Source organism: Diplotaxodon limnothrissa, linkage group LG2, assembly GCF_057381915.1.
Source record: "Diplotaxodon limnothrissa isolate DT_005_m linkage group LG2, D_limnothrissa_male_GT1.1, whole genome shotgun sequence".
In the NCBI taxonomy this organism is placed as follows: Eukaryota; Metazoa; Chordata; class Actinopteri; order Cichliformes; family Cichlidae; genus Diplotaxodon; species Diplotaxodon limnothrissa.
The window spans coordinates 21,404,311-21,537,582 of NC_140597.1; the positions used below are offsets into that span (position 1 = coordinate 21,404,311).

At 41.9% G+C, this 133,272-nt stretch overlaps 5 protein-coding genes, 2 non-coding genes and 1 pseudogene across 14 annotated transcripts; 3 read left to right on the forward strand and 5 right to left on the reverse strand.

Annotated features, from left to right (window-relative positions):
* Positions 1-3,777: 3,777 nt before the first annotated feature.
* LOC146638375 (long-chain-fatty-acid--CoA ligase 1-like) lies at positions 3,778-22,962 on the reverse strand. 6 transcript variants are annotated; one of them, XM_085361049.1, is made up of 22 exons: positions 16,927-17,649; positions 14,838-14,862; positions 13,144-13,449; positions 12,865-12,979; positions 11,807-11,871; positions 11,354-11,455; positions 11,034-11,133; positions 10,357-10,532; positions 8,754-8,786; positions 8,611-8,662; positions 8,448-8,521; positions 7,485-7,562; positions 7,246-7,380; positions 6,975-7,109; positions 6,550-6,645; positions 6,271-6,343; positions 6,061-6,149; positions 5,848-5,964; positions 5,612-5,755; positions 5,423-5,527; positions 5,067-5,138; positions 3,778-4,947 (listed from the first exon to the last, which is right to left on the reverse strand). In XM_085361049.1, the coding sequence occupies exons 3-22, from the start codon at positions 13,321-13,323 to the stop codon at positions 4,807-4,809; spliced, it is 2,082 nt and encodes a 693-aa protein (XP_085217175.1). In that variant the 5' UTR covers positions 13,324-13,449; positions 14,838-14,862; positions 16,927-17,649; the 3' UTR covers positions 3,778-4,806. The 6 variants fall into 6 exon arrangements, with proteins under 6 accessions (XP_085217175.1, XP_085217166.1, XP_085217150.1 ...); XM_085361040.1 differs by lacking the exons at positions 14,838-14,862; positions 16,927-17,649 and adding an exon at positions 22,620-22,962; XM_085361024.1 differs by lacking the exon at positions 14,838-14,862.
* A 520-nt stretch (positions 22,963-23,482) lies between these two features.
* Positions 23,483-65,444, reverse strand: st3gal5 (ST3 beta-galactoside alpha-2,3-sialyltransferase 5). 2 transcript variants are annotated; one of them, XM_085368055.1, is made up of 8 exons: positions 65,349-65,444; positions 58,771-58,877; positions 35,403-35,520; positions 28,270-28,479; positions 27,212-27,345; positions 26,163-26,349; positions 25,300-25,458; positions 23,483-24,252 (listed from the first exon to the last, which is right to left on the reverse strand). In XM_085368055.1, the coding sequence occupies exons 2-8, from the start codon at positions 58,800-58,802 to the stop codon at positions 23,995-23,997; spliced, it is 1,098 nt and encodes a 365-aa protein (XP_085224181.1). In that variant the 5' UTR covers positions 58,803-58,877; positions 65,349-65,444; the 3' UTR covers positions 23,483-23,994. The 2 variants fall into 2 exon arrangements, with proteins under 2 accessions (XP_085224181.1, XP_085224189.1); XM_085368063.1 differs by lacking the exon at positions 28,270-28,479.
* LOC146638377 (histone H1 pseudogene) lies at positions 49,984-53,076 on the forward strand (annotated as a pseudogene).
* A 1,049-nt stretch (positions 65,445-66,493) lies between the features above and the next one.
* Positions 66,494-95,446, reverse strand: polr1a (RNA polymerase I subunit A). 2 transcript variants are annotated; one of them, XM_085361093.1, is made up of 37 exons: positions 95,280-95,446; positions 94,643-94,751; positions 94,330-94,425; positions 94,077-94,226; positions 93,694-93,804; positions 93,451-93,536; positions 92,781-92,869; positions 92,454-92,534; positions 91,680-91,797; positions 91,400-91,541; positions 91,136-91,297; positions 90,931-91,053; positions 90,612-90,839; positions 90,416-90,523; positions 90,194-90,340; positions 88,688-88,879; positions 88,353-88,502; positions 88,036-88,219; positions 87,165-87,247; positions 84,417-84,575; positions 83,931-84,029; positions 83,669-83,821; positions 82,381-82,463; positions 81,741-81,906; positions 79,941-80,064; positions 79,527-79,621; positions 79,229-79,428; positions 78,239-78,406; positions 77,277-77,412; positions 76,901-77,055; positions 76,690-76,819; positions 76,473-76,580; positions 70,037-70,297; positions 67,659-67,859; positions 67,230-67,347; positions 66,975-67,139; positions 66,494-66,763 (listed from the first exon to the last, which is right to left on the reverse strand). In XM_085361093.1, exons 1-37 carry the CDS (start codon positions 95,354-95,356, stop codon positions 66,663-66,665), a joined length of 5,058 nt encoding a protein of 1,685 aa, XP_085217219.1. In that variant the 5' UTR covers positions 95,357-95,446; the 3' UTR covers positions 66,494-66,662. The 2 variants fall into 2 exon arrangements, with proteins under 2 accessions (XP_085217219.1, XP_085217211.1); XM_085361085.1 differs by having other exon boundaries at positions 76,473-76,583.
* On the reverse strand, positions 81,357-81,470 carry LOC146638379 (small nucleolar RNA SNORA5). The gene has a single exon (XR_014906965.1). It is a non-coding gene; the product is annotated as a small nucleolar RNA SNORA5 (small nucleolar RNA).
* Positions 86,944-87,080, reverse strand: LOC146638380 (small nucleolar RNA SNORA5). Its single transcript, XR_014906963.1, has one exon. It is a non-coding gene; the product is annotated as a small nucleolar RNA SNORA5 (small nucleolar RNA).
* A 225-nt stretch (positions 95,447-95,671) lies between the features above and the next one.
* On the forward strand, positions 95,672-103,503 carry ptcd3 (pentatricopeptide repeat domain 3). The gene is made up of 23 exons (XM_085368075.1): positions 95,672-95,784; positions 97,543-97,595; positions 97,761-97,800; positions 97,909-97,954; positions 98,038-98,106; positions 98,298-98,402; positions 98,523-98,646; positions 98,852-98,955; positions 99,046-99,207; positions 99,314-99,374; positions 99,716-99,798; positions 100,080-100,224; positions 100,316-100,366; positions 100,470-100,559; positions 100,673-100,701; positions 100,865-100,971; positions 101,104-101,182; positions 101,457-101,547; positions 101,667-101,752; positions 101,868-102,004; positions 102,091-102,132; positions 102,437-102,595; positions 103,359-103,503. Exons 1-23 carry the CDS (start codon positions 95,696-95,698, stop codon positions 103,402-103,404), a joined length of 1,998 nt encoding a protein of 665 aa, XP_085224201.1. The 5' UTR covers positions 95,672-95,695; the 3' UTR covers positions 103,405-103,503.
* Positions 103,504-120,168: 16,665 nt separating this feature from the next.
* On the forward strand, positions 120,169-129,990 carry LOC146638382 (plastin-3-like). Its single transcript, XM_085368086.1, has 16 exons — positions 120,169-120,221; positions 122,502-122,588; positions 123,874-124,025; positions 124,268-124,397; positions 124,526-124,658; positions 124,738-124,819; positions 124,897-125,062; positions 125,466-125,605; positions 126,811-126,906; positions 127,159-127,345; positions 127,432-127,510; positions 127,601-127,715; positions 128,452-128,585; positions 128,821-128,944; positions 129,120-129,244; positions 129,408-129,990. Exons 2-16 carry the CDS (start codon positions 122,528-122,530, stop codon positions 129,538-129,540), a joined length of 1,857 nt encoding a protein of 618 aa, XP_085224212.1. The 5' UTR covers positions 120,169-120,221; positions 122,502-122,527; the 3' UTR covers positions 129,541-129,990.
* Positions 129,991-133,272: the final 3,282 nt, after the last annotated feature.

Consider the following 133,272-nt stretch of genomic DNA (forward strand, 5'->3'; position numbering starts at 1 on the left):
CACTTTCACATGTGAAAACTTTTTTAGATAATTAGTTCACTTTGCAATCAGCCTAAGCACTATAATACAGGTAAGCTGTGTGTGCGGAGTACAATGGAGGGAGCAGAAAGAGTGAGAAGTAGAGGAGGCCGAGGAAAAGGACGTGGAGGTGAAGAAGTAGGATGAAGAGGACGACAAGGACAAGGAGGAGCAAGAGGAAGACGAGGAGGGGGGAGAGGAAGATGAGGAGGGGGGAGAGGAAGGGTAGGAAGAGTAAGAAATAGAATTGCTGATGACATCAGAGCTACAATAGTGGACCATGTAATCAACTATGGAATGACCCTGAGGGTAGCTGGCCAACGGGTCCAGCCTAACTCGAGCTGCTACACTGTAGCAAGTACCATAAGGACATCTTGAAATGAGAATCGGTTAGTACAGTCACTTCGCACAAAGATTTGTAGCACTGCCATATGCCAATGAGAAACACACCAATACCATTGATGTAAAAATACTGAAATTGTTACTTTACAGAATTGCTAGATGACCAGATGCTGGGGGCAGAGGAAGCATGTTCACTGCAGACCAAGTAACCCATATAGTCATTATGGCGATTGCAAATAATCCTATACTTGGAAATAAACACTTGTGTTTGTTTTGATGTGTTTGAATAAACACCAGTACTTGAAGTTTGGATCCCTCTATGCTTATGGATCTATGACAGAAGTATGAGCTCAAACTGACATAGCCTACCTTGTGCACAGAGAAAGCAAAAGCCAGATGTGTTTTGTATTCATACCATCAGTGTGCAGTTGGCGCATTGTGTGCTTAGTAGATGATGGCTTGTGTGTACTGTTTGATACGGAAACACCATTTTTACGAAGGTGTGAAGAGTTAATCTAGCTGTGTTTGCTTTTGCAAGAGAACTACAATGTTTTGATTATTGGGTGACAGGTTTTCTTATTTGTGTGAAGAGTTTTGCAAAATTAGCCAATAGTTACAAAAAATGTGCTTAAGCAATCAGAAAAAACTGTAACTGGCTCTGGATGCTGGGTTTGTTCACCTACCAGCCTGGTTAAAGAACGCAAGGCTGTGGTGGAATTCTTACCTGGATAGACTAGGGCTGAACGATATATCGCATTTGCGATAATATCGCGACATGATCAAGTGCAATTTTCTAACCGCAAAGGCTGCGATTATACTCTGGACATGTCCAAATTCATGGGCTGCATCCTCCTGAGGCCGCATTTGTAGACCGATTACGTCACAGCGACGCGCCGAAGGCTGTCCAAATTACTACCATATCCCAGAATTCATAGCGCGGCCCAGCCAAACTCCAGTTTCCAGCAATGGCGGCCGCTACTAAGTTTTAAAATTACTCATACTAATCTTTCTGGGTCACAAAATAAACTTTTAACATATTTTCAGGCGAGAAAGTAGTTGTGTAAACATCAAATATCTGCTCGGTTTATCAAGATATCCCATATTTGCAAAAGTGCTTCGACGTTTTCAGAGGCGTCTGCTACCCACCAGCTCGACAGCTAGCCGGGAGCTCGAGGGTTACTGATGCGGCCGAGAACGGCACAACTCCCGGCACATCATTTTCAGATCACCGCGGAGTTTCGCTGCTCGGGTTAAGCATAATATATATAAGTCACTTAGACAACCTAAAAATGTTATTGTTGGGCTTTTTTCAGTGTTTTGTTTGTTCGTGAGTAAATCGGTTTGGCTGAGATTAAAGTTATTAGATTAGATAAAATAAAACTTTATTAATCCCCCGGGTGGGTTCCTCCTTGGTTTTCACACAGCTGACTAAACGTCAAACAGAAAACTTATTAAACAGAAGTATGAGACAGTCGAGAATTTACACCAGTGTCTGGTTATATTTTAGATAGCAAGAAGCAGACGGCCGAGTTTATTAAACTCCACCGAGACAGCGGTGACGCTAATCAGAACTAGACCGTCCAATTTCACGCCTTTAAATTTTAAAGGCGTGTGTGTGTGTGTGTTTATACAATTGCTATTATGTTTGCACTTTATGTGTAATGTTACTGACTGCAAAGATCAGTAAGATGTGTGTATTTTTTATTTATTAGTTTTATTTATTTAATATTATTTTTTAATTGAATGACTGTCTAGTAGTTCACAGATGTCGAAAAACTGAGTGTGGTAAAGCCACTGATTTTTTTTATGTATATTTCTGCAATCTGCACATTGTACTGACTTTCATTTTAATGTTTACACCAGGGTTCCTTGTCAGCACTTTATGCTCAGATGTTTGTAAGCTAAAAATAAACTATTGTGTATGTTCAAATATACTGTTGTGATTGAAGAAGTTAAATAAAAATGTCAGTCATCAATTCATGCATCACCTCATGTCATCATAACAGAGGTCTGTCTTCCAGGAAAGAACAGTTTAAAATTAATGTAATATAGTATTGGCCATACTATATGATGTATTGCTTGTCTTTGTTTAATAATACAGAAGACAAAGACCTTAAAAAATAATCGCATATCGCATCGCAATCGCAATATTGGGGCAAAAAATCGCAATTAGATTATTTTCCATAATCGTTCAGCCCTAGGATAGACCCAGGTGAGGCTATATCGATAACGAGAGCCGGTTATATTCTTAAAATACTAAAAGGAAAGTGCTTCATGATTACCTCCTTTAGCAGAGGACTGTCACTTATGTTAATAGAGTAGATAGGCTGTCCCACACTTTACAGTGACACACCACCCAACCATTCAAGACAAACCATCACTCGATAAGTGGCTCACATCGTGTAAATACTCATCTGGGTTTCCTATTTCATGCCACAGTCAGCTGATATATTTTAAACCTTCCACGTTCTACGTTACACCCACATGTGAAATAAAAACATTGAGCCAGTGGCAAAATGTGCTTCTTATTAAGAGGCCGGCTCTTGTGCCGAATGTAGATTAAAAGAAATAAGAGCTTATCTGCTACATCGTTGTTGTTGTTTTTTTTATTGAATGTGAGCAAGCTCAGAGAGATGGTGATCAACATCAGAAAGAAGAGGGCGGCCATACAAATACTGAGAACTGGCTGTACATATAAAGCAGGCTCTGGCTCTGTGAATGGCTCCAAACGAAGCACTTTTGAAGCTGTGACCGCCATCACGGAACAGATACATACCACTAGTTGTCACACTCTATAACACAAGTGTGTTTCTCTTTTCGTTATTCGACAGTATAACTTCCCTCACTGACATCATGCTAACAGCAGCAGGTCAACGAAAAGTTTCTTTTAGCAAACAAGGTGTTCCGGTATGTATAAAGAAATATTTCTTGTAGTGTTGAAATGTTAGAAATCAAAACGGAAAGTTCTCACCTCATTGCGAACAACTGTAGGTTTAGTACGTTATATAAGCTGTTCGTCGGTCGGAGGAGCTCAAACAGCTTCCCGCTGCTCCCGCAAAATAGTTCAAGTTCCGGACTGTACCATTCCAGTCACACAGGGGTGTAAAATAATACAATAAAAATGTGCAAGTGGGGGTTATAGAGATAAATTAACTGCATTCGAGACTCAACTTTAACTTTGCCTTAAGTTGCTTTGAATTCACTATATTCGAAAGAATGTTTACAGTGAGAATAAAAAAAAAAAAAAAGCCAACCCCACAGCGGATTTGAACAGTCCTTATTTCTACGGAATGCGAAAAAGACCATAAAGAACTTTTTTCGAACCTTCGAAAGCAACGAAATCTGGGACACAAATCAGTGACTGATGTCAATACAAAAACAAATGCGACTGATTAAATATAACAAGAAGAAATGAGAATCTTTAAATTTTGTGCATTAGTGAAGCAATGTACAAACATTACACCGATTTTTTTAATCAAATATTTTACAAAATGTGACATTAAAAACAATTATAATACAAATCAATGTTATTTTTCCTTGTTATCTAAATAATGCATTATTTAAAAAACCGATTCATTCACCAAATCTCTTCCCTTCCTGAACCCACTATAAAGTAATTAAACATTAACAAGGCTTTCCCTCTGTGTCTGCTCCGTATGTTCCTGAGTGACTTCCCTGTGTACAGTAAGCTAACATTGAATTGTTTCATCTGCTGATCCCCCTAGACAAGCCCTGACTGCAACTAAATTAATTCATGCAGACAATGAAGGAACCAAGTGAAACAATCTTGCTGTTAAAAATTTCAACACTAAAACAAAATCATGACATCAAACTGTCTCATCAATGCCAGTGAACCATTCTGTGTGAGAATGATGCAAAACAAAAGTGCACAATGTGTGTTTGCTTTTTGCTGGCCTGAGATTTGTGATGTGACAAAGTTGAAGTACAAACAAAAAACAGCTTCTTCAGACTCAGCACCTTATCAGCATCATCATCATTAATATTTAAATATCAAGGACTAATCAATTCCATCAACAGTTAAAATTGACTTCCTGTCTTGCGTACCACAGATCCTGTAGTCAAATTATTTTTGTGTTCTGTTGAGCATGACAATCGTGTTGTTTGGCCGTGAGAACTAAAGCGAGTCCTCAGGGTTTGTACTGTAGTGTCCTTGTCTTCGTCTATGTCCATAAAATCACATTACTGATTTGATAAGCACCATTGTGTGTGTGGAAGTAGTTGTTACTTTTAATTAAGCCAGGTAATAAAAAGATAACCTGCTTTGTAGTACAGGCCTGTGATGATGGCCTCAGAGGGTCTCATTCATTTGCTTTCTGTTGTGTGCTTCAGCTTGTACCTCAGTTATTCTTTCCCCTTTTAATTGAATCTAAAGCACCATTAGAAGAGCTGCCGCCTATTCTTCCCTCCCGCTCTCCACTTGTCCTTCTACATTTTGATCCCAGCGTATAACTCGTCGATCTGGGATCTGAAGTACTGGCGCAGTTCGTTCCTCTTGGCCTTCATTGTTGGAGTGAGCAGGTCGTTTTCGATGGAGAACAGCTCGGTGTGAATGCAGATGGCTTTTACCTAAAGAACAGACATGTGGCCAGGTGGTGTTAGTGACAATAATAATATTACTTCTAATATTTGATGGAAAAACAATTCAAAGTATACAGAAATACTTCAACTATGACTGAGTGCTGTACCTGCTCAAAGGACTTGAGGCCTCCTGCCTTGCCCAGCCTCAGCATGTCTTCCAAGATGGCTGCTTTAACTTCCTAATTACAGAAGAATGAAAAAATTCTCAATATATTACTCAATATTAACATTGTTAAGCTGCTGAACACTGGCCTATGAGTCATTCAACCATAAAGAGAAACCTAAACAACAGACGAACCAGTGTTGTGTGTACACATAATAATTAGCCATCAGATTTTGCCTTATAAACCGTTTATATTTGCACATATTTCTATAAATCGCTCCACCTATTTCACCTGCAGCAAAAATATAAAGAAATAAGGGATGGCTCAAGACTTTTGTGCAAGCTTTCTGAATCCATTACCGCTCTGCCACATAGTTCCAGGTAGCTGCCCTGCAATCCCAGCGTCCTCCTGGTCCAGTCAGACAGGAAGTCGGGGTCAGGAACCACCACTGCTACCAGACACGCCTGGAGGCAAACAACATGTAAATGTATCTCATTCAAAGTGGACTTTGTTCTAGAGAAACTTGCAGTTTTAAAGAGAGGACCTACCTGCAGACTGTCTCCATGCACAAATACCTGCGCCACCGCATCACTCCTCATGTAGATGTTCTCTATCTTCTCAGGAGCAATGTACTCGCCCTGTGCCAGCTTAAAGATGTGCTTCTTTCTGTCCACGATCTTCAGGGTGCCATTCTGTAAACAAACACGCGCACGCACTGAATCCTGGTGTGGCCACAGACCACATATGTACTGAGCTTAATGTAATGAACAGATGAAGAACCCACCGGAAGCCATTTCCCAATGTCTCCCGTGTGGACCCACCCATCTGCATCGATGGTCTCTGCTGTTCTCTCTGGGTCATTTAGATAGCCTTGGAATACGTTGGCGCCCTTCACGCACACCTGGAACACATACGCACACGTGACTAGTGTGAATGACTGAAACAACTATGGACATTAAGTAAGCTATATGTGCTGATGTCAGCTTTTTAGTTTTACCTCTCCCTCTCCATTTTCAGCCAGGTAGTTCATCTCGGGTACATCCACCAGTTTAACTATGTTACAGGGCAGAGGCGCTCCAACATGACCTGTTGAGATGAAGTCAGTTTGAGGTCATCTTCAGATCAGTAATCATTTCATACTTTTACATAGTTGGTTAAAGTAGGTTAAGTAAGGTTGGTTAAGTTCTGCAGCTTTGTTATGTGCTACCTGCAGTGCAGTCTCCAGGCATGGTCACTGTGCAACCTGCAGTGCACTCGGTTTGTCCATAGCCTTCATAGAACTGAGACAGAGCACAAACCACAATTATTATTATAATCGTTAGTGATGCTGCTGCTACAGACAGAATTATGCAACATGGAAAATGACAAAAGGAGGGCGGGGTGGATCATCCCAGAGGACATTACTGTGATGTCACATACTACGGAAGTAAAACACCACAGGATAACAGTAGATTACATTCAGCAATTGTGTGTGTGTGTGTGTTACCTGACAGCCTAGTGCAGCTCTGAGGAAGGTGAGAACAACTGGAGATATGGGAGCTGCTCCTGTTATCATGAGACGCACACAGCCACCAAGACTGGCCTGCAGAGGGCAGCACATCACATTATTTACTTCACAGCTGCTCAAATGCATCCCAAACAAACTCACTCAGACATTGTTAATGCTCTGATACTACAGTGTTTTTGTATCGTCATTGTTTGCTCTGTTTTCCATTTTCCTAGAATGGAAAATTTCCTTTTAATAATGTGGATCCCCAGGTAACGAGTAGGTTGGTATTTATGTTTTTTTTTAAATTTTTTCACTGTTGTTTAAAATAATAAACTGTATATATTCATGGACAATTAGTCATTTTGTCATAACAGCAGCTGACAAAATAGTATTAAAATAAAAGCGGTGCTGGCTCTGAATACCTGGACCTTGTTGAAGATGAGCTTATCCCATATACTGTCTTTCCTGATGATGCCTTTCATGATCTCAGAATGCTTCCTCTTGAAGGCAAATTCCAGCAGCCAGCGCTTCCAGGGTGAGTTGGCCAGACCGAAGATCTACACCAGAAGAATTACCAGGATTAAACAGAACAACATCAGTAAAGCTTACGATCAGCACTGCATTTATGCAAAATCGTATCTTTATAAGATATCATAGCACACAAATGAGCAGAGTGCTTACACTTCTTCATACCTTATCATACATTCTGTTTAAGAGTCGTGGAACCACGGGGAACACCGTAGGCTTCAGCACCTTCATGTCATCTGACAGTCGACGAATATCTCCCTGGAAATAACCAATCCTGGCTCCATGTATCAACATGACTCCCTACCAGACAGGGAGAGGAAATTTGGGACAATGTTATTAAAAGGAGCCTGACACAGCAGGCCGGAAGGAATCCTCCTTGATTTTTAACGACAGGTGGAACAAACCTGCACGACCCTCTCAAACATGTGAGCCAGGGGCAGATAGGACAAATGGATATCATTGGGAAGCACTGGACAGGTGGTCTAAAACAAACACACACAGCAAGCAATCAACACAAAGACAAACACACATGCACAAAGACAGAGATGGAAAGCATTAACCTTCGTAATCCCCCCGCCCTCCCCAGCATGTAGGACAGATGCAGAAAAGACAGCAAGCTTCTTCTGAAGCGGTCTGAACGTACGACTGGAGAGAAGAGGGACGAGACCATTAAAGGTCTTAGTGAGCTGTGTTTTCTCTATCTTCCCTTCAGCATTTTTCCTTTCCTTCTCCTTCCTGAAGCTGCATAGACACTAGAAGCGATGTGCAGTGATGTGGGGACAGGGCAGAATAAAAATTAAGGCTATTTGGTGACTTTGAGTGTCTACTGGTGAACAAACTCCTGGTGATGAAAAGTGGGCAGTACCCACAATCAATAAAGTCTCAACTTCCAGGCAAGCACCTGAGGAAACTACTAGACTGACATACGATACGTTAGAGCTGGGGAGTCAAACATAAGGCCCGGGGGCCAAATTGGTCCAACAAAGACTGCAATCTTTGGACATACATTTTACACTTTTTGTTATATTTTCATAAGTTTTACAGTTTTTCCTACTGATAAAGAGACAATTCATATAACATCAAAGTAACAGACAAACAAATGTTTTCTTTAACTACTATAGAAACTTTAGTTTTCTACATTGAGTCCGTAGTAATTCTGAAATGTTTTCTGTAATTTTGCACATTTATTTATTTACAATTTAAGCCTTAAGAGTCACGGCAACAGATTACTTTCATTTACTAGAAAAACATTTTCATGTTATGTAGAAAAACTCAGAAGGGTCACCACAAGGTCTCAAACGACCAGCTTCAAAGAGATGTGCGATGAGCAAACAGAGAGATGGTCTATGATTACATCAGCACCTCACCCCTGTAATCTTGATGACAGCTGAGCAGTTGGAGACAATATTCCCATGTGTCAACATAGCTCCCTTTGGTTTTCCTGAAAGTGCGTACAGGAGACATGGCAAATATTTTAGTTAACTCAAATCAGAGTGGCTGCATGTCACTGTGAGTCTGTGGATGTGTCACCTGTTGTTCCACTGGTAAAGCAGATGACTGCCATGTCCTTGGGCTGAGGGGGCTGAAGAGATGGAGGTAAAAATGGATCAGACAGCATAACAGACAGCATCCTCAATATTTAGAGACAGTCTAACAGGCCTGTGTTTACATACCAGTGGTTCCTGGTGGTTGGCCTTCCCTATGGCCTGTGCAACAAGAAAAGCAGGTTAACTAACAGATCTGAGAATACAGAGATAAAAGGAAATGATGACAACTGAGACAAAACAACAGGAAACGTAGGCCGAAGAAGTAACCATCTAAGAAACAAATGAAAGTGAAAACAGGCCAAATAAACACAAAGCAGCAAGGACAGCAAAACTAAACTATTTGCCTACTTCCTGGATTATTAGCTTTTTGCACATCTGTCACACTGAAATGTTTCAGGTTACTAGAAAAATTTGAATTTTACACAAAGTTAATCAAAGTAAACTTTTCATTAAGTAAAGATGAAAAGCTATCAAAGCCAGTCTGGCTCTGTGTAAAAGCTGTTAACTGGTTGTGCCACCCTCGTATTTGTGATAACCGATAAATCTGAGACGAGCCTGTTCTTTTTGGTCAGCAGTGATTTTCTCCTTGTAACTCTCCCATGATATCATCTCTTTTCTTATTGTTGAATCATGAACTTTGACCTTACTGAGATAAGTGAGGCTTGCAGTTCTTTAGATGTAGTTTTATTTTTGCGCTACCTCCTCGATGTGTCATTGATGCACTCTAGGAGTAAATCTGATTATGTGCCCAATCCAGGGATGGTTCACTCGAACGTTTCTAGATTGATCCATTTGGGCTCGCCCTTAGAACTGCATTTGTAACAACTTTGTAACTGATAGATGTCAAGGACTTTGTTTCCTTTTGGTCTTTTAAACTTTATTTCTTTTAACCTACTTCACTTTGTTAGACAGGTTTAGCATTTCAGTGATTTCATGAGTCAGAAGGTTTGACAGTAATCAAATAAAATTAAACTCAACTTTTTGAGAATGTGGTTAATGGCATTTAAATCATGGTTTAAAAAGGGGGGGGGGATCAATAACTTCACACATAGAAGGTCTGGGAAGCTTTTTTTCTTTGAATAAATGAAGTTATAATTTTAAAAGACTGCATTGTGTATTTACACCTCCCACTGTCACAGCTGGACACAGGGAGGTGTTTAGCTCAGTATACACATTTTGGGTATTTGGGTCAGATCACATTTAAGTGAATCGCTCTGGAGTTCATTTGGACTCGCACAGAGACCACCTCCTCCAAAGCGTCTCATTGTGGTGGTTCTGGTCTGCACCAGAGTGTGATTACTGTGCTCACATCTGTCCAAGTGAACCACACCATTGACACGGATTGAAAGGTGGGGAGCGTCCCCTTTAATTGACAGCAGTTCTCTGCTAGGTTGGATAGGTTTTCTTTCCCCCTTAATAAATGAAGTCATCGTTTAAAACTGCATTTTGTATTTACTCTTGCCTTTGTCTAATATTCCAATTTGTTTAATGATCCGAAAGATTTGAAAGTGTGAGAAATATACAAAAAATAGAAAATCAGGAAGGAATTGAGTACTTTTACAGCACTGCACAAAAACAGAAAACAAAGGAGAAGCTGTTGAAGGAAAAGAATAAAGTTTATTAAAGGTAAAAGCAGAAGAATGAAATAATTACACACAAAAGACAAAGAAATTACGATAAATAATAATAATAATAATAATTAATTTAAAAAAAGAAAAAGCCTTCTGACCATCATCTCCTGCAGGCTGAGGATGTGGATTCCAGCCTGCTGTCCCCGTTCGATCAGGCTGGTGTTCGGGCTCTCCATTAGAACAATTGTTCTCACACTGTGTTTCGTGTTGTTAATGCAGTCCAGCACTAGATTGACTTTATCCATCACATCGCACACTATAGTTGAGATAGAAGCTGCAAAAACAAATAGCAGATAATCAGCTGAACGTCTTCAGAAAAACCTCTGCCATGTATCCAAATCTTCAACATTATGCACTCCACACTGTATATAAATGCCACTTGTTTTGCACATATTCAACTCTGTATATTTTATATATTTTATTATTATTATTATTATTTTTTTTTTTTTTTTTTTTTTTTTTTTTTTTTTTTTTTACTATTTAATTTGTAAAAATGTGTATACACACACACACACACACACACACACGTAGGAAAATATTTAGTATACACATCCAGAAATGCATACACTATTATATATTGTACATATATTTATTAGTTTCAGGTTGGCCATTCTTGTATTTTGCTCGTTTGTGTTGTTGTGTTTGCACATCTCTGTTGCTTGTGGGGCTCGCACACAAGAATTTCACTCGCATGTGCTGTGCCAGTGTGCCTGCACATGTGATGTGACAATAAAAGTGATTTGATTTGATTTGATTTGAAATCACCATTGTTTACCTTTGTCTATAATATAGCTGATAGCCTCTGTTCCCAGCGTGTCATACAGAGGGACTGACACCAGAGAATAGGTGTAACACGCCAGCTCACTGATGGTCCACTACACACACAAATCAGAATCATCAGAATCAGAATACTTTATTGATCCCTGGAGGAAATTATTTAAACAAACATTACAAGATTAAGTTTGATAATGACTCCGTCGTCAAAAAGCAGCACATTCAGGTTCATCTTAGCACTGAAGTAATGAGGCTGTGAGATCATAGAGCAGCTGCTTGTTACAGTAAAGACTAAAACCTTGAAAGTGTGCGATTATGTACCTCTGGTCTGTTCTGAGAGAATATGCCGATGTGAGAGTCGGCAGTCTTGCTGTTTCCTTTGTGAAGAAATGCAGAACCCAGATTCTCTGCTTGCTCAATTACCTAACACATAAACACACAGACACACACACCAGCTGTTAATGCTGACAAACTCAACCTTGTTCAGCCTCAGAAATCAAAGTTTGATTTATGCTCATTTTGCCTTTTCACCTTCTCATTTACATGTGATCACATTTAGCACAAAGTTACAAAGTGACGATTTCAGATTTGCATACAGAATAAAATGACGCACTTGCAGAGTGAATGTCACCGGCAAACAACGTGACCAAAAAGACGAGGTCACCTTTTTGACCACCACTTTGTAAACAACTGTTTATACTGACTGCAAACTGTAGCTTTCACCCTGGAGGCCATAGTGTTTATACAAGGTGAGCTAATCTTGGTATCTCTTACCTCTCTGTAGGAAATCCATTCATAAGGCTGTTTTGGCTTCCTGGAGCCGACACAGGGACCGTTACCTGGACGATGAAAGAGAAGAGTTACTACAGTGGAAAGTTAGAGCAACCTAATGTCACAAATTCAAAAGTGTTCCCAGGATGTCTTCATACACATATCCCTATTACACATATAGATGATTACACTTCCTACCCTGCATGCTTGGCTGCTGGCACAGCAGTAAACTGAAGTGTTGACTATTTTGTCAGGCTTCTGGCATTAAGAAAGAGTACACAGGTCCCAAAGTCAAACAAACACTGCGGCATCACTGAGAGTTAAAAACTGTCTAAATTCTTTCATCTTTAATAAAATGATCAGCGTTGCTGCTTTACCAGGTGTAACAATTAAGTTTAACATCCAGGCATCCATGAAAACAGGATTTAATAAATTTAACGGAGTTAGAAGTTAGCAGGAAGTTAGCTCGCTAGTTTCTACCTAAACATGATATAGCATGTTCTGACTGAGAGATTTCTGAAATAATTTAACTGTGCCTTTCATCTTCTTATCTAAATATGGACTTCTGGTTCCAAAACAACTGACACAATGGCTCTTATGGTTGGCACATACATGTGACAAAGCTGTTCCTCTAATGTGGAAAAACCACATGAGTGGTAATCCATGTCATTCACTTTCTTTTTCAGACCGTTCCTCTGCAAAAATGGAAAAAGGGTCCCATTTTTAAATGCTCATCTTTAAAGCAGCAGCATACATGTTTAATATGAAAACTGTAAAAACAACAGTTGCGGTCTCTACAGCGAAGTTTGCCTTAATGATCGCGTAGGAGGTTAATTTTTACATAACGTGTGTCATAAAATTGTATTAAAATATCTAAATATTCAAATAAAATATCCATCTTTTATATACAGTTTTTGTATTCAACAAAGTCAAAGTTACTATGAGATGTTAAACACATCATCACTACTGCACCAGTGCAGTTAAGGATGAATCTGAATGCGAGCTTGATTTATACAGTAAAAGTACCACATTGGGATTAAATTGTATTACTGGTGACTTACTGGACACTCTGGCGCCTCTGAGAAAGAATTCATACAACGTAGTGGCATCATCATAGATATGTGTCAAGGGACTGTCAGTGGTCAGTAGAACTGATCGGCGTGCCAAATCTCCACCCTCACAATGACAATGAAACAGATTGTGAATGCAACAATAACGACAGCAGCTGGAACGTTTCTGTATGAAAAATCTTGTTAGAGAATTAATGACAGCAAGTAATTTGTGGGTCACATCATCGATCAGCATAACTATCCTGTGACTCTGACAGGGACCAAACTTACCTGAACCTCAACTGACTGCATCTGCAGGTCACAGACCTGTGGGAGGGGCCTGGATCGTGTTGCCAGGTAATAGGTTGTTGCAGCAACCACAGCCCCAATGCTGACTAACACAGGGGTGGACATGTTTCTGACGTAGCAGCTGACATCTAGATCTGGCAGGTTCTGAATAAACTCCTCCATGTTATTTGCGATGAGGTGCCTTCAACAACACTGACTGCTCTGCTCTGTTCGTCCAGGTGCAGTTAGACTGAATGCCCTGAGGTGTGGTTGCAAGCAATATGAAGACGTTTTTGGCCAGGAGTTCACCTAGAAAGAGCAAGAGAAGACACATCGTTATTGTACTTTGAATCTTTTTTTATCCATAGTTTAGTAAAGTAAGTAAGTAAATTTTATTTATATAGCACCTTTCTAGATAAAAGATCACAAAGTGCTTCACACAGGGAAGACAAAGTATAAAACAAAAGCAGACAAAAGTTAACAAAATGAGTACTTCAATGTTTTGGTCAGAAGCCTTGCTGCAGCGTTTTGGACAATCTGCAGACGCTCCAGGGAGTTTTTTCTTAGAGATGTAAACAGTGAATTACAGCAATCCAATTATGATAAAATGACTGCATGAATAATAATCTCCAGTTCAGTACGAGACTTAATTTAGAAATGTTTTGTTAAGTGATAAAAGCAGGCTCACCAAAGTGAGCCGGGTCAAAGATTACCCCGAGGTTCCTGATGGACGATTTCACAAATGTTGAAAGAGGACCAGGAGCATTCATTATCTTAGGTACATGTCTGTCAGGAGCACATACAAGGACTTTGGTCTGTCCTTCATTAAGTTGGAGAAAGTTGTCGACCATCCAACCTTTAATGGATTCTAAGCACTCATTCAGAATCTGCAGCTTAGAAACATCTTGGGACTGGATATCATCTGGGTAGCAAATGCCCTCAAAGGGGCTTAAAATATGCTGGAGAGGAAGTAGATACATTAGAAACAATAAAGGCCCCAGCACAGAACCATGTGGCGCACCATAGGTTATGTTACGACCTGGCTCAAAAGCCGCAACATAAAAAAGGAGACGAATACCAGAGTATAGGTGAGAAGAGGTATTATCTTAGAATGGAATACCAGGTCGGCTAAAATGGCTGATGCCATCAAGGCAAAGACAAGCGAGCTCCCTGGGAAGCTTGCCTCAGGTATGCTTTTATCCACACCTGACTAGGTGTGGCCAATTAGCACCAGCTGAACACATTGAGATGATTAGGGGCTACAGAGGGACGTAGCACCTCCTCCCTCAAAAGGGTTCCTCTAGGACCCCTAAATTCATTAAAAGCCCCTCTGAAGCCTCTAGGTCCTTGACCCACAAACCTGAAATAAAAGTAAAAGCTTAGAAGTGGAAGATGACCGGTATTTAGAAACTGTCACAGAAAAGTATCGTTCATATAGATATGAGGAGAACCACTCCAAGGCAGATCCAGATACACCGACCCAATGTTTCAGCCTTTCAAGCAGAATTCGATGGTCAACTCTACCAACATCAGGAGAACAGAACATTTTCCTGCATCATTTTGCATCAAAATGTCACTGGAGACTCTGAGAAGGGCTGTATGTCTGTGAAGGTTCTCAGTCATCCAGGTCATCGTAGTCTAAGGAGCTTGGAAAGAAAAGCATCAGGACTTCTTTAAGTTGCTTGAAGACGTTTCACCTTCATCCGAGAAGCTTCTTCAGTTCTAGGGTCAAATGGTGGAGAGTCGCAGATTTAGACAGAAGTCAGATATCGGCTGCTGATTATAACCAAATCTTCAAGCCGACACACACAGACAGCAGTGGCTGATGTTTATCCGGACCTGAAAGACTTTGGTCTAATGTAAGGGCTGTTTGTTTGTTAATAATAATCCTGTGCACTGAAGCGTGCAACATCTCTTTACTGTTAAGTACAGAAACCAAATGAAAGACTGCTGCTTTTCCCGTACAGTAATAGCAGGCGATCTCGTTCAGCTGTGACTCACGTTACAGTGCAATTGGATCGTATATCATATATTTAACAGATTCTCCCAGGCATCAGATGTATTCGTCCCATTCTGTGCCAGTGTTGTTGTTTAATAGTTGGAGGAGTTCTCAGCATTACAACAAAAACACAGTTAAGCCTCCCTCATCCCAGTTATTGCCCTCGCTCCCACCCTCTCCCTCTCTCGACCCTCATGTCAGGCTCGTGTGTCCCAGCCTACATCTCTCTATGTTTCCTGTTTTATTATTGTGCGTTCCCTGTTCAGTGTGTTTAGTTTTGCTCCCATGTTCATTCATGTGTTTCCACACTAAATACACCTCTCTGTGTATTTAGTGTGTTAGTTTTCTGTCAGTCGGGGTCAGGTCGTCTGCGTTCCATGTTTCAGGTATTCGTGTTAAGCATGTCCAGGGTTTTCATGTTCAATTCTAGTTTAGCCAATTTAGGTTATTCTTTATTTTTGTATTGTTTGCTTTGCCCTTTATTTTTGTAATTTTTCCATCAGCTATAACAAAAGCGCTTCATTTTGTCTGCGTTTGGGTCCACATTTCTTAGTCCACACAGTCTCCCAGCACAGACTGTGACTGCAAAGCTGTTGAAGAATAAACAGACTGGAAAGTGTGACATCTTCATGTGAGAACAGATGAAGACGATGACCTTATGGTCCAGACCAGCGGTGGGCAACTCCAGGCCTCGAGGGCCAGTGTCCTTGGTCAAATACAGCTGATTCAAATGGCTAAATGGCCTCCTCAACATGTGTTTAAGTCCTCCAGAGGCCTAGTAATGAACTAATCAATTAATTCAGGTGTGTTGACCCAGGGTGAGATCTAAAACCTGCAGGACACTGTTGCTTGAGGCCTGAAGTTGCCCACCCCTAGTCTAGACTCTAGAAAACACAGACAGCACTTCTCACAGCAACACCAAGGCAGACCCACAATTTGGACTTCTCCTCTCTCAGCTCTTAAAATGAAAGTTGCTGCATTCTCATTAGCAGGATAAAAGAAAAACTGTCTGTAAGACTGAACTGAAGTGTGAGAAAACAATCCTACTTAAAGCACAGCTTGAGTTGAAATGTACCTCAAGAGTTCAGGTTCCTGTATCAGCTGTGCCCTCTCTCACAGTCACATTCTGTTACTCTACATAAACTGCATAACAAAATACATCACTGTTAAATGTTAATGCTATTGTTTCTCTTTTAAGACCAAGAAAAAAAACATTGAAATTATAGAGTGCTCAATTCTTTGCACGTGGTCAAAATTATGAATTCAACAAGGGGTCGGATACTTCTTTCCCCGACTGCACATATGCAGAAAGAGTTCAATCAATTTCAGAAACTTAAATTACAAGTAATATTATTACAGAAAAGGATTTAGCATTTTTAAATCATCTTTTTTATTATTTTGGCAGACCACCCACCAATTCAGTTCAATTCAATTTATGTAGCATCAAATCACAACAGCAGTCACTCTAGCGTGCTTTATATTATAAGGTGAAGACGCTTCCACATTACAAGGAAACCTTCAGTCTAGTTTCTCATCCTTTGATTGCAGAGCGCTTGTTTCACCTACACTAATACTACTCAGTGTTTCATTTCCCAGCACATGCATGACAATAACATGAGCCAGTCTCTTAAACTGGAATAACCTGTAAAAGAAGAGGCTTAGCTGTGAATGCTAACTGTACAACAGTTAATAATAACAGGATAATGCAAGAACAACACACGACACACACTATTTCCGTATCCCCGTGTGTGTTTCTCCATGTTTTAACGTGTTTCTCACCCACTAACCTGTAACAGAGAGCAGCCAGGTGAGACACTGAGCATCCAGTGGCAGGGATCCTGCAGTTTTTACTGCCGCTCTGCCTTCACAATGCACTAATGCACCGTTGACACGCAACAGCAACAAACATTCTTTTAAGAGGTCAGGCGGGGCCACGGGAGCCCTCTAATTGGCTGGCTCCTGGAAAACGATCAGTCTAACTCAAAGTCAAACAATCAATGCATGTTTCTGTAATTTAATCTGATAGTGAAGACTGGGAGACCAAACCAAGCAAAGTTAAACTTGTTCTAATAGCAGTTAAATGCAGAGTATCTTCAAAATTAATAAACAACATCAATACGGACTCTTTGTCTGGTGACGCGTCTCTTTCATTTGTCTCATTCTCACACAGTTACAGCCTTCTTGCAAAGGACAGCAGGTTTCAGCAATGCCTGAGTGCCTTCACCTTTGCCACAGTGACCTATGACCCACATGTGGTCAGGTGAGCAAAGGAAAAACTATCTGACACAATGTTCTGGGGCAAAAGTGTGTGTGACCATACATGAAGTTATTTTCTGTCTTGTGATTGTTAAATATTGACTCATCTGTGTTTATCATGTGAACATGGTTCTCAACAGCCTTTAAGCTTAGGACAATATTCCCTCTGTGCTCGGTGCTTTCTATGTCAGCATGACCAGACCAACTTCCTTCTTTAAATCCTGTCAACTACACAACAGTGGACGATCACCAATTACACACACATCACTACAGTGGGCACATACTTCCTCCATGTCTTAAAAAAATAAAAATAAATATTTTTTAATATTGATGGTTAAAGAGCTGGTACTCATACAGCACTTTTCTCCTGAATTTGAGCACTCGGGCGCTTTCATGCTCACAATCATCCTTTTATCTGTATCCAAGCATGAGCTGCTCCTCACAAACACACACACTCCGATGGATGCATCACGGCCAACTCAGGGTTTAGCATGTTTTTTGGTTTTTTTTTCTCTTTTTGCCTGTCCTCTTTGGCTCTTTTGCCATCAGAATTATTGTCTAAAGGCGAAGAAAGATGCCCAACGGACTTACTTTACCAAATTGACTATCCCAGCCTTGCCGTAATGGTCTATTTGATTCACCTTTTATTGTTTATTTTATTTTTTATTTTCACTTGCTAGATACGGGACAGACTGAATGAGGAAAAGAGAAGGGAGAAAGAAAGAGGGAAAGAAAAACAGCGGAGAAGAGGGACGGGGATAAAAAACAAAAACCAACTAAATAAGCAGACAAAAAAAACAAACACATCAATCACCTGGATCACCTGTTGAGAATGAAAAAAGAAAACAAGCAGAAGAAAACGAGAGCAATAGAATAAACAACATCACAATGATCTATGGGAATATGACAGTAAATACTAAATATTGAACATTATTGTGCAGCACCTAAGATCGACAGCGCACAGTGTGCTTTGAGGTAGGAGCCAAAAAGGGTGTAGTTTGTGGGTGTGAGCAGCCGTGTGTACACCTGTGAGCATGGACGCGTTTGTTTTTAAAAGGTTCCTTCATGTAATGATGTGCTAGAGGGTGTGGGGGGGCCACTGCCCCGTCCACCAGGGCATGAAGCAGGTATGGAGGAGATCAAGACTCCAGACATCCAGAGGCCCCCAGAACACAAGAGACCAAGGAAGACCAACAGAGGGGCAGCCGCGCCACTGTCCCAGTAAGAGCTGAGGAGAGTCCCAGATGAGGGGTCACTCAGCAGCCGCGGAGCAGAAGCCAGGGGGAGTTGCAGTGACGTGCCCGTGAGCTCCGCCGGCAGCCAGCTGTGCCAGAGTGGCCTCAGGCCGAGAGGCCGAGGCCACCCCACCCCTGAAGTGGCCCGAGCGAGCCCCAGGCTCCAGGCCCCGATAAGGAGCCACCAAGGAGTGAGCCGGTGTGTACCTGGGCGCCCATCCCCGGACACAAAGAACCACCAACGCACCGATGTCTGAGGGCGCCTGCCACCGGCAGGGGAAGTGGTGGGGGGAGATAGGCCTCCATACCTTAGAGGGCCTGAGATGTTCCCAGAGAGGTGGCGTCTGATACCCAACCTGACATATAGACACAGACATACAGGCACACACAGACACAAACATCCATTCCCACCCTCATGCTCTCATATGCACTTACTCCACACTCAACCAACGTGGAGACAGACATAAAGAGACGCTGTACACACGATCACACTCCCCAAGCGTACTCTAAGAACCGGGTCTAGGTACCCTTGCCCCTGGAGGGGGAAACTGCACCCAGACCCAGGTGGTGTTACCCTTTTCCCTGCGGTGGGGAGAAGCAGACCGCCCCGACTCCGCAGCAGCAGGGAGGCCCCACACTCCAGACCCCAGTCGGACGGCCAACTCCTCCTCCCGGCCCCCCCGCTCCAGCAGGCCGCAGAGAACGGGGATGTGAGAAGACTCCAAACCTCCCTCCGCCAGGCTCATATGTAGTGTTGATGCATGTGTGTTCTAAGGTGCATTTAAAACCCAGGAGGGCATGGAGCTACCTGCCAGAGAGCAGCAGGTAAGCGCACAGCCCCTCCTGATAGCCCTCAGTGTCTACGTGTATTTAAAATTGAGAGGTGGGCAACGACGCCAGGGGTGAGGTGTACACCCTGATGGTCTTTTGGATTCCGTGTAGCGTGCCCACCCCCAAGATCCTATATGTATGTGTTATGAGAGTGTGAGTAATGTGAATGTCTAAGATTTTGAAATAAAATTGAGGCAGAGGCAGCCAGAAGGGGACAGAGGGGGTGATGCCTCCCCTGCACCCTGGTGCACCCATTCTCATGTGGTACTCATGGCCATTGATCAATGGTCATGAGAATTTGCATAATTACGATTAAGGAACTGACCTCCCAGCCCATTGGTTTCAGTCATTATGCAAATGTACTGTTTATAAGATTTGGGGAAACCTGCAGTCAGCTGAGACTGAAGAAGTCACTTGGATGAGTGACGAAACGTTTCTCCCACAAACGCTACGTCCACATGAACAGAATCAACTTTTGGAGATATAAAGGAGAACATCACAGGATGATACCTGCAGGTCTGACAGCAGCAGGTGTATCACTCCTGTTTCTACCTGGAGACAGCAGTCGCCTCATTGTTCTGACACACAACACAAAACTATCCACAACACTACACACTAACTACACAAGACAACACATTAACTACACACTACAAACACGCTAAACGTCACAAATCTCTCTTCCTAAACAACCAAATGTCGTATTGCCATATCATTTTTGATTGGTCGACATGGTGCATTTTTCCACCAACACGAAAGGGCTGTTTTTTGATTTGGTTTTTCTTTATTTTTTGCTCATAAGCAGAGAGTGCTCGCTGCGCTGTCCTTAGACATTAAACGTGACGAAACTATTGAGGAAAAAACGCTGCATATATATTGTTTATCACGACTCTGGTTTTACGTGGCCTATCAACACAATTTATAAACTGGTATATATCACTTTGTTGCTTTGTCTTTAAGTGGTCATGTGATTGGCTTACCACGACTACTTTATTCTTCCTCAGTCAAACAGCAGCACTCATGCGATTGTTTTGCCCCCTTAGCTCCAGGTGTTGTGCCAAAAAGTTATCGTCGGGCAGAAAGTGATTGCCGTCTGCAGGAGCGCGCAGCTGCTTAAAGGTGTAGCGCCCAGATTACTTACAGCTACTTCCGTACAACTGATGCAGTAAGCTGAGCACAGCTTCAACCGTCTGTTGAAAAATAGTAACGCGACCGCAATTTTCTTGTTAGTAACAGTAACGGCGTTGTAACGATATTCCATCCATTTTTTCCATCCATTTTCATCCGCTTTGTCCGGGGCCGGGTCGCGGGGGCAGCAGCCTAAGCAAAGAGGCCCAGACCTCCCTCTCCCCAGCCACCTCCTCCAGGGGGCATCCTTGTCAGATGCCCGAACCACCTCAGCTGGCTCCTTTCGATGTGGAGCAGCAGCTGCTGTACTCTGAGCCCCTCCCGGATGGCCGAACTTCTCACCCTATCTCTAAGGGAGAGGCCAGCCACCCTTCGGAGGAAGCTCATTTCTGCCGCTTGTATCCGCGATCTCGTTCTTTCGGTCACTACCCACAGCTCGTGGCCATAGGTGAGGGTAGGGACGTAGATCGACCGGTAAATTGAGAGCTTCGCTTTTACACTCAGCTCCCTCTTCACCACGACGGACCGGTGCAGCGTCCGCATTACTGCAGCTGCAGCCCCAATCCGTCTGTCGATCTCCGGCTCCCTTCTCCCATCACTCGCGAACAAGACCCCGAGATACTTGAACTCCTCCACTTGGGGCAGGAACTCATCCCCGACCCGGAGTGGGCACTCCACCCTTTTCCGGCTGAGAACCATGGCCTCAGATTTGGAGGTGCTGATCCTCATTCCCGCTGCTTCACACTCGGCTGCGAACCGCTCCAGTGCGAGCTGGAGGCCATCACCCGATGAAGCCAACAGAACCACATCATCTGCAAAAATCAGAGATGAGATTCTGAGGCCACCAAAGCGAAAGCCCTCCGCCACTTGGCTGCGCCTAGAAATCCTGTCCATAAAAATTATGAACAGAACCGGAGACAAAGGGCAGCCCTGGCGAAGTCCATCACCCACCGGGAACGAGTCCGACTTATTGCCGGTGTTGTGCCAAAAAGTGATTGTCTGCCAAAAACTGATTTCCAGTGTTTCTGTGTATTTTTTATGTGTAATATCTTTACGTATGTTCGTAAATAGACTTCGGTGAACAGGGGATACAAAGGGGTTACATAAAGAATTAAAAAATTATCTGTTTTTTAAGTATCTTTACAACTTGTACTTACATTATAACCAATCCGGTCCTTTATCCCCACTTAAAATATTTTTACAGAACTATTGTAATATTTGCTGACATTTCTGCTGTCCTGTTGGGCAACTTACTCTTACAAAATACATTTTTAATGTTAATGAGATTTTTTTTACTGCATAAATAAAGGTTATATAAAAGTCGCTGCCAAAAACTGATTGCGGCTTGTATCTTGCTACACGAATGTTGTTTGTGGCTCAAGATGACTTTATGTCATCCATAAGGGATGCATTTGACATATGTTTAACATATTATAGCCCAACAAGTTACTTATAGCACTTTAAATATGAGCAATCGCTTTTTGGCAAATACCGGAAATCAGTTTTTGGCAGACAATCACTTTTTGGCACAACACCGGCAATGCGAACCAAGCTCTTGCAACGGTTGTATAGGGATCGAATGGCCCGTAGCAATGGGCCAGACACCCCATATTGTAACGTTGTAACGATAGAAATAGTAATTAGTTAGATTACTCGTTACTGGAAAAAAGTAACGCCGTTATTCCCATCACTGCAAAACACACACACAAATACACCAACACAGTAACGACTAAAGTGTTGTGTTGTTGCACTTTGCCAGCTTTTAAAACACAACCTCCAGCAGCTTGTTCATGCCCCGCCTCCCTTTAGCAGCGGTGCCCGGAGACACATCTGTCTGACAGCGCTGACTGGACTTAAGGTCGGAATGGAAACTCCCCCCCCACACACACCGCACTAGCACTATTAAAAGCGTGCACAGCATTTGTCATATCATAATAATTTATCATATTAATAAGTGCGCGTGCAAACACAGGTTAGTGTTGTTTTCTGTCACGCGCCACCTTTATGGTTTCGCTTGAATATAATTAACTTACCTGATTTCTAAACGGAGCTCGCTTTGATATTCTTCTTAATGCCAGCTGGGATGTGCTGTTCTCCTATTAGCACACTTTCTTTAGCATACTGTATCAAAGCCAGCAAACGCACTATTATTTCTTTCAGTCGTGATTAACTGACTACGGTGAGCTGCTGTCGCTTACTTCGCACCTGTTCCCACGACTTCTTCCCGGTTTCTCGCTCCTCACCTCGCGCACACCTGACCAGCCAATCATGGCATTACATAAGTTTCAAACTTCCGGACAAGTGTTTCTCAATAAGTTAGCAGTAAAAGGTTCAATGCGTAAAATACTAGATCCATGATTCAGCTTTGCGTTCACCAGTCAGTCTTTAAAAGGCGTGTTTTTCTCACGGGTCACTTTATGACAAGATGCAGCGTGGAAGGTAATTTCACTATCAGGGTCTCACATGGCTTGTCAGACCAATCAGCTGGCTAATCACTGGCTCAAAGCAGACTGTAAACTGCTCTCCTTTTAGTGTCACTCAGAGTTAATGAGAAGCAAGTAACTGTCAATATTTAGCCTGCAGCGTCCATCGACCTCCACACTTTGACTTTGTGTGCACCGCTGCAGGCAAATAACTGAACAACATAAGCATAAAAAAACAAAACCAGGCATCAACATACTACATCAAAAATAATGAAAAACTAAAAACAGAAGACTTTCTTCTTTTTTGGACTTTATTAATGAAGACCGACACAGGATGCTCACATGGCTGCGACATATTAAAATTCAGATCAGGAAATTGGATGTTAACATGAAAAAGTGCAAGTCAAATAAAACTACAACGATGTAGAAATAATAAAAATAAAATTATAAATCACATTTTATTTTCACCACAGATATCAAAGATCAGCCACTCGGGAAGAGCAGCAAAGCAGACTTTTTCAATATCACAACGAAGTGAATCTGCTAAAAACAGCTGAAGACACTTTGGTCCAATCTGTGCAACTGAATACAGATTCATTTTGTTCCACTGATAATTTACTGCTGTACAAACATAATTTTAACTTGCATCAGAACAATCACAACAACCATGATACCGAATAACACTGTTTACAAGTTACTGGTCGTGTTCCACAACTAAAAGTAACTCAAATACTGAGAAGCTCCTGATGCATTGCTGATGAGAATCAGTTATTACAAACTGGAAGCTTTGCAACACGTGTGTGTGAGCAAAGACAAGACTGTGGTCCAAGGCCCTTTCTCATTATAAACAAAGCAGTTCTTCATAAAGTGTTTTGTTAAAAATATCCTGTGACTCTTGCTTGACTTCTGTTCAGTGCCTCAGAGAGGATATGAAAATGTTCACACCACAAAAAGGAAGCGCTCTGCACTAGAAGGCTGTGGTGGGTCAGCTGTGGCAGTAGGAGCAGTGGATCCCCCCTGTCAGGTCAGTGATGGTTCCCTCTCTAACCAGTCTTTGCAAGAGCTCAGTCTCTCTGTTCACGTTGTGCATGCTCTGCTCCAGCATGGCACTCATAGGCAGCTGGTCATAGTAGTGCAGTGGCGCCCCGTGCTGGGAGAGGTTGTAGCCAAAGCCTGCCAGGCTGACCTCGTCACACAGCAGGCTAGCTAGAGTCAGCGCAGACACACCTAGAGTGGGAATGTTCTGCAAATATATGTAAAAAAAGGGTTAAACTTTCTTAAAGAGTAAAGACGTTTGTTTCTGTCTTCCTGTTGCAGATTTTTCACATCATTTTATTTTCTAAGCAAACTGACTATGGTTGAAGTAAAGAAGGAAAATGGACAAGAGTGAGACACCGGCAAAGTCAAAGTAATATAGGCCATAATAAATAAACTATGACTTAGCTTACTGTAATATGCACAGACAGGTAAACCGATAGTATCACGATATTAGCCTTTTGTTAACACCTTTCCCATGTCTGCCTGTAGCTCATGAGAACAGCAGCTCAGTGAGCTCCATTAGAAACCTCAGCGCTGAGTAACAACTTTATTCTTGTTCAGAATGACTTTATTACTCCAACAGAGTCGAAGACAGAGGTTAACATAACTTGACACACAGAACCACTTCTAAGCTTTTATTTTCTAATTTCACTAATCTGATCATTACAACTTAAATGAGCTCAAATCAGAAATGGTCACATCTGCTGCTGTTAGATAGTACTGCAATAGTCAAAAGTGACCACAAGGGGGAGTTGCTCCAACACAACAGACTGCAGGCTGGCTACAGCAGGCATGACGATTAAACCTGACACTTGGCACAGTGGCAGATGGACAAAGGGATGTTTTACTGTGCAAACAGATATAACTTGTTCTTTATTAGAAGGTTTAATTCCTAAGCTGGGCTAGCCCGTCTTTCTACGTGAAATAAATAAAAATAAAAAAAATACACAATACAAAGGCATTTCAAAAACGACTTCAATGAATCAGTAGTTTAAAAAGTATTTTTAAAACTGACTTCAGTTTTCACTTTAACCAGGGGTGGGGGAACTCCAGGCCTGAGTGCAGGTGTCCTGAATTGCATGGCTAAATTACTCAGCATGTCTTGTTCCCCAGAGGCCTGGTAATGAACTAAGATCTAAAGATCTAAAACCAGAAGGACACCAGCCCTCGAGGCCTGGAGTTCCCCGCTTTATACCAGATTTACGAACAGACACACTTTCACTTAATGTGTGGTATGTGAATCATCAATTACCTGGTCCCAGCCCCACAGGCGTGGCCTGGGAAGAGGATATTTCAGGAGGTCCAGTGCAGTCTCTCTGATCACATGTGGGTTTAGAAGTCTGAACTTACTGGCTTTGAGAGGGATTCTATCTGGAACCTTCTGCCAGAAAAAGAACCAATCCCACAGAGGCTGCAACACAAAGCACAAACTGTTGGTTTCTCAACAGCTCAGAACACTGACTCACAAGAAAACAGCAGTGAGATCTGAGACTGTGTCACACTTTCACGTAGAATATGATACTGAGGAATTCACAAGTTGACAATGACTTATGGAGCTAGCAACGGAGACGTTACATAATCCAAGAGATCCATGTGATTAAACCACAGGTAGGGGAGGGATTCCTGGAAGCACACTTCAGCCAGACGTCTCACATATAATGTCTGATAAGAGCTTTTCTGATCTTTAAAAATGTCTCTCGTGCTTAGAGGCTATTTGTACTGCACATGATTTTTATTTTTATCTAATACTTTTTCTAATTTATTTTCTTCAAAGCTTGCTTTTATATTAAAATATGAGAATTGATTTCTAATCTTCACCTTACAGACAATCCCAAACTGTGCTATTACAGTGCTGCTACTATTTCCATTCAGTTTAACAGGATCATTCTAACATCTAACTGCATTTAAACATCTCAGTGTTTTTGACTCAGTGCAGCCATCATTATATTTATAAGTAGTCAGATTTTCCATATTTATCTGTTTCTCCAGGGTGTATTCTCCAAGATGGCATATTCTTAAATAATATAGCTTTAATCCAAGAACACGAGCTGATTTATTCGTGTGAAGGTGGGTTGCTGGTTAGTTTGATCAGATGAATTCAGCAGTGCTACTCACCACAGAGAGCTTGTTGATCATAGCAGAGCTCCAGCTGATGTCTCCGCTTTTATACACCACCGTCACAAACAGAGTGTCTGGGTCTGTGTCAGCCCAGCTAAGAGGCGTGCCCTCCGGGTAACTCATCCTGATGGTGGTTCGATTCCCAACGTCAATGCTGAACTTTCCCAGTGGACCTCTGTTTAACCTGAGGGACAAAGAGCCAAAAGCCGAATGACTTTCTATAGTAATATTAGTATGAAATCAAGAAACACCCCACGATATGATCCATCCATTCGCTTCCGCTTATCCTTTTCAGGGTCGCGGGGGTGCTGGAGCCTATCCCAGCTGTCATAGGGCGAGAGGTGGGGTACACCCTGGACTGGTCACCAGTCTGTCCAAGGGCCAACACACAGAGACAGACAACCACTGGCGCTCACATTCACACCTATGGGCAATTTGGATTAATCAATTAACCTATCCCCACCAACTGCATGTCTTTGGACTGTGGGAGGAAGCCAGAGTACCCGGAGGGAACCCACGCAAACACAGGGAGAACATGCACGCTCCACACAGAAAGCCCCCGGCCTGATGGTGGAACTGAACTCAGGACCTTCTTGCTGTGCGGCAACAGTGCTAACCACCGTGCTGCCCCCCACGATATGATATTAATCCAATATTTCACTCACGTTGCGATATTATTGCATTTTTTAACAATTTACAATCCACTGCTATCAGCCTGTGAATCTGTTGGTAATTACATGCAATACGTCTCTGCAGCCACTAACTGATAAACTGTCAAAGATCACATATCTGCTGCTGTCTTCATGGAAAGAAAGTCACATCTAACTATTACATTTGCACTCAGTAACCGTCCTGTTCTATAGGAATATTACCCGAATACAACAATAATTTGTTTAGTTAAATATCGATATTTGGTGTTACTGCCACCTCAAACATTGCAATACTATGCTGTATCGATTTTTTTTTACCTGGTCAAACATGCATTCAATATGGTCAGGTAGGCTGTTTATTTTGTTCAGGTTTACTCATCAAGCAACAATTCTGACCTGATAATGGTGTCAAAGCGGTCAATCACCGGGCCAAGCTCCAAGCCTTTGAGAATGCCTCCGTTTCCCATGACCAAACAGCGCTGACATTTCCCTGCAGCCTTTTCAGGCTGTGGTGAGTCTGAGGCTGGTAGCTGCAGAGAGAAATTCACACTATTACATCTGTGCTCTGAAAAAGACTGATGCACAGGCGCACAAGTCCGTGGCTTACCACTGACTTGTGGTATATACGTGCATTCAGCTGCAGTGGTATATGTTCTGCATAGTGTAAACCAGGGGTGTCGAACTCCAGGCCTCGAGGGCCGGTGTCCTGCAGGTTTTAGATCTCACCCTGGGTCAACACACCTGAGTCACCTGATTAGTTCATTACCAGGCTTCTGGAGAACTTCAACACATGTTGAGGAAGTAATTTAGCCATTTAAATCAGCTGTGTTGGATCAAGGACACATCTAAAACCTGCAGGACACCGGCCCTCGAGGCCTGGAGTTCGACACCTGTGGTGTAAATGGAACACAAAAAAATAAGAGGAACACTTTCTAGCAAGAGTACGTCAAGTCAAGTGACGTCATTTAAACTTTTGGGGATACTGATGTGATCAGTGAAGCAGCAGAGGGGGTTGTTAATTACTTTCAGCTGCTCTTAATGAAATTAACAACAGGTGCTCCAGGGGAACAAAAAGACAACCGCAGGAGCAAGAGTGGTTCCACAGGTGGAGGCGCTCACATGTTTTCCCTCCTTATCTCTTCTCACTAGTTAGCTAGTTTTGCATTTGGATAAGATCAGTTTCAGGACACCAGCCATTGTCTCACTGCATGCAAGCACGTTGGGGCCATGCAAACTACTGAGGATCATTTTGAGTTGCTTAGCTGCTGCATCTTTTTTTTCACTTTCATTTTTGGGTGTGTCTTTGAATTCAGCCCTCTGTAGGTTGATCATTTTCATCCCCCACCCTACTGAGAAGTGTTTATTATTTTTTGAGCAGTGGAAATCACTCAGATACTGAAGGATCTTAACCCCCCCGCCCAAAAAACAAAAAAAACAAAAAAACCTGCATTCACCAGTTTTTGCAGTTCTGCTACTTTGCTCTGAAGACCTCTGAACCCAAACGGCGGGGGATACAAGAAAAGGTCATCGTTCAGCGGTTCATCTTTCCACAGGAAGGGCTGGACATTGTGACTGGAAGCAGGGAGATGAGTTAACAAGCTCTGTCTGGTGTTGCCAGGGCGACACTGACTCTCTAAGACTCTCTGCACATATTCATGCACCAGCTGCAGGAAGAAGAAAGGAAAGCCAGTGTTGGGAAGGTTACTTTTAAAATGTATTCCACTACAGATTACAGATTACATGCCCCAAAATGTATTTAGTAACGCATTCAGTTACGTTACTCAATGAGAGTAACGTATTCTGAATACTTTGGATTACTTAATATATTATCATGCTTTTTTACAACTACATGAATGTACTATTGCTGTGTGATTTATTACTATTACTGAAGGTTACTCTCCATACCAACACCAACTAGATGTTTAAATCTTAATATAAATGAATAACAGTAGGTGGACATTAGGTAAGGCTGCACTTTTTGCAGCGATCTCGTATAGAAAACTATTCGGCGCGTATATAAAACAGGTCCGCGGCTCTGAACTGTAGTAAAGGGACCTCTGGCTAATACGTCGGGTTCGTGTCGGGCTCGTGGCTGAAAACTAGCTTTACTTTGTTGTCTGGGTCAAATTTGCTAGCGAGAGACAGAGAGAGGCGTTGAAAGGCTGCTCCAACGTAACTTATTGTTTCAGAGGAAAACAGGAACACAGTGTACAGTCGAGTCTTAACAGCTTACTTACAACTGGGCTACACTGGGCTGCATTCTTTAGGGCGATGCCTGTAACTCTCTGCCTTCATAATTTTGAATAACAATTAAAAAAAATATTTCTTCACATCTTTCTGTGGGCCGCAGTAGACGTGACATGGGCCGTGAGATTGTGACACAGGCATTAGAGCCTCTTAATGCGTGTTTTGTTTGGATTTCCACCGGCGTGGAATTACCAAAAATAAGAGAGATCATAGCCGAACATATGAAACAGGAAAAGACCGCTGTGTAATCCATTTATTTCAACAAAGTAACTGTATTCTGAATACCACATTTTTAAACGGTAACTGTAACAGAATACAGTTAGTCATATTTCGTATTTTAAATACGTAACGGCAGACCGTTTTCATCTTAGAAAATAAAATAATGTCAAAAAGGGAATGAAAGTTTAACTGATTGAAAGACATATGGATCTGATAGATGGGATTATGTAAAAAGCTGAATACAACACAACAAGCTGTCTGCACACCAAGTAAAAAGTGTAATGCAGCACTTCACATCCGGGGCGCTTATCTAATTTCATGACCTGGCTCAGGTTTATAAAAAAAACAAAGCGGCTTCAAACGCCACGTCTTCTGTTACAGAGGCTCGTTCTCTTGTGGTTTTTGCATCTATATCAGAACAACAGCGCAGACACACAGGACAGTGTCAGCTCAGTTTCAGGGCCAGTTAATGAAACGATGAACAACTAGATCAGGTTTAATGTGTAAAAAAAACTGGCACCATTAGCTCACGTTACGGCTGCAGTTATCGATTATTTTCAAAATTGAGTAATCAATTAATTATTCCATTGATTAATCGAGCAATAGGTTAAGAAATACTTGTGTTATTATTGAGAAAATGCAAAATATGTAAAAAAAACCCTCAAACAAAGTCAAAGGTCAAATAAGATCTATCCAAATCTAAACAAATCTAAACTATATTAGTGTTTTTGCACTGCTGCTTTACAGGATACAGACAATGCTGGACAACACCTCCCACCCACTCCATGACGTGCTGGCCAGTCACAGGAGCGCGCACTGAGACTATTCATATTACCACTGAATAACACAGAAATCATCTTTCTGTACAACTTCTCCATTTAATGTACAGTTGCACCCTTTCCATGCTCTATAGTGAAAATAACATAAGTTTTACCAGTTAGAGTAAAAAAAAGAAAAAAGAAAAAAAAGAAAAAAAAAGAAAAATAATTATATATATATATATATATATATATATATATATATATATATATATACATATATATAATTATTTTAGGGGTGCAACGATACTCTATCGATATTGAACCGTTCGATACAGTGCTTTCGGTTCGGTACGCATATGTATCGAACAATACAACATTTATTTTATCAACTTTCCTTCTTACGATGTTGTCTGTGTTGAGCGCTCAGTGGATCTGCGCTCGACAGTGCAGCCTAGGCGGAGTAGTCGAACACAGATTCACTGAGCGCAGCGCAAGCTAGCGAGACAGAAGTTAAGCTCTCCTTGCAACATGGCAAATTGAACCTCCCCCACCCTCATTCAGATCTGGCGTTTGGAACTATTTTGGTTTTCATGTGACGTATGACCCTGAAGGTAAGCGCGTCATGGACTAAAGTAAAACAGTATGTTGGATGTGCCACGCAATGCTCAATTACATGGGTGGGAACTAGTGTGTTAGCGCAGTTAGCGTGTTAACGTGTTGGCCGTCCAGCCCCAGGCACGGGGCAATCCGCGGTATCTCGTTAACTGAGATTTGTTGTGGCGTTAACGTCATTTCAGCGAGATTAACGCTGACAGCACTAGTGGGAACACAACGAATATGACTGCACATTTACTCCGACAGCATCCTAGTGCAAAGACAAGTGGAAGCAGACAAAAACAACAAGCACGTATGCTTTTTTTGTATCGAAAAAATATCGAACCGTGACGCCAAAGTATCGAACCGAACCGTGAATTTTGTGTATCTATATATTTATTAGGGGTGCAACGATACACAAAATTCACGGTTCGGTTCGATACTTTGGCGTCACGGTTCGATATTTTTTCGATACAAAAAAAATGTTCATGCCTTTTTAATTTGTCATTTATTAAAATTATAAATATATATTTTAACTCAAAAGTACAGTTTTTAAATTTAATGTTGCTGAAACAAAAAAGTAATAAAAAATAAATAAATATATCTCAGGGCTCGCAAAATTTCAAAATCCCTGGTAGCCCTTCGGGCAGGGACTCTTCAGTTTTTGGTAGCCCAAAATAAATTTAAGTAGCCCGAATAAAAAAGAGAGCAATTTTTTGATTGATGTTTTGTTTCCTTTACAATATTATACATTAAAGTATAATATTGTAAAGGAAACAAAACATTAATCAAAAAATTGTTGAAAAACAAATTACAACATTGTATAAAAATTACAATCATCAACTCAAATACTTGGTTGTAATTGAACAGAAATTTCTATGAACTTGTAAGAACTGTGTAGGACATGAATCAGTCTGTGTCAGATCCTGAATTTGAAATTTCCACTGAAGTCACCGGTAAGAGGCAAGTGGAACCAAGATCTAGGACATTTGCTTTTTGAAGTTTGCAAAGACTGCTAAATTTTGCCAGTGGTAGTTCACTCTTTGCAACATAGTACGCTGTTTTAAGCTGATTTTCAGGTTTATTTTTAGGATGTTATTTGCAATTGGTGTTTGTTCTGGGAAAGATATTGCAGACTGAGCAATAATGCATTTCTTGCATTTCTCATGGGTTCTAATGGGGGCCTTTCTTAAAATGACTGGTCCCAGTAACAAAAGCGCTTGTCAACTCAGAAATCGATGGAAAACCAACAACACACCCGGCAGAACATTATGTTATTTACACGGGTGCACATAAGTGGTCCGCATGTGCGCATTCGCTGTCAAAATAAAAGACGCGCACCAGATAAGAAGTTGCAACGCACGTTTGCGTCCATATAAAAAGCACTGTTTTTGTCCGTTAGAGTGGGATTTTCATGGCACATTCCGCACCACATCTCTGTGCGTTCATCATTTGTTTGAAGCCAGCTCACCTCCTGCAACCACTTTTCCGAGAATATGTGCTTCTTTTGTGGTTCTGACTCCTGACATTTCTTTGGAGGTGGAGGAAAACCAAAGTAATTGCTTAAAGGAGCTTCTTCAACATCTTTAAGAGTTCTAAACAAATGTCTGTCCTCCTCCAGAAAATCTTATGTACGCAAACACGCGTTGCAACTTCTTATCTTGTGCGCGTTTTTTATTTTGACAGCGAAAGCGCACCTGCGGACCACTTATGTGCAGCCCTGGTTATTTAGCTCGTCATATTGCAGCCACAGAAATTATTTTGTCCATGAAACCATAAAGCTGCACTTTCTTTTTGCCTTATAGTCTGATTTGTCATAACTTTTCCGTTTTGTGGTAAGCTTTTCTTTGGCTGTCACTTCTTCACCCTGACCTGTCTTATTTGGCTCAGCAGAACTAAAATATATATCCTGCTGCTTTTACACAGGCACTCACATAACGCTCAGCGATTCTCTGCGCGATCAACCTCTCACATGTTTAAGCTTGCTGCGGGAGATTTCACTCGTCGTGTTTGCATAGTAAGCTAACGATTGATAAGACGATGTCAGAGGAATTGGTGCGCAAATTATCATCACTCACCAATCAGTGCTGTCGCTCTCTATACACAGTTCGTGCGATTGCAAAGTGAAAGCAAAAAACAAGCGCAAATTCAAACGCGATTTCAATTATGCCAATGACATAATTACCCAGCTACATTTCCGAAATAATGCAAAAGCATATTTTTCCTTCCTACGATAGCCGACGGGCAGGGCAGAGATAGATTTTGGTAGCCCGACTGGAAAAATAGATAGCCCGACATCCTGGGGCTAGCGATTTTTCCAGCCCTGTATCTGATTGAGGAATCACTCATCTTTGGAAAAGAGAGTTTATTACAGAGAAATGGCTCTTTCCAAAATAAAAGCTATACTATCCGCTTCTTCTGGGCTATATTCTCAGCAGCATATTAAACAAATCAGGTCCCCATAAGGAGATTCATGTGCTAACGGCTGTCTAAATGACTCGGGTAAAGTTTGTAGCATGCGTGCTTGTTGTTTTTGTCTGGTTCCACTTGTCTTTGCACTAGGATGATGTTGGAGTAAATGTGCAGTCATATTTGTTGTGTTCCCACTAGTGCTGTCAGCGTTAATCTCGTTGAAATGACCTTAACGCCACAACACGGCAAATCTCCGTTAACGAGCTACCGCGGATTGCCCCGTGCGTGGGGCTGGACGGCCAACACGTTAACGAGCTAACTGCGCTAACACACTAGCTCCCACCCATGTAATTGAGCATTGCGTGGCACATCCAACATACTGTTTTACTTTAGTCCATGACGCGCTTACCTTCAGGGTCATACGTCACATGAAAACCAAAACAGTTCCAAACGCCAGATCTGAATGAGGGTGGGGGAGGTCCATGTTGTAAGGAGAGCTTAACTTCTGTCTCGCTAGCTTGCGCTGTGCTCAGTGAATCTGTGTTTGACTACTCCACCTAGGCTGCACTGTCGAGCGCAGATCCACTGAGTACTCAACACAGACAGCATCGTCAGAAGGAAGAGCGCAGGGAAAGCTAGCGAGACAGAAGTTAAGCTCTCCTTGCAACATGGCAAATTGGACCTCCCCCACCCTCATTCAGATCTGGCGTTTGGAATTATTTTGGTTTTCATGTGACGTATGACCCTGAAGGTAAGCACGTCATGGACTAAAGTAAAACAGTATGTTGGATGTGCCAAGCAATGCTCAATTACATGGGTGGGAACTAGTGTGTTAGCGCAGTTAGCTCGTTAACGTGTTGGCCGTCTAGCCCCATGCACGGGGCGATCGGCGGTAGCTCGTTAACGGAGATTTGCCGTGTTGTGGCGTTAAGGTCATTTCAACGAGATTAACCTGACAGCACTAGTGGGAACACAACGAATATGACTGCACATTTACACCGACATCATCCTAGTGCAAAGACAAGTGGAAGCAGACAAAAACAACAAGCATGCATGTTACAAACTTTACCCGAGTCATTTAGACAGCTGTTAGCACATGATTCTCCTTATGGGGACCTGATATGTTTAATATGCTGCTGAGAATATAGCGCAGAAGAAGCGTATAGTATAGCTTTTATTTTGGAAAGAGCCATTTCTCTGTAATAAACTCTCTTTTCCAAAAATGAGTGATTCCTCAATCAGATACAGGGCTCGCAATATCGCTAGCCCGACGCTAGCAATTTTTCCAGTCGGGCTACCAAAATCTATCTCTGCCCTGCCCGTCGGGCTATCGTAGGAAGGAAAAATATATGTCAATGCTTTTGCATTCTTTCAGAAATGTAGCTGGGTAATTATGTCATTGGCATCGGTGAGCCACTGTCAATATGTGACATATTGAAATCGCGTTTGAATTTGTGCTTGCTTTTTGCTTTCACTTTGCAATCGCACGAACTGTGTATAGAGAACGACAGCACTGATTGGTGAGTGATGATAATTTGCGCACCAATTCCTCTGACATCGTCTTATTAATCGTTAGCTTACTATGCAAACATGACAAGTGAAATCTCCCACAGCAAGCTTAAACATGTGAGAGGTTGATCGCGCAGAGAATCGCTGAGCTTATGTGAGTCCGTGTGTAAAAGTAGCAGGATATATATTTTAGTTCTGCTGAGCCAAATAAGACAGGTCAGGGTGAAGAAGTGACAGCCAAAGAAAAGCTTACCACAAAACGGAGAAGTTATGACAAATCAGACTATAAGGCAAAAAGAAAGTGCAGCTTTATGGTTTCATGGACAAAATAATTTCTGTGGCTGCAATATGACGAGCTAAATAACCAGGGCTGCACATAAGTGGTCCGCAGGTGCACATTCGCTGTCAAAATAAAAAACACGCACAAGGGTTAGGGTTAAATTTAAAAACTGTACTTTTGAGTTAAAATATATATTTATAATTTTAACAAATGACAAATTAAAAAGGCATGAACATTTTTTTGTATCGGAAAAATATCGAACCGTGACACCAAAGTATCGAACCGAACCGTGAATTTTGTGTATCGTTGCACCCCTAATATATATACACACACACACACACACACTATATCAGTTATGCTACCAATCTCAGATTTGTACTCCACTGTAGACACTATTGGTTTGAGACAGGATGTATGTAAACGTCTGACTTAAGAAGGAAGGAAGGGCAGAGTGCTGCACATGTTGAACTCTTGCAGACCTTTACCCCATCACGATTCTTCACTTCTGAATACAGATAAGTCACTAAACCCACACCATGGACACTCTGCTCTACTGTGCTCTCACCTTTCTATGTGCAGGGTTGATGACCCACTCTGCAGGTTTGATTGGTCCTGTGCTCAGCAGTTGCATAGAGACCAACACCAGGCCGAGGAAAACCACGACAGCTGCTGCCAACACACGTCTGAACACACACACACAGAAAGCACACAGGGCAAACATGACCAGAAATTTAGTTCATTTTATTATAACCCCTTTCATTGAGCTGTCCGCAATTCAATGAGTGCTTTGCAGAAAACAGACAACGTAACAACAAACTCGAGATTAAAAACAAAAAAGCAAAATAAAAGAGGTGAATACGACAGGGCTTGTAAAATGAATACATACATAATTTATTTATAATTTATGAACAAATTTTAAATATTTATTATTTATAATTTGTTCGTGCTAAAAATAGACTTGAAGAAATAAAAAATGGTATTGTGCAAAAAAAAGAAAGCTACATGAGGAAGTAAGTAATTTTCATGGACTTAAACTGTTGGAAATAAATGTGTAAAATTACAGGAAGTATTGTGGATTTTGTTTTTTGTTTAAACTGTAGTCAAAACAGAAATTCTTCTGTCATTTAATTGTTTATTTCTTGATTACTTTGTGTAATATGAACGTCCATAAAGGATCAGTGGGATCAGTTTTTATCAGTAGGAAAAGCTGTAAAACTTGACAATACATAGTCCAAAATGTCTGCTTGTGCCCGTTTCTGCTGAGCAGCAGATCAAACAAGTTAATAATAATAAATGTCTTCAAGCCTGTGAGACTCGACACTGAGCCACAGCTCTGTGGTACATGCACACACTTCTGCACCTCTGCTGTTCAAAGACACTTCGTAACTAGAAAAATGTGCATTTCCTGCGAAAATGCAGTGTGGATGCTTTAAAATAAACGACTACAGTCTGATTCAGTTTTTTTCTGAATCGAAACTGTTCACTTGTCTGACTGTTTCATTTCCCCATCCTACATCAGCTATTCTGGTTAAACTGTGTGGTTTAAGAGTCACAGCACACTATCTGAGAACAGTAAGGCAAATATTGCAAACATTTGGCAGACTAGCAGCCACTGCGAGAGGACAGATCTGAGCAGATAACTCCAAGCCACAAACTGTTGTTCAGTATTCAACAGGCTGAAGAAGCAGGTTAAGCTAATAGTCTGAGTTTGTTACATCAAATGATAGTCAGTTTATTCATTTCCTGATTGATAAAGTTGAGCACAGGGCTCATACGACTTTTCAGGGTCAAAGTCAAGCACTTTTAAGCACTTACAAGGTCTATTTTCAAGCTTTTCCGGCACATTATCAAAAAAAGAATGCATGATTGCATCACCTCAGTAAGACTAAAACAAATCATCTTAGGTTGACTTAAATGTCCTTTGTTCCCTTTTTGTTAAAACAGAGAAAAACACACCACACAAAAATACTGCAAAAGCAAAGGGCTGCCTTATATGCATATAGTGTATAAACTGAAAACACACATTTCACTTAAAAATTAAGATGTGAAAATGTGAACAAATCAACCTGTAAGAGATATTCATCTCCCCTTGAAAATAAACAAGCCCACAAAACAAGAAAACTGCACCAAACACCACAAAATAACCCACAGCAAGTCTTCTCATCAGATATTGATGCTTCTTTCCTATATGACACACAAAATAGGAGACAGATGTTTGTTAGTGGGTTTTTTTAAAGTTTATTCCCAATAAAACTAACAGTGTTTGACTACACTGCTGTCTGTATTATTAAATTATCACCTTTAAAGTGTTTGTGCTGAAAACATCATGTACAGTGAGACAGGCATGGACTACAGCACTGACTGGGAGAGGCTGTGAACAGATGACAGACTCAGTTCAATTCAACATATAAGACTTTAAGAATGCACAAGCATCTATCTAAAATCTGTTTATTTAGTCTATCATCTGTGATATCATTATGTACAGTTATAATGTATTGTATCATCTCCCTTAAATAAACAGGCAGCCTTAAAGTATGAAACATTCATGAACGAAACACAAACATGTGTCTACTGTCTCAGTGGCTGACAGTGTCCACAGGCCTCAGTGTGAGCTTGAAGCCGTTATATTGTTTAAGTTGTTTCATGTGTCGGTGCTCACGATAAACCGATTTTGAAAGTCGGGGAACATCGTTAGAACAAAAAAGTGTCTATTATTTGTGCCCATATGGATCAGTCATATTACCATTATTACCAAAGCCACCAAGTTAATACTTGAAAAAGCTGCATATTCCATAAATATTCCATTAATTGTGATGTCCTCCCGATTTGCATACAATGTGAGCCATCAGGGGTCAAAAGTGTCCCCACTTCATTTGACTGTTTTTTAAAGTATAAAGTATAAATTGTCAATCAATTCAGTGTTACACCTTAGTTTTACTTAAGACCAACACATTAACACAAAATTTACTCAACATTTTACATTTTAGGGCCACCAGACCTTCTTTACAAAAAATAAACCCTGTTTTTTAGCGAAAACAAATTGAGAAAATTAAATATTTAATTGTTTAGATAATTTTGACTATCTGAATAACTAGAGAGTGCTGTATGTTGAACTTTAGTGAGAATTTTTTTTTTCAAGCGTTTATAAATTTTTAATGGCAGCAAATAATCACACTGGTGGTCCTCAGGGGTCAAAAATGTCCCCACTTCATTTGACTGTTTTTTAAAGTAAAAAGTATAAATTGTCAATCAATTCAGTGTTACACCTTAGTTTTACTTAAGACCAACACATTAACACATAATTTACTCAACATTTTACATTTTAGGGCCACCAGACCTTCTTTACAAAAAATAAACCCTGTTTTTTAGCGAAAATAAAAAAAGAAAATTAAATATTTAATTGTTTAGATAATTTTGACTATCTGAATAACTAGAGAGTGCTGTATGTTGAACTTTAGTGAGAATTTTTTTTTTGAACCATTTAAATTTTTTTAATGGCAGCAAATAATCACACTGGTGGTCCTCAGGGGTCAAAAATGTCCCCACTTCATTTGACTGTTTTTTAAAGTAAAAAGTATAAATTGTCAATCAATTCAGTGTTACACCTTAGTTTTACTTAAGACCAACACATTAACACAAAATTTACTCAACATTTTACATTTTAGGGCCACCAGACCTTCTTTACAAAAAATAAACCCTGTTTTTTAGCGAAAACAAATTGAGAAAATTAAATATTTAATTGTTTAGATAATTTTGACTATCTGAATAACTAGAGAGTGCTGTATGTTGAACTTTAGTGAGAAAGTTTTTTTTCAAGCGTTTGAAAATTTTTAATGGCAGCAAATAATCACACTGGTGGTCCTCAGGGGTCAAAAATGTCCCCACTTCATTTGACTGTTTTTTTAAAGTAAAAAGTATAAATTGTCAATCAATTCAGTGTTACACCTTAGTTTTACTTAAGACCAACACATTAAAACATAATTTACCCAACATTTTACATTTTAGGGCCACCAGACCTTGTTTACAAAAAATACACCCTGTTTTTTAGCGAAAATAAAACAAGAAAATTAAATATTTAATTAAATTAAATATTAAAAAAAAAAATATTTTTTTTTAATTCTCACTAAAGTTCAACATACAGAGTGCTGTATGTTGAACTTTAGTGAGAATTCTTTTTTTGAACCATTTATAAATTTTAAATGGCAGCACATAATCACACCTGTGGTCCTCAGGGCTCAAAAATGACCCCGTTTGCTTTGAAGCAACAAGTATAAAATATCATCCATCTCTGTGTTTCAAGGTTTTATTCAACTTTATTCCAACTCATTGCCTGACAGTTTTCTATATTTTGGCATGGTAGGAGGGCATGAGTCTGAGTGAAGGCAAACTTTCATGAGGACAAAGGCGTGTCCATATTTGACCCAAGTGCAGGAGGAAGCTCAGGTTTATTCCTCTGCACTGGTCCCATCATGGACAGCATTCTTTCTGCAGTTGCAGGCCAAGGGGCATATACAGTAAACAAGCTGTTACAGGTGATTGTTTTCTTTTGGAAACCTGCAATGTTAGGGACAACTCGTGTCCTGACTGCAGGACAGACGGTTTGCCATCGCACACGAGCATGTTCCATGTACAGCTGGACCTGCATCACATGCTGCCCATGTTTTTGTCTCAAAGTTCCCTGGTTTACTTGGATGTTCTGTTGGAGGGGACAGAGTCCTCTGAAGGGGACTTGGTGCTCATACAGTCACATCAGTACCAGGATCTTACATCACAGCAGGAGGAACACCCACTTGTGTTTCAAGTCAAGTCAACACCAACACACATCATACACCTCAAATGGGAGCACGTTTGTGTCATGAACGACGATCATCTATTGTGTCTTTATCAAGAAATTATGTCCTTTTTGTGCTTCTATGATTAATCTTGTGTCAGCATGAAAACTTCTCTACCAGACTCAGGATGTCATAAACTGGCCGTAGCGACTCTACTGGATGCACGGCAGTAAGAATCAACACACCCACATATGCCTACAGCTGCATTCGGTCCATTTTTCTTCCTCTCTTGTTGTCCCTCCTTGTTCATCATTGAGTTGGCTGTAGAGCAGGTCATCTGCTAATTGGATGGTTGTTGGTTCAATCTCTGTGTGCTCTAGTCTGGAGTTCTTACCAAGGTGTCCTTGGGCAAGTTACTGAACCCCAACTTGGTCTCTGATGCATCCATTGGCATGTGAACGTTAAAAAGCAGAATACAAGCAGAATACACTGTGTATAATGCTTTCAGTACTCGAGTAGAAAAGCCACTGAAGGAGTATGGGACCTGGCACATGTGCTTGGACTGTGGTAGATCATCTTTCTCTGAGGCACATGAGAGAGTCATGCATCGTCTGTCACTGGGAAGGTTAGAAGACCAGATCAGTGTTTCCTCACGTTACTGCAAATATTCCTCTGTCTCAGCTGATTCCTCTTTCCTGCTTGATTCTTTGTCTTCATCATAATTGAAATGGATGATGTGTAGTCCTCTGACACATCTTCTATTTCAGTTTCACATTCTGAAAATTCAAGAAACTTCAAGAAGCCCAGTCACTTTCTCTCCAAGCTCCTCAGACTACCATGTCCTGGATGCCTGAGAACCTACTTGAACATAGTTCAGATTCTTCATCACTTTTCTTCACTTCATAGCCTTCTTCCACTTCTGCAGGTGGCTGATGTGCTTTTTCAGAGAAAGGGTAGCATGTGCTCTAAATATTGACAATATTTTCTATATCTTCTAACCCTGGATCTTCCTGAACATTGATTCTCCCTCCTCATTATACTAGAGGACAATATGTGTTTTGTCCTACTGGTCATTGCTTTGCACAACATGGTAAAAAAAAGTATGCTCATCAAAGTATGCAAATCTCCAGTGCAATGGAGGCTTTTGAGGATACTTTCTGTGTATGTATTATTGTAGAGTCTACCTTACAATACGAAACACTTTGATGCGGCTGTTGTTGTGATTTGGCGCTGTATAAATAAAATTTCATTGAATATAGAGCACCTGCCTCCTCATTGTGCTGCCTGTTGTGGTTGTTATGACCAGTGCTTGACCCCACACATCAGTGATCCAAGATCAAAGATGTTTGAAAACAGTATGGTGTGAAAATACGGCTCTTTGCAACACTTTGTACTTTGGGGTCATTTTTGTCCACGAGGACCACCAACGTTATAAAATTCAATAAAAACCACATAAATAAATCAAATTACTTGAAACTTATTCCAATCATTCATAGTATAGTAATGAATAACTTCTGTTATTTTCAGCCCATTTGATGAATAACAAATACATTTTTGATAGCAAAAGATTTCTTTAGAGGACAAAAATGACCCATGGACAACACAAGGGTTAATAATAATAATAACTTTATGTATAAAGCACTTTCAAACAAAGTGCTGTACAGCTATTTGAAAATAAAGAGATAAATGAATAAAAGCAATACAAGTTAAAAAACACAATAAAAGTTAAAAACGATAAAAATGTCAAAGACTAAATGGCAGAGAATGGAGACATGTAGGATAGGGTGAACAAGTGGGTCTTCTCCCAATAGTCTTTTTTCTGGCTCTAGCAACTTTTAACAGGCCAGAGTCCTGAGATCGGAGAGCACGGGATGGAACATAAAGGTGTAAAAGGTCGGAGAGGTATGAAGGTGCCAAACCATTTAAAGCATGGGTCGCCAATCCCAGTCCATGAGGGCCGGTGTCCCTGCAGGTTTAAGATCTCACCCTGGGTCAACACACCTGAATCACATGATTAGTTCATTACCAGGCCTCTGGAGAACTTCAAGACACGCTGAGAAGGTAATTTATCCATTTAAATCAGGTGTGATGGATCAAGGACACATATAAAACCTGCAGGGACACCGGCCCTCGTGGACTGGGATTGGGGACCCCTGATTTAAAGCCTTGTAGGTGAGCAGCAGGACCTTAAAATCTGCTCGAACCTGACAAGCTAGCCAATGAAGGGATTTCAGTACAGGACTAATGTGCTCACATTTTCCAGTTTTAGTTAAAATGCAAGCAGCTGCATTGTGCACCATCTGTAAACCTCTAAAACTTTTCTTTGGCAGCCCACAAAGGAGAGCGTTACAATAATCGATATGTGAAAACACGAATGCATGAAGAAGAACCTCTGCAGTGTTTCAAGTTATTGTCAGGATATTATTGACGAGACATGACAAAGACGTGCAAAATGCAAAATGTGCCAATATAGTATAATTTAGGTGTTCAGAGCTATGTGACTGAGTGCGCAAATAAGCATGTTGTTCCCAGGTCCAGTTTGTAGTGCATTTGTGGGGTTTTTTTTGTTGTTTTTGAGTCCTTTGATGAGTATTGTAGGTGTCTGTAGAGGTGTATGTGTATATCAGTCCTTCTGTGGTAGTGAGTTAAGGGCCCTGCCTGCTTGGGGGAAGAAGCTCTTGCTCTGGTCGTCACGGTTTTAATGCTGCAAAATCCTCTGCCAGATGGAAGGAGGGAGAACAGTGCATGTGAGGGGTGGAGAGTGTCCTTCACTATGTATCAGGAGAGGTCAGCTGATATGTGCACACCAGGAACTTCACACTAATGACCATCTCAGCAGCAGATCCATTGATGTGCAGTGGGGTGTGGGCCATTGAGCTCTCCCTGAAGTTAACAACCATCTCTTTAGTCTTCTGAACATTTAGAGACAGGCTGTTATTCTGACACCAGTCCACCAGGTGTTGTACCTCCTCTCTGTATTCAGACTCATCGTTGTTGGTGATGAGACCCACCACTGTTGTGTCATCTGCAAACTTGATGATGTGATTTGAGCTGTACTGTGCAGTACAGTCATGTGTTAGCAGGGTGAACAGCAGTGGGCTAAAGCTGCAGGTCATCAGCATAACAATGAAAGGTTACATTAAAAGAATGCAAAAGAAGACCAAGAGGCAGCAAATACAGCGAGAACAGCAGTGGGCCAAGTACAGAGCCCTGAGGGACCCCGTGCCCCACCGCACAGAAAATCCCTGATAACGACTGTGTTTAGACTGTTCCTTCCCATTCTATGCAAGGCCACCTGGGTTGGCTGGAAGACTGTTTACTTAGCCTAGCAGGGCGAAGGACACTGTCTCAGCTGAACTCTGGAAACACACACACATACATATACACTGATATGCACACACTCACCCCCCCTCCCTTTCCAAACGCCTTCGACGCTTATTCCCTTCCGATGCAGACGGTGGATCAAGGAGACCAGCGCACAGGCTGCAGGCCCGGATGTACTGTCTAAATCGGCTGTCTCTCACCCTTTACTGCCATTACCCTGCCATTTACCCTGTTGCTTGTCATGTGTTTCTTTGGTGTATTAAGAGTTTTTTTTCATGTGCTATGTGCAGAGGTGTTTTTTCTGTTCTCAAACTGATCTCCCTGTTGGAGCTCAGTCTGGGGGGAGTTATTTTTTTTTCTCTTTATCTTTCCTCATGTGGTGCATTTTCCACTGTTATACCTCTCTGACCTGTCTTCCCCAAGTGATGTTTGTGTAATGTATGTATGGTCAGAAGGGTAGGTCGGCGCTGGCAAAGGTCGGCAGCCTTAACCCAATTTCCTTCGAGGTCAACCTTCAGGATCAATAAAGTTTTATTGAATTGAATTGGTCTAAAACCAGACTGAAATGCTTCAAACAGATTGTTAATTGACAGATGCTCAGTGAGCTGCTTGAAAACCACTTTTTCAAAGATCTTGGACAAAAAAAGACAGATGTGAGATGGGTCCATAGTTTACAACCATGTCAACATCCAGAACAAGCTTTTTCAAGATTGGCACTACCACAGCTGTTGCAACATGGCATTTGGGTCTTCAAACTAAAACAGGAAAACAGGAACATAAATAGTGCATCATTGCCAGACCTGGCCCACATCTGGTTGACATACACCCTGCCATGACACCAGTCAGTCACAAGTGCCAGCTTAATACCATAATCGGGCCAGATATGGCATACCACCGCATAGACCAGACCTTCCCAAAGTGTGGGGGGCGCAGAGCCATTGCAGGGGGGGCGCGGTATGAAAAGGGGGGGAAAAAACAAAACGCTTGGACACTGCTAGCACGGGGTGCCCACACAAACGCAAAGCAGGAGATGAAGCATCGCTGAATAAGTTTCCAAACCAACTTCATTCTAAGCCAAAGACTAGAAAATATGGTGAAGCAAATCTTCCCTTTGGTTTCACCTGCACAAGTGCCGAGGTACGTCTCCCTGCAGAATTGCTTTTCCCTGCGTCGGGAGCAGCGTTGGGCTGTTTAAATCACGGACAAACAGGATCCCACAGTTGTTTATGTTTTTAAACCCATTTTGCACAGAGAGCATTTTTTGAAAAATGTATTTATAGCAATGTTGAACATTATTACACAGGAAAAAAACAACTACATGTAAAATAATCACACCGTAACGCCTCGTCCACACGTAAACGCAAAAAAGGTGTCATGGTCTCCGTGCCTGCCCGGCCAGCCCCACAAGGCTACATGTGTTGTTTGGTTTTCTCTCTCTCTCTCTGCCTGGTTGGACTCACTGCAGGCTCCCGCCCTTGGCCCACACACCTGACAACCATCAGCTGTCATCACCTGGAGCACTATTTGAGGCTGGAACACAGCTCCTCTCGTCGCTGGATGATTGTACTACAGACGTTAGTGATCCTCCCAGCTCCTGTGAACCTGTGCTTTAGTATTCTTGTGATTTGTGATTCTGCTACAGACTTTCCTTCCTGGACCTATGACCTCCCTGCTGTGTGAGCGTGTGTGAGTTTGGGCAAGAAGACGTGAGCGAGTGTAAGAGAGCTTCCCCGTGATTCCCTGGAGTTTGGATTTTCCCTTCACTGTATATATTGTGCACTGGTGCTGTAAATAAACTGTTTTTGGAGATGTCAAACAGCTCTGCTCTTGAGTTTCTACTACCAGTTTGTGACAAAAGGAGTTTTAAAAAAGCTCCGTTTTCGGTGATTCGAAACGCTGTTTACGTGTGGACGAAAGGCCCAAACGCATAGAAACAGCTGCGTTTTCAAAAAAATACCCATATAGGTGTGGATGTAGCGTAAAAGAGTTAGTTTATTTCCTTACTAGCTGTAATTTATTGCAGATTACTTGTTTAATTGTTCACTAAATGCTTGAGGTGTGAAATAAACAGCAATGGAGCAAAATATGGGTGTGTGTGGTTGGAGGATGTGTTTTTTTTTTTTTTCTAAATGACATCAGAAACAGCAGTATGCGACATTACGTGATGGCAGAGCTTCAGTTCATCCTTTGTCATTTTTTTTTTTTTTTTTTTTTTTTTTTAATAAATAGGACAGGGGGAATGAATGAGAGAAAGAGGGGGAGAGAAAGAAAGAAAACCAAAGGGGAGAAGAGACGGTGAGAAGGGGGGGGAAGAGAGAGAAAAAAAAAAAAGAACTCCTGGGTCACCTGTATGGAGGAAAAAAAAAACAAACAAAAAAAACAAACAGAGGAGACAGCAAACAACAAAGAGCAACATAATAATAGAGAAAACAAAGCACCATCACAATAAACTAGCTAGTCATAGATATCAATATTTACTAAATAATAAACGATATTGTGCAGCACGCAAGATAGACAGCGCACAGTGTGCTTTGAGGTAGCAGCCAAGAAAGCTTTAGTCCGCGTCTGTGAATACCCATGTGTGCATACCTGTGTGGATCAGCATGCTTGCATTCCAAAGGTTTCTCCATGTAATGATCTGCTAGGGAGTGTGGGGGGGCCACAGCCCCGTCCTCCAGGGTGTGAAGCGGGTATGGAGGAGATCAAAACTCCAGACATCCAGAGGCCCCCAGAACACAAGAGACCATGGAAGACCAACAGAGGGGCAGCCGCGCCACTGTTCCAGTAAGAGCTGAGGAGAGTCCCAGATGAGGGCTCGCCCAGCAGCCGCGGAGCAAAAAAAACCCAGCTGAACATGAGAGGTTTTTGGACCAATTTTGTGTTCTCCATTCTTTAAGCACCGGTTCGAGCACCGGTTCAAGCACCGTTTAAGCACCTGCACCATTTCAAAAGCACCGGTTTGGTACTGGTATCGGATAAAACCTAAATGATACCCATCCCTACCGTTGATGCCTGGTGAACTAGAATAACAGGTCCATCAGTCAGTTAGCTCAGTTTCACTTTTGATGGCAGAAACTTCAGGACATGAGCACACAAGTATAAGAAATATGCAGCAGGGCTATAAATCGAGCTTCACAAGACGGCTGTGGAAAGGAAGAACTGGCAAACACGAGAGGACCTGACTACCACTGCTCACCCACCAGGTGCTGTGCATGTCACAACTATCACAACCATGGGTCATTTAAATAATTACCTTTTTTTTATTTATTTATTTATTAACCTTTATTTAACCAGGAAGATCCCATTGAGATTAAAAACCTCTTTTTCAAGGGAGACCTGGCCAAGATAGGCAGCAGCAGCTGTCTCACAGTTACAGAAATTACTCAAACACAGGCAGCAACAACACACATGCAACAATAAGTGAAAGAATACAAATAAAATAAAAATAAAATTCAATAAAATTCAAATAAAATAAAAAGTCAGTTAAAATGACAATCAATCTAATTGAAACAGTTGCATGTTATGGACTTGGCCTCAAGGATTCGTAGTTTAGATTTAAAATCACTTAATGAAATGAATTCAGTCATTTTCCATTCCTTCTGCAGTTTGTTCCAGGCCGAGGGTGCTAAATGGACAAAAGCTCTTTTACCAAGTTCAGTTCGGGCAAATGGAACAGAAAGCAACAAGTAACCATGCGGACGAAGAGAATACCGACCAGCATGTTTCATTACAAGCAGGGAACATATATAAGAAGGCAGCAACCCAAGTATCGCCTTATATATAAAACTGTATAAATGAGAGTTCCTCCGACTTACCAAAGCAGGCCATCCTACCTGAGAGTATAACTCACAGTGGTGAGTCTGAAATTTACAGTTAGTGATGAACCTCAGACAAGCATGATACACAGAATCAACCATTCGAAGACATTGAGCAGAAGCATTCATATATAGAATATCACCATAATCCAGCACAGGCAAGAATGTTGCAGCAACAAGCCGCTTCTTTGTATTAAAAGAGAAACACAACTTATTTTGAAAATAAAATCTCAGTTTTAACTTCAGGTTTTTCACAAGATTCTCTACATGTGGTTTGAAGGTAAGCGAGTCATCAATTAAGATTCCCAGATATTTATAGGTGTGAACCAACTCTATTTTATTACCTTCAAGAGTGGTTACTGATGGGATTGTTTGGGCTCGTCTCCTTGATTTAGAAAACAACATGAGCTTTGTTTTGTCTGCGTTGAGAACAAGTTTAAGCTGATGTAATGAGTGCTGGACAGCAGAAAAGGCTTTCTGCAAGGAGTCGATGGCTTGGACAAGAGTTGAACCACAGCTGTAAATAACTGTATCATCAGCATAGAAGTGCAAGTTTGCATCTGGCACATGTAGACTAAGATTGTTTACGTAAATGATAAATAGAAGGGGACCTAATACAGAACCCTGTGGCACTCCGCTGTGCACTGTAACAAAGTCAGAACATAGACCGTCAGATTTAATGCACTGAGTCCTGTTACTGAGGTAGTTTGAGAACCATGCCACTGCTCTCTCAGAGAGTCCTGACTGGAAGAGTCTAAGTTTTAAAATACAATGATCAACAGTGTCAAATGCTTTTGACAAATCAATAAAAAGGGATGCACAGTGTTGTTTTTTATCAAGTGCAATAGTAATATCATTTACCACTCTAATTGCAGCTGTGATAGTACTGTGATTCTTCCTAAAGCCTGATTGATATTCAGATAAAATGGCATTGATGTGCAAAAACTCCTTTAACTGCTCATGTTAGATTTGTATTGTTGATTGTCATTTATGCTTAGAAATATTTACTTATATATGCTTAGAGTTTTGTAATTAGTTGTAGATTGGTAGAGGTTTTGATCCTTGATAGTCTGCAAACTTTGTGTGTATTAGACAGCACTTTGGGAGCATGAGAGGTCATACCGTGTCTTATTATTTTATGGTAGGATTAACGTAGTTGCGTCTGTTCTAGTCTAAGTGCTCTTTGTTTAGATGAACTGCAGGACTTCCTCACCGTGTTATCTAGGATGAACCATCTAGGGTGAGGGGGAGGCTACCCTCTTCCTGACCAAGGATGTTTGACCCTTTGATCAGCAGTCCACACACACACACACACACACACACACACACACACACACACACACAGGCAAGGTACTCTTTGTGTATGTAGACGTCATATGTTAATGAACTTATGCATATTCATGTAACCTCAATAAAAGGACAGTGATACGGGAGAACGGACGAGACCAACTGGAGTCAAGCGGTTGTCCGGTTCTCTCCCGTGCACGAGAAACATGAAGAAGCTTGCCTACTTGTGTCTTGCTTTGCAGTGTAATTATATTGTCTTCAACGTTCCAGCGGATGGGTTCAAGCTACAAACCTATCATTAATTGGTCCTTCGATGCCGGAGCCCTGGAATCGCATTCACCGAGGGGAGGAGAGGCACGCTGAAAGACTGACGTCAGCCAGGAAGTTCCTGTGGATTCGCTGTATGTCTTTTCTCCTCGATGAATGGCGATTGGCGGGATTCGAGGCTGATATTACACGCTAAGCAACACCGAGTAAGTTTAGAGTCCAACTCTATAACTGTACGTCTTCGCCGCTCAGTGGGGCATTGTCCGTGGCCGCTCAGTGGGGCTAAAATTCGCCGTCTAAGTGGGGCGATGTACAAAGCCGCTCAGTGGGGTTTTTTGTACAGAAGCATTAAGTCGCAGAGTTGCGCAGTTCGAACTTTTTTTGGTTCGCCGTCTTAGTGGGGCGAAATACAGACCGCTGTGTGGGGTACTGTAGTGAGTTCTCCACCGCTCAGTGGGGTGTTGAGAAGTTCCGCGGGGTCCAGATTGTGCTGGACAGTAGGCCTATTTTGTGTTGTTGTCATTGTCGTCGTCGTTGTTGTTGTTGTGTGTGAGTGTGTGCGGAGCAGAACATGTGGTCTGTGACACCGACTGTTGTTGTTATCATGGGTTTCTAAGCAACCAAGAGTGAGTCGGAGGGAGACAGACGTTTGTGCTGGACTTTGCTCCTGGCAGCACAAAGTATTTATGTAAAAAAGAGAGAGAGCGACGGCTCCACAGCTGCGCGGGTTCACGCGAGCGCGGTCACGCGGACCTGAGCCGTGCGGTTAATCGCAGGCTTATAAATGGAAGAGATTCAAATGTTAGAAGTTTTCAGAAAACACACCAGCCTTGGAGAGCTGTGGAGAAGGCCAGCCCACATCAGCAGCACTTAAGATATGCTCTGGTGAATGGCTTTCCCCCCACCCCTTGCTGACACAATGTTTATTCTTTAGCTTGCCCTGATCGACAGCAGCCTGTGTGCCAGACCATAGATTTAATTGAGGTGGATAGTTGTTAAAAGTAATCTACATTAAGCTTGTGGTTGCTTAAATTCAGTACAATGACATGTGAGGTGAAGTGATATAGGTAAATATTTAAACTCATGAAGTGCATAGAGGCACTTGACCTGTGTGGAAGACGGTCGTCTTATTATGAGCCATTGTTGAGATATAGAGCACATCTGTGAAAACAACTAATATGCTCAACCCTGTATGAAACATCTAAAAATACATGATGGAGAAGCTGTGTTGAATATGTAAGTGTAAGACTTTGCCACTGTGGGCAGAGCATGCAACTACTGTGTGATGTCGCGTTGCAGTTTTGTTTTTGTTTTTTGAGCTGATGAGCAAGCTACACATTATCAGATCAAGAGCTGTCTGAGAACTACTCAAAGAGAGGGAAACAGAGAGTGTGCAGCGTTTCCATGAGCAGTTTTTCTGCACCTTGACTCGTGTGTGTGTGTAGCATCAGCATCATGTTTTTGTTTATTTGTTTTGTTGGATTAAAAATAATTAAATAAACTGGTGATCATGCTTATGGATCACCATGGCACATATCTCCAGCCATATGGTTTATTTATGCAGATGAAAAAGTGAGTGAGAGCGGTGATTTTGCAGACCACCAGCTATTGTGAAGAAAAAAAAAAGAGTGAAAAAGAGACAAATTACATTGTAGACAAAGAGAAATAATCATAGGAAAAAGGTTTTGTGTTGATCAGCCGAAAAACAACTACAATGTCATTTTCTGCTTTTAAGAAAGGATTGTTCACACAAACACAGACAGAGAGAGAGAGAGAGAGAGAGATGTGTGTTGATTAAGCAGTGATGATAATAATGAACATGTTTTAGTTTGTCACTTTCAGGTGAAAAGCAGACCTGTATCAATTTTCCACATGCAACAGTCGGAAGAAAGTTATAGTTTAACATCATTGGAAACATGCAGGCCAAGTTTCTGGCTGACTTATTTACAGTGCCATGTGTTTCTCAACCTCACAAGCGAGCTCACTCCTCCCTGAAGATAAGGAATGCAGCTCCAAAGCAATAACATGATAAAGAGACAGCAGCAAGTCCTGAGCACAAAAAGTCCCAGCAAAGCAGCAGCAATGTGGATAAACAGCAGCAGAAGAAGAAAGCAAACCCATCTTCCTGTCTGATTGGTTGAATTTCACGGAGGGGCGAGCAAGATGGCAGCGTGAAGAGGAGTTTTTGTTTGAGTTCTCAGCACGAGACACTTATTTGACGTCTTTCTGGCCTTCGGGACTTTTTTGGAGATCAGCGCGCTAAACTTGCTGGATCTGAGGCCAGGGTCTGCGGCGGCAGCATGTTGAAATGCTCAAAAAGGACTGAGTGACTCGGGCAAGCCACATGCGGCTAGCGACATGAAAGAAATGGACCCTTCATGATGCGTTCAACGTGCCAGCGCTGTGGTGGGAAAGGCTCCATCATAAACACGCCCTGCGCCGAGGTTCAGGCCAAGAAGAAGAAGACGATGACTTCCAAGCCCAAGAAGGTCGGCCTCAGCGTGGGCGAGCTGATTGTGAAAGCCGTGGCCGCTTCCAAGGAGCGCAACGGCCTGTCTGTGGCCGCTCTCAAGAAGGCTCTGGCTGCCGGAGGCTACGATGTGGACAAGAACAAGGCCCGTGTCAAGACCGCCATCAAGAGCCTGGTGGCGAAGGGCACTCTGGTGCAGACCAAGGGCACCAGGACCTCCGGATCCTTCAAGATGAACAAGGCTACTGAGAGCAAAGCCAAGAAGCCCGCCGCGGCCAAAGCCAAGAAACCGGCAGCAGCTGCTAAGAAGTCGCCCAAGAAGGCAGCAGCAGCACTTCAGCTACTAGACAGGACAAAGCTGAAGGAGAACTGCCGGGACTGTTGAAGTGGGAGAGGACAAAAGAGTGAGAGGACAACAGAGTGAGAAGACTAGGTGAGAACACATAGGAATTATTTTTAATGTGGGAAATCAAAATTTGGGTTAGCAAACCTGGGGAAAAGAAAACTGACTGCTTAAGTTGGAAAATTGAGACGGAGTCTGAAACATTGCGAAAATAGAAACATATACAAAATCACACACACACAAGCAGAACATGCATTAACCCTACTAACAATTCCAAACACAAAATGACTCATGAAGACTCATAGCACATTAGTTAAGAAATGATTAAATAATAGCAGAGAAGTGTGTAGGAAAGGCAGCTTTAAGAACATGCTCTGCTGGAGATGCAGCTCCACAGACATGCATTAGACCTGCCTAATAACACAAACCCATGCAATGAAAATTAGCTTGTTATCTTTCATCAGTGTTAAAATAGTGTCAATTTAGCAGACACTTGTTATCAAATACTGAATTTATCCAATGCAAAAAATTGACTCTCCAGGTTGCAGGACAACAGTTTAACTTTTGTGGGAAAAAAGATCCTGGTTTGACCAACCAGTGATCAGACAATAAATTTAGTTGTTAAAATGGTAAATTGGGAGAAGCTTCCTGCTTGATTGAGGCAGCACATGTAATTTACTGTATGAGGGAAATTGTCTTTTGTGATACTATTTTGAACATGCTTTTCTGTCGTCCTGTCAACTTAGTGGGTTAATAGCTGATATGCAAATTAGTTGATCGGTTTTAGATTAATGAAAGGTGACTGAATTCTAGTATGAGTGAATGAGATGTGTTGGAGTTGTTGTGTGTTGAGTGGAGACTCTAAAACACTGAGTTTCCTGTTTTGATGTGCGAGTGAATCCTGTATTTAGATACACAACTCTGAATACATCAGAACAAACGTCTTTTGTGAAGTGCATGACAGCATGTCACATGTTTTATGATGAAGGGAAAAAGGAAAAATTGAATAAAATAGATCTGTGGCTTAAATGAGTGAAGAGCACAGACCGGGTGATTAAACTCATAGCTAATATGACATTAGGGTTATGTTGTGTGTTGTGCAGTTGATGGTTGGTTTGGAGTGAATCTAGCTGATGATTCTTCTCCTGTTGTGAAGATGATGAGGAGTTTGTGTCATGACTTAACAAGGCCTTTTTATTTTGATACTTTCACAGTGCACTGAGAGTTTGGTTTGATAATCTCTGTTATTTTTTATTTTTCATTTTTGAACAAGCACTGATTTTTGCTTGTGAATTTCTTTTCTTTGAGCAGATCTGCAAGTCGGGAATTAAAAGCGTTACACGTCGTCAAGAAAATTGTTGCAAGTGAGTTTCTCCACATTTAAAATGGGTTCAGGAGAAAGCCACTTATTTGGGACAATTAGGAAATGAGAGTCCCCCCCAAAAAGGATTCAACGAGGAAATCCAGTCTAAATTATTTTTCTTTTTGAAATAACGTCGTTTTGCTGAGCGTGGAAACGAATGCGATGATAATTTCCACAATTAGCAAAAGAAGGAACCACTGAGTGAATGAGTAAGAATTTTAAAATAACTGACTGACTGAACATGATTGTGTGAAGTTAACCCCCACCTGACAAAGGTGCAGATGAACCCATGTGTTTCCTTTTACAGGAGCAGAAAGATGACAGCAACACTCGAGGTTGCATGATGATTTAACCTTTTAAATGCCATTTTCTGTGTCTGTGCATTTATCAGGTGTGTTATTCATAGGCTTGAGTTGCTCACAGAGATAACTGTGACAAAGTATGCATACGCCTGCGCAAGCGCTAATATTTGCATTTTCTTTTCTTACAGCATGCCAGTTCTTCATGTGAATTGATGATGCGATTTATACCAGGACAACTGGTTGATGTTTTTTCCTACTACAGGATTTCTGGGTTTATGTGTGAGGAAAACTGTGTTTACGGGTTATGAGTGGTGATGCTGTTGCATTGTGTTGATGGGAAAATGTGAAGGTTACTTTGATAATGTGAATAACATGTGTGAAATTTCCTGTGTTGAGAACTGGTGTTACTTCTTTCCACAGCTAGGGTTGACTTTATGGTGTTTTTATGGCACCTCTGGAACCTGTTGACCTGTGTCTGACCTCTGTCTGACTACAGTCAATGTGTATTGCTAATGTTAGTTTCTTTGAGAATGCTGTGGAAGATTCAGCTGAAACGGACAAGTGACATGAGTAAAACAAATAAGAGATACAGTGTTTCTGGGATAGTTTGATATGGGCTCATTAGCTGGCCACTTTTGAGCCCATAGTAATATATAAGTGGAGTGACTTTGCTTAAGAGCAGTCACCGATTACATTAATGTTGCCTGAGTACATGGGATGATCCATGTCTGAGGCGACTTATGAAAATAATTGTAGTTTACTGATTTGAGAAAACCTGCACATGACACTTGTCTTGCTGATGTTGAATGCTTCTTGTCCTTATGATACAATTGTTTACAGGTATGGAGTTTGATTTTACTTCCAGATTTTGTTTTCCAGGCCATGATGGTGTGTATGCAGGCTCCTGGGAGAGCCAGGTGTTAAGCAAACTTAATATGCAAAGCACACTAACATTTTCATTGCAGGATTATAGGTCCAGGGTGGTGCTGCTCCAGGGGAAGAGATGCCCTGATGTTGCCTGGGATATGATCTAGCTAATCTTTTTCTTTAAGACTGGAATCCAGGTTTGGTGAGTTGACGCATGGGTGTGTCCATGCGTCAAGAGGTGGGGTCCAAGGATTAACATTAAACAATGTTTTTTATTATTGTTGCAGTGATTTGTGTGATTAGCCGTTTTATTTACAAATATTAAACCTATGCAAGTGGTGCACCCATGTTCAGATGAGGCTTTGATGGCCTATAAGTGAAGTTCACTGAACTAAAGAATGTGGTTTGATGATTGTTGACATACTCTCCCAATAGTTTGTCTTCCTAGCAAGGAAATACAGGTGCAGCAGTAATCTCCTGAGAAATCTTCAGAGGCCCAGTGAGAAGCGCATAGCTGACAGGACCAGGCAGTGGTTGAGGTCAAAGATCAAGCTGGTTGGGGCCCATCATGAAATCAGACCTTGGAGCCACAGCAAGGACCATGAAACTGCCTGCAAAATAGAGGAGAGGATCGTCCACAAGATGGGAGAGAGGCTTCAGGAGGATCAGAGATCATCTTCAGCACAGCAGACATCACACAGAGAGCTGTGCTACTAAGCTTCCAGGAAATCAAGAGGAGACTTCCCACAGCAAGATTTTAAATACAATGAAAGATTCAATATTGACGCTGAGGAAGACGACTAAGGTGTACGACGTGCTCTGCCTTAAACCTTCAGCAGCGTTGGAACATAAACACTCAGGGGATGAGGAGCGTGCCAAGCTCCATCGACAGCGTAGAAGGAGTTCGAGGATGACATCATGATTCTGTGAAAAGCACAGGAACCAGAAGCTATGGTGGTGATAACAGCAGTTTCCTATGAACATCACCTAACGCTGTGCCACTGTACTGTGCATACGATGACACTCTGAAGGCTGCTGGGATCATAATAGCAGTAAGACAACCCTGCACCCTTTCCACAGAGGTGTTTTCTGCAGAGTATGGACAATGAAGGACAATGAAGGAGTCATAAATATCCCCCTCACAGGACGAAGGCCTGAAGTGAGGTAATGGGAGGCCATAAAACTAGAGTGCTGAGAGGTCTGCAGCTTTGGAAATAGCTGAGAACCATGTTGACAAACAACAAAACCAACTGGTATGTTTGAATGTTTATTCTACATACATTTGGACTCTGGTCCTATGGACAACGATGGAAACAACTGGAAGAGACATTCATGACGCCCTGCAGAACTCAAACCACTCTGCAGAGAGACATGTGATGTGCACACCTGGAGGAAGCATTACCAAGCTGAGATGTTTTTGAAAATGTTACTTTTTTATTTTCACTATTAAATTAACAATTTCTTTGTTTGCTCGTAAGATGCAGTTTGCCATGAGATGAGCTCAATGAATGGGATAACTGCTAATACATTTGTTGAACTGTGTACCTTTTCAGTAATTTAGGGTGATTTGACATATGCTGAGTATAAAAATGTTTGCATTGAAACTGTCAGACATGAGGTATTCATACCTGGGAACGTTTCAGGCATATAGGTCAAAAAGGGGGGAAATGTTAGATTTGTATTGTTGATTGTCATTTATGCTTAGAAATATTTACTTATATATGCTTAGAGTTTTGTAATTAGTTGTAGATTGGTAGAGGTTTTGATCCTTGATAGTCTGCAAACTTTGTGTGTATTAGACAGCACTTTGGGAGCATGAGAGGTCATACCGTGTCTTATTATTTTATGGTAGGATTAACGTAGTTGCGTCTGTTCTAGTCTAAGTGCTCTTTGTTTAGATGAACTGCAGGACTTCCTCACCGTGTTATCTAGGATGAACCATCTAGGGTGAGGGGGAGGCTACCCTCTTCCTGACCAAGGATGTTTGACCCTTTGATCAGCAGTCCACACACACACACACACACACACACACACACACACACACACACACACACAGGCAAGGTACTCTTTGTGTATGTAGACGTCATATGTTAATGAACTTATGCATATTCATGTAACCTCAATAAAAGGACAGTGATACGGGAGAACGGACGAGACCAACTGGAGTCAAGCGGTTGTCCGGTTCTCTCCCGTGCACGAGAAACATGAAGAAGCTTGCCTACTTGTGTCTTGCTTTGCAGTGTAATTATATTGTCTTCAACGTTCCAGCGGATGGGTTCAAGCTACAAACCTATCAGCTCACACACAAGAGCTTCAAGAACTTTGGCCAGCACAGATAGATTAGATATTGGTCTGTAATTAGTTAACACTGCTGGGTCGCCCCCTTTTATACTAGAAGTGGCACTGAAGTGGAATAGTATGTGCCACCATCAGCTAATTGTTGAAGAAAATGCAAGACTTCCACAACCTGCCTCCACTTACAAAAACCAAGGTGTTCTCCTTCCATCCTGTGAAGGATTCTCTTTTACTAGAAAGCACTGTGTCCTTTCAAACAGCAGAGGTAAACCAGGAACCACTTGAGGCGATCAGGCTTCTGACTACACTCTTCATGTGATTTACATGCAAAGATGGCAAAGTAATGAAGAAAGAATAGTAATGAATGAAGTAATGTAGTAATAATGTGTCTAGTAATAAAGAACTTACAGCTTCAGATAGGTTAGAACGTTGCATGCAGACTGAGAAAAAATTAGAACAAGCTGTGCCTGTTTTCTGCAAGTTTCAACTGGGACTCTGCCTACATACGTGTAAGCAGTTTGGAATGACATGTGATTAATATCAGAATGAGTGGGAGCTTCTTCTTAAGTATGACACAGACATAGTTCGTCTCCATGGCGTCAAATGATCTGTTTGAACTTTCATTTTATTGCTTTCTTTTGTTAATGTCCACAAAAGCCACAGCCACTGAAAACCAAATCATTTAACATGAATGAGGAAAGTGCTGCTATTCTGTCAGATTCATGTCTAACTATGGGCAAAGCATGTCGGGATGTTGAATAGTTGAATAGTTAATTGCGTATTAAAATTGACATTTTTTAACTTAAATTTGTCATTTCTTAAAATGTAAAGGGATTTACAAAAAACAAAACTGAATTAAAAACATATTTTTGAATTCTGCATTAAAAAACAGATTTTTAAAAATACAATTTAAAAAGTCAAATAAATAAACAATACCTTCTTTTTTTTCTTTTCCACCAATCCTTTTCAATTTCATTTCGATGTCTTTTTGCATATTTTATTTCACAACTCATTATTAAATTACAAAATATTGTATTTATTAGGGGTGCAACGGTACACAAAATTCACGGTTCGGTTCGGTTCGATACTTTGGTGTCACGGTTCGATATTTTTTCAATACAAAAAAAATGTTCATGCCTTTTTAATTTGTCATTTATTAAAATTATAAATATATATTTTAACTCAAAAGTACAGTTTTTAAATTTAACCCTAACCCTTGTGCGCATTTTTTATTTTGACAGCGAATGTGCACCTGCGGACCACTTATGTGCAGCCCTGGTTATTTAGCTCATCATATTGCAGCCACAGAAATTATTTTGTCCATGAAACCATAAAGCTGCTCTTTCTTTTTGCCTTATAGTCTGATTTGTCATAACTTTTCCGTTTTGTGGTAAGCTTTTCTTTGGCTGTCACTTCTTCACCCTGACCTGTCTTATTTGGCTCAGCAGAACTAAAATATATATCCTGCTGCTTTTACACAGGCACTCACATAAGCTCAGCGATTCTCTGCGCGATCAACCTCTCACATGTTTAAGCTTGCTGTGGGAGATTTCACTTGTCATGTTTGCATAGTAAGCTAACGATTGAAAAGACGATGTCAGAGGAATTGATGCGCAAATTATCATCACTCACCAATCAGTGCTGTCGCTCTCTATACACAGTTCGTGCGATTGCAAAGTGAAAGCAAAAAACAAGCGCAAATTCAAACGCGATTTCAATATGTCACATATTGACAGTGGCTCGCCGATGCCAATGACATAATTACCCAGCTACATTTCCGAAAGAATGCAAAAGCATTGACATATATTTTTCCTTCCTACGATAGCCCGACGGGCAGGGCAGAGATAGATTTTGGTAGCCCGACTGGAAAAATCGCTAGCCCCAGGACGTCGGGCTAGCGATATTGCGAGCCCTGTATCTGATTGAGGAATCACTCATCTTTGGAAAAGAGAGTTTATTACAGAGAAATGGCTCTTTCCAAAATAAAAGCTATACTATCCGCTTCTTCTGGGCTATATTCTCAGCAGCATATTAAACATATCAGGTCCCCATAAGGAGAATCATGTGCTAACAGCTGTCTGAATGACTCGGCTAAAGTTAGTAGCATGCTTGTTGTTTTTGTCTTTGCACTAGGATGATGTCGGCGTAAATGTGCAGTCATATTCGTTGTGTTCCCACTAGTGCTTTCAGGTTAATCTCGTTGAAATGACCTTAACGCCACAACACGGCAAATCTCCGTTAACGAGCTACCGCCGATCGCTCCGTGCATGGGGCTGGACGGCCAACACGTTAACGAGCTAACTGCGCTAACACACTAGTTCCCACCCATGTAATTGAGCATTGCATGGCACATCCAACATACTATTTTACTTTAGTCCATGACGCGCTTACCTTCAGGGTCATACGTCACATGAAAACCAAAATAATTCCAAACGCCAGATCTGAATGAGGGTGGGGGAGGTCCATGTTGCAAGGAGAGCTTAACTTCTGTCTTGCTAGCTTGCCCTGCGCTCTTCCTTCTGACGATGCTGTCTGTGTTGAGTACTCAGTGGATCTGCGCTCGACAGTGCAGCCTAGGCGGAGTAGTCGAACGCAGATTCACTGAGCGCTCAACACAGACAGCATCGTCAGAAGGAAAGTTGATAAAATAAATTACAAATGTTGTATTGTTCGATACATATGCGTACCAAACCGAAAGCACTGTATCGAACGGTTCAATATCGATACGAATATCGTTGCACCCCTAGTATTTATATATGGAGGACTTTCCTGGTCCTCCATATATAACCACCAAAATCATTGCAAGTCTTCTGTGTTCTGAATATCACCTGTGTGCTGCCCAGCGTATCTGAAGCCTCATGCTGGTCTCTCTGTTCTGGGACGTCTTCTGGTCTCTGCTGTAGACTGAAGCCCTCTGACTGTCAGGAGTCCTGACCTGCACACACAGGCATGGCCATTACCAAACATTGAAAACAGTGGATGTTCTATGCATGACTCGAGGTTTTGGTCACTTAAAAATACTCAGGTTTCCTGCACACAGACTTTACTGAGCATCTTCCTCAGCTCATTCCAGTATGAAGGTCACCATATGAGATGAATTAATTAGTGGACAAACACAGCTTTTATTTTGAAAGTTTAGTCACTAGAGCCCAGTATTGGCTATTTGCAGATATTTTGGTGTCTGCATTTATTGGGGGTCATATAATTAAAATTTAAGAAAGGAAAGAGGAGAAACACCCTTCAACTATGAGTGCTAATGTTGCTGAATGCCCTCTGACTAGGGCTGCTCAATTAATCGAATTTTAATCACGATTACGATCTGGGCTTTCAACGATCATTAAAAATGACTGAGCCGATTATTAGCCCCTCCCTCATTTATCCGCGACACCTTAAAGGCCGGTCCGTAAAAATATTGTCGGGCATAAACCGGTCCGTGGCGCAAAAAAGGTTGGAGACCGCTGATTAAGAGGACCCGAGGGAAGCTCGGAAAGCTAAGCAGAAGTTATTTGGAGAGGAGAGTGACTGCTGTTGGTTGAAAAGAGAGGTTAAAAAAAACTTCAGTGGTGTTGCACACTATTTTATATTATTTTTTAAAGTCATTGTTAACCCTTTAAATCCGATCAGAGCAGCACGCTCCGTTTTGTGTAACGATTTTTAAATCCCTGTAGAACCTGAACCGTGTAAGCTAGCGCAATAATTTGTTTTGTATATGAAACCGGAGGAGTTGTACTTACATCTTATGCCATCAGCTTGTCCTCGGTCACGGTTTTCTTCCACATATAGCTTTGCAAAAATTGCATAAAAAGTGCTTGCAGGAACAAAAACATAATATTCCAGAAACACACTTTGCCGATCCGATCAGCTGTTCGTAACACTTCCCACAGTGAAACAGACATCAGCGCGAACTATCGCATGTCCGCCATTTCCTGGCCGAAACCGGAAGTGACGTCATTTTTGCGGAAATGTAGTTTTTTACTTGTAGGCCTTAAAAACCTATACTGGTCATGTTTGACTTTTCTGAATAGTTTCTGTGATGCTTAGAACTCAAATTGCACAGCTGGAAATAGTTTATTTTGATGCACATGCTGTTTTCTTTGCAAATTTGCATCATAGGATTGTTTTTTCGTTTTTTCTGTAGTGTATATAAAAATTGGTGTATCTCCAAAATAAAACTATGAAGACACTCAAAATAAATTTCCTGTTGTTGTAAACTATTTTTTGCAACTTTTTTGTATTTAAAGTTTTAAGGGATAAACCTCTTAAATTTCTCCAAGTAGAAATATATGTAAAAAACAAAACAAAAACTATTTTCAATTTTTTTGTAGTTTATTGCACTTTTTTGCAATTAATGTAGTTACTATGGACTTAATGCATACATATTATTAAAATATGGGCTATAACAGTTGTATAGCAACTTGAAATGCTCCCACAAATGGCACTACTACTACAACATGTAAAAAAATAATATAAGCTCTGGCGGACTTGGTTCTATGGTAGGTCTTAAAGGGTTAAATAAATATCGTCAAATAATCAAGATCTCAATTTCAGTGAAAATAATCGTGATTATCATTTTTGCCATAATCGAGCAGCCCTACCTCTGACAGTCACACTCTGTGTCAGCAGCACGTATTTGGACCAAAAAATAAATCTACAAGAACACACGCACACACACACACTCAACCATGAAATTTTATGTAACATCTTATCAGCAAAGACTCATAAAGATCACATCATTTTATGGAGACTAGCTGACAGTGTAATTACTGTAAGATAATTTGTTCCTTAAAAGCAAGCAAAAACAAAAGCAGTTAAAAACACTATATTAGTGTAACCTGTCACATTGTGCTCTAACTCCAACTCTTTAGTGCACTGTGCTCCACAGAACGTAGGCTTACCACACAGCTGTAACGTATTAACAGTTATTAACTTAAACTGTCACTTAAACTTAAACTGTCCTTTCTGTGCACTTTGTTTTTTAAACATGTATTAAATTAAAGTCGATTAGGTCAATTAAGCATTATAAGGCGGAAGGTGGGGGGTGGTTCCCTTTCTTTTTTGCTGGGAGTTGGCAACCCTATAAGTTAGGTTATTTAATATTTCTGCTAAGTTCTCTTTAAAATACCAGAATAGGAAGGATGGTGCAGCTTTAAGTTTATTAGACTGATCACTTTTGCTGAACTATTAAATATTTTGGGTGCAGTGTATTTTTTGCATGCAGGTGTAACAGAGTAGCTTTAGTTTAGTTTAGTTTTTTTAAACTTGAGTATGAACTTATACAAAATGCAGAAAGATATTAAAAAAAAACGTTTTATTGATTGTAAAATATGCTATATCGGTATCAGCAGATATTGAAATTTATGATATCGGTATCAGACATAAAAAGTGGTATAGTGCCATCTCTACCATAGAGTGAGATCAACCAGACTGCATTAACTCAAAACATTCCTAGCCTTCCCTATTTAAGAAGAAGTTTCTAACACATTATGCTTTTAGCATGTACAGCACTTTGTGAACTCTGGTTTTATGTTAAAGTGCTTTATAAATAAAGGTGGTATGGTATGGTGGTACATTAAATGAAAAGAAAGGCAACTTTGGAGATTCCACTCATTGTAAAACAAAACCTTATAATTCTGAGTCAATGCCGAGACCATACACATAAGAACAAGAAGACACCACAACCGAAGACTGCCGGGAAAAGTGGGTGAAGAACTTATTAAATAGGAACCTCCCTGAAACTGAAAAGAAGAAGCTAACCAAAGGACTCAATTTTGCCATTTCTCCACCACAGCTGCCCATAGTGGACCTCATCACAGGCACAGAAACAGCGATACGTATTAATAAATGAATACTTCCTATGAACAACACCTATGAGCCCTTAAGACAAGACCTCAGAAGCAACTATAAAAATAAAGTCATCAGTTTGAGCGGTTTCACTGCATCCTCGGTATCTACAAGTAGGCATCACGGGGCTGTGTGGATTCAATAATACAGGGAGTGCAGAATTATTAGGCAAATGAGTATTTTGTCCACATCATCCTCTTCATGCATGTTGTCTTACTCCAAGCTGTATACCGATATCATAAATTTCAATATCTGCTGATACCGATATAAATCCGATATAGCGTATTTTATAATCAATAAAACGTTTTTTTTTTTAAATATCTTTCTGCATTTTGTATAAGTTCATACTCAAGTTTAAAAAAACTAAACTAAACTAAAGCTACTCTGTTACACCTGTATGCAAAAAATACACTGCACCCAAAATATTTAATAGTTCAGCAAAAGTGATCAATCTAATAAACTTAAAGCTGCACCATCCTTCCTATTCTGGTATTTTAAAGCGAACTTAGCAGAAATATTAAATAACCTAACTTATAGGGTTGCCAACTCCCAGCAAAAAAGAAAGGGAACCACCCCCCACCTTCCGCCTTATAATGCTTAATTGACCTAATCGACTTTAATTTAATACATGTTTAAAAAACAAAGTGCACAGAAAGGACAGTTTAAGTTTAAGTGACAGTTTAAGTTAATAACTGTTAATACGTTACAGCTGTGTGGTAAGCCTACGTTCTGTGGAGCACAGTGCACTAAAGAGTTGGAGTTAGAGCACAATGTGACAGGTTACACTAATATAGTGTTTTTAACTGCTTTTGTTTTTGCTTGCTTTTAAGGAACAAATTATCTTACAGTAATTACACTGTCAGCTAGTCTCCATAAAAATACAGGAAATGCAGAATTATTAGGCAAATGAGTATTTTGTCCACATCATCCTCTTCAAGCATGTTGTCTTACTCCAAGCTGTATAGGCTCGAAAGCCTATACAGCTAGGTGATGTGCATCTCTGTAATGAGAAGGGGTGTAGTCTAATGACATCAACACCCTATATCAGGTGTGCATAATTATTAGGCAATGTCCTTTCCTTTGGCAAAATGGGTCAAAAGAAGGACTTGACAGGCTCATAAAAGTCAAAAATAGTGAGATATCTTGCAGAGGGATGCAGCAGTCTCAAAATTGCAAAGCTTCTGAAGCGTGATCATCGAACAATCAAGCGTTTCATTCAAAATAGTCAACAGGGTCGCAAGAAGCGTGTGGAAAAACCAAGGCGCAAAATAACTGCCCATGAACTGAGAAAAGTCAAGCGTGCAGCTGCCAAGATGCCACTTGCCACCAGTTTGGCCATATTTCAGAGCTGCAACATCACTGGAGTGCCCAAGAGCACAAGGTGTGCAATACTCAGAGACATGGCCAAGGTAAGAAAGGCTGAAAGACGACCACCACTGAACAAGACACACAAGCTGAAACGTCAAGACTGGGCCAAGAAATATCTTAAGACTGATTTTTCTAAGGTTTTATGGACTGATGAAATGAGAGTGAGTCTTGATGGGCCAGATGGATGGGCCCGTGGCTGGATTGGTAAAGGGCAGAGAGCTCCAGTCCGACTCAGACGCCAGCAAGGTGGAGGTGGAGTACTGGTTTGGGCTGGTATCATCAAAGATGAGCTTGTGGGGCCTTTTCGGGTTGAGGATGGAGTCAAGCTCAACTCCCAGTCCTACTGCCAGTTTCTGGAAGACACCTTCTTCAAGCAGTGGTACAGGAAGAAGTCTGCATCCTTCAAGAAAAACATGATTTTCATGCAGGACAATGCTCCATCACACGCGTCCAAGTACTCCACAGCGTGGCTGGCAAGAAAGGGTATAAAAGAAGAAAAACTAATGACATGGCCTCCTTGTTCACCTGATCTGAACCCCATTGAGAACCTGTGGTCCATCATCAAATGTGAGATTTACAAGGAGGGAAAACAGTACACCTCTCTGAACAGTGTCTGGGAGGCTGTGGTTGCTGCTGCATGCAATGTTGATGGTGAACAGATCAAAACACTGACAGAATCCATGGATGGCAGGCTTTTGAGTGTCCTTGCAAAGAAAGGTGGCTATATTGGTCGCTGATTTGTTTTTGTTTTGTTTTTGAATGTCAGAAATGTATATTTGTGAATGTGGAGATGTTATATTGGTGTCACTGGTAAAAATAAATAATTGAAATGGGTATATATTTGTTTTTTGTTAAGTTGCCTAATAATTATGCACAGTAATAGTCACCTGCACACACAGATATCCCCCTAAAATAGCTAAAACTAAAAACTACTTCCAAAAACATTCAGCTTTGATATTAATGAGTTTTTTGGGTTCATTGAGAACATGGTTGTTGTTCAATAATAAAATTATTCCTCAAAAATACAACTTGCCTAATAATTCTGCACTCCCTGTATAGTCTAATACAACACATCACACAGACCCATCGCTGTCCCTGAATTATTATTCAACAACTTCCTGAATGAAAATGTATTCCACCCAAACCTCAGCCTACTTTTTTCTTTTGTGCATCTATCTCTGACTGCACGAAATGTCCAGAAAAGTGGACATCAAACTCGGAATACTATGCTGAGAAACAAAAATACAAATGTGCAGATCACAGTTGTCTTTTCCTGCCAAACATCTACAAAACGCTTTGTGTAACTGAGTGGCACATGATCAACTCTCTTACCAAGTCTTGTGATACAAGATACACCCTCTTCATTTACACAAGGGTGTAACCTGCGGTTGTCTTCTGATAGGCGCAGCTCTCTTATACTTATCACTTCGTGCTTATGTGCCAGAAGCTAACTTTCCCCCCCCTCAAAATACTATTTAGACTCTAACATCGAAATTTCGACTTTATTCTCAAAATTATTCGTAATATTTTTTTCTTAATGCGGTCCCATTGCTCCCTCGTATTAAATCAGTATGAGTGTTTACTGCATCCCTGCTGCCGTTAAGTGGTAAGAACTCCAGGGACAGATTAAGAAGCCTTTTATAAATGCTCGGAGAAAAGGCCGGGGCGGCGGGTGTCTGACACAGTAAATGTGGCCTGTGAAGGTAAATGATTTTATTGCTCCGAGTCTCTTAACAACCGGCCTACCAGCCCTTGAAAAAGTAAAAATAAAACAAAGCTAAACATTTTTGCTTTTCGTAGCTTCGGCTTTCTCCTTCTTTGCTAACGTCCTGCGCAGAGCCGAGGATTGTGGATAAATGCGCCATAACGTTTTTACAAACGCTGTATAATTAAATTCCGCTAAACTGCGTGAAAATATCACATGGATAATCAACTGCTTATTTACAAGTAACGCAAATATTTTTAATACAGCGAAGCTTTTGTAATAGGACAAAAACAAAGAAAGATACAGCATCAGCGGCCGACTGTTAATATCGGCAGCTTCAAAATGTAGCAAAACACTGACCAGCAACGAAGGCTCAAGTCAGCTTACAGGCTGACCATTGTGTCCATATCGAACCAAACTGTATTTTACCCCCAACTGCTGACGCCTTTCAAACCAGCTTCTACTGTTTCGCCTCATTTCGTTATGACTCACCCTTCCATAGATATCCACGAGCGGTCACGGCGCATCCTTCGCACGAGGGTACATTATCACATCTCGAGATTCTGCAGCTTTATCACACCACCTTCACTGGTCAGTCCTACCGCAGGAGACCAACCAACCAATCAAATTGCGTAAAAGTTCCCATCATTTCCGTTCTTTCGTAATAAAAGCCTCCCAACATTTCAGTGTCCCGTTAGCGCTACAAGCAACGGTAGCTGTTTGCAAAATTTGTCCACAAAACATGTTGTAAACTGAAATGCACAGTAAAATCCGTTAGATTTACTCTTAGAACAGTAGTAATGCAGATTTATAAATCGAGATAAATACACAGAACCAACTTTACAGGTTACACAATAAGGTTTAGGATAAATAAGCCAGAGATGTAAAAGTGTAAATAAATCAGGAGAGAAACAGTAGATACATTTTGTCTGGGTGCAGGACTGGATCAATGCACCCAAGTCACACTGGACTGGTGGACTGTGACCTCGGAATATTTTCAACACACTAACTATAGTTTTTCTGGGTGAGCTTATGCTTTAAAGTACACACTAATTACTCAGCCACCTACACATTACACATGCAGGAGCTGCTTACTCATGGACACCCATATCATGAGGCTCTAGAAAGTTTGGAGTCAGCAGTGACGGCGGTTTTTGCTCACTGTGTGCCTCAGCACTTGGTGATTATGCCAACTTTAGTCATCTTGGATGACCTGTTGCACTTCTTAATCATTATCTCTGCAGTAACAGATATTTTACAGACTGACAGTAGCATCCTGATAGAGTACGGCCCTTGAACACAGTGAGAGCTTTAGAATGACACACATATGTTTGTAAATCTAGACCTCATGACCTCAATTCACTGAAAAGACTGACCTCTGTTCAGAGTCTTGAGCTTGAGCTAGAGTAAGTAATCAGATTCATCTTTTTTTCCTTTACCAAACGAACTTAATAAAGACACTCTGGACCTGCTCAAGGCCTGTCTATAATGCTGAATGACTATTGTTGTGTTCCCAAAAACATAAATTGATGTTGTTTACAATTCAAACAGTCCCAATACTGTCACAAAATACATACATAACAAAAATACAAAATTCAATATTCCTTTTATTAAGAAATGAAAACAAAGTGACTTATTCCATCAGTTTTTATGTTCTTTTAATGAAACGTTGCAGCCTGGAAGGCTTTTGCTAAAAGGAAATAAACATATTTACTGATGCATTCTGTAGAGGATGTAAGGAGCCTGCAGACCGGATCAGCTGTGATCTTATCACATCATATCTAACCACTGTCAGCATCTCTGTCTCTACTGCAGAGGCTGCTTCAGTTCAAAGAGTCCTGTTCCACCTCTGACTACTTTCCCCACCACCAGGCAGGCTGAGGGTGACACTAGCTGATCATGTGATCCTGAGGGGGGGGGGGGAGAGGAAGAAGAAGAATACTTTACTTAACAACAATGCTGAAAATGTATTTCTATACATTTACTTCTGACTAATGATCAAATCCGATTTAGTACATAGAAAAAACAAAGAGCCTAACGCTGGTAGACCAGTAGCGACCCTCGTAAACTGTGATTTCTCTTCAGCTTTCTATGCTTTATCAATGTTGTCATCCTTACCTAGCATGGTGGCCTGCTTGAGGAATTTGTAGCTGGTCTCGAAGGTCATCTGCTGCAGAGGAGAGGAGTTGGACCGGATTGCGTGTCGGTTCAGTGGCTTATATACACCTTCATAGCACATGTAGTCTGCTACCAGTGATAGATGTCTGGGGTCAACTTCAATACCTGGAGAGAGACGGAGGAAATCTGAGTGATTCTGAGAGCTTTCCTGGTTTGGGGTTTTTTGAGTACGAGTCTAAATAAGAGCATGTTTACCATAGACAGCAAAGACATTTTTGATCTCTTTCTCTATGACCTTCAGAGCCACCTCAATTCCATATGTCTTCGCCATGGCGTGCACCTCATTGGAGTACAGTCTGTTGATGTCCAAGATCTGGAGGAAAATAAATAGAGCTGCAGTGTTGGGACAACTGAAAACATGCAGTCTGGTAAGACAGAGCAACACAAATACAATAAGAAACTGCAGAAGCCTTTCCAAACTACAGAGGCGATATCGCCACAGTTACTCTCTGTATTTCTGATCGGACCAATCAAAATGTAGCTGGAGGAATCTTATCTGTAACCCAGCAACTTGTAACTCTGACCAGCTGTTTACCTTCACTTAATTTAGAAAGGCTTGCAGATGTGCAAAAAAACAAAAAGCCACCCTTATAAGCACGGCATTGTTTCAATTTCACCACCTACATCACTGTACTTGAAGATTTCATGCATGTTGATTCCCTCAGTGTTCAGAACGGTTTCCTTTTCTCCGGTCTTTGTTGTCGTTTCGCTGAGCAGGCAGCGCGTCAGGCCCTTGGTCTCCATGATGACGGCATTCTGGGCCAGCGATGTCAGCACCGAGGTCAGATCAAAGTGCACCTTGCTCACAGGTAATGCCAGGTCAACCTATAAAGGAGACAGATGAGAGTTAATCTACTTCCTGTAGCTGCATACCTTAGCGTCATGCGTGTCAGTGCAATCGCAATACGTCGTAATTTCCAAAAGTCCTCAATTATACAAAACCCAGGCTAAAAACCCCACAAGGATCGATGCACAGGTTGTCTTCTGGAGGGAGATCGTCTTTCACACCAATTGCGCAATTGCACACTGCTGGCACGGTGTCTGTGCACAGAAAATCTGTGTTGCGCACAAAAAAAAACCTAACCTGAATTGAAATTAAAATAAATACGTTAACAATTCTGTTTTGCAGTGTTAGTCAGTGAGTGACTGAACGATGCCACCTTATCCCATAGTCCAGCCAATGATGCGATTCACATTCGTATATACGCAGCTAATCAACGTCGTTGACAGGCTATGACAGCGTCCTTATGTGCCGACACCGGTGTTTTAGCTGGCAAAGTGGCGTGGCTGATGTGGAGTGAAGCCACGTTAATGACAACGTGGACAACGGTTGGAGATGTGAGCAGGACAGACAGAACAATTGACGGGAAAAGTGTGGACTTCATACCAGTTTCTAAATTGTGTTGACCGGCCACGTAAAACCAGAGTAAGGCATTCACTTTTGGCTCACTCTTTCTTCACTTCCACACGGGGCGGCAGCTGAGGTGAGGTTCTATTTGGGTTTTATTTTTATGTATTGTTTAAGGGAATGAGTAAATCTGTTTTCCTGTTTTCTTTCAGCTGTGGCAGTCCATGTGTGTCTTTGTTTCCTTCCTTCTTTGCCTTAATTATTTGAGAATAAAAGGAGAACCCTGAGAATAATTCTGAATTAGATGGCTGCTTTTTCTTATTCTAACCGGATGAGCCCATGATGCTGATTGCTTCAGCCCTGAACCTTCCTTCCTTCAAAACAGTTTTGTTGTGTGTGTCAGAACAATGAGGCGACTGCTGAATGTTACAGGTGTTACAGCAGTGATACATCTGCTGCTGTAATCAGGTATCAGGCTGTTGTTCTCCTTTATCTCATAGTGGACACAAATTATTTTTTGGAGTGGCACAAATAATTTGTGTGGCATCAGATTTGATGCAGAACAGCTGATTGTTCTGTAAATAGTTTGAAATGTTTATTTAAAGAAAAAACGCCTTCGCTGCATTTTTAGGGAAACAGCTGCAAAAAACTTTGTTTGCAAAACTCAGTTACTTTTTTGAAGAAGTAACTATATAATTAATTGCCCAGCATTGGTCATTATTTACTGTATTTTGCAGACAGAGTTACAGACTCTCTCCCAGACCACAGACTCATAATACAAGTCAGAACTTTATTTTTTTTAAAAAGAAGAAAGTTGAGTTTTCAAAATTGGAGTTCAAGTTATTTTTACTTCCAAGTGTTAACATACTACACAGGTCATGAACAAGATTTTTTAAATTGTCATTGTAAGTGGGCTAAAGCAGTTAATTAGAAGTAGTCTAACATAAATGTAAACGCTGTAATTTGATTATTTTAATAAACCATGTAACTTGGATGGATTCGATGCTGGCGTGACCACAGTGCTCATGTCTGCTGTTGCTCACAGTGGTCCACAGTGGGTCGCTCAGGGAGTTTGTGTGTTTGCTCAGACACATGCAATATTAGAGGGAACATTGTTTCACACCAACCCTCTGGACTACCATCCACCACTCTTCACTGTGGTCTTCAACGTCCTTTATCCAGTACATTCACTGTCCTCCTCTGCACATGTCCACATGTTTTTAGTTTTTATTGTGGCAAAACTCATCAGTTACTCCTGCAGTTTAGACATGAACGCTGCAACCCACAAATCTACCAGTTCATGCATTCACAGCAGCCACAGTAAGAGCCTTTGTAGCCTTCCTCTTTTCAAAGATGGCACCTGATAATGAATGCTAATGACGTGTTATCTTACAGTAATTACACTTAGGAAGGAAACTTGGTGAGAAATGTGCTTAAATGTACAATTTATGATTTCCTTCCTGCTCTTCTACGCAAACTGAGTGAAACTAGCATGACCAGAAGTAGAGGAAACAGTTGCTCCTGAGGGCCAAACATCTTTGCCTGTGTGTGTGTGCGTGTGTGTGGGTGTGGAAGCAACAAAGTGAGAGCCATCTCTAAGAGAAAGTCAGTGTTCATTTTTCAGAATCTACTACTCTGACATGCACACACTCACCTCACACCAGAGTTCATGCTTGTGGTCATAGCTGTATCTCTCTATGGCTGCGTTTGACTCCAGCACAGAGTTCACTCTCATCTCACTCTGCGACTCTGCTCCTTCCACTCGTTTTTCTCCCTTCTTCCTCTTCTCTGTTCTCCTCCCGTTAGCCTGAGGCTCCTCCACAGCGTTTGTCTCCTCCTCCGCCTCTTCCACGCCCTGGTCCTCTTTATCCTCTGGGTCATCGCCATTGTCTTCCTCCTCGCTTTCATAGTCCACCTGCAAAAAAATGAGCCTGCTAATCTTTCTGGCCTTTTGGTAACAGGAAGCACGTTTCTTTGTGAAATAAACTGATATCAAACATCAAACAAAGGAACATATCTGAGAATGAAAGTTAATCACGGACCACAGAAACCTCAAGGTGCACGCCCTCACAGACAGAAACTTTCCACCGTACTTCACTGTCTGCACTCCTTTGCCTTTGCATATGATGTTGATCATCTGACAAACCAGAGGAACCTGACACTGAGGGTTCGTTGTGTTAAAGCACATATGTTAAAAATGTGTTTAACACATGTGCTGCATTGGCTCAGATACAACACATTGTGTGAATTTTGACACGCTGTTTTAAAACAAAACCCACGCTGTGTCCAAATTCACGTTCAATGTGTCCAACACATTTTGTGTGTCATTCTTTAAACACATCCTTTGTAAGAGTGTATGAGTCTTACAAGTGTGGCGCATATTATAAACATATAAAACATAAAAAGTACTGAGTGAAGATTAAAAATGGCATGTGACAGACAGCGCTGCTTTTATCAAGGAATTCTCAGAATTTTTAACAAACATACATTCAAACTATAATATGATAATTTTAACCGGTGATTTTAACCTGCACATAGATAATCCTTCTGACCCTGCAGCAAAAGAATTCTTAAACATTCTTCACTGTTTGGATTTTACCCAGCACGTCACGCAGCCGACTCACAACAGAGGACACACTCTGGACCTGGTCATCACCCATGGGCTGTCCACCAGTGTGTCCTCTGTTGTTGACTTGGCTGTCTCTGACCACTACTGTGTGTTTTTTAACATCACCGGTTTTATTCAGCGGGAGACCTCGGTGCGAACTGTGAGGAGGCGCTATCTAACCTCTGAAGTGGCTGCAAATTTTACCAGGGTTTTAGACGAATGCCCCCCTGTGATTTTACCTGCACCCTGCGATCTGATTTTTAATCATTTCAACAGCAAACTGAAGAAAAGCCTTGACTCCGTTGCGCCACTCACCACCAAAAAGATTAACGTAAAACACGTATCACCCTGGAGAAACGAAGAAGTCAAAAAACTCAAAAGAAATTGCAGGGCAGCAGAAAGGAGATGGAGGAAAAATAAAAATACTATCAACCATCAAATATTTTGCGAGCAACTTAAAATGTACAATAATACATTAAGGAATTCAAGAAATTCATACTTCGCCAAAATAATCAGTAATAACAAAAATAATCCCAAGGTCCTCTTTTCCACCATAGATCATTTATTTAACCCTGATTTTAACAGCTCCCAAAGAACCCCCACAGACTCACTCTGTGAGCAGTTTGCAGACCACTTCAGGGGAAAGATCAGCGCCATCAGATCTGATATTTTATCTAATCGCGATATGTTTGTAAACACATCTGAGGGCTCGATTGTACCTGAGGAGACACTGGACAGCTTTGTCCTGGTTAATGCTGAGAACCTTCAGAAAGTTTTCTCCACAGTGAGACCCACCACATGTCTTTTAGATCCAATCCCTTCTTCACTCTTTAAAACACTTTATGGATTTTTTTGAGGCTGAGCTTTTATACATGATGAATTGCTCTCTTCAGTTGGGTGTCTTCCCTGCTGCCTTTAAAACGGCGGTGGTGAGGCCCCTTCTGAAGAAGAGCAATTTGGATTGTAATGATTTTAATAACTACAGACCTGTATCCAACTTACCATTTTTAAGTAAAATCTTAGAAAAACTTGTTTTTACTCAGATTACTGATTTTCTCAATGATAGACAGATCCTGGAGATATTCCAGTCTGGATTTAGGGTGAACCACAGCACAGAGACTGCTCTCCTAAAGGTTTTAAATGATCTTAGATGTAACTGGGACTCCCAAAAGCTCTCAGTCCTGGTGCTACTGGATCTAAGCGCAGCCTTTGATACAGTAGACCACGCTATTCTTTTAAACAGACTGAAACACATGGTGGGCCTCTCTGGTGCTGTACATAACTGGTTCACTTCCTATCTCTCTGACAGAACTTTTATGGTGAGTATGGATACATGCTCCTCTAAGATCCATAGAATGACATGTGGTGTGCCTCAAGGGTCGGTTCTAGGCCCTGTACTTTTTAATTTGTATATGCTCCCTCTCGGCAGTGTCATCAGGAGGCATGGAGTGAACTTTCACAGTTACGCTGATGACACGCAGCTGTACATCTCCGTGTCTCCTGATGACACCAGACCAATGGATGCCCTTTTTAACTGTATCTTAGATATACGATCTTGGATGGCAGAAAACTTTTTACAGCTTAACCAGGACAAAACTGAAGTTTTAATCGTCGGTCCTGAGGCTCAGAGAGAGAAACTCTTGTCTAAATTACAGGCATTTTCACTATGTCCTTCGCTACAAGTGAAAAACCTGGGTGTTATTTTTCACTCTGAGCTTGGTTTTATCCCACATGTTAAACATGTAGGGCTGCTCGATTATGGCAAAAATGATAATCACGATTATTTTCACTGAAATTGAGATCACGATTATTTGACGATATTTATTTAACCCTTTAAGACCTACCATAGAACCAAGTCCACCAGAGCTTATATTATTTTTTTTTTACATGTTGTAGTGCCATTTGTGGGAGCATTTCAAGTTGCTATACATCAATACAACTGTTATAGCCCATATTTTAATAATATGTATGCATTAAGTCCATAGTAATTACATAAATTGCAAAAAAGTGCAATAAACTACAAAAAAAATTGAAAATCGCTTTTGTTTTGTTTACATATATTTCTACTTGGAGAAATTTAAGAGGTTTATCCCTCAAAACTTTAAATACAATAAAGTTGCAAAAAAATAGTTTACAACAACAGGAAATTTGAGTGTCTTCATAGTTTTATTTTGGAGATACAGCAATTTTTATATACTGCAGGAAAAACAAAAAACAATCCTATGATGCAAATTTGCAAAGAAAACAGCATGTGCATCATTTTACTGTGGGAAGTGTTACGAACAGCTGATTGGAACGGCAAAGCGTGTTTCTGGAATATTATGTTTTTGTTCCTGCAAGCGCTTTTTATGCAGTTTTTGCAAAGCTATATGTGGAACGAAACCGTGACCTAGGACAAGCTGATGGCATCAGATGTAAGTACAACTCCTCCGGTTTCATATGCAAAACAAATTATTGCGCTAGCTTACACGGTTCAGATTCTACAGGGATTTAAAAATAGTTACGCAAAACGGAGCGTGCTGCCCTGACCGGCTTTAAAGGGTTAACAATGACTTTAAAAAAATAATATAAAATAGTGTGCAACACCACTGAAGTTTTTTTTTTTTTTAAACTCTCTTTTCAACCAACGGCAGTCACTCTCCAAATAACTTCTGCTTAGCTTTCCGAGCTTCCCTCGGGTCCTCTTAATCAGCGGTCTCCACCCTTTTTTGCGCCACGGACCGGTTTATGCCCGACAATATTTTCACAGACGGCCTTTAAGGTGTCGCGGATAAATGAGGGAGGGGCTAATAATCGGCTCAGTCATTTTTAATGATCGTTGAAAGCCCAGATCGTAATCGTGATTAAAATTCGATTAATTGAGCAGCCCTATAAACATGTAACCAAAATTGGATTTTATCATCTAAAAAATATAGCCAGAGTCCGCCCTATTCTCTCTCGGGCCAACACAGAGATGCTGATGCATGCTTTTATTACCAGTCGCATTGATTACTGTAATGCCCTGCTCTCTGGTCTTCCTAAGAAGAATATTTCAACTTTACAACTTTTGCAAAACTCGGCAGCTCGTGTGCTGACGAAGACCAGAGGGCGGGCCCACATTACACCGGTTTTAGAATCGCTGCATTGGCTCCCCGTGTGTTTCAGGATCGATTTTAAAGTTCTTTTATTGGTTTTTAAATGTCTTAATGGTCTTGGGCCTTCTTATCTCTCAGATCTGCTTTTACCATACGAACCCTCGCGGACCCTGAGGTCCTCTGGTACTGGCCTTTTAATTGTCCCTAAAGTCAGGACACATACTCACGGAGAGGCAGCTTTTCAGTGGTATGGTCCTCATCTGTGGAACAGCCTGCCGGAGGAGCTCAGGGCCGCAGAGAACGTACATGTTTTTAAGAACAGGCTCAAGACCCACCTTTTTAATTTAGCTTTTACTTAGCGTTTATTTATTTTATGCTTATTTATTCTATCCTGTTATTCTATTATTAATTTAGGCTTTACCTAATATTTATTGATTTTATTCTTATTCATTTTTTAATCTTCTTACTCTATTTATATTTATATTGTATCCTGTTTCTTATTTATTTTATCATTTTACCCTGTATATATCCTATTGTGTCATATCTCCAGTGTTTCCTCAGAGGGCGCTCTCTGCACCGGGGCTGTGATCGACTGTGGCTGCGGGGTCTCTGGGGGTCCTCTCAGCCTGGCTGGGGGGCTCCTTGGCCTCCCTCCTGCTGTGTGCCCAGCCTGGAGGCTGCGGTCTGTGACCGCCTCCCGGTGCAGACGGCTCCCTGTTATAGTGTTTCCTCACTTGGCTCATGCGAGCCCAGCCCAATTTTTACTCTTTAAGTGTGCGCGTGTGTGTGTGTGTATGTGTATGTGTGTGTGTGTGTGTGTGTGTGTGTGGGGGGGGGGGGGGGGGGGGGGGAGATATGTGTGTATTCACATCATTTATGTTAATGAGAGTGTGGGGAGTGAGTTGGAGGGTGGGGTGGGCTGCTTTTAACTATGTAAAGCACTTTGTGCTACATTTTTTTTTTGTATGAAAAGTGCTTTATAAATAAAGATTGATTGATTGATTGATGTGACATTTCACCTCTGACCCCGCCTTCAGATCTGAAGGCTAGAGTGACAATAATGTTATACAGCCGTAAAACTATATTTCTTGCTGCTATTGTTTGTACTGACAACATACACACGGGGAAGCACATGTTCAAAAGAGCACATTACTTTGGACGTCTGACTTTTTCTTCAAGGTCAAATAAATGAAAATTACTTAGGAAATGATACTGATATATGAAGATTCCCATGTGACTTCTGACCTCATGTCTAAGTTTCACATCTGTTGTGTGTTGTTTTCGATCTGGGACAGTTTCCAATTTCCTTGTACTATTGGCCTGGGTGTGACAGTGCAATTATCTTTCTTTCTTCCAAGCTGACCCCAAAATGTGTTGTGTCTTTAAAGCAGTGTTTCCCAACCACTGTGCCGTGACACGTAGGTGTGCCGTGGAAGATGATCTACTTCCACCTGATTAGTACTCTAAGCCAGAAGTTCCCAAAGTGTGGGGCGCGCCCCCTAGGGGAGGCGCAGAGCCATTGCAGGGGAGGCCCTGTATGAATTAAAAAACAAACAAGAAAAATGCTTGGACACTGCTAGCATAATGGACAGGTTTTTGACGGGGCTCCCACAAAAACTCAAAGCAGAAGATGAAGCATCGTCAAACCAACTTCCTTCCAAGCCAAATATGATGAAGCATATCTTTCCTTTGGCTTCACTTGCACAAGGTAGGTCTCATCTGCAGAATTAGTTTCCCCTGCGTTGGGAGCACGCGCTGGGCTCTCCAAATCCTGACAAACAGTATCCCACATTCTGGATTTTCGCGAAGATTTTCTTGTAAAAGAAAGGGGGGCCTAGCAAAAAAGTTTGGGAACCACTGCTCTAAGCGATCGCCGTGAATTATATTCTCTTCCAATAGAGGGCAGTACAACTGCCTGCTCTAATTAAAAGAGCTGCCAACTGCCAGTAAAACAGAAGAAGATGAAGAAGACATAATATAATTACATAATAGCCATGCTGTGAGACCACGCAGCATAGTGATCGATAAATATTTGAAAAGAAAAAGCAGTCAGTCTGACCCGAATCCTGGAGAAAACGCAGACCCAGGTGAAGGGCCTAGCATGAGTTGTGGTGTACTGGAGACAAACCGAGCCAATTTCACCATACCTGGTGCGCAGGGAAAAATGATCAATAAGTATAATAAGTAATGAGTACGTGGAGTGGAGTGGATCAGTACCAAGCTGTTCAAAAACGACTCCAACTTCATCCCAGCGGAGGACTCCCACACCTCATATTTAAACATCTCATGCACTGTGTCTGGTTTCCTGTTTTGTATCTGTCAGCCTCCCCACGATCGCCCACTGGCAGTTGCGACAGGCAGGAAAGAGAGTGGGCTTCAAGCACACACCACATTTCTTATCTTCATACCTCCTCTTCCTGTTTGCCTTTCCTCTTCGCATCCGAAGCGTCAGTATCTCCTTCATTCTCCTGGTCGTCAACGATCTCTCGCTCCTGCTCTTCCTCTCCATCATCTAACTGCTGAATGACAACGTGACAAAGGTTTGTTTTTGCAGTGGGAAAGAAAATGTTTGAACACCACATGTGCTGTAAATGCTTCAAAAGAACACTGAATTAAAAAACAGACCCCTCCTGAGGCAGCTGCTCCATTGCCGTCATCATCCCTGTCTCTGGCGGTGGCCCTCCTGGTCTCCACAGCGATGGAGGCCAGCTTGGCAGAGCGCTTCTTTATGGCGTCGAGGAGGAGACGGAAGAACCTGGAAGGACGAAACAAAGCGTGAGGAAGGTGAGGAACAATGACAGTGCTTCCTTTATGGCACAGTGAAACAGACACACACCTGGTTTCCATGTAGTGGAGGATCTGCTGCGGTGACAACAGCCTATCATCAGAGTAGCGCTCTGGAGGCAGGAAATGGAAGGTGATTTTGAACACCCGCAGCTTGTGGTGATTTTCAATTCGCAGCGTCTCAACCACACCCACCTTCTGCAGCACCTGTTCTCACACACACACACACACACACACACACACACACACACACACACACACACACACACACACACACACACACCTGCAGTGAGTTCCTCCCGCTCATTCCTCACATGCAGCCACAGTTAATGACAGGCAGGATCAGGGAGCAATAAAGATTAGAGGGAGTGAAAATTGGGAAGGTGAATAAGTAAGCAAATCAGACGCGCAAGAGAAGTGATTCCTACCTCAGCTAGGCACACCCGGGCCAACTTCTTACGAAGCACTTTCACCCTCTTCAAAGCTCTCTTGTTGTTGAGCACTGGAACGCTCATCATGGGGGTTTTAATGTTGGCGCTGGCCACCATCAGGATCTCTCTCAGACTTTGAGGAGGACACACACAAAATGAGAAACTGAGGGAAGGTATAGTGGAAGGCTTTGACAGACAAAACAAAAGCCTCTGACACAGGGATGCTGCCAGCAACCCGCTGCACACGTAGTGCCACCCAACCTTAATGTGAGTATGAACTAAAAATACAGTTTGCCTGTTAGAGGATTTTTAAGTTTTATTGTCATGAAATGCAACTGAGTGATATACTGATAAGTGTTTAATATTTCTGCTTATGCAAAGGTCTTTCTATCATGAACTCTCTGAACAGTCACAACACCACAATGAGTTGTGAAAACAAGCTGTTATTGTTAGATTAAGTTCCAGAAACTGCATGTTCTCTCCCCACGAGTGAAGAGCGTGCAGCTAAGTTCCTGTTTTATCTTTGCTTTGCCATGTGACATCACTATACTGAGTGTATAAATAAAGATGCAAGACAAGTGTGGGGTGTGTGAGTCTTGTTGGGCTCTCACCCGTGCACGTTACCTGCTGAACTGTCTGAGTGTCATTTCTTCACCTGAGTGTTTGATAACTGTTCACCCCTAACAAAACCCTTTACAGACACAGCTAACTGGAAACAACTGTAACGTGTTGGCCCACTCCTCAATTTCATTAATGAGTGTGCAATTTTGTCCGTAATTCTATTTTTTCAAGCCGCCGTATTGTTGTTCGACTGGTTCAACCAGCACCTCATGCTTCCTTCGGCCCACACTTCTTTTGAATCAACCAAGTGCAAAAGCTTATTAAAGTGTGCAAAGACTCTTTTAACGGCACTATGACACTGTTGTGCCCCCACATTTGCGATGAGGACGAGTCATTACCGAGGTATTCCCAAAGTGACGTTCATCTCTCCTCTGCCAGCAAAGTGGAAGGTGTTGAGAGTCATCTGGGTGGAGGGCTCACCTATGGACTGAGCTGCCAGCAGACCCACAGCTTCACCTGGGTCACACAGCGAACGCTGCCACTTATAATGCAGCAGCTGGCGAAGGCTGAGGACAAAAACAGAAAGTTATAGCCTGCACAAGTATCATCTGTCCCAGCTGTTTCCAGCTGTTCTAGGTACATGAGCGTAAAAACCCCTTTGTCTATATTTAGCCTCGAATTACACAAAGAAAGCTCTCAGTTTTCATTCACACGTGCTGTCATCACTTTATTTGGTGGTTCTCGTCCTTCGTTTAATTAGAAATGCACTTCTGGGATCTTTCTTTTCGATCAGGTTTTCCCAGGACTCTGTGCATCCCTCTTTAACAGGAACAGTTTTATCAGGCTTTCACATTACTGTGTAGAAATATTTGGACCACTCCTCTTGGCAACCTTACTTTCCTGGTATTTGGCATTTGTTTACACACAGCTCTTGTAAATTTCAGGCAGACTCACATGTGGACTTTGAGCGCTTACCAGCACTTTATCTTTTTTCAGCTGCTCTCGTTTAGATTTGCTGCTGTGCTCTGAATGCTGCTCTGTTGCATAACCCTATTTTGGCCAAACTGTCAGCCTAACCCTCTAAGAGCACTTTGATGTGGTTCTTTTGTAGAGAGAAGAGCCAAACAAGCCTTTTAGTATGTTTCTATCTGAACTCTCATGAACTTTAACATGGTAACTGAAGACTGTAGAGTCTACGATGTCGCTCTTGGGGTTTTTTGCGGTTTCTATGAACATTGCATTCCTTTGCTATGATGTTTCTCTGCTTTTAGATGTGCTCACACTAGTTCATGATCATTAAATGAAGTGCTTTTGATCAGCAAAGCACAGGCATTCTCTAAAACTGTAATAGGTATTTGTCCCCATTTGAATATTCAGACACTGAATACCTGTGTGTGTCCAGTCTGTCTTGGTTCGCAGTGTCTCTGCTCTGCAGGTATTTCTCTGTGATGCCATGAAAGTTTTCAGAGATTGATCCAAAGCAGACATCAGGCCTAAACAGGCCCAGCGACGGCTCCGGGCAGCGGGAGGACTTCCTGCAGTATTTGGATCTGCTAGCTTCATCCAGAGTGTGCCACTGTTGTACAAGCTGTGAAGTGAACAGAATTCAGTACGCTGTTTATTTCGACTACATTGGAGGTCGGGAGTTCACGTTATACAATATGTGCTGAGGAAGAGCAAACGTACCTGCAGCACAGCAGGATTTCTGCCACAGTCGGCCTCTACTTCATCAGTCTGTTTTAATTTTCCCAGCTTCTTCTGGGAAAAAAGCAAAAACGCTCCTGGCAGAGATGAAAACATGGAAACACAAACATTAGTTACAGAGGCAATGCACAAATATGCATGCAACGATTCACTGGACTCTCCTGATGAAGTTGCTGCTACGACCTACAACAGTTCAAAGTGGTAATTTAGACAATTTTTTACTTTTTCATACAAAAAGAAAAGTTTTACAATCAAACTGTGTGATTGGAAAGAGTTGGGCAGACATGTCAACCATCAGCACTGGTCCAAGATTTTACACTCAGTGCATCTCGAAAATATCATTCGGGCAAATATGTGGGAAATAATTTCCCTGCAAAGACAAACATTTTTACATACCACTCCGTGGACATGCTAACTCTCTCTTTGCTTTCCAGCGCTGGATGGCAGCAAAGTGCTTAGTGGCACTTTGAGGGTCTAAACGTGCTAAAATCTCATCCAGGCCCTGCGACCTCCTGATGACCTGGCAGGAAGGAAACACACGTCTCCTTCATTCAAACTGGCATTGTACACAGGAAGTCATTTGCTCTTTGCACGTCACTGTCACTTATTGTTGCTCGCCGGCAGACATTCAAGCACCAGCTGCCTTGGTATATTTGTCACTCTGACAATTTTACTATCCTGTTATATCTAAATCACCAAAATCCGGCACACGCGTTTGTAGCCGCTTCAACTTATCGCCTCGAAAGTGAGGAAAGTGTATCTCGGGACTCGCCAGCTGTTTATTCGCTCGTCATTTCTGGAGGTCACTGACTTTGTGCTGCAAATCACTTCTTATGGTGGAGGCTCCTTAAAGCTTTGTCCACGTAAGAAGCAATTTCAGACAGATGTGTTGACCAGAGACCATTGACATTTACTCCCAATATACATGGTGACTACCAATGTGAGCGCAGGATAATCACACATGACAGGTTAGAAAATATAGTAGAAGGTTACCTAGGCAACCGGAGTCTGCCAAGCATCAGCTTGAAAGAATGGCGCAATAAACAAATCAGTTCCTGTCTGCTTTGGCGTTATTTTCTGCCTCTATTCTGAGCGCACGTAAAAATATTTGCAAGTGCAAATTTTGCATTTTGAGAAGAAAATTATTTTGCATAAAGAAAAGTTTAATTTAGCAAAAAAAAATCATTTCTATGTGCAAATGTATTTGAGTGTTTGCTATTATCCATATACACACACAATAATGTGTGTGTATATGGATAATATATATATGTAATATATATGTGCCACAAAACCAACCAATCACAAGTCTGTGGTTGGTTGGTTTTGTGGCACACTTATAACGGCGTACAGAAAGAGTTGAGCGTGCACGGAGGAAAGCTGCTGAGAGCGCGAGCGACACACTGAGAGCAGGTGTGCAGATGTCTGTGAGCACACAGAGCAGAGATCTGAGCGCGAGGGGCTGTTATTGCATATGTATATGGATATTAGCAAACACTGAAACAGACTTCTTGCACGCAGCAATGAATTTTGTTTGCTCAAATTAAACTTTTCTTAGCTCAAAATAATTTTCTTCTCAAAATACAACATTTGCACTTGCAAATATTTTTACGTGCGCTCACAAAAGAGGCACTAAAATAATAACGCCATAGTCTGGGCGCATTCAGATTAATGTGGCTTAGCTTTCTTTTTGTAGCTTCATGCTAAACTAAGCTAACAGTTAACAAATATTTATAGTTTTGTTAACAGCTGGGCTAATACAACAAATCGTCATGGAAACTGCACAGTATTATCTGAGTTGCTGAGCACTAATGTGCTTGTATGCAGTACATATTTATCCCCCACCGAGGCCCATGACCTGCTCCTTCACTGTAGCAGCCATTTTGGCCAGTACCAACCACAGAGGGGGGAGCACTGAATTTGGCTGCGATCTTCCACAGCACTATCACAGGGAGCTGTAATGTGGCTGTGAATCAACAAATGGTTTGTGTGCAAAGTTAAGGTTGCGGTTAACAAGTCGTTTACCATCAAAACCTTTTTATAACTTGTCGAGCTGTACGCAGACAGTACACAGATGATGAAACACTGAGCCAGCCATGCGTGTATCATCAGCCATGGCTGGTAAAGTTTAGCTTTGCAGCACTACCTTCATATGTGGACCGTCTCAGATTACCATTCACATCCTCGCTGTGTTCATACCTCATAGTTGTCTTCTATGAAGGGGAACTGTCTTGGTTGCAGGAACTGAGTTTTGGGGATATCTAGTCCGTCCTCGCCGTACAGGAACTGGACCACAGAGCCATCGCTGTCTCTTACCGTCAGGTCGTACTGCACTACCAAACCCTCCAGATGTTTTATGACACATCTGCAGAGGAAATGGTTTGAAGAAGGCAGAGGGGCAGATGTGCCATATTAATGACCTTACACTGTGTTTGAAACACCTGCGTTTGATATTCTCTGCTGCTCACTTCCACACATTGCCACATGGAAGCAACATTTCCCTCTGAAATCAAATCAACTTGCTTCTCAATCTCATATCAAAACAGGGTTTCTGGTTACAAATCATCTCTGTTTGTGTTCACTCCAAAACGAAGACTAATGCTTTATCCGACCACGCTGGCATGCAAAGAGATTTACAAAGCTCAAAGCAGTGCACATATGAATGCTGTTCAGAAATCCTGTGAACTCAGATTTGAATAATGTTTCATTTGCACAGCACTCATTGCCAGCCAAAACAACAGTGAGTAAAATTCGTATAATATTTGCATTTCTTGCCACAGACAGACACGGGGAGCATTTCTGTGTTTTTTGGGGCTTGTGTTAGTAAAACTTTTGTTACCTTTGCAGATATCCTGATCTGGATGTTTTCACGGCCGTGTCGACCAGTCCTTCTCTGCCAGCCATGCAGTGGAAGAAAAACTCCTGAGGATGAAAGAAATGCATCATAAAGGAAGAAAGTATTCAAATCCTGTGCTGTGCCACTCCAGACTCTGATCAGGTGCCTCATATTTGCCTTTATTATCTTTCAACTGTGCCCAACAGAAGCAGAGTTTACTTTAAAAAAACCATCAGCAGCAAACCTGAACTCTAAGGAGCTGCTCTTAGCAGCGAGGTTTAGCTCTCTCTATAGAGCATAAAATGAGAACAACCGCATTGGGATCCTTTACAGGAAGTGGTCTCGGTGGGTTGAACTCCAGTGGTTCTTTTATGGTATGAGTGTGAGCCACCCTCAATGCATAGGGTCTCTCACAGCACGCCATCACGGCTGAGGTAAGTAATTTCTTAAATGATCCTGAGGGTTATGGAACAAAAACCTCAAGTGGAAGACCCCAAAAAAATTCACCAGCACTGAGCCGGAGGATCCAATTGGCTGTCCATCAAGACACTGGACGATCCTCCAGTGTCTTGATGGTCCAGTCGGCCGTTACTGGTGCCGACTGCAGCCCTATAACCATCAGATGGCATCTGAGACTGAAGGGCTTCAAAAACAAATGTCTTCAAAGGCCTCGTCTCCTTGGACGCCACAGAATCAACCGTTTGGACCAAACATGCAACACTGAAAGGTGGCAGAGAGTTTTCTTCTCTTATGTGACCCTTGTCTGTGTGGTAACGCCTGTGTTTTTCAACAGGACAACGCTACAGTACACAATGTTCTTTCAGGAGAGTAACATCACTCTTTTGGACCATCCTGCGTGTTCTAAATCCAACTGAGAACCTTTGGGGATGGATGGCAAGTTTACAGAAACGGACGACAGTTCCAGACAGCAGACGCCCTTCGTGTGGCCGTCTTCACCACTTGGAGAAACTTCGCTCACCTCATGGAAACGCTTACATCAAGCATGCCGCAACGAATTTTTGAAGTGATCAATAATAACAATGAAGCTCCTCATCACTGAGTTCATGTCTCAACTTTGATTTCTGTTTTGGGGGGTGTACGAAAATGAAAATATGATTTTTTGCCATTTTTCAAGCCGTCTTAAACGTTTGAGTGTGGATGTATCTAAATCTACAAGACAGCTGAATGTTCAAAATATCAAAGTCTACCTCCTTAAGTAACGTTATAAAAAAAAAACTTAACCTGGCCGCACAAAAGGAGCTATCATGTAAAAGTGACTTTTAAACGTTACCTGTGGTTTGATGCCTGTGAGGAATCTTCCAGAAACAAAGCCTCCAGCACCGGGCGCAGGGTCGTAGGGCTGGAAGCACGGCAAGAATTTCCCAGAGGGCATCAGTGGAGGCCTACGGCCCTCCAACTCAATCTGACCAAGCAGACAGGAAATCTGAAACACACACCAACACACAGGTCAGGACATCTGTAGCTTAACACACCTGGCTATCAAATCAAAAGGAAAGCCAAGGTGAATGTGAGAGCGAGGGGGAGGGCCGTACCTGCATGGTGTTCACTGTAGACCCCTTGGCTCCTGATTGGACCATCAGCTGGAGGTTGTTGTCTGGGAAAGAGGTGTGTAGTCCAACTGGCATACATACCTAACCAGCATACAAAACAACGTGCACACTGCATTAAACCAAACACGGAGTGAAACCTGTCTGAGGGTGTCTGAGTTATAGAAAGGAACGATCTAATGCTTTAGAAGATGCAATTAAAATGGATAAATCTATAATGTTGTTAAAAACAGTCTCAATAACCAATCATGACAACACTAGAGCCCAACAATAAATCAACTGATCTGATATACAGGATGAGATTAGACGTTTTCTGACATACATTTTTACACATTCAGAAACAAATCAAATGAGTTTCTTTAGACGCCTCCTCTGCAACGACGCAGACGTGTGACTGGACCATTAAACCTTCTATTCTTAAAGCAAACAAAGGAGGAACAACGTGGCTCTGAAACAGCAGTGACAGGTTACCTTGTTGATATCATTGTTGACTTGGTTTGCCACTTCTTTGAACTTGTGGTCGGCCGTGATGAAGTCTCTCTGGTCTGGGTTGAGGTGAGCATCCTGCCAGCGACTCTGAGCCTCGGCTTGGTCCACATTGGTGGGCAGATTAAAAGCAGCCTGGAGCGCCTGAATGACAAAAAGAAAAAAGGAAAAACAAAAATAATAAAGCACCGAATCTTTAAAGCCACCATGTGGACAATCTGAAAATATGTAGACTTTGCTGCCCCCTATTGGAAATCACCTAATGCAGCAACCACTTGCAGATTATTATCACCATAATGTGAGTGAAGCAGATATAGGGTTCATAGGCCTTTTTCAGGGTCAAATTCAAGCACTTTTTAAGCACTTTCAAGGTCCCTTTTCAAGCTTTTCCAGCACATGCCCCCCCCGAAAAAAAAGAATGCATGTTTCAATTCGCATCACTTCAGTAAGACCATGTGAAAATTAAAACAAACCATCTTCGGTGAACTTAAACACCTTCGTTCACCTTTTGTTGAGAAATAGAAAAACGAACCACACAAAAATACCGGTACTGCAAAAGGAAACGGTCGCCTTATATACATCATGTATAAACTCAAAATGCACATTTCACTTAAAAATTAAGATGTGACAATGTGAACAAATCAACTTGTTAGAGATATTCTTCTCCTGTTGACAAACTGTATCAGCACAATTTATCTAAATTCAGACAAAATTTAAAATATGAGTAGAAAGTGATATTTTTGACTGTAAAAACCAAAAACATGTTTAGCGAATCATTTTGATAACTTGAAATGCAAACAGAAATTTTTGCAAACAACAAAGTTATTTGGTATTATTTACCTAAAAATACAGCCAAGGCTCAGACGTTTTTTATATAACCATTTAAAATTATTTACAGAACAATCAGCTGTTCTGCATCAAATAAGAAGGCACAAAAACTATTTATACAACTCCTAAAATAGTAGGGGTGGGGAAAAAAATCGATATTGTGTAGTATCGTGATATTTTCTTTGCTAATAATGTATCGATACAGGGACAGCAGAAATCGATATTTTGTTACAAAAAAAGTTTTTGTGGACTGGAACTCTGACTTCAGAGCATGTTGATCCTTTTTCTGAGCAAGAATCCTGACGTTCCTTCACTGTCCAAATGTGTTTTTTTTGGCAGCAATAAACATGACAGTTTACTTATTTTAATTTAAGACATGTTTTATTTTAATTAAGTTTAAAACTTTTTCATTTAATGTAAAATTATATTTTGTTTTAATTTACTTTCAAATTCTTCAGTTGCTGAAGGGGCTGCATAGTTTTCATATTGCATAGTTCAGAATAGCTATAATTGTACCAGATGGTTGCATTCAGTTAAGTTGGACTAGACTGTGGCACAAACCGTTCAGTTTGTCAACAATAAAACTGACTGAAATGAGAGAAAGACTGAGTGTGAGACTTTGATATTAGATAAAATGAATATTGATAAAGTTTACCTTTATGTACAGAATCTGAATATCGCAAAATATTTTTAAAAAATTGCAATAATATCGTATCGTGCGTTAAGTATTGTGATAATATCGTATCGTGGGATGTTTGGTGATTCCCACCTCTAAAAAATAGTTTGTGTCACTATAACACAGATGAGAACAGCACAGGGATAAACATGCAGGTCTGACAACAGCTGTGTCACTCAGCGTTTACGCTGCAATCTGCCTTTGGTGGCTTTAAGGCAGCAACTGTGACGTTCACTAGTAGAACTGACACACAAAACAAAACAACGACTACACCACACACTAACTACACAAGACAACACACTAACTTGAGACTCCAAACACGATAAACGTCACTAATCTCTCATGTATCAAAACTGTCTCTCTCTCTTTCGCTCACTCCTAAAGCTTCCCTCTCTTCCCAAACAACCAGATGCCACATGTTGCCATATCATTTTTTTGATTGGTCGACATGGTACATTTTTCCACCAACAGGGAAGGAGTGATTTTTTTCTTTTTTCACCAATGACTGTTGTTTTTCACTCACAAGCAAAGCGTGTTTGCTAGCGCTCTCCTTAGAAAACTCAGTTTTTATGGAACCCTGCAGATAACACAGATTCATTTATTAAGAACACGTTTCTATAGTGGTTAACAGCTAAACACATCTTCCTTTTTCCCCATTAATTAGCCACATCCGCTATAGCTGACAGTGTCACACTGCACACTACAGACCATTCCACACCCTCTCATCTGATCTTTGTGGCTCTCACATCTCACCACAGCCACGAACTGCTTTCATCTCATTCTTGTCATTCCCACATTCAGCCTATGAGCACAGTGTTTCACTGATGTTTGCATTCACACGTCCTCAGTACGAACGAGTCTTATAACACGTGTTTTCCCAGTGATTTATAAACCCAGCTGCCTGCTGAAACGTCAGCGTTGTAGAAGCGTTATTGTGGACACAGCAGAACTGGAAACAGCCTTACACACAGACACTTAATGACTGTGTACAGGTAAGCGTAATATAATTACTGTGTGTAGTACATATTTATCCCCACAGGCCATTTTCCAGCACCATGGGGCCCATGAACTACACCTTTACTGTGGCAGCCATTTTGGCCAGTGGCGTCCAGGAAGGAGGAAGCACTGAATTTGACAAAGCTGCAGTTTAGTCTCTCTGTGGTGTCAAATGTAGAGCGTGCGTTCATGCTTGCAGGCTGTTCAGTGAAGACCACATTAGCTTTACTCACTTTGGTTCCAATCTTCAGCGACTCCTTAATAATTTTCTTCCTCCGCTTGTTGGCGCCTGGTTTTACCAGGATGTCCTCCACACCTGGGCACAGGTCAAAGGAAAAAGTTAGTGTTTCTGTTCCTTGTACACAACTGACAAACAGGTGAATCATCAGCATTTAGCAATCATTTCCCAAGTGCTGGTAAACAGAGCAAGGAATTTTTAATATATCCCTTTATGCTGGATGGTTACATTATTTTTTCCCCTAAAACCAAAAACTACCAGGATGAAAATGATGATGCAGTTGTGCATCCTTTATGCTGGCTAACAGCCTGCAGTCGTCTCATGCACGTCTCTGGAGCAACCCCAGCCTGTCCTTCTCTGGCAAACCTCTCCAGATCCTCCAGATTTAACTGCCTTCTAGCGAGGACCCTGGTCTTTGGTTCACCCGACAGATTTTAAAGTCAGGACGTTGTGCAGGTCAGTCAGCAACGCTCACTTTGAACTTCTGGAGGTTGTTCTTCACCAGGACGTGTGTTTAGGTCGTTGTCATGTGGGACGACACACTGCTTAAAGTTGTGTTTCAAAATCTTCACACATCCTTCATGGTTTCTTCCACCTTGATGAGATTCCCAGTTCCAGACACACTGAAGCGTCCCCGCAGCATAATAGTCCCACCACCGTGCTTCCCTGTGGTCTCTCTCTTCCTGCGTTCTCCAAACATCAGCAGCGTTTCTTAGTTTAGTCTCATCTGACCAAAGGACAGCTCGAGTGTGCAGAATCTTTCTCCAGGTTGCTCTCAGTGTACCTGACACATTTGTGTGATTGCAGTAATACTAACAGGGTTCAGGGGAGGAACGAAGAACACTGGTCAGTATCCGGGTTCTTACCCAGAGTGAAGCCTCTGTAGAGCTGCAGGTATGCAGTGAAGAGTCGAGCCAGACAGCTGAGCAGTTTGCCGCTGGTTTCCCCTCCATACAGCTCATAGCAGCAGTGCACCAAACCGTAAGCCGAGGAGCCATAATGAGCTTTGTCCAGAACCCCAACTAACAGCTCCCCCTGACGAATCACCACCTGAACACAAAGACGTTCGAAAGAAGAGGAGAAGCAAGCGTCAATGCCACAAACCAAATCAGAAATACAAGATCCCTGGTCTCCTTTAGTAACTGAGTAATTCGAGTACTTTTGGCTCGAAGAGTGTACATACCTGAGAGTCACACATGCTCTCGGGTTGGTACCCTGGAGTGGCTCGTGGTGGGACCTGGATCCACGCCTTACTAGGAATCTTTGATTTGCCAGCCAGGTTGAGAGGCACAGCTTTCTCTGGGATCACATTCAGCAGGAGGGTCGACACCACCTATGAGGAGCACCGAAATCATCACACAAGAGATGTTGAAGCCATGAATTCCTTATTTTTACTATTAGAGTTCAAGACGATGGATAATTAACACGCTGACCTTTGACTAAACTCTTTCGTTCAGCTTCCAGCATCACGCTGAAAAGCTTCTATTAAAACCAAAACTCAAATGTACGTTCGCTCACCTGTTTTCCCGTCCATAGCTGCTGTGGTTTGAGTATTGCTGGAGGAAGTAACTTCACCCTGCCCGGTTTGTCAGTCAGCCCTCTGTACACCAGCTCAGTGTACTGGTCTTTGGTGAAGAAGCAGCCTCGTATTGTCATCCTTGTTCCTGACACCATGTGGTCCTGGATCAGGCCTGCTAAAGGTTTACCATCCTGAGGAGAGAAGAATGAGAAGGTACAACCTGCAGTTCATGAGAGGAAGGAGGCCCTTACTCCAGATTCACAGTGGAGTACTTCGATGCACGCGATGGAGCGTTGTCCTGCATAAAAACCAGAATCAGGTTTGGGAGTTGAGTTTTAGTCTTTAACCCCAAAAGGTCCAACGAGCTCATCTTTAGTAACGCCAGTCCAGACCAGAACCCCGCCTGCACCTCGCCGGTTAATTTGTCTTTTTAACGCCAACACAATTCTTGTGATCGTGTTGACTAGGGTTGGGTTTCTGTGATCACACTTATTTCAACAATGCTGCATCCCTCTGAAAGACTTTTTTTTTGCCTTTTTAAAGTCTATTAAGTTTATTGTTTTGGCCCAAAAGAAGCTGCCTAATAATTATGCACACCTAAATAAAGACTTTTGATCTCTTAAGGCCACAACTTCCCTTACTCCACAAATACAGGTCACCTGATGTACTTAGATCCAAAAGTCATTCAAGGTTACGCAACTTGATCGTTAAAAATTAAATCAGTCCGTCTTTGAGTAAAAGTGAAGGTTATTGCTAAGCTCATGGATATGGAAGCCTGTTTCTGCCACTAAAAATAACAAAACAAAACAAATTCATCTTTCTCAAAAGAGTAAATAAATTTTGACTTATTAACTCAAAATTTTGAGAAAAGTAACTCGAAATTTCGAGTTAGCGCTGCCAATCAGTAACCTACGTCAATGACGTCATTTCCTTGTTACCCAGAAGCTGAAGCCCTCGGCTACAAATGCTATGCTAAGCTAGCAGTACTGCAGCCAGTCATGAATGCACACATTTCTGAGTATTTTCAGCGTGGCTTCACAAATGATGAAATTCTTGTGTTATTAGCTGAATCACATGGCGTTAATATCAGCAAACGTACTCTCAAAAGCGCCGATTTGTTGCGATCCGGTTTTGAGTGCACGTTAGTCTGCGCCATATCCTTCCGGGTAACAAGAAAATGACCTCATTCAGGTAGATCACTGATGGGCAGAGCTAACGCCAAGTTTCAAGAAAACAACTCAAAATTTCAAGTTATGGATACTTTTTTAAAATTTTTGTGGCAGAAACGGGCTTCCATACATGAGTCATTAAAACCAGAGGCTCTATTTCCATAAGCAGGAGTCTCCCCCTGCTGGCCATTAGAAATAATAGAAGTTTAGAGGGTTTTTATTCGTGGTCGTCTTACATGTATAATCCAGTCTGTTTATAACGTTTTGCAGCTATAATCCCTGAGACTGTCGGGCTGCAGTGTTAATCCTGTGTACTGTCTGCATACACACACATACCTTGGGGACGAGGTACTGCTGGTCAGTGCTGACTAACGTGTAGGCCTCGGCTCGGCCCAGCTCACTTTGAGGGAAGTGAGCGTTCATTTCATCCCCATCAAAGTCAGCATTGTAAGCTTTACAGTTGGCATAATGGAGCCTCAGCACCTGGAAGATCGAGTTGAGATCAAGTACAGATCAAAGTAATCCACAAAGCACAGCGGCTGAGGAGCTCGGAGCTACCTTCTCTCCTGGTAAGATGCGTGCACAGTGGGCTTGGATGGAGGGTCTGTGCAGAGTCGGCTGTCTGTTGAGCAACAAAACATCTCCGTTCTTTATGTGTCGATTCACCTGAGCAGACGAAACGCAGCTAGTGAGCGCTCACGCAGGGCGTTAAATCTGTGACTGACTGCTGTTTCAATCCACGCAGCTGACTTACGATCTTCATGGGCATCTTGCGTGGACCTGGAGAGGGTGTCAGCAGCTCCTTGGCCACCGCCTCCCTCTGTGCGAGGCAGGTAGGGGAGAGGATGGTTTTCCTGCCGTCCTCGTTTATCACCATGGAGGCACCGGGGTGGACGTTGGGCCCGTTGAGAACGGCCTGCCGGAGCTCCTTCACATTCCAGGGAGTGACTGGCTGAGGGTAGGTCAGCTTGGTGGCGAAAACCTGCACGGATACACAAAACAGCCAGAAAACTTTGAGCTCCAGTCCTGATACCATTTTGATCTCGTCTTCTTTAACAAAGGTAGGGATGTACCATAGGTATTCCTATCTCGTTGGTGCCTATGTACATGTCTGGGCAGATGACAGATCTTGCGGCGTAGTCCACACGTTTGCCCATCATGTGTTTCCGAAATAATCCGTCTTTCTTCTCAAGGATCTGTAACGTAATGTGAGAAACTGTAAGGTTTACTTGCCTAAACCCTGGTCAGCTGTGCTCGTGCTGGTGTGCAGCGAGGTACCTGTCTGATCCCAGGGTATTTCTCTGTCATCAGTTTGTCCATGTCGCTGTCAAAGACGATGTTGACGTGGCTCTGCAGGCGGACCCACACGTTGTACAGTTTATCTGTTAGAGTCGCTCCCAGGATCCCGGACAGAAACGACTGGTCCGTCTGCTCGACAGCCTGAAAAGAACCACATCCACTCTGCCATCACAATCTGGATGGAAGAAACGCTTCAGCTGCTCAGCTTCTTACACTCTTCATGTTTCATCGTCTCCGACTCACCTCTGTCTCCGGGACAATTTTCTCGCCAGCTATGAGGGCCAGGAGTTTTCTTATGATGTCACAGTCCTTCATGACAGCCTGCATGTTCACTGTCTGACCGTTAGTAAACATCTGGTCACCCAGGCGATTGATTGGACGATACCTGACGGGGGAGATGAGGAGTGTAGTGTTTGAATAAAAATAAGCTGCTCGTACAGCAGTAACAGATTACAGGTCGGAGTGGTAGGTGTTTCAGTGTAAAACAAACAGGTGCTACTGTGCCAACTGTGTAATGTTGTACCTGCATGGCGGGACCACAAGCAGCTCCAGGAAGAAGAGGTCAGGGTAGAAACTGCTTCCCCCTTCTTTGGACCACATGCACTCCTCCAGCCCAGAGAACAGACACTTGAGGAAGAAACCTGAAGAAATAACACAAGTAGTGCTTTGAATTCTGCTCACACACACACACACACACACACACACTAAAGTTTCGTGACTGTAAGGTGTGCACTCAGGTATTTTTATGACTGGCCACGTTATACATGTATTTGTATGAGAGCATGAGCACGTTCTTAATAAATGCAGAGCAAAAATAAACAATAGTAAAAGCCAAAGCGATCTCTCTCTTTTTTTAAACTTGTTACATTGCATTTTACACATATGTAACGAGCAGCTTCTTTCATGTTGGCTCTCTAACACACCCCCAAACCAAACGTCCAGCTTCAAATACTCAGAAATGCTGTAATCTCCTCACTGAAACTGGAATAAGCATCATATTTTAATACACAACAACCTTCCAGCACAATGAAGTTTGACAGAGCTGAAAGGCAGCTGAAGTTCCCTCTTGTCTTAATGGGACGCTTTGGCCAATCACAGGTTTTTTTCCTACTAAATCACAGGTTAAGCAGTACACGCTGATCTGGGAGAAAAGACTTTAAATATCACATGCAGCTGAAAGTCAGGGTTGACTTTTAATCCACAAGAGACATGTGGGTGAATGTGTCTGCGTGTGTCTGGAGGGAGGGGCTTAGAAGAGCCTTAAACATGTAACCTGGAGCCTTTATTTCTGGCCTACCTTCCTTTTCCCACACTTTGTTGACGTGCTCTCGAGCAGTGCTGGCAGTCATGTAGACTCTCTTTCCACGCAGCAGATCTTCTGCAGGGAGACATGGTTATGGATCAGAGTGAGAGGAGGTGCGTGCAGCCACCACTAAAACAGACGTATATCAAGTCCACCACAAATCACAATTAACCAGACATTTGTTCAGCAGTGAAACTGCATGACAGAAAAGGCAAGTTACGCAGCAGCCGTCGAGCTAACAGTCAGCTTGATTTTGTGCCACGTGTGCGGACTGTGCTGTGTTTTGTCTGTTTATCTGCATTTCCTGAAAACACTGCTCACCTTCAGTTTTGTCACTGGTTTGAGCTCCTGATGGCATCGTGACAATCAGCTTACTGTTGTGTTCGTGACGCACTGTAGACCTGCCACAACTACACAAACACACACAGAGTGCATGACTAATAATAATAATAATAATAATAATAATAATAATAATGGATTGGATTTATATAGCACTTTTCAAGGCACCCAAAGCGCTTTACAATACCACTATTCATTCACTCTCACATTCATACACTGGTGGAGGCAGCTACAGTTGTAGCCACAGCTGCCCTGGGGCAGGCTGACAGAAGCGAGGCTGCCATATCGCGCAATCGGCCCCTCTGGCCAACACCAGTAGGCAAGTAGGGTAAAGTGTCTTGCCCAAGGACACAACGACCGAGACCGTCCAAGCCGGGGCTCGAACCGGCAACCTTCCGATTACAGATGCAATTCCCAACCCCCTGAGCCACGGTCGTCCCTACGTCACAATAAGGGAGAATATATTGTTTATATGTAAGTATAAACCTCTCCATTATCATGTATTACATTACAGCGAGGGATGATTAAACTTTGACTTGAAGACGACTTTAGAGCAACACTTTTCAACACTGACATCCAGTAAAGACACTATTTGCTGAAATCATAAACAGGATGAATATCAGTGACAGATGTGTGCATTCCATCGAGTTACCCGCAGTGAGGACACTTCCTGGTTTTCATATGGATCTTCCAGAAGTCGTTAATCAAACTGCCTTTCTTCTCAACCAAGTGCTTAATCTGAAACACACACACACACACACACACACATGCTAAATAAACAGAAAAACTGCACAGCTGACACAAATGCACATCGCAATCTGATTTACGTGCGGTTTTATTTCATTCACAAAACATCTCCATGCATTCCTTCATGAGTCTGTAAGTGTGTACTCACAGGTTTGGTGTTCTCTGAAGTCGCTGCGTTCATTCCAACTGTGGCGTCTGTAAACACCTGCAGCACCTGCACGACCTCATCGACAGTCGCTTTGACATTCTCCTCCATGTACTAACACAAACACACACACAGAGTCAAATGAATCAAACATAAAGAGACTAACACTGACCTGTGATAATTACAAAGCACAGAGAAGCAGAAGTGAAAAAACAAAACAGTGAAAGACCCCATCGTAGGAGAAGCTGCTGCAAGAGTCCAAACTCGGTTAATTTCTTTTTAAATCCCTTGTAAAACTAACCACACCTGTCAAAACTAGTTTGCTCCGTTTACTACACCTGGCCCTGTGTCGGTGCACTTCATGCCATCGTGAGTGCAGAACCCACCTGGCCGAGAACTTGTTCGATCTGGTAGACCTCCTGCATGGCTCCGTGGTCCAATAACTTGAGCTGGTTCAGCAGCAGGTGCATGGCTGCTCGAGGACATGTTAGCATGTGACACGCCAGGCACGAGCCACGGATCAGCAGGTAGAGTTTCTGAAGAGAGAGGTCAGCGCAGACATTAAGGTGAGGAAGGAAAAGCAGATGCTTAACACTGCTACTCTTTGTAAGCGTGTATGTGTGCATGTGAAACGCTTACATCAAAGAACAATGGATTATACACAGGTAGAGGTAACTCTATGTGTCCAAGGTGGCCTGGGCAGTTGTTGAAATCCTGACAGCAGGTTGAACACACCTGGGTAAAAGCAGCAACACACAACCATGAACACATGAAAACAACACATTCAACTGATCATTATTTATTCCAAAATCTACAGATTCCAGAACATTATGAGCCCTTTTTGGTGGATTACTTCCTGAAACTTAAGCTGTACAGGCATAAAACCTAAATGGGAAATAAAATGGTACGGACTAATCTGTGACAAATGCATCATCACGTCTGAAGATCTTACCTCTTTGATGTCTGCTGGTCCCAGAGCCAGATCATACAAGCCGTTTGGGGCCACATTCCCAACACCATCCAGGAACCTGAAGTTAGTGATGGCTTTCACACTCAACTTTCTGCATGAGGGAAATTCGCAAGATACATAGATTATTAGAAATGCACCAGTTTGTAAACCAAACCTCAGCTTTCACACAACAGCTTGTTGGAAATTAAGAGGACATTAGTCATGACAGGGGCACAACAAGGTTTCACTGGCTATTTTTGAATCATGGTACATAAAGAAAGTTCAGATCAGACATTTTTGACGTTATTATCGATGCATTATGTCTTTACTACAGTTATACTGAATTTCTAGCAGCTCTTGGGTCTGTTCCGAATAGGTGCATATCTGTGTTTACTCGATGACACGTTCTTTATCACAGCATACTGGGAGGCTGGACTGTAAAGTAGCACAACGGTAATAACCTTATAACGGGAGGTCCTTACACGTTTCACAGATGAACACACATTAATAACAACAACACAGCAACCACAAAACATACTATACGCTTTGTGAAAAGCCAGAACTTCTCATCATGCTGTCTCTTGCGTGTTGTTTTGAACTAGCACTTAGCGCGTAGCTAAAAACCGACCAGCTCCCTCACCTTATCTCTTCGGCGGAGTAAATGCCAAACGACATGCCTTCCAAACGCCGCCATGGCACTTCTTTTCCGAACAACATCTTCTTTGGCGGGGAATTATCAGCACTTTTTACCCGTTTACATAGATTACTTCATGGCGCTCAGTGAGAAGCTATTCCTCCTGTTTCACACGTGGGGCCGTAACACGTAAGTTTCTACGACAGGGGAGACACGAATAGGTATGACTAAACTTTCCACAACACCTGCTGCATGTTTAAAGTTTAAATGACCACACTTAAAGATAAATATTCTTTTTTGTTCTACATGAAAGGGAAAAGTGCACTATATCCTCCAAAATGTCACTACTTGTTATTTAACTCCCCCCTCCGTCTTAGCACAGATAGTTTCGTCCCTCCCAGAATCCTTCAGTTTGTAGCAATATGGCGGCGCCCGGTAGGCACATAGGGCACTCTGTGCAGAGAAACGGACGATTTATTCTATATAACCTCGAGCAGCTGTTGGGCCACAGGTAGGACGAGTTGATAAATGGTTATTTTAAATACGGGCGTTATTCATTCGTCTCCTATGTTGTGTTTTTTATTTGTTGCGACAAGAGTGCGACAGCTGCAGCAGCTAGCGCCGTCTGACAGGAGGTCATGTCTTCACGTCGTTTACATCAGAGAGCTGCTAGACGTGTGAAGCCCCAACTAACCAGCTACCTGCACGGATTCTTAAATGTCTACATTAGTGAGGAAAATAGTAACTAAAACGTTAAAAAGCGTCACACCTGCATTTTCCACAACCATTAACTGCCTTTTGTAATCCTCGGCACATAAGAATATATCTGACACAAGGAGCTAGAGGTGCTGAATAAGCTGCTGAGATGTTAGCTATGACGTGTGAATGTAACAGCTGAAATGTCCGAGTTTGCTTGGAGGACCCTCTGCAAACAAGCAGGTCACAGATGAAACAGTGGCAGAGCCTTACTGATGTGCTGTCAGGCCAATACTCATAGACGATGCCAGATGTACATAATGTGACCGCCGTGAAAGCTTTTTTTTTTCTCTCCTTTTTCACAAAAGTCGGCTGATGTTAGACAGGAAGTGTGGGAATGAGAGCGAGGCAGGTGTAACAGTGAAGATGTAAGGTGCAGAGGTAGTGATGGGCAAATTTAAATTCACCCAGAATAATGGACGAGAGCACAGGGAAGGTTGGAGACAAGTGTCAGGGAGATTTGTGACAGAAGTGCAGTGGTTCCCAAACTGTTTTTTGCTAGCCCCCCCCCCCCCCCCCCCCCCCCCCCCCCACACACACACACACACACACACTAGGGCTGCCACAAACGATTATTTTGATAGTCGACTAGTCACCGATTATTTTTGCGATTAGTCGACTAATCAGATCATCATCCATTGGACGTAAAACGTTCAGCTTATTGCACCAGCAGCATCTGCTCTTATATAACTATCATTAGCTTACAGCTTTAAGTGTTTAAGGTATGTGCTAACTAAAAATAAAGACAAGATGATCGTTTATTAAATTTCAATGAAATTTGCAGATTGTTTCGGTGAAGTTTAATAAACTCCTTGCTATCTAAAATATAACAGGACACCGGAGTATATTCTCGAGCATCTCACACTTCTGATAATCAGCTGTCTGCTTGATGTTTATTCAGCTGTGTAAAAACTATAACTTTAATCTCAGCCAAACCGATTTACTCAGGAACAAATAAAATACTAAAATAAGCCAAACAATAACATTTGTAAGTTATCTAAGTGACTTATATATCATGTTTAACCTGAGCAGCGAAAGACAGCGGTGTGTTTGAAAACGATCTGCCGGGAGTCCGGTGTTCTCACGGCTCGAGTGAGCCTTGCCCCGGCTAGATATCGAGCTAGTGGGTAACAGACGTCTCTGAAAACATCGGAGCGCTTTTGAAAATATGTGGTGTCTTGATAAACTGAGCAGATACTTGAGGTTTACACAGCTACATTCTCGCCTGAAAATATGAGCTGGTGACACAACAGACTTGAGCAAAGCAACCCAAACACTTAACAGTTTAATTCTAGGGTGATTTGTTGTGTTGACGTTAGTGGAAAATAAACCAGACCGCTGTTAAGTGAAACATATTTTAGTGTCGATAGAGGAGCGCTTAATTTCAGCCGACAGACCTGTGAGGATACATCATCCAGTTAAAGCAGGTGTAGCGCTGGTCGTGTTTTTAGATTGAAGTGTAACAAGGATGGAAAAAATCATTCTGGCTAAACTGACAAAAATGATCTTTCAGGGGCTTCGGTTGGACCTCAGCTCTACGACAGCAAGCTGCTGAAGCCAATAAAGGTAAATGATATAAATTCAGTGTTTGTTAGTCAGTGGGTTAAATTTAGGAAGCATTTAGATTTCATCAATGAGTTTAGTTGAGCAGGAAAATATTGAACTGAAAGGAGCATTTATTACATCAAAGCTTTCATTTTTAATCTTCACGTCTCGTCAATTGTGTTGCAGAATCGACAGAGTCCGTTGTCATCCCCAGGAAGAAGACATGGTATGAGCTGATCTGACTGTGAAGTGGGGTATTACAGCCTCTCATGCTCTTTTGTTTAAAGCGTTCTTTAAATGAGGCATTAAAATCATGTTTTTCTTTATCAAACAGGAGCAGAGAGGCAGTGCTGGAGGCGCTGGCTTCAACTGTCAGCAGGGTGAGAGCACCTTCACATTTTTCACTGTATTCATGAAGCTGGATTTTTAGCTTGGACTGACCGCCTTTTCTTTGCCCCTGCAGGATCCCACAGCATATCCCTACCAATTCCAGGATGATCCTTACCTCTCTCCCAGGACTTCTACTGAGTTTGTATGTTAAAACATGTCTTTATGCTTGTATGTATATTTAGGGACACTGTTAGTTACATCAGACAGTTTCTCTTTTTATTTAATTCATTTCAAGAGTCTTAGATCAGGTAACGCAGACAACTTTGTTTTTTGCCTGTATTGCTCATTACTCTGCGAGCAACCTAATAAACCAGCTTTATTGTATCTCTGCAGAAGCTGTTCTCTCTCTCTCAGGAGTCCGGCAGATCTGCAGCCAAATACATCGTCAACAACAACCCCAAACTCTTCACCAAAGACTTTGCAGAACCTCATATACCCGTAAGAAATACACAGCAGTGTGTGGAAGTGTGGGTATGTAGTGTAGTGCTGCTCTCGTATTGTGCGGTTCCTTTTCACTAAGCAGTTGGTTGTCGTGTCTGTGTGTCGGTCTGTGTGTAGTGTCTGATGCCAGAGACTGTATCCCTGCGTCTTGAGGAGGTGAGTGAGGAAGCACTGAAGGAAAGGATCACCCTGAGGAAAGTTACAGCTGCTGTTGACATGTATGATCAGTTACTGCAAGCTGGTGAGAACACACGCGCACACACACACACACACATGCACGCACAGCATGAATATCGTAAAGCTGTACTCCAAATACTTATTTACTCTGCTATTGTGTGCATCAGTAGTATAGGTGTTGTCTGCAGAAGTTCTTTGCATTTTACAGAATGTTACTTTGGAGCTCAAAGCTTCACATTTAAAAATGTTTTTTTGCAATTTTTTTTCAGGCACTACTGTCTCCATGGAAACAACCCATAGCCTGCTGGACCTTATCTGTCTCTACAGCGACAGGGACCCCGTCCAGGATGGGGAGCCACAGACAGACGACGCAGTGAGTTCCCGCCTGACGTAACATTAAAGTAGCTGCTCCAGTGAAAAGGACGTTAGCACTGCAGGATACTTCTCTGTTTTTTCTCCGCAGGAATTTGGAGAGGAGCTGAAGAAAAGGAAAGCACGGGTCCGCCGAGCTTCAGACTTCCTGAAGTTCACCTGGAAAGAAAACAACAATGCGGAGAGAATCTTTAACCTGCTGCCAGAGCGGGATACACGCTGTTACTCTGCTCTCATCAGAGGCATGGTCAAGGTAGGCGTGCATCAGAGTCACAGGCTAAATGCAGGCCTGCAGCATTGCAACAGCAGTGAAAGGGTCATTTTAGTGTATCCTAATATTCGTGTGTGTGTCCCCACAGCATGGAGCCTATGCAAAGGCATTCAGCATGTACACAGATATGCTTAACAACAGGCTGACAGGTGAGCTGCTTTGGTTAATATCACTGCTTTGGTTAAATACTGTATAGAGGTCATGTCATTGCTTCTAGCAATCATGTGGCCTTTCGTGTAGTTATTCTTCTCATCATTTAAATGAGTCTTGAACTTAAATTGAATGAATTTTGTGTCTTCTTACGGTGATAAGGAAATATGTTGTTTCATCGAAGATGGAAAAACTGGAGGACTCTTATAGCCCGACTCAGAGTTTAACTGTGGGTGTAATGGGGTGGCCAAGTACTTTTGGCCATATATTATGTATTTTTGTATATATTTTACATTATATATGTAATCTGTTAACTAATAACCCAATCGTTTCCCTTCAGCTGATGTCCACATCTTCAATGCTCTGATCTCAGCAGCTCCAGATGTCCGAGACAAATTTAATGAGCGATGGGACCTCGTTGCTGTAAGACCCTTCACACTGATTTATTGATCGCTGCTGCACAATGCTTTTGTATTTTAAAAAAAAAAAAAAAAAAGGCAAACAAACACAAGTAATTTGTCCTGTGGTAAAGAGGTTTTGTATTTACTGCCATCTTTGCACTGGTAGTTTGGTCGTTTCCAACCTTTTAAAGCTAAAGGTCATCCGTGTTCACGCTCTCTTCTCCATTGGACCCTTTCTGGTCTCCTAGTTAATCAAATCAAATCAAATAGTTAATATTCACAATGGCGTCTCCTTGTCTGCAGGAGCTGTTGAACCAGATGAATCAGCAGAAAGTTCGTCCTGACCTGTTGACCTTCAACAGCGTCCTCAAAGCTCTGAGACGCTGCGGCTTCTTGGCCAAAACACAAGCTCTGCACACTCTGAATGAGATGAAGGCGCTGGGGATAGGTAACACTGCCATTCGTATTTATTATTTGGTGTTTTACAGGCAAGTCTTATTTTTTTCTCTGAGTGTGTGTGTGTGTGTGTGTGTGTGCAGCTCCCAGCCTGGCCTCCTACGACCACATCCTGGCAGTCTTTTACAAATCAGGTAGCCCTGCAGTTGCTCTCATACGTGACCCTCACAGGCATCTGCGCTGTTTGTCGGCTGCATGCTTTCAAATGTGCATTCACCCCATGTGTTTCCTCTCCAGCCTCTTCTGCACAGAACAACACTGATCTTCTTCAGGAGGTGATAGCTGAGCTGGAGGGACGCATCTTCACCTGCCAGGACCCTGACGATGGTATATCACGGCGCACGACAGATTTAGCAAATGTTTCCTTTTGTTTGGGTAGAACAAACGTGCGGACATGTGGATGGTAAAACTGATGCTGTGTTCTCTCTCTGTCTCTCCAGTTCTGTTCTTCTCCAGCGCAATGAGAATAGTGAGTCCTGCTTTACAGTCTCGACAGTCTCATGGCAGCGTTTGATTCTTAGCTCCCAGATCAGTGGTGACACAATTATCAGTCATACATTATAATTAAAGGAGGCTATGCCCTGCTTATACAGCGTGACCTGTTTCCGCGTGCATGCTTTTTGTCCTTGCAGTGTTTGGACAGTAAAGATCTGGAGCTGGGATATAAAATCCAGAGTTTGGTAGATGTCGGGGAGAACTGGAGGCTGCTGGGAGACTCCTTCCAGCAGAGCATTTACTAGTAAGTAGGAACCCTCTGCTAACTTCCAATGATGTGGTCGTGTAATGCAGTATAATCACTCTGAATCTGTATCTGATCCAGTTATAAGCAGTAAACGTGGGTAGGTAAACAACCATTCTCCCTCCTCTGCAGTGGTCGCTTCTTCAACCTGCTGTGCATGATGGAGCACATTGATGTGGTGCTGAAATGGTACAAGCAGATCATTCCCTCGGTCAGTGCATATCTGCTTCTCTCCATCTGCTCCATGTGCTTATATTATATGCATATGTAAATGATATTTAAATATATGCACATAATGTCTCAGTTATAATCTGTCATCTTTCCGGGTCACAAGTGCGCTAAGTTGAGAAAAAAAGGGGAAAAACCTGATTTGTTTTGGAAGATTCTTTGGCTGTCTCTGTCTTTATAAAGGAAAAAATAAAGAAATAATAGGTTTCACCTTCAGTCTTGCTTTAACTACCTTTCCTTATATCCTGCGTTTGTAGCTCTACTACCCCAACCCTCAGGGAATGAGGGACCTGCTGCAGGCCCTGGACACGGACAGCCGTCTGGACTTGCTGCCTTCTATATGGAAAGGTGAGTTCCAAGATGCATTGTTCAGTGCATATCTTGATGAAGAGTAGACAATGCATTGATTGTTTAAAAAGCCCCTTCCTCTGCATGTCAGGATCTGTCACATTGACCTGTTTTTTCAGACATCAAGACTCTCGGGCACGATAACAAACCCGATCTGGTGGAGGAGCTGCTCAGCCTCATGGCCAGAGAGAAACACAGTTCTGAGGTCAGTCTGACGACATTTGTGTTATCAGTTTTCGCCATCTGGACAGTGATGTTGAGCGAGTTAGTAATGCCGACCTGAGTGTGTTTCTATGAGCTCGCCTGCCTTTTGCCTGCAGGTTCAGGAGTCCTTTGCAGCATGCGCTCTGGATGTAAAGAGTGTATTTGATTTGAGGCCCAGTATAGAGTGGAGCGCCGCCTCCCTCTCACACATCACCACACTGCTGCTGCGAGCTAACAAGACCCGACAGGCCTGGTGAGAGCGACAGCCGCACATGTCAGGAGGAGAACTTTTACTGTATTCTGACTTGGCTGCAATCTAATGTCACCTTTTCTCTGCAGGGAGATGCTGCAGCTCTTCAAGTCCAGGAACAGAGTTCCTTCGTAAGTCTCACTTCAGACTAGACTCATAATGAGTGATGACAATGACAAAGCCCACACTCCTTCATCATGTCACACATGAACAACAATTGCTATATTTTTATGCAGAAAACTTCTCCTGTGTAACTTTATTTAGGACATTTAAAAACTGATATTAAAGAGTTTGAAGAGAAGACAAAAGAAATCCACTTTCTTCTTTTCAAGCTCTCAAAGCTACTGTGAGCTTGATGATCCAGAACCTGCACAGACAAACCCTTGTGTTGGCTGAGTTGCCTCTGACTCTGTTTCCTGCTGTGTTACTCTACAGCGAGGGGCTCTTGAACAACTTCCTGTCAGTGTGCCACAGTGACGGTGACTCCCAGAAAGCAGTGCAGTTGGTGCAGCTGTCTGCAGCCTTCTGCCTGCCAACAACATGGAGGCTAGCAAAGAGAGCACTGGCTGAGTTTGAGCTGACTGAAGAGCAAAGGTAAGCAGGATACATGAGAGAGATATCTGGATAGATATATAGTTTTGTTATTTAATTACAAAAAAACCTCAAGATTGGATATTTGGTTAAATTGCCCTTATCAAGTTACACTGTTACCAGATTTTATGGGTTTTGATCAGTAAACCTGGCATAATTCTGGCTGAGGTCTGGATTTTGACTAACTCAAATGTTCTACATCATCCCTCCACCCGTGGTTGGGGTCACTGCCCTGCTGAAACATTCAGTTATGTTCAGCATCCAAGGTGGCTGGAGGTTATACTCAAAACTTCTAAGGTAGTCTGTTTCCTTTGCTGAAATGTATCAGTTCCACTGACCATAAAACAGCCCCAGAGTGATGCATCCATCACGTTGTCTCATCTGTCCAAACATGCATGTGGTTAATCGTGGCTAGAAAATTCAAGCACCGTAAACCTTTACCACTGGGGGCAGTATTATGAGCTTAAACTTGCAAAAGATTTATTACAAAAAGTGCTTTTATTGGATGGATAGATGGATGGATTTTGAGCTGTTGTTTTCCACTTGGTGAATGATTTCTTCAGACATCAGCAATGACATCATAGCTCCCAATCCCAATGGTCGGGCATTGCACAGCTACAAACATTTCACCCCCATGTCATACTGTGTGTGTGAGAGAGAGTGTGAGACTGTGAGAGTGTGAGACAAATAAAATTTGAATTTGAATTTGAATCCCATTTAATCTGCTAAAGCTTACACACTGTATCTCGTCTGTCTGCCCTTCCAGAGCTATTTTATCTGAGCTGGAGACTGCAGGAGAGCCGTCTGACTGACACAACACCAAGTGACCCAGCGTAGACTCGCATCTTCTAAATGCATACAGAGTCTGTACTTTCCTGGATTATCTCTGGATGTAAAATAAATACAATGTGACCCTGTCCTTGTTTTTTATTGTTTGGTCACTAGGTGGTGCTGTTTTACCTGATTGTTTTCAGCGCTGCCTTTTATGAAAAATAGTTTCATGCTCGCTCAAAACCATTTTAATAGTAGAAGAAGAGCATCTGAAACGTATAAGTGCTTCTTCTGATTCTACAAAATGAATAAATAATAATAATAATAATAGCACTAGATTTACTGTCCAAGACGGATGGTCTACACAGTTCATGGCAATTAGCTGTGTTGGTGGAGGGGAGGGGGCTGGGGGTGTGTGGATGCATTCAGTGTGTGTGATAACAAAACAACTTCCTGAACTTACTGATAAGCTGCTTCCTTAAATGTCATAATTTGAGATCTGGAATGCTGCTTTGGCCGTTCTTCAGTGTCTCCTCATAGACCTCCTGCATAATTACAAGAAAGTTCCAGATGTTAAAATTCCTGCAGAATCAGGTATGCACACTGAGGCTTTCTGTCCTGCGTGTTTGGACAAGACATGCCGTCTGATATGCATTTATGTATCATTCCATCTCATTCAAACATTGCTCTGGACCTTTAACACAAAATTTTTGGGGCAAAGATTCATTCAAGCATTCGAAAACAACTTTACTACTTATTAAATTTATTGCTATTGTGTATTTATGTTTAGCTGCAATCAGTACAGAGAAAACCCTTACATCATGTCTGTACCTGTGTGCACGTGGGAGGTGCTGGGAACAATATAGGTGTGTTCGAGCGTGTGTGTGTTTCAGTCAAAATAGTTTTCACTCCACCAATCATCAGCCGAGCTGGCAGCACGACCAAATAAGGACAAGTGGACTGAAGAAGGAGGAGGGTGGGGGGGTACTTTAAAATGGGGTGTGGTCTTAGGACAGCATCGTTCTCAAGAGGAACAGCCTATTACCACACACACACAAACACAATCGCCCTCACATGCTCTCACTTCACCCTTATTTCTTCTTCTGAGACAAACCTGAACGATCCGGCTGATGACACTCACCTATTTAAGGCTAACTGTGGGTGTAGCTAAGGGACAGAAGTGCCCTGCATGAGCTGCAACGACGGGACGCGTGTAAAGTTACAACATCAGAGTTTAATTTGCCTTGATTAAAGGATGAAATGTAACCAAATACTTAATACCTTCCAAAAACACAGACACACACACAAATAGTCTGGAGCAACAGTGGAAGCAGAAGCATTCTTTTCTCCCACTCCTTAACTGACTCAGCATGAGTGTGCGGTACTGCAGCGGAGGTCAGAGGTCAAACCTGTTCACAAACACAGGATGTTTTTGATACCTCAGTCTGGTAATAGCAGGTTGTTGGTGATAAAAATGAAGGGACATGAGAGGAAAACATCATCGGCAGGAGGAGGATAGGGGCATACTGGTTTGACCTCAAAAAAGCATGCAACTGTAGGTACAGGTCTCTGATGGTGAACTCGCCAAAGCGCAAACTTAGTGGAGACCATGCTGTAGCAATTCCAAAACCATGGAGCGATCTGCCTTTAGAGATTAGACAGACCTCTTTGCTGCCTGTTTTTTAAATCACTCCTGAAAGCCCACCTCTGTACTGCCTTTGACACCATGTGAGATGTTGGTTTTAGTTGTAGTTGTAGTTTCTGAAGAAACAAGATGGCGCCGAGTATGGCAGCCTCGTCGCGAGCTCCCCCAAGCAACAGCTTTTTTCTGTGTTTACCATCTCACCCTCAACGTCGCAAAGACAAAGGAGTTGATAGTGGACTTCCGGAGGTGCAGAGAAGTGCACGCCCCCATCACCATCAACGGCGCTGCTGTGGAGAGAGTGAGCAGCTTCCGGTTCCTTGGTGTACATCTGGCTGAGGATCTTACGTGGTCAGTACACACAAACAAAACAGTGAAGAAGGCGCAGCAGCGCCTCTTCTTTCTCAGGAGACTGAAAAGATTTGGCACGAACCCCCGCATCCTCAGGACCTTCTATCACTGTGCCATTGAGAGCATCCTCACTGGATGCATCACCACCTGGTATGGCAACAGCACCGCCTACAACCGCAAAGCTCTCCAGCGAGTAGTGCGGTGCTCTGAACGGATAATTGGAGGTGAGCTTCCCTCCCTCCAAGACATCTACAGGAAGCGCTGCCTGAGGAAAGCGGGGAGGATCATCAAGGACTCCAGTCACCCCAGCCATAAACTGTTCAGACTACTTCCATCAGGAAGGAGGTTCTGCAGCATCCGGTCCCGAACCAGCAGACTGAGAGACAGCTTCTTCCACCAGGCCATCAGACTGATGAACACGTCATAGACACCTCAGCTTCACTACTGGAACTTTAACATTATGCACTCCATACTGTACAGTAATGCCACTGTTTTGCACATGTCTCAACTCTGTATATTTTTATATATTTATTTATTGTTTAATCTATTTAATTTGTAAAATATGTGTACACACACACACACACACACACACACGTAGAAAAATATTTAGTATACACATCCAGAAATGCATGTATGTATGTATATATATATATATATATATATATATATATATATATATATATATAGTACATATATTTATTAGTTTCAGATGTAGCCATTCTTATATTTTGCTTGTTTTACGTTATTGTATTTTGCACAACTCTGTTGCTTGTGAAGCTCGCACACAAGAATTTCACTCACATGTACTGTACCAATGTACCTGCACATGTGATGTGACAATAAAAGTGATTTGATTTGATTTATTTTAGTTTGTCTGTGAAGGTTCTCAGTCATCCAGGTCATCGTAGTCAAAGGAGCTTGCAAAGAAAAGCGTCTGGACTTCTTTAAGTTGCTTGAAGACGTTTCACCTCTCATCCGAGAAGCTTCTTCAGTTCTAAGGTCAAATGGTGGAGAGCCCCAGATATAAACCTAGTGGGAGTATCCCCCCACAGAGGGACAAAAGGACCCCCTGATGATCCTCTAATCGCCTGAGCCAAGGTGTGAAACTGGGTGTGGGTCCCAATCAGCCAGAGTTTCGGGTGTGTTCATTGTGAAACCTGGCCCCACCTTATCATGCGAATTCCTGAGATCAGATGGCCCAGGATGTGAGTGGGCGTTAAGGCGTCTGGGAAGGGATCTCAAAACTGGATTATAGATGGCAGAGAGTTGGTGTCGTAAACCCCCGCCTCTGTTCAAAGATGGTCGCTCACAGTGGACATAGATGGCTTCTTTCACTCCTCTTTCAAACCATCTGTCCTCTCTGTCCAAAATGTGAACATTGGCATCCTCGAAAGAGTGTCCTTTATCCTTAAGATGCAGATGGACTGCTGAGTCTTGTCCTGTGGAGGTGGCTCTTCTGTGTTGTGCCATGCGCTTGTGAAGTGGCTGTTTGGTCTCTCCAATGTAGAGGTCTGAGCATTCCTCGCTGCACTGTACAGCATACACCACATTGTTAAGTTTGTGTTTTGGCGTTTTGTCTTTCGGGTGAACCAGTTTTTGTCTGAGCGTGTTGCTGGGTCTGAAATACACTGGGATGTCATGCTTGGAGAAAACTCTCCTGAGTTTCTCTGATACACCGGCTACATAGGGGATGACAATGTTGTTGCGTCTGTCCTTCTTATCCTCCCTCGCTGGTGTCTGGTCTTCTTTTCTCTGCCTCTTTGCTGACTTTAAGAACGCCCATTTAGGATAGCCGCACGTTTTGAGTGCTTCCTTTACATGTGTGTGTTCCTTCTTTTTTCCTTCAGGCTTAGAGGGAACATGTTCTGCCCGGTGGTGTAGGGTCCTAATTACTCCAAGTTTGTGTTCCAGAGGGTGATGGGAGTCAAAGAGGAGGTACTGGTCCGTGTGTGTGGGCTTCCGGTAAACTTCGATGTTGAGTTTGCCGTTCTCTTCAATGTGCATGGCACAGTCCAGGAAAGGCAAACAGTTGTCCTTTGTGTCTTCCCTGGTGAACTTGATGTTTTTATCCACAGCGTTAATGTGCGCAGTGAAGGATTCCACTTCTTGTGTCTTGATTTTGACCCAGGTGTCGTCCACATATCTGTACCAGTGGCTGGGTACTCTTCCTTTGAAAGAACCAAGAGCCTTCCTTTCCACTTCCTCCATGTAAAGGTTGGCTACAATAGGTGACACGGGGGAGCCCATGGCACAGCCATGTTTTTGTCTGTAAAAGCCTTCGTTGTATTTGAAATATGTAGTGGTGAGGCAGAGGTCTAACAGTGTGCAAATCTGATCGGGTGTGAAGTTGGTCCTGTCCTCCAAGCAGCTGTCTTTTTGTAGTTGTTTTCTGACAGTCTCCACGGCCTCCGTGGTGGGTATGCAAGTGAAGAGAGAGACTACATCAAAGGACACCATGGTTTCATCTGGATCCAGGGTAAGTTTCTGGACCTTGTCGGTGAAGTCGGTGGAGTTCTTGATGTGGTGTGGGGTGTTCCCCACGAGAGGAGCAAGGATGGTAGCAAGGTGTTTAGCAATGTTATAAGTGGCTGAGTTTTATTTTAGTTGTTTTTAGTTCCTTCTATGCTATTTAATCTTATTTTTTTATTATATGGCTGTTTTAATTTTTTATGTATTATGTGTTTTATTGATTAATTTTTGCTGTTTTCCTTTATTCTCTTGTTTTTAACTTAGTTTCTGTACAGCACTTTGGTCCTGTGCTGGCTATTTTAAAGTGCGTTATAAATAAAACTGGGTTGGATTGCAGTAATTATCATAATTAGTATTATATTTATTTATTCTCATGACTTATTTTTATGATTATTATTTCGATTATTCGCGAGTGCTCTTGATGACACTAATGAATAGCTAACTGTGATTAAAAAGCCAATTAGAGAGACAATTAACTGAACATCATTATTAAAAGGGAATAGTAACAATAACAATACAGCGCTGTAATGTAACAAATAAATCACTCCCAGTTCTCACTTTTTCGGAGTATTATATGTTCTGTAACAACATGTTAGAACAGTGGTATCATGATATCCCTGGTCTCTTTCAAAAACACGGGACTATATAAAAGTTTAGGATATGAAGTATAAAATATAGTAAACAGTATAGTCATGAAGTATAGAATACTTCAGCCGACACCCTCTTTCCGTGTTGTCGTCCAAAAGGATCGTGCACATACTGCATGGACTTAGACAATACTATGTTGTCTGCGTGCTTTTAATATATTGTCATATTCAAATACATGTAAAGAGGAATGCCCACATGTGCATATCAAACCTGTATGGTACAGTTATGGGAAAATGTTTTAGGTGCCTGACATGTTAACCTTCATGTGTTTGATCAGTCCCTGCTCCATTCATCCAGATACAGACGACACAATGTGTCGCTGGATCATGATACCATCGTTCCTACAGACAGTGTATGCTTTCTCTACTGCAAGCTGCTATGGTGATTCTCATCTTTTGTGTGAGAGCCTGTGCTCTATTTTCCCCTAGGGATCAATAAAGTATTCTGATTCTGATAACAGGTGAACAGCATGTATTGGTTTGATTTAGGCTTTTAATCTGGGCCGCATTCCATTTGTGTGAGGGAGTTTTAGGACACACTGACATTGGATAACGCTGTCTGTCACTGCACCTGTGAATTTCCTGTCAAACAAAACGTCTTAAGTTACTTTTTGTTGTTTATGATAATTTTTAATTTCCAGCTTAGTGTGACATCTCATTTAAGCTCTGTGAACTCATGGCAGTGTAATGTAGCTTAATGGCTTACCACTGTTTACTCTGATTAACGTGCACCACAAAGACACCTGGCCACACAGCTGAGTAATACAATCCTTACGTGGATACACAGTGTGAGCTTCTGTTCGGTGTATCTGAACATGTGTTTAAAACAATCGATCCATCCTGCCAAAACTGCACAATGCTCAGTCAGTCGGCCTGTTCCTGACTCTCTCCCATCTCCTGCTTGTCCACATCTCTTTCTGTTTCCTTGTGTTTTTGTCAGTGTGTCTCACAGGCATTACTGGAGAGCAAACAACACTCAATTTGAGTGTGTTTGGCTTACTCACGTCCTTTCAGCGCTATCACATGAGCTGGCTGAGCAGCTTCCAGCTCAAATCCAAGGTTGTTGTGTGGCTCTGTGGTCTATGCTTCAACTACTTTTTCCTTTGTCATTTCAATTAGAATCATGGGCAATGTTTGAAGTTGTATTTGAAACAATTCAATATACATTATTATCTTATTATTGTGTAACATTACAAGGCACCAAAAACAAGGGCACTGTGTAGGGCCACACCTTTTACTCTTGCATGAATTGCAAAAAATCCTTCACTAACAATGGAAATGAAGGTGCCAGTTCAAAATGGGTACACTTTTCATTTTTGAAATGAATTCTAACAACAATTAAAGATGCTTTGACACTTTGTGACAACCAATCCCCCCATATGGTTGGTTGTCTCTATTGTTTCAGTAAAAAATGGTGGTAAAAAATAAAGTATAACTTTTTTTCAGACCAACACATCAGTGAGTTTAGACATGAATATCACCTGGTGCTCCTTCCATATAAACCTTTCATTTGAAGTAGTGATAATTTGTGTGAACTTTTCAATGTACAGTCCTGATCAAAAGTTTAAGTGCACTTGAAAAATGGCAAAAAAAATAAAATAAAATCATATATTGCATGTTTGGATCTTAACGGTTCCAAGCAGAGCTTCAACATGCAACAAGAAGAAATGGGAGTGAGACAAAACATTTTTTGAGCATGCAGTTTCCTGAAAACAATCAGATCAGAGGAACAAGCAGGATGGTCCAAAAGAGTGATGTTATTCTCCTGGAAGAAGTCCCTTGTCCTGCGGGCGCTGTGTGCTGTAGTGTTGTCCTGTTGATAAATCCAGTGGTTACCACACAGATGAGGGCCCTCAGTCATGAGGGATGCTCTGTGCAACATCTGGACACAGCCAGCAGCAGTTTGATGCCCCTGCACCTCCTGAAGCTCCATTGTTCAACTGAAGGAAAAAGCACCCCAGATCATTATAGCGCCTCCTCTACTGTGGCACCTAGAAAACATCTCAGGTGAGATCCGCTCGTCATGCCAGTAACAATGGAAACCATCAGGACCATCAAGGTTAATTTTTTTCTCATCAGAGAATCAAACTTTCTTCCATCTTTCAATGTCCCATGTTTGGTGTTCTCTTGCAAAGTCCAAACGGTCGGTTCTTTAGAGTCCAAGGAGACAAGGCCTTTGAAGCCCTTCAGTCTCACCAAGTGACAAGGCTGTCACTTGGTGTTCGCTCGCTCTGCGGTAGAGTATCACTTCCTGTTCCTGCTCAAACACAGTGGTGTTTCTGAGTAGCTTATTTGCTTAGCAATTTAATTAACAACTTTTAAATACATTCTTTTTCATAGTATAATCTTCACGTGCTTCATCCGAAGCACACTTTCTGTGTACTCACTACCTAATTTATAGCCAAAGTATTCACTCACTGTCTCTGTACTGTTTCGCTAGCTTAGCTTAGCTCGTAGCCGACTCGTTAGCACCATGGCTACTTCACCTGTCCCTCCTGCACTTTCTTGCTCATTGTGTCAGATGTTTAGTTACTCCTCGGCCTCCTTTAGCAGTAATGATATCTGTAACAAATGTAGCATATTTGCAGCTCTGGAGGCCAGGATTACTGAATTGGAGACTCGGCTTCGCACCCTTCATTCACCCATAGCTAGCCAGGGCCCTGTAGCTGGTGCAGCCGAAGATAGCGTAGGCCCCACTAGCTGTTCCCCAGCAGACCCCAAGCAGCTGGGGAAAGAGGGCGGCTGGGTCACGGTGAGGAGGAAGCATAGTCCTAAACAGAAGCCCCAGGTACACCACCCACCCGTTCATGTGTCTAACCGTTTTTCCCCACTCGGCGACACACCCGCCGGGGGTCAAACTCTGGTAATTGGTGATTCTGTTCTCAGACATGTGAAGCTAGAGACACCGGCAACCATAGTCAATTGTCTTCCAGGGGCCAGAGCAGGCGACATTGAAGGAAATTCAAAACTGCTGGCTCAGGATAAACGTAAATTCAGTAAGACCATAATTCACGTCGGCAGTAATGACACCCGGTTACGCCAATCGGAGGCCACTAAAATCAATATTGAATCGGTGTGCAACTTTGCCAAAACAATGTCGGACTCTGTAGTTTTCTCTGGTCCCCTCCCCAATCAGACCAGGAGTGACATGTTTAGCCGCATGTTCTCCTTAAATTGCTGGCTGTCTGAGTGGTGTCCCAGAAACGATGTGGGCTTCATAGATAATTGGCAAACCTTCTGGAGGAAACCTGGTCTTGTTAGGAGAGACGGCATCCATCCCACTTTGGATGGAGCAGCTCTCATTTGTAGAAATATGGACAAATTTATTAAACCCCCCAAAATATGACTATCCAGAGTTGGGACCAGGAAGCAGAGTTGCAGTCTTACACGCCGCTCTGCTTCTCTCCTCCTGCTACCCCCCCAAAAACCCATCTCCATAGAGACTGTGTCAGCTCCCAAACAGACAAAAAACAAACTAAAAACCAGCAACAAACAACTTAAACATAAACAATTACAAAGAAAGAACAATAAAGTATCCACATCTGAACCAAAGAGTAAAACAGTGAAATGTGGATTATTAAATATTAGGTCTCTCTCCTCCAAGTCTCTGTTAGTACATGACTTAATAATTGATCAACAAATTGATTTACTCTGCCTTACAGAAACCTGGTTGCAGCAGGATTATTATGTTAGTTTAAATGAATCAACACCCCCGAGTCATTCTAACTACCAGAAATCTCGAAGCACAGGCCGAGGTGGCGGTGTGGCAGCAATTTTTCACACCAGCCTATTAATTAACGAAAGACCAAGACAGACTTTTAATTCATTTGAAAGCCTGATGCTTAACATTGTCCACCCCAGCTGTGAAACTCAGAAACCAGTCTTACTTGTTGTCATCTATCGTCCACCTGGGCCTTACACAGAGTTTCTGTCTGATTTCTCAGACTTTATATCTAATTTAGTTCTGAGCTCAGATAAAATAATTATTGTGGGTGATTTTAACATCCATGTAGATGTTAAAAATGACAGCCTCAACATGGCATTTAATCTGTTATTAGACTCAATTGGTTTCTCTCAAAATGTAAAAGAACCCACCCACCACTTTAATCACACTCTAGATCTTGTTTTAACATATGGCATAGAAACTGAACATTTAACAGTGTTTCCTGAAAACCCTCTGCTGTCTGATCATTTCCTGATAACATTTACATTTACAATAATTGATTACACAGCGGTGGAGAGTAGACTTTATCACAGTAGATGTCTTTCTGAAAGCGCTGTAACTAAGAATATAATCCACCGACTGTTATCATCTTCAATGCCCTGTACCAACATAGAGCAGAGCAGCTATCTGAACGCTACCCCAACAGAGGTCGATCATCTTGTTAATAATTTCACCTCCTCACTACGTACGACTCTGGATACTGTAGCTCCTGTGAAAACTAAGGTCTCTAATCAGAAGTACCTGACTCCGTGGTATAATTCTCAAACACGTACCCTAAAGCAGATGACTCGTAATCTGGGGAGGAAATGGCGTGTCACAAATTTAGAGGATCATCATTTAGCCTGGAGAAATAGTTTGCTGCTTTATAAGAAAGCTTTATAAGAACAACCCCAGGTTTCTCTTCAGCACTGTAGCCAGGCTGACAAAAAGTCAGAGGTCTTGTGAGCCAACAATCCCTTTAACGTTAACTAGTAATGACTTCATGAACTTCTTCACAAATAAAATTTTTATCATTAGAGAAAAAATTACCAGTAATCATCCCACAGATGTAATATTATCTACAGCTACTCTTAGTACCATTGATGTTAAGTTAGACTCTTTTTCTCTAATTGATCTTTCTGAGTTAACTTCAATAATTACTTCCTCCAAGCCATCAACGTGTCTTTTAAACCCCATTCCTACAAAACTGCTCAAAGAAGTCCTGCCATTAATTAATTCTTCAATCTTAAATATGATCAACCTATCTCTAATGATCGGCTATGTACCACAGGCCTTCAAGCTAGCTGTAGTTAAACCTTTACTCAAAAAGCCATCTCTAGACCCAGCAGTCTTAGCTAATTATAGGCCAATCTCCAACCTTCCTTTCATATCAAAAATCCTTGAAAGAGTAGTTGTCAAACAGCTAACAGATCATCTGCAGAGGAATGGTTTATTTGAAGAGTTTCAGTCAGGTTTCAGAGCTCATCACAGCACAGAAACAGCTTTAGTGAAGGTTACAAATGATCTTCTTATGGCCTCTTACAGTGGACTCATCTCTGTGCTTGTCCTGCTAGACCTTAGTGCAGCATTCGATACTGTCGACCATAATATCCTATTAGAGCGATTAGAACATGCTGGAGGTATTACAGGTACTGCACTGCAGTGGTTTGTATCATATCTATCTAATAGACTCCAATTTGTTCATGTAAATGGAGAGTCCTCTTCACACACTGAGGTTAATTATGGAGTTCCACAGGGTTCAGTGCTAGGACCAATTCTGTTTACATTATACATGCTTCCCTTAGGCAGTATCATTAGAAGACATAGCATACATTTTCACTGCTATGCAGATGACACCCAGCTCTATCTGTCCATGAAGCCAGATAACACACACCAATTAGTTAAACTGCAGGAATGTCTTAAAGACGTAAAGACCTGGATGGCCGCTAACTTTCTGCTTCTTAATTCAGATCAAACTGAGGTTATTGTACTCGGCCCTGAAAATCTTAGAAATATGGTATCTAACCAGATTCTTACTCTGGATGGCGTTACCTTGGCCTCCAGTAACGCTGTGAGGAACCTTGGAGTCATTTTTGACCAGGACATGTCCTTCAATGCACATATTAAACAAATATGTAAGACTGCGTTCTTCCATTTGCGCAACATCTCTAAAATTAGAAATATCCTGTCTCAGAGTGACGCTGAAAAACTAGTTCATGCATTTATTACTTCCAGGCTGGACTACTGTAATTCATTATTATCAGGATGTCCAAAAAACTCACTGAAAAGCCTTCAGCTAATCCAAAATGCTGCAGCAAGAGTACTGACAGGGACTAGAAAGAGAGAGCAGATTTCTCCTGTTTTGGCTTCCCTTCATTGGCTTCCTGTTAAATCCAGAATTGAATTCAAAATCCTGCTCCTCACATACAAGGTCTTAAATAATCAGGCCCCATCTTATCTTAATGACCTTGTAGTACCATATCACCCTATTAGAGCACTTCGCTCTCGCTCTGCAGGCCTACTTGTTGCTCCTAGAGTATTTAAAAGTAGAATGGGAGGCAGAGCCTTCAGTTTTCAGGCCCCTCTTCTGTGGAACCAGCTTCCAGTTTGGACTCAGGAGACAGACACTATCTCTACTTTTAAGATTGGGCTTAAAACTTTCCTTTTTGCTAAAGCATATAGTTAGGGCTGGACCAGGTGACCCTGAATCCTCCCTTAGTTATGCTGTAATAGACATAGGCTGCCGGGGGATTCCCATGATGCATTGAGTTTTTCCTTTCCAGTCACCTTTCTCACTCACTATGTATTAACAGACCTCTCTGCATTGAATCATATCTGTTATTAACCTCTGTCTCTCTTCCACAGCATGTCTTTTATCCTGTCTTCCTTCTCTCACCCCAACCGGTCGCAGCAGATGGCCGCCCCTCCCTGAGCCTGGTTCTGCCGGAGGTTTCTTCCTGTTAAAAGGGAGTTTTTCCTTCCCACTGTCGCCAAAGTGCTTGCTCATAGGGGGTCATATGATTGTTGGGTTTTTCTCTGTATCTATAAAGCGCCTTGAGGCGACTTATGTTGTGATTTGGCGCTATATAAATAAAATTGAATTGAATTGAACTGATTGGATCCTCCGGCTCAGTGCTGGTGACATTTTTTGGGTCTTCCACTTGACCTTTTTTGTTCCATAACACTCAGGATCATTTAAGAAATTCCAAATAACCGTCTTACTGTGTCCGACCTCAGCAGTGCTGTGAGAGTGGACACAGCACTGACAGACCCCGCTCATGCAGTTCAACAACCCGACCACGTTCAAAAAGGGAACGTTTTTTTGCCTTTGCCATCAGAACGTCATAACAGCATGACTACTGATAGAAAATGACAATGAATCCACATTTTCGCACAGATTTGCACATGTGGTCCTAAACTTTTGATCAGCTGTAAAACAGCCCTGTTTCAGTTTAAGCCTTATTTTCAATAAACCGCACGCTCAATAAAACGATCTCTACTTTTAAGATTAGGCTTCGAACTTTCCTTTTTGATAAAGCATATAGTTAGGACTGGATCAGGTGACCCTGAATCCTCCCTTAGTTATGCTGCAATAGACGTAGGCTGCCGGGGATTCCCATGATGCACTGGGTTTTTCCTTTCCAGTCACCTTTCTTACTCACTGTGTTAATAGACCTCTCTGCATTGAATCATATCTGTTATTAATCTCTGTCTCTCTTCCACAGCATGTCTTTTATCCTGTCTTCCTTCTCTCACCCCAACCAATCACAGTAGATGGCCCCGTCCCTCCCTGAGCCTGGTTCTGCTGGAGGTTTCTTCCTGTTAAAAGGGAGTTTTTCCTTCCCACTGTCGCCAAAGTGCTTGCTCATAGGGGGTCATACGATTGTTGGGTTTTTCTCTGTATCTATTATTGTACGATCTACTGCACAATATAAAGCGCCTTGAGGCGACTGTTGTTGTGATTTGGTGCTGTATAAATAAAACTGAATTGAATTGAATTAAAATGGTTTGTCTCACTCCCATTTCTTCTTATTGCTGCACATTGACGCTCTATTTGGAACCTTGGAAACTTGGATCCAACCATGCAAAATATGATGTTTTTTGCCATTTTTCAAGTGGTCTGAAACTTTGATCGGGACTGTATAAGCAGTGAAATGTAGGAAGTTTCAGTGCTGATATAATCTATCCATTATTAAAGCCACAAAACACCTGAGAACAGATAAGAGCATTTGAAGCATTTCCATTAAAAAAATATCAGTAGTTCTTGGTATTTGTTAAAGACAAACAGCCTTTTTGTTTGTTTTTAACTTTTCCAGCACATAGTCTTGACAGTAGTAAATGGCCTGTATTTGTATTTGTATTATATAATACAAAAACAACAATAACAACAACTAGTGTGTTTTCCACAAAATGACCAAGGACCGACATGGACCGATTAGGTCAGACGTGTGATATCAACACAGTTTATAGCGGCCTCTCATGTGGCGATAACAAGCAATGGGACGACCAACCCACAAATTTCTATTCTAATAAGTCATTCTTTTATTACATATGAACACAGAACCAACGATAAAATGCAAAGTTGAAAAGAGTTTTCAAACGACAATAATTCTGTTTTAAAAATGTAGAACAGAGCCTGCTCAGCACTGCCTTTGCTCCCTGTGTAAGTTCATGTTGTGGCTGCTGGACTGGGGTCAGTATGCACTCAGCTATAACATCACTCTAGGTGCTAGCTTTGCATTTGCATGCTGTCTGTGCGGATGCTTGCAAAGAGCTTGTGTTGTGTCAGCAGTATAAGGCAGTTGTTTCTGTCCTGGATGCAATTTACACTTTACCATCACCTTCTTGTTCTTTTATGCAATAAATAAAGGTTTTGTCCATATCTGCACTCCTCAAAATCCATAAATTTTCCTCCTCCTCCTGGCACCAAACCAAGATCAACTGATCGTAGTTGTGGCTGGAGTCAGAGCATATGATCTGGACCAACTTCAACAGGGTGGCATTTGGCTTTTATTTAAAAATATATGTATTAAAAAATGTAGTCACTTATGAGCAGCTGTGCTTCCAAACTTAAATAATAAATCAGTACACTCAGGCACCTTTACAGGCTACACAACAGATTTAAAGAAAAACGAGTGAGTTTGAACGAGATTATAAACAGGTATGCATAATTACAAATACATGCATAGTACAATGCAAATGCACTTGTGCCTTAGACTGCAATGTGTACAGGGCAGGAGAGATGCTTCCTCTATAGCTGCAGAAGTGATTCAGTGAACTCAACACACACACACAATGATAGTTGGAGCTAAGTTGTGAACACAGAATGTACTCAACACATTTCCTATGATTTTGGAGTCTTTCAGTGAGAACATAGTTACAAAGCTGGAGCACAGGCTGATAATTGACCTTTCGTTTTTAGTTCCAATGAAACATGAGGGGATGCTTCAAAAAGTCTGCCTTCCAGAGGCCGATCCACTCCAACACCAGTGTCCTCTTTAGCCATGAACGTTATCACAGTTGTTGCAAATGCACTAAGCCGCTGTTAGCTGCTTAACTTGAGCTTGAACTGCAGTAACTTAACTATAGTTTATTATTACTTTGGTTGTAAAGGTATATTAGTAGAAATCAGCTGAGGTGGCACAGTGACCTTTCTGGATGCTCCTTTTTCTGCCAAAGCCCTTTTATAACCACAACACTGAATAAAAAGGATCTTTGCTATTTATTGATGTCAATTAAAGACAAATCCCCAGGCCAGCTGGAGGAGATTTTTTTGTTTTGTTAAAAGACGACTCAATATATCCAAGCTTTGGCAAACAGAGCTCATTCTCTATGACAATCAGGTTCAATCGCACAGTGTTTTGTGCACAAGCCAGTGCGGTCTAATCCAGCACTCATTAGTCTAGTATAAGGTTACAAAAACGACTAGACACTGGTTTCAGTTTACTTTTGCATCACTGGATTCATTCATTACAATAACAGCCATGAATTGCATCCCTTCTCTGTGTGGCTTTTTGGAAATGTCTCGCTCAGTGTCTGGCACAATCAAGGAATTGTGACAGTTCTGACAAGATGAAACACATCAGTCCACTGAGGGAGAGAGACATCACAGAGCAGGGGGAGGAAGGAAAGGTATGAGAAGAGTAGGAATGGGAAGAGGAGCAGGAGGAATTCCTACATGTACGGACTGGTAGGAGCAGCAGGGCTCTGACTGTTTACACATATTGTTTTAGAAAATGTAATAACCTGTAGAATAATCTGAAGCAGACTATAATTTAAAAATAAGCACATGACTGATGGTGATGCATATTAGAATTTGAGATTGATATAATGAGTTTACTATCTCATTGGACCATTTTGTTGGCTATTACTTACTGTGGGAGATCGTGGCTCAAGAGTTGGGAGTTCGCCTTGTAATCGGAAGGTTGCCGGTTCGAGCCCCGGCTCAGACAGTCTCGGTCGTTGTGTCCTTGGGCAAGACACTTCACCCGTTCCCTGCTGGTGGTGGTCAGAGGGCCCGGTGGCGCCAGTGTCCGGCAGCCTCCCCTCTGTCGGTGCGCCCCAGGGTGGCTGTGGCTACAATGTAGCTTGCCATCACCAGTGTGTGAATGGGTGGATGACTGGATATGTAAAGTGCTTTGGGGTCCTTAGGGACTAGTAAAAGCACAGGCCACTTACCATGGCATTTACCATGGCCATTTACCATTTTACTTTGGATTCATGCTGCCCAAACAAAGAAACTTTTCTGGCATTCTTGATAGAGTGTATGTTTTATTTATTTTATGTTTTATACTAAAGTTTCTTCTGCTTATCTGCACATAGCAGTTACATGTGAGTTGAGTTTAAATAAACATTTGCCAATGATGTTCTTTCAGTGGCACATAGGTGTGGCAACTGCTTTGATATTAATTTAACGATTACAAAAACTTTACTAATGCTGGCTAACAGTAGCTAACAGTAGCTAAAGGCAGCAGTGTTTACAGACAGAAAAGTCTAGGATATCTTCAAAATGTATCACTGTAAATAGATGTGGAGACTTTGAGATAAACATGGACTAACAGCCTACTGTCACTATGAAGAGTGAGATGAGAAGGTAAGAAGAGAGAATTCTGTTAGTGGTGAGATTTGACACACTACTTTAATTTAGAAATTTTACAGTTACACTTATATTATGAGCACTTTATGTAGCCAAGATAGCACCAAGATAGCACTTTCTAACGGGGTATTCACAGATTTTGAATAAGTTGCTCAGTTTGAGTTTCTTTTCAAATAAATACTCCCACATATGTGAACCAATGAGGAACATTTACACTATTAAAAGCTCAAAAGTATCCTTTGAAGGCAACATGCCGCCTTTCACAACCTAGTGCTTACCTTTGTTTACATGTTTACATGTACAATATATTGATATATGTTTTCATTTAAATAATCTAGAAATTTTTCTTACTCTACCGTTAAACATACCAAAAATTCCCTTATTAAGTAAAAGGTTGTAAGTGGTTGTTAAATAAGTTATCAAAGCTGTGAAAAGATGCCAGATATGAGACCTGCTTCCAGATGGATTATAGTTAGTGTTAATGTAAATAGGCTAAAATTGTTAGAACTACTTACATTAGTTTATATATAATGTATTTCAAGTCTGCCCATCAAAGAGTTTATTGTTTGAAGTTGAGAAACACAAGCTATTAATGCTAATTAAGCTACTGTTAGTGTTACTACATTTTATTTGTTTAGCATTACATATCAGTTGGCCATAAGTGAGTCTTCGTGTTTCTCTCTGTTTCATTAGTGCAGAATTTTATGTTCTTGGTAAATTTCGCCATTGTCTCCGAAGAACACCACAGACAGTGTTTTCTTTTGCTTGGTGCTCAACATGACCGCGGGCATGAGGAGGAGGCTTGGTTAAGGGAAAGGGTGGCGCCGAGGGGGCGGAGCGGCTCCCTTCTCCGGGCGGCGTCAGCAGAAGAAAACGGGACAGAGGGGCAGAGCCAGGCCGACAGAGAGATTGGTTTCCCCGGGTGATTTTGCCCCATCCGCCGACTACAGGTAAGCACAATGAGAGTTTCAGGGCGTTTTCTCGTGACTAATGACAGGAGGTAAAGACTTTTATGCATCGGAAGAAAACAATTTAAAACTCACTGCGACACATCAGCTGTCCGTCCATTCACCTAGAAATCACATTTTACAGCTTATGTGGGGATGCTTGTAGAGACTGTATTCAATAATATTTTAAACATATGCTAAAATACGCAGTATTTGTGGGTTAGATGGCTCATGGTATGCACACATGGTAGTTAAGCAAAATGTCACCTTGTGTATTACTTTTATTCTTATTTCATGACTTTGTCTTCTTGGAATACTATATAACTTCTAAGTTACGTATATTATTACAGCATATTGTGCGTTACTTGCAGCCTGTCTGATAAAACTCCCACTCAGGCCTCAGCCACACCGTTAATAGACGTGAAAGTGGCTTTTTCTTTCAGTGAGTGCTAGAATGTGATTGGCAGACGGTGCAGCAGCAGCGGCCGGACGAAGTGCGTCGTCACACTGAGCATGTGCCAGGCTTTATAAGCTATGAACATCATTCATGTGCGCGGGCTCTGCCTAATCTATCTGCAGTACAAATTGCATGCAGACAGCCAGACTTTTACAGCGGGCTGCAGTGCTGTTCAGTCAGTGTCACGTCTCACAACAGAGGGGCAATTTTGAGGTGGTCGGTTTGTCCAAATAATAGTCCCCCCCCCCCCCCCCCCCCCCCCCAACACACACACACACACACACACACACACACACACACACACACACACACTAATAATAATACTCATAAAAGGATTTGGATTTATTGGCAAGGACACGTCCATCTGAAGGTCTGATCTTCCCAAAGCAGTGACACCTGGTGGCGGCATGATATGTACATTTCCTATAAACTGAGTATTGTGAACGAGTTGCTACACAATTAAAATGTTTAGATCATAATACGATATTTTCGAAATAATCCGAATCACATTTTTTGCCTTTAAAAGCCTAAAAACCTGTGAAATCTAGCTTGTAAAATCAAAATTAAAAAACAGCAACACTTTTTAAATACCTCTATGCTGTTTGCACCAGTTCAAAGCAGTAGTGTGATGTGCACATATTTGGGCTGGTTTGCGTTAGGAGAGATGCTTTTCCTTTCTTTATTCAAATAACCGTGGGTATAGCTAACTGCCGTCTGATCACCACTGTTGTCTTTTTAAAGGGGCATTTTTGTTTCTAGTTTTTATAGAGATATTAGAAGGCTTGTATTCAAGTGCCTGTATCCATGTGTATCTGGTTGAGAAACCACTGTTTGCATATTCACGCTCAGCTTTGCCTGTTAATTTGTTTGTCATGCTGTAACATGATCAGGGTGCATGAGAGATTTTTGTTTCAAGAGATGCAGCCCTAATAGGAGCTCAGTTTTTGGAAAAAAAAAAACCTTATTGAGTGAGAAAACTGTTAAAACTCATTTATTATATAAATATTTTTTAATAAATGTATTAATATAAATATGTATTTGTATGCATGTAATTAATTTCTAGTTCAATTTCTGTTATTACCGCAGCCCACCTGCAGTACCTGTGTGGTCCACCAGGGCCCCACACTTTGATAGTCACTGGCCTATTGGATGGCTGTACGAAATGATCCCTAATAACATTTAATATTTTTGGTATCATTGCTGGAAAATTTCACATTGAAAATGGAAATTGGTGCCAGCTGCATATTTGGAGCCGCTCTGCTGGACAACCTGTGTCATTACAACAAGCTTCTTGTCTTCTATTTCTAGCTGCTTTCAATAATGATATTAGTGTATGGCTATTATACCACTCAGGCTCTATGCTGTCATGTACACTGACATGCCATTTCATTAGTTACACCTGTTAAGTACTGAGTTGGACCCCCTTTAACTTTCAACGCTGCCTTTATTCTTCATGGCATATAGATTCAACAAGGTGCTGGAAGCGTGCCTCAGAGATTTTGGTCCATATAATAATGGATTGCATTTATATAGCGCTTTTCGGGGCCCTCAAAGCACTTTACAATTCCACTATTCATTCACTTTCATATTCAAACACTGGTGGAGGCAGCTACAGTTGTAGCCACAGCTGCCCTGGGGCAGACTGACAGAAGCGAGGCTGCCATATCGCACTGAAGGGCGAACTGAAGCACTGCAGCCAGTTCAGTCACAATGCATGCATAAGAAATCTGCATTTTATAAGCCTTTTATGGTCATTACTCCTGATGCTCTGTGCGATGTGTCCGGAGTTGGTACGCAGCACTTACACGCATCATTTGCCTGTGTAGGTGTCAGGTGTCTCACAGGTGTCGGAATGTCAAAGTCTTTCAGTGCCGAGGAGATGGCGGAGATAAAGGAGGCCTTTAACAAAGTGGGTGAGTAAAAATGTGTGTGTTTGTGTGTGTTCGTTCACATTGCAGAAAACTATGAATTAGCCACTTATTTTTGACTGTGTGGTGTACATGACTGTGAAAAGTGCCTCTTTGTGCACGCCTGTGTACGTGTGCAGGATCTGGCAGACAGAAGCTTTGATACGCCTACATTCCCATTATTGTCTAAAGCAGCGATCCCCAACCCCCGGGTCACGGACCGTTAGCGGGCCGTGAGAGTTTGGTACCGGGCTGCGAGAGTTGAAGCTCAGGTGTGAAATTGATGATTTTCAGGGTTTTTAACGCTAACTCGGTTTCACTGGGTCTTTTTTCCCATTTTTTTGGTACCAGGCCGCACAGAAAAAATAAAAAACTTACTAGTGCACGATCAACTGTCTTTTCTTTTAAAAATAATCTGAGTGTTACTTCCCATTCACAAAAGACCCACGAACTGCTTTAAAAGCTTTAAAAGTATGTTCGAGACATCAACTACTTTGGATAAAAGTCATGGCAGAATATTCCAAGATTGCCACAACAGCACACACACACTACCTGTGTGAAGCGGGGTTTTCTGCGGTTCCAGCTACCAAAACAAAATTGCGGAGCAGGCTGAGCATAAGCAACACACTTCAGGTGTCATTGTCTCCCCTCTCATTGATTTAGCATTATGGTGAATTATATATTTTCATGTTCTTTATAAATGTTTTGTAGTCGTGCGTCTTATTTTGAAAGAAATATTTACGCGTTACCATAGCGACCAGAGAGCATTAAGGGGCAGAGAGGAGGATGTTACTCTCAATGTTGTTGGTGCATTTCAGGAGGACGCTGCTAATAAAGTTACACAATTACACAGTGAATTTGCTTATTATTAATAAATTTACAAAATAGCACAGTTTTTGTCTTGGTCGTATCATTTTATTTGGTTGTATTTATCTGCGACACCTTAAAGGCCGGTCCGTGAAAATATTGTCTGACATTAAACTGTCCGTGGAGCAAAAAAGGACCGCTGCACTAAAGGAGCAATTCAGTAAATTTTACTCCAGAAAAGTTGGAACACTGTGTAACGTAAGAAGAGAAAAGAATGCCATGATTTGCACATCATTTCAATGGAAAATACTACAGAGTAAACATAAGCTGAGACTTTAGGGCACTGACTCTTAGCATGTCACAATGGCAGCACTTTAAATCTCGCCCTGCATATCTGGAAAACTGTAAATAAAGAAATAAAGAGTAGAAGTTTAAGCTTAAGTAAAGTTCTCTTTCATTTCCTGTCTTGACACACCACGTGTAGATGCGGATGGCAATGGGTACATCTCCTCCACCGAACTTGGCAATCTCTTCCGAGAGGTTGGCTGTCCTGTCCCGGGATACCAGCTCAGACAACTCCTCCAGAAGCTGGATCTGAACAACGACAGCAAAATTGAATTATCAGAGTTCGAGGCTGTAGGTAACACTAGTTAACTAACTGTAGTAATTCACAGCTTTACTAACAGTTTACTCACAGCAGCCAAAAAAGTAAACATGTTACATAAAAATCTGTTTATATACTAATGTACTGTAAAGAAAGGCAAAGTACCATAACATATTAAGTGATAAATGACTTATATTGGTTAATATCTTGACAAATATACAGTAACCATGGTTTGATTGTCTGTAAGTTAGCGTGTGTTTGCATATATATTCAGCTCTTTAAGGAACTCAAGGACGACCGCATAGCCCAGAGTTTCAGGAAAGCTCTCAACAAGAAAGAAGGCATTGTAGCCATCGGGGGCACCAGCGAGCTCTCAAGTGCAGGAACTCAACATTCGATCTCTGGTTAGTAACGCCATATATAATATGTGTGGTGTCACCGCCTGGTGGAGTCAGAGAACTCTCTGATCAAACAGCCTCAGGTTTTAGTCGTCGCAGAAACAGATCTGACACTTGGCTTTGTCGTATTTCAGAGCAGGAGCGCTTCGCCTTTGCCAACTACCTCAACTCGGCTTTGGAGAAAGATCCCGACTGTCAGCACGTTCTCCCCATCAACCCCAACACCGAGGATCTGTTTAAAGCTGTCGGAGATGGCATCATGCTCTGGTAAAGCAGTTTTCTTTAGACGCTGTTTGTCACGTTCAGGCAGTGCGCTAAGATGCTTCCCTCACGCTCACTGTTTCAGTAAACTCATCAACCTATCTGTGCCTGACACCATCGACGAGAGAACCATCAACAAAAAGAAACTGACTCCTTTCACCAAACAGGTCAGTTGGTTCCCTTTCACATCTTAATCGTGTGCTGGCTTAATGCGATTTAACCCTTGACCCTTCATATCCTACAGGAGAATCTGAACTTGGCTCTGAATTCTGCTTCAGCCATCGGGTGCCAGGTCGTCAACATCGGAGCTCAAGATCTGAAGGAGGGGAAACCTCATCTAGTGCTCGGGCTCCTCTGGCAGATTATCAAGATAGGGCTGTTTGCCGATATCGAGCTGAGCCGCAATGAAGGTGGAGCACAGATAGATTTGCAGATAGATTTGTCTGTGGAGAGGGAATTTTGCAAACATGCAAAAAGTAAAACACAATTTAAAGGGGACCCATTATTTGTTTTCCTATATTTTCTATCATTTCACTTCCTGGCCACAAAAAAGTGACTCACTGTAAAATGTCACATTGACCCGCCTTTAGCTCTTCACTAAGCTTATGCAGTGTCACTACATTTACTTCTATCCAAAGCTGCACTGACTTCTTTGACAAAATCTGAACCCTCTGTGACAGTTTGAGCCCAGTGAATCCCAGATAAAAAGGAGAGTCCCAGGATCAGAACATGGAAGTTTATATAGCAGTTGTCCTTTAAATACATGCTGGAGTTTAGTTTAGGCACCAGAGTCATTCCTCTCTCTCTGTATAGCTATTGCAGCGTTGCTAGAGGAAGGTGAGAGTCTGGAGGAACTGATGAAGCTCAGTCCTGAAGAGCTGCTGCTCCGCTGGGTCAATTTCCATTTAAAGAAAGTCGGGATGAAGATATCAAACTTTTCTGCTGATGTTAAGGTAAGAAAATGTAACCAGTCGCTTCACTGTTTGCTATTAGAGACTGAATCCTTATTTGATCTTTTACAGATGTTGGGTCACAATTAAAAAAAATCACATTCTCTTCAGGGTAATATGCCTGTGACAGTATAAACACTTCATTCATGGGTTGTAGCTCTGACACACGGGCGTTTGAATAGTTGCTTAGATTAAACATTAAACTAGAATATTTAAATGATGAGGGCAGAATATGCACAAATAGTCCCTGTGAAACAGAAGAACGTTTGTTTTCCACTCATGGCTCTGTTTGAGTTCACATATCTGATATCGTCATGTCAGGCTAAACACAGCTACCTGCTTTTCTCTGAGCTTTCTCTTCATGAGGGACAGCCAATCAGAGGGAAGCTGGCTAAAGGGGAGGGACGTTTTAAAGACAGAGGATAGTTTGTTTCAGGTAGAGGATGAACTGATTGTCTCCACCAAAGCCCAGCATAAGCAAAATAATTATAGGTCAAATTAAATAGATCAGCGGTCCCCAACCCCCAGAGTCGTTTGGTACCGGGGCGCAAGAGTTGAGGCTCGGGTGTGAAATTTATGGTTTTGGGGTTTTTTTATCTTTATTTTGTATCGTATTTATCGTTAACTCGGTTTTCCTGGGTCTTTTCCCGTTTGTTATGAATAAATCTTCTTTTTTTGGTACCGGTGCTGTTTTCATTTTGTTGTGCTTATCCGCGACACCTTATCCGCAACATAAACTGGTCCGTGGTGCAAAAAAGGTTGGGGACGGCTGAAATAGATGTTCAGTAAAATATTAAAAAGCAAAGGCAGGTTGGCTCTGCAGTTGGCTGCAATTAACTGTATTCTGCTTTCATATAAAAATTTGTAAATGCACTTTTATTTTTGCACACATTTACACACATTAAACACACATTTACATTTATTTTGCATGAGTATTGTCACATATTGCAACAACACATAATGCTATTGAAATCAACCCTGAATAAATGAATAAATGTCACTCAAAATTCATGTTTACTCTCAAAATGCTGACTTTAACTAATCAAACTACGCTAAGTACAAGTAGAATATAAATATTACATTTAATTGAATTTTACTCCTTCATGTTTGTTGAGGGTGAAGAATCTTTTTTTTAGCGCTGGGAATAAACATGAGCGCAGTCTGACACGGGTCTGTCTCTGCCTTTGTGCACTTCTGTTCCCACGCAGGACTCCAAGGCCTACTTCCACCTGCTCGAGCAGATCGCCCCAGATGGCAGCAAAGAGGATGTTCCCCATGTTAACATTGAAATGAGCGGTCTATATGTGAGTTTGCTTGAAAGGCAGCATGTCGTTTGCCTTGTAGATTCTTTGTTTGTAGTGCTGTTCTAGTCAGGCCTAACCCTTCATACACACCCTGCATACACACACACACAGTAGAAAAATGCCCCAGTGATGTCAGAGAAAATGGTTCAATTTCTTTATTTGAACGCTTGAAAACTGAGAACTAATACAGAGGATGAATCTGTCATTTAAATACATGCATATCACACGCCTCTGTGCCTGTGTGTGTCACAGGAGCAGGATCTGGTAAAGAGAGCAGAGTGCATGCTGCAGCAGGCCAACCGTCTGGGCTGCAGGCAGTTTGTCACTGCCACCGATGTTGTGAGTGGAAACTCTAAGCTCAACATGGCCTTCGTGGCGACCCTTTTCAACAAACACCCGGCTCTCACTAAACCAGAGAACCAAGAGTGGATTGTGGAGAGTAAGCATGGATGAGCATTTCCTTTCTCGCTCCTGTAGTCGCTGAGGTAAGATCCTGTGGCTGACTCTGTCTTTCACGATCTCCAGGTGAGACCAGGGAGGAGAGAACTTTCAGGAACTGGATGAACTCTCTCGGCGTCTCTCCAAATGTTCATCATATCTATGGGTCAGTGTGCGATCTGTACCGTTTAGCAACACTCTGATATGTATTTTACATGTGCATGTTCACCTCACACGCCACTGTGTGTGTGTACAGTGATCTGCAGAATGCCATAGTGATTCTGCAACTTTATGAAAAGATTATGGTTCCAGTGGAATGGGACAAAGTCAATCGCCCTCCATTCAAAGCAGGAGGAGGCCACTTAAAAAAGGTAAATACACAAACTGCTTCATTCAAAGAACAGTTTTTAATAAAAGATGTTCACGTGGAAACGACACATACACATTTAATGGGTGTGTATGATGCTCATTTCCAGCTCCATATATTTATGCCTTAGATTGGGTCTTGGTGGAGCACCTTGTTTTGTTTCACACTCGACACACATTCTTCCCGTCTCTTTAAGACAACCGTTTTCTTATTGGCTGCCCCTCATACAGAGACAGTCTAGTCAGCAGATGTATGGAGCTTGTACGCTGACAGTCTAAGCTTAGGTGATCATATTAAGGACATCTTACTCACAGCGATGACAGCCAAGAATAGAAAAACTGTCTTAGTGTTTAGATCAGCCTGAAAGCTGAACTTATGACTCGTGAAATATATTAAAAAATGTTGCAATGTGTAAAACGTTAGTAAAAACAGAATGTATCCAGAATGTATCCATCCATCAACAACATTAACAAATCTCATAAATCCATATTTTACTCACAGTAGAATTTAGAAAAAACTGCATCTACAGATTGACCTTTTTAGTATTATTATTTAAAATGGTAATCTACTCTTTTTAAACATTTGATATGTTTTCTACTATAAATTAAATGTGGCTTTTGAAATTTGCAATGTTTTGTTTGTGTGCGTGTAAAAACTAGGATTCCCAAAAAAGTTGGGACAGTGTATAAAGTGTAAACAACAAGGTGCAGATCCCAAAAATGTCTTTCTGCGCACTGCAGATTGAAAACTGTAACTACGCCGTGCAGCTGGGGAAGCAAAAAGCCGGGTTTTTCCTGGTGGGGATTGGTGGACAGGACCTGTACGACGGAAACCCTACTCTAACCCTGGCACTGGTGTGGCAGCTGATGAGGAGGTGATTTTCTTTTGATTCCTATGTTGGGTTTGCAGTACAATCGAGGACAGATAGGGGGTACTGCTGTTTCAGGATGGAAACCGAAAAAGTCAGAGCTCTCTCACCAAGTTCATCGAGTTTAATGCACTGAGCTGTTATGATGAGACACATCGGTGCACTGATGATTAAAAACACCGGGGCTTATGGGAAATATAGTGCTCAGTAACGAGGCTAATATTCTCACATCCACATGCAGGTACACGTTAAATGTCCTCAAAGACCTTGGACATGGAGAAGTTGCTGGAGATGATGTGATCATTTCCTGGGTCAACAAGACTTTGTCTGGCGCTGGCAAGACTTCCTCTATAAAAAGCTTCAAGGTAAAAAGTTACACTTTGCCAGAGAAAGTATGCATTCATTACACAAACTAGCCAATTACTAGTGTAATGTGAGATATTTTCACATGTATATTCTGTTTTGTCATTGTGGATTATTGCTTGTGAAGAGTGAAAGACCAGCTGTGGATGTGTGATGCTTGTGTGCTCTTCTGTTTAGGACAAAATAATCAGTAGCAGTCTGCCAGTTCTCGACCTGATTGATGCCATCCAGCCGCAGAGTGTCAACTTTGAGCTGGTTAAAAAGGAAAATCTGTCAGAGGAAGACAAACTGAACAATGCCAAGTAATCACCTCTGCTGCTCCGTTTGTTTCCAGTAGTTACTGGGCTTTTGTATTTCATTACATTGCTATCTAGAACCTTAGCTGGCAGTGGGGCATTCTGATTATTACATCAACGTTGTGATGATGAGGTGATACACTCTAATTACCATCCTTCCTTTCTCCAGGTATGCCGTCTCCATGGCGAGGAAGATTGGTGCCAAAGTCTACGCCCTGCCTGAAGACCTGGTAGAAGTCAACCCCAAAATGGTGATGACCATCTTCGCCTGCCTGATGGGGAGAGGGATGAAGAAAGCTTAAAGGAGACACGCTTGCACCTAAAGACAAACAGACACACGTGTAGTGGGCATAGATGTACTGCGTTGTTGTTTTATGTGGTTATTCTGAGCTAACCAAAACAGAGTGAATCCAATCTGAGTGTAAACAGTAAAGTGCAGTAAAGTGGGACTTCTTTAACGGCTACATGATATAAAGGTTGAGGTTTGGTTTGGGGCTTTTCTTTGGATCTCATTTTACGATCGTTTACGAGGTGATCATCGTCTGTGCTGCTCGCTGAGATGAATCTAATAGAGCGCTGACTATCACAGGGTCTGAGCCATGCATGCTAGGACTGTGCGAAGGGGAAACCTGTTAAGAAAATATGAAATTGTGTCTTTATGTTTGTCTTTAAGTTATGACACGTGGCAAATATTCAAAAACAACTACTTCACATCTCACATAGAAGCACCTAATGCTGCCTTTCCTCCATTCCTGAACATATTTAACATTTTCTCAGCTGCTTTTTCCTCTCAACTTCCCATGTGTCAGTTATTGTTCTCGAGCCATAATAATCTTTCATGTATATGACCAAAGCTGTGCTACATTATAGGCAGATAATATATTCACAGAATATAAAACTGAAACCTGTTTTAACCTTCAATGTCTATTAAATGCTTTGACTAGGATTTTTAACCCAGAACAGCACATCTGTAGTGCTTTTTTCTAGCGCTTTGTCTGTAGACGGTCTGTTCCAGCATAACACTTGAATTCAGTAGCTCTGCTTTTGCTGCCATGATGACTGCAATAAACAACCTCAAAGGTTTAGTCCTGGATTAATTTAAAGTCATGCGAGCAATACTTTCAATGTGTTGTGTGCACAATTACGTCTGTTATGGTAAACAATAAAATCTTTTTTCATATATTATCTAGTTTTGTGTTCTGTGTGATTTGTTCTGTTGCCGTTTCAAGCGTGTTATTGCAACAACCACACATTTACTTACTGAACAGAACCAATAGCAGTCATTCATTTCCATTTCCTTAAATATTATTATTGAGATTTTGCTTCCATCACGTAGCAAATAGCACGATGTTATATTTATTTGTATTTAGCAATTAAAGACTGTTTTACATTTAATTGATGGCACAGCTGAGGCTACTCTGAATTTTCTTGGTCTACTGAAACAGGATATCATGGATAAATGTAAGTTTCATTTTTAAGAGAACTCAGACTCCTGACAGGGACTAGAAAGAGAGAGCATATTTCTCCTGTTTTGGCTTCCCTTCATTGGCTTCCTGTTAAATCCAGAATTGAATTCAAAATCCTGCTCCTCACATACAAGGTCTTAAATAATCAGGCCCCATCTTATCTTAATGACCTTGTAGTACCATATCACCCTATTAGAGCACTTCGCTCTCGCTCTGCAGGCCTACTTGTTGTTCCTAGAGTATTTAAAAGTAGAATGGGAGGGAGAGCCTTCAGTTTTCAGGCTCCTCTTCTGTGGAACCAGCTTCCAGTTTGGATTCAGGAGACAGACACTATCTCTACTTTCAAGATTAGGCTTCAAACTTTCCTTTTTGGTAACGCATATAGTTAGGGCTGGACCAGGTGACCCTGAATCCTCCCTTAGTTATGCTGCAATAGACGTAGGCTGCCGGGGGATTCCCATGATGCATTGAGTTTTTCCTTTCCAGTCACCTTTCTCACTCACTATGTGTTAACAGACCTCTCTGCATTGAATCATATCTGTTATTAACCTCTGTCTCTCTTCCACAGCATGTCTTTATCCTGTCTTCCTTCTCTCACCCCAACCAATCACAGTAGATGGCCCCGCCCCTCCCTGAGCCTGGTTCTGCTGGAGGTTTCTTCCTGGTAAAAGGGAGTTTTTCCTTCCCACTGTCGCCAAAGTGCTTGCTCATAGGGGGTCATATGATTGTTGGGTTTTTCTTTGTATCTATTATTGTACGATCTACTGTACAATATAAAGCACCTTGAGGCGACTGTTGTTGTGATTTGGCGCTGTATGGTAAATGGCCTGTATTTGTATAGTGCTTTACACGTCCAGTCATCCACCCATTCACACACTATATAAATAAAATTGAATTGAATTATACATACCAGTCATTTCTTTTATGTATGTGTGTGCTGCTTAAGTATTACATCAAAGAATTGGCTTTAACTTCAGTCAGTCTGCTCAGCAAACAGCAGCAGGTTAATCCAAATCTTCTACTGGGTTGGGGGGTGGGGGGGGTGGGGGGGTGGACTCATGCTTGAGAAACTTTGAGATGATCTGAGCTCTGTGACGTTGATCGTTATCTGAAGATGCATACACTGTGGTTATAAAGGGATGGACATGGTCAGCAACAGTACTCGGGTAGGCTGTGCGATTTATGCTCAATACTCCCAAAGTGTGCCAAGAAAGCATCAGCCCACACCGTTACACCACCACTACCTGCCAGAAGCACTGATAGAAGGCAGCATGAAGTTGCAGCAAATGAGCAGACTCATCAGAGCAGGCAACCCTTTTCCAATCTACTGTTGTCCAGTTTTGGTGAGCATGTGTGAAATGTGGCATCAATGTACAGTACTGTTTTTACCTGACAGGAGCGGCAGCTGGTGTGTATTGTGCTGCTGTCGCCCATCTGCTTACATTGTTGCCCATTCAGAGGTGCTCTTCTGCATGGCTTGGTTGTTTTTGAGTTACTGTTGCCCTCCTGTCAGCTTGAAGCAGACTGGCCGTCTCCTCTGACTGCTGGGATCCACAAGTTATTTTTGCCAGAAGAACTGCTGCACACTGCATATTTCCTCTTCTCTCTGTAAACACTAGAGAGGGTTGTGTGGGAAAATCCCAGCAGATCACAGACCAGCCTGTGTGATACCATCAACCACGCCACATTTAAAGTTGTTTAAATCACTTTTCTTCCTCATTCTGATGCTCAAACCGAACTTCAGTGTGTTTCCTGTACAATCATGCCAAAAATTCATTGGGTTGCTGCCCTGGGATTGGCTGATTAGATTCACATTAGCCAATAGTTGAGCAGTTGGTCCTAAGAAAGTGGCCATTTTACTTATGTTTATATTTAGGACTCAAGGACTAAAGAAGTTTATTGTCATTTCATATGGTGTTACCCAGCCTGAAACAAAATGCTGTTTCTCACCAGCCTCTACAGTGCAATAAGCAATACAGTTTAAAAGAATAAGTTTAAAAAAGAGCAGTAAAAAAAAGGCATAAATAGCATAAGATCTAAGTTCTAAAACAAACTCCAGTCACATGTCACATTCGTTTGGGTAGATAGCAGCAGTCCTTTCACAGAAGTCCTTTCACAGATTTAATATAATGATTACAAATGATTTCCATAAACTTTGCAGAAACTATCAGGACGCAGTTACGGCTGGCTTGTAAGGCTGGAACACAACAACCATTTACTCTCTAATGAAGGTCATAGTCATCAATCCATTCATCCATTCTGCTTATCCTTATCAGGATCACGGGGAGGCTCCTGAAGCTCATATATTACCCAATATTGAAAGCACAAAACCAAAAAGGAACAGCAACCTAACACAAAGGCCAGATTGCTGCTTTACGAGGGACCGTAAAGGAGCAGAAAGAGCCGAGGCAGAAGCCACTATACTACATCTATCATCAGGGGGCGGGTCCTAGGCCTCAAAAACACGAATCACAGCCAAATGTATGCACAGACAAGCAAACAATAGCAGTGCTAGCGATCCATAACCTTGTTTTAACTAATTTTACATACAGCCTGCTTTGATCTTAA

What these genes read in the sequence shown, in the direction of transcription:
- st3gal5 (XM_085368055.1), bottom strand. Translation starts at nt 58,802, where the DNA reads ATGAGGCTTCAGATACGCTGGGCAGCACACAG. An exon ending in ATACGCTGGGCAGCACACAG is followed by an intron (nt 35,521 to 58,770) that starts GTGATATTCAGA and finishes GTGTGTGTTCAG; the next exon opens with ACGTGTGTTGGCAGCAGCTG. An exon ending in TAGCAGAACTGCAAAAACTG is followed by an intron (nt 27,346 to 28,269) that starts GTGAATGCAGGT and finishes TTCTCTCTGCAG; the next exon opens with CTACCAGCCTCAGACTCACC.
- polr1a (XM_085361085.1), bottom strand. Translation starts at nt 95,356, where the DNA reads ATGTTGTTCGGAAAAGAAGTGCCATGGCGGCGTTTGGAAGGCATGTCG. An exon ending in AGGAAGTGTCCTCACTGCGG is followed by an intron (nt 92,870 to 93,450) that starts GTAACTCGATGG and finishes GTGTTTGTGTAG; the next exon opens with TTGTGGCAGGTCTACAGTGC. An exon ending in CCCGGGTGTGCCTAGCTGAG is followed by an intron (nt 77,056 to 77,276) that starts GTAGGAATCACT and finishes GTGTGAGAACAG; the next exon opens with GTGCTGCAGAAGGTGGGTGT.
- LOC146638375 (XM_085361040.1), bottom strand. Translation starts at nt 13,323, where the DNA reads ATGGAGGAGTTTATTCAGAACCTGCCAGATCTAGATGTCAGCTGCTAC. An exon ending in TCATCTTCAACAAGGTCCAG is followed by an intron (nt 6,646 to 6,974) that starts GTATTCAGAGCC and finishes TGCCCTCTGCAG; the next exon opens with GCCAGTCTTGGTGGCTGTGT. An exon ending in GCCTCAAGTCCTTTGAGCAG is followed by an intron (nt 4,948 to 5,066) that starts GTACAGCACTCA and finishes TCTGTTCTTTAG; the next exon opens with GTAAAAGCCATCTGCATTCA.
- ptcd3 (XM_085368075.1), top strand. Translation starts at nt 95,696, where the DNA reads ATGGCGGCGCCCGGTAGGCACATAGGGCACTCTGTGCAGAGAAACGGA. An exon ending in AGCCACAGACAGACGACGCA is followed by an intron (nt 98,956 to 99,045) that starts GTGAGTTCCCGC and finishes TTTTCTCCGCAG; the next exon opens with GAATTTGGAGAGGAGCTGAA. An exon ending in GAGCTGACTGAAGAGCAAAG is followed by an intron (nt 102,596 to 103,358) that starts GTAAGCAGGATA and finishes CTGCCCTTCCAG; the next exon opens with AGCTATTTTATCTGAGCTGG.
- LOC146638382 (XM_085368086.1), top strand. Translation starts at nt 122,528, where the DNA reads ATGTCAAAGTCTTTCAGTGCCGAGGAGATGGCGGAGATAAAGGAGGCC. An exon ending in GGAGGCCTTTAACAAAGTGG is followed by an intron (nt 122,589 to 123,873) that starts GTGAGTAAAAAT and finishes CACCACGTGTAG; the next exon opens with ATGCGGATGGCAATGGGTAC. An exon ending in AACTCAACATTCGATCTCTG is followed by an intron (nt 124,398 to 124,525) that starts GTTAGTAACGCC and finishes GTCGTATTTCAG; the next exon opens with AGCAGGAGCGCTTCGCCTTT.